General features: G+C 46.6%; 13 protein-coding genes, 2 long non-coding RNA genes and 1 pseudogene across 19 annotated transcripts; 5 read left to right on the top strand and 11 right to left on the bottom strand.

The window, feature by feature from the left end:
• Positions 1-13,847: 13,847 nt before the first annotated feature.
• zgc:172145 (Ferritin light chain, oocyte isoform-like) lies at positions 13,848-17,720 on the top strand. Its single transcript, XM_062460953.1, has 4 exons — positions 13,848-14,204; positions 14,537-14,683; positions 16,566-17,045; positions 17,218-17,720. Exons 1-3 carry the CDS (start codon positions 14,037-14,039, stop codon positions 16,860-16,862), a joined length of 612 nt encoding a protein of 203 aa, XP_062316937.1. The 5' UTR covers positions 13,848-14,036; the 3' UTR covers positions 16,863-17,045; positions 17,218-17,720.
• A 1,049-nt stretch (positions 17,721-18,769) lies between these two features.
• myod1 (myogenic differentiation 1) lies at positions 18,770-20,409 on the top strand. The gene is made up of 3 exons (XM_062460956.1): positions 18,770-19,505; positions 19,649-19,721; positions 19,871-20,409. The coding sequence occupies exons 1-3, from the start codon at positions 18,996-18,998 to the stop codon at positions 20,101-20,103; spliced, it is 816 nt and encodes a 271-aa protein (XP_062316940.1). The 5' UTR covers positions 18,770-18,995; the 3' UTR covers positions 20,104-20,409.
• Positions 20,410-23,069: 2,660 nt separating this feature from the next.
• On the bottom strand, positions 23,070-30,688 carry tnnt3a (troponin T type 3a (skeletal, fast); the record flags this gene model as incomplete). Its single annotated transcript, XM_062460957.1, has 11 exons — positions 23,070-23,425; positions 25,441-25,481; positions 25,823-25,913; positions 26,155-26,267; positions 26,377-26,490; positions 27,437-27,514; positions 28,196-28,312; positions 28,415-28,454; positions 28,608-28,626; positions 29,543-29,560; positions 30,448-30,688. Coding segments are annotated over 11 exons (909 nt in total), but the record flags the coding sequence as incomplete, so codon positions are not given.
• Positions 30,689-31,251: 563 nt separating this feature from the next.
• On the bottom strand, positions 31,252-34,064 carry LOC134020746 (uncharacterized). The gene is made up of 3 exons (XR_009930441.1): positions 33,893-34,064; positions 32,255-32,293; positions 31,252-32,095 (listed from the first exon to the last, which is right to left on the bottom strand). It is a non-coding gene; the product is annotated as an uncharacterized LOC134020746 (long non-coding RNA).
• A 1,091-nt stretch (positions 34,065-35,155) lies between these two features.
• On the top strand, positions 35,156-42,146 carry prr33 (proline rich 33). Its single transcript, XM_062460954.1, has 3 exons — positions 35,156-35,311; positions 35,700-35,746; positions 38,257-42,146. Exon 3 carries the CDS (start codon positions 38,270-38,272, stop codon positions 41,810-41,812), a length of 3,543 nt encoding a protein of 1,180 aa, XP_062316938.1. The 5' UTR covers positions 35,156-35,311; positions 35,700-35,746; positions 38,257-38,269; the 3' UTR covers positions 41,813-42,146.
• Positions 37,232-66,784, bottom strand: lsp1a (lymphocyte specific protein 1 a). Its single transcript, XM_062460955.1, has 13 exons — positions 66,499-66,784; positions 58,873-59,013; positions 53,757-54,156; positions 53,471-53,610; positions 53,082-53,352; positions 52,742-52,870; positions 50,883-50,926; positions 45,682-45,763; positions 44,873-45,010; positions 44,203-44,301; positions 43,847-43,930; positions 43,124-43,235; positions 37,232-38,075 (listed from the first exon to the last, which is right to left on the bottom strand). The coding sequence occupies exons 1-13, from the start codon at positions 66,555-66,557 to the stop codon at positions 38,053-38,055; spliced, it is 1,722 nt and encodes a 573-aa protein (XP_062316939.1). The 5' UTR covers positions 66,558-66,784; the 3' UTR covers positions 37,232-38,052.
• Positions 66,785-81,541: 14,757 nt separating this feature from the next.
• LOC134020737 (troponin I, fast skeletal muscle-like) lies at positions 81,542-84,017 on the bottom strand. The gene is made up of 7 exons (XM_062460951.1): positions 83,871-84,017; positions 82,663-82,696; positions 82,509-82,545; positions 82,289-82,417; positions 82,060-82,149; positions 81,782-81,955; positions 81,542-81,689 (listed from the first exon to the last, which is right to left on the bottom strand). Exons 2-7 carry the CDS (start codon positions 82,668-82,670, stop codon positions 81,612-81,614), a joined length of 516 nt encoding a protein of 171 aa, XP_062316935.1. The 5' UTR covers positions 82,671-82,696; positions 83,871-84,017; the 3' UTR covers positions 81,542-81,611.
• Positions 84,018-85,274: 1,257 nt separating this feature from the next.
• Positions 85,275-88,586, bottom strand: LOC134020738 (troponin I, fast skeletal muscle-like). The gene is made up of 8 exons (XM_062460952.1): positions 88,502-88,586; positions 87,272-87,344; positions 87,065-87,101; positions 86,444-86,575; positions 86,128-86,217; positions 85,862-86,035; positions 85,649-85,738; positions 85,275-85,530 (listed from the first exon to the last, which is right to left on the bottom strand). Exons 2-7 carry the CDS (start codon positions 87,277-87,279, stop codon positions 85,664-85,666), a joined length of 516 nt encoding a protein of 171 aa, XP_062316936.1. The 5' UTR covers positions 87,280-87,344; positions 88,502-88,586; the 3' UTR covers positions 85,275-85,530; positions 85,649-85,663.
• Positions 88,587-90,989: 2,403 nt separating this feature from the next.
• Positions 90,990-92,995, bottom strand: LOC134020599 (troponin I, fast skeletal muscle-like; annotated as a pseudogene).
• A 3,213-nt stretch (positions 92,996-96,208) lies between these two features.
• Positions 96,209-99,600, bottom strand: LOC134020735 (troponin I, fast skeletal muscle-like). The gene is made up of 7 exons (XM_062460949.1): positions 99,577-99,600; positions 98,002-98,053; positions 97,880-97,916; positions 97,633-97,761; positions 97,409-97,498; positions 97,133-97,309; positions 96,209-96,559 (listed from the first exon to the last, which is right to left on the bottom strand). Exons 2-7 carry the CDS (start codon positions 98,007-98,009, stop codon positions 96,464-96,466), a joined length of 537 nt encoding a protein of 178 aa, XP_062316933.1. The 5' UTR covers positions 98,010-98,053; positions 99,577-99,600; the 3' UTR covers positions 96,209-96,463.
• A 1,170-nt stretch (positions 99,601-100,770) lies between these two features.
• LOC134020736 (troponin I, fast skeletal muscle-like) lies at positions 100,771-102,928 on the bottom strand. Its single transcript, XM_062460950.1, has 7 exons — positions 102,906-102,928; positions 102,770-102,806; positions 102,560-102,688; positions 102,306-102,395; positions 101,972-102,148; positions 101,189-101,292; positions 100,771-101,021 (listed from the first exon to the last, which is right to left on the bottom strand). The coding sequence occupies exons 1-6, from the start codon at positions 102,911-102,913 to the stop codon at positions 101,215-101,217; spliced, it is 519 nt and encodes a 172-aa protein (XP_062316934.1). The 5' UTR covers positions 102,914-102,928; the 3' UTR covers positions 100,771-101,021; positions 101,189-101,214.
• Positions 102,929-106,440: 3,512 nt separating this feature from the next.
• LOC134020732 (uncharacterized) lies at positions 106,441-112,223 on the bottom strand. The gene is made up of 4 exons (XM_062460941.1): positions 111,226-112,223; positions 111,018-111,098; positions 110,561-110,763; positions 106,441-109,402 (listed from the first exon to the last, which is right to left on the bottom strand). The coding sequence occupies exons 1-4, from the start codon at positions 111,311-111,313 to the stop codon at positions 108,533-108,535; spliced, it is 1,242 nt and encodes a 413-aa protein (XP_062316925.1). The 5' UTR covers positions 111,314-112,223; the 3' UTR covers positions 106,441-108,532.
• Positions 112,224-114,348: 2,125 nt separating this feature from the next.
• On the bottom strand, positions 114,349-119,283 carry syt8 (synaptotagmin VIII). Of its 4 annotated transcripts, none has more exons than XM_062460943.1 (9): positions 118,239-119,282; positions 117,271-117,423; positions 116,679-116,845; positions 116,426-116,521; positions 116,094-116,261; positions 115,733-115,900; positions 115,421-115,538; positions 115,051-115,184; positions 114,349-114,940 (listed from the first exon to the last, which is right to left on the bottom strand). In XM_062460943.1, exons 2-9 carry the CDS (start codon positions 117,395-117,397, stop codon positions 114,704-114,706), a joined length of 1,215 nt encoding a protein of 404 aa, XP_062316927.1. In that variant the 5' UTR covers positions 117,398-117,423; positions 118,239-119,282; the 3' UTR covers positions 114,349-114,703. The 4 variants fall into 4 exon arrangements, with proteins under 4 accessions (XP_062316927.1, XP_062316928.1, XP_062316926.1 ...); XM_062460944.1 differs by having other exon boundaries at positions 118,276-119,282; XM_062460942.1 differs by having other exon boundaries at positions 118,764-119,281.
• A 270-nt stretch (positions 119,284-119,553) lies between these two features.
• LOC134020734 (cytosolic 5'-nucleotidase 1A) lies at positions 119,554-126,792 on the top strand. The gene is made up of 6 exons (XM_062460948.1): positions 119,554-119,796; positions 119,891-120,010; positions 120,601-120,730; positions 121,008-121,130; positions 121,241-121,590; positions 125,637-126,792. The coding sequence occupies exons 1-6, from the start codon at positions 119,761-119,763 to the stop codon at positions 125,886-125,888; spliced, it is 1,011 nt and encodes a 336-aa protein (XP_062316932.1). The 5' UTR covers positions 119,554-119,760; the 3' UTR covers positions 125,889-126,792.
• Positions 126,793-127,902: 1,110 nt separating this feature from the next.
• cdhr5b (cadherin-related family member 5b) lies at positions 127,903-131,963 on the bottom strand. Of its 2 annotated transcripts, XM_062460939.1 has the most exons (12): positions 131,864-131,963; positions 131,676-131,762; positions 131,486-131,587; positions 131,033-131,221; positions 130,509-130,599; positions 130,314-130,411; positions 129,995-130,201; positions 129,749-129,862; positions 129,562-129,628; positions 129,206-129,376; positions 128,697-128,875; positions 127,903-128,442 (listed from the first exon to the last, which is right to left on the bottom strand). In XM_062460939.1, exons 1-12 carry the CDS (start codon positions 131,939-131,941, stop codon positions 127,903-127,905), a joined length of 1,923 nt encoding a protein of 640 aa, XP_062316923.1. In that variant the 5' UTR covers positions 131,942-131,963. The 2 variants fall into 2 exon arrangements, with proteins under 2 accessions (XP_062316923.1, XP_062316924.1); XM_062460940.1 differs by lacking the exon at positions 129,206-129,376.
• Positions 128,364-131,051, top strand: LOC134020739 (uncharacterized). Its single transcript, XR_009930440.1, has 3 exons — positions 128,364-128,499; positions 128,689-128,890; positions 130,548-131,051. It is a non-coding gene; the product is annotated as an uncharacterized LOC134020739 (long non-coding RNA).
• Positions 131,964-139,408: the final 7,445 nt, after the last annotated feature.

The raw sequence follows: 139,408 nt of genomic DNA, 5'->3' as shown, positions 1-139,408 counted from the left end.
GTGATAGAGGAATACATTAGATATTTTCAAAGTTGTATATTTACAACTCTACCGTATGCATCTTCCTGCCATAGTAAATTCCTTTTTTGTGCAAACTAACTCAGCGAATCAAAGCTGATTCCACACCTCCTCTGGGGAGAGGTGGAGGTTCAGGGAGGCCAGGGCTGAATAGTGAGGGGGGTCTCCCCCTCTATCACTCTCTCTCTCTCCCCCTCTATCACTCTCTCTCTCTCTCTCTCTCTATCACTCTCTCTCTCTCTCCCCCTCTATCACTCTCTCTCTCTCCCCCTCTATCACTCTCTCTCTCTCCCCCTCTATCACTCTCTCTCTCTCTCCCCCTCTATCACTCTCTCTCTCTCCCCCTCTATCACTCTCTCTCTCTCCCCCTCTATCACTCTCTCTCTCTCCCTCTCTATCACTCTCTCTCCCCCTCTATCACTCTCTCTCTCTCCCCCTCTATCACTCTCTCTCTCTCCCCCTCTATCACTCTCTCTCTCTCCCCCTCTATCACTCTCTCTCTCCCCCTCTATCACTCTCTCTCTCTCTCTCTCTCTCTCTCTCTCTCTCTCTCTCTCTCTCTCTCTCTCTCTCTCTCTCCCCCCCTCTCTCTCTCTCTCTCTCTCTCTCTCTCTCTCTCTCTCTCTCTCTCTCTCTCTCTCTCTCTCTCTCTCTCTCTCTCTCTCTCTCTCTCTCTCTCTCTCTCTCTCTCTCTCACACACTCTCTTTCTCCCACTCTCTCTCCCACTCTGACTTTCTCTCTGTCTCATACACACACACACTCTCTCTCTCTCACACACTCTGACTCTCTCTCACACACACACACACACACACACACACACATACACACACACACTCTCTCTCTCTCACACACTCTGACTCTCTCTCACACACACACACACACACACATACACACACACACACACACACACACACACTCCCTCTCTGAGGCTCTGTTTGTGTGCTGTGGGTACCAGAGACCCCCCAGGCTGGGCCTGGCAGTGTGCCCGTACTAAGTGCAGGGCAGGCTGGCCGGCGCCTACGGTACTTAGCCCGACTTTGGAATATTTCCCTCCCCCGTCACTGAGGGAGCTGGGATCAGCGACTGGGGTTCCGGCAGGGGAGAAGATGTGCCCAGGCAAAGGGGAGGATGTGCCAGGGCAGAGGGGAGGATGTGCCCGGGCAGAGGGGAGGATGTGCCCGGGCAGAGGGGATGATGTGCCCGGGCAGAGGGGAGGATGTGCCAGGGCAGAGGGGAGGATGTGCCCGGGCAGAGGGGAAGATGTGCCAGGGCAGAGGGCAGGATGTGCCAGGGCAGAGGGGAGGATGTGCCCGAGCAGAGGGGAGGATGTGCCAGGGCAGAGGGGAGGATGTGCCAGGGCAGAGAAGAAGATGTGCCCGGGCAGAGGGGAGGATGTGCCAGGGCAGAGGGGAGGATGTGCCAGGGAAAAGGGGAGGATGTGCCCAGGCAGAGGGGAGGATGTGCCCGGGCAGAGGGGAGGATGTGCCTGGGCAGAGGGGAGGATGTGCCAGGGAAAAGGGGAGGATGTGCCAGGGAAAAGGGGAGGATGTGCCCGGGCAGAGGGGAGGATGTGCCCGGGCAGAGGGGAGGATGTGCCAGGGCAGAGGGGAGGATGTGCCCGGGCAGAGGGGAAGATGTGCCAGGGCAGAGGGCAGGATGTGCCAGGGCAGAGGGGAGGATGTGCCCGAGCAGAGGGGAGGATGTGCCAGGGCAGAGGGGAGGATGTGCCAGGGCAGAGAAGAAGATGTGCCCGGGCAGAGGGGAGGATGTGCCAGGACAGAGGGGAGGATGTGCCAGGGAAAAGGGGAGGATGTGCCCAGGCAGAGGGGAGGATGTGCCCGGGCAGAGGGGAGGATGTGCCTGGGCAGAGGGGAGGATGTGCCAGGGAAAAGGGGAGGATGTGCCAGGGAAAAGGGGAGGATGTGCCCGGGCAGAGGGGAGGATGTGCCCGGGCAGAGGGGAGGATGTGCCCGGGCAAAGGGGAGGATGTGCCCGGGCAGAGGGGAGGATGTGCCCGGGCAAAGGGGAGGATGTGAAGCACAACCTCACCTGACACGGTCACACAACTCCACAACCTCACCTGACACGGTCACGAATCAACCATCGCGAATGAGAGAGCCCGACCCCTCCAGGTGACATGGGACACCTGATCCAGGCCCTCGGAGGACGGATTGAAACGAGGGCTTTGGAGGCTGGGCAGTAGAAGAGGAGATGAAACACAGGGGGAAGCACTGTTGCATTGTGGGAAGTCCCTGGGACGAGGATTGCAGGGAGGGAGAGCGTGACACCGTCCAGATAGGCCTGTTATGTAGAGGTTCAGCCAAGGGCTCTCACTTCCTCTGTGCTCCGAACTGTGCCCACACACACACACACACACACACACACTCATATACACACACACACTCATATACACTCACACATACATACACACATACATACACACACACACACACACAGACTCACATACACAGTCACACAGACACACCATGGTCACACAGATACCCATGCACACACACACACACCGATGCAAACATCACTCAAGTACAAACAGTACCGTTTCCCCGTCCCAAACACTGAGACAGAACCACCTCACTTCCATCCCACTTTTCTTTTTTTTCTGCCATAATTTTGTTTTGAAAAAACAAAGGTTCATATTTCCCCTGTCAGAGTCCCACCAGTGGTGTTTAAGTTCAGCTTCTACTTTCATGTGCACGGAGTGTTCAGGCTACTGCTACTTAAAGACCTTTGTTTGCCTGCTGCTAGCAGAGGGAGCTCTGGCAGGGGGGCGAGGTGCTGATAGGGACATGGTCCATCACGTTGAACACGCCGGCCAAATCGCTCGCTAATGCAGCCTGTGCGGGACAGAGAGCTGCAGCTCTTCAGCTCTGGGGAGGGGAAAAACTCAAGGATATTTTTTTCTTCTTTTAACGGGGCAAATCATGATCTCAGCCCGACTCATATTTCTATTTCTTGCCCTCTAACGACTGGAGTACACGGAGGTACTGACAGAGGAGAGCAGAATCATGTTGGGAAGCTTATCATTGGTGTGTTGTTTCCGAGAGGCCTGTATGAGCAGATACATCACAGCTCACACGTTCAGACTCTAAACTGTGGATGGCACGTTCTGACAATCAGTGATATCAAAGAAAACTTACTCATAAAGTCATGCACGTAAAATAATTACAAATGATAATTGTGCAGTGTTACACTCATACAACATTTATCTGCGATAATCCCACACTGCCAACCAAGCCGGTGTTTATGATGGGATGCCTCCATCCTCACAGTCTTACAGGATGTAGAATGTGTCCTGGCTTGCAGGTAACAGTCTGACAGGATGTAGAATGTGTCCTGGCTTGCAGGTAACAGCCTGACAGGATGTAGAATGTGTCCTGGCTTGCAGGTAACAGTCTGACAGGATGTAGAATGTGTCCTGGCTTGCAGGTAACAGCCTGACAGGATGTAGAATGTGTCCTGGCTTGCAGGTAACAGTCTGACAGGATGTAGAATGTGTCCTGGCCTGCAGGTAACCCAATCCTCTGGACAGACCGGGCCCTGGTTCATGGTGTTTATAGTCAGCGTGCTCCAGTTACACTGCTTCTCTCGGTCCCTCTCTTTACTGTGGACAGCAAGAGCATTCCTCTGCTTTTGTCACAGCCACGGTCAAAACGGACATTTTTAAACTTTCAGTTGTAGAACAATGGGTCTCTAAGCGGCTGAATGGTGAACTGGGCAAGATGGAGGTTGACAGGGTTTTGGTTTTCATGACCTGCGCACACGTGATTTTAACTGTGTTGTGGCACAATTTCATGTGCATGGCAAATGTACTGTCTTCATAACGCCCTGTTATGGATGACGGTGAAACAGTAATGTTGAAACCCACAAGATCGATCCTTCAATCTGCAAGATCCCTCTGAGGGAAAATCACGAGCGATGGGGAACTCTGATCACACAACAATCAGCAGATCCCATCTCCTCCTCAGCCAATGATCACACAACAATCAGCAGATCCCATCTCCTCCTCAGCCAATCCCTCGCCTGGGCCACTCCGCTCCCACACTGATGCTACTGTGCTATATGTGGCAAATGACACAATATCACCCCTTGACAGTCAAATGCTAGATCAGTTCATTTTGAAGAGCAAATGGATGGCATTGTCTGACTGAACACTACGGACACCTACAGTAAAGGTTGGGGTGATGTCCATGAAAAGCAAATGCCTGGACATTCCTCAGAGTCCAACGGGGGCAAATTAGTTGTTGATCCTTGATTGTCAAGAGGATCCAGTTGGATGCCTCTAACCATTTGCATGTAACAAGAAAGTAGCAAAGTGGACCACCAGCAGAGACTAAGGAAGCAGCGCGGGCAGTCAGACACACAGACGACCGGCTCTGTCACCCCAGAGACGTCATTAGGAGCAAGGAGCTAAACGTGGCCCTGAGTTTGGGAGGTGGTGGGTGTTCTACTGTTGTCACCTGCCGGCCCTGTCAGGCTGGTGGGGCTCTGATGGTGAGGAAGAGGGGCCCAGGGAGGCGTCCCTCCAGGGGGGTGTCCCTCCGGGGAGGCAGATCAAAGACAGGCGCTAAGGTAAACACCACACTGCTGTGATCTTAGCTGAGGTCTGGGGGCTGGAGGCTGATGAGGGACACCACTGCTGGGGACCCTGGGGGGGTGGGGGGACAGGCCTGGGGGGTGGGGACCCTGGGGACCCTTGGGGGCTGGGGACCCCGGGGGGGTGGGGATCCTGGGGGGCTGGGGACCCTGGGGGGCTGGGGACCCTGGGGGGGTGGGGGGACAGGCCTGGGGGGTGGGGAGGTGCGCTGGGGGGGGTAGGATGGGTGGAGGGGGTTCCATGGTTTTTCTTCATGGATCCAAGAAGGCAAGAGAAGCTTGGTGTGAGCCTTAATCAAAATTATTAATACCAAATTCATATTTAATTGCCAGGGTTTGTCAGGATAACCAAACCATGAAGATGTGATGGGCAGGGAACATTTCCTTTGGTGAGTCAAGCTGTGAGACTCAGACTGAGAGGTGAGGACTGTGGGTGCTGGGGTTCCCCTGACTCCGGTCTGCAGGACCAGGGACCACACAGGGAGTCTCTTTCACGCCTGGACACCGCACATGCACACGCTGTGAAGCACGGAGACAGACTCCAAGAGAGAAGGTACGCCAAAGGGTTTTAATAGCACCTTTTGGTAAAAACAAAAAAACATTAACAAAACTGAGTTACGTCGGCGTGTTTCTTGTTCTTCCAGGGTCTCTTCCTTTAGCCCTCCTGGCTCATGTGGTTGGTCTCGTTTCTCCTACGGCGAGTCTGCGTAGCACAAAAACCATGTCAACCAACCTATTGCCCCCTTTTGTACTCACCAGGCGTGAGGTAGATGAGGAACAGGTGTGCCTCGTTGAGGCTTTGCTCCTGTAACGAGGCCAACAGGCTGCCAGGCCCATGGCTGACAAGGCCCCCTTGTCACATACCCCCCCCTCAGGAGCAAAGCCGGGCCCAGCAGGAGAGAGGAACGAGGCCCAGAGAGAGTGGAGGTGGGAGACGCCATCGGCATTGCCGTGTTCGGCCCCGGACATCATACGAGAAGTCCTGGAGGGAGAGAAACCACCTGGTCATGCGAGCGTTGGTGTCTTTGGCCCTTGCCATCCACTGCAATGGGGCATGATCCGTGATCAAAGTGAAGTGGCGACCCAGTAGATAGTACCGCCCACTTGATGGCGAGGGCCTCTCGTTCTACCACTGCGTACTTCCTCTCAGCAGGAGTCAGCTTTTTACTGATGAACAGAACAGGGTGTTCCTCTCCCTCAAACTCCTGTGATAGGACCGCACCAAGGCCAGTATCCGATGCGTCGGTCTGGACAACGAAAGGCTTCGAGAAGTCCGGGTTACGCAGTACTGGTTCAGTCGTCAAGGCCCTCTTTAACCTTTGGAACGCTTGCTCTGTGTCCATCGTCCACTCGACCTGCTCTGGCATGGTCTTCTTGGTAAGGTCAGAGAGGGGGGCGGCTTCTGCGGAGAACCCGGGTACGAATCGACGATAGTACCCGGCTAAGCCCAGGAATTCTCGTACCTGGGTCTTGGTTTTGGGCCTCGGCCACTCTAGGATGGCCTGTACCTTCTTCGTCTGGGGCTTCAGACCCCGTCCAATGGTGAAGCCCAGGTAGCGCCCCTCCGTCAGGCCCAAGCAGCACTTCTTAGGGTGGGCCGTCAGCTCCGCCTGTCGTAGGGCCCCTAAGACCTTCCGGAGGTGGACCAGATGATCCTCCCATGATACGGAGTAGACAACAACATCATCCAGATAGGCTGCAGCATAGCCCCCATGGGGTCGCAGGACTTCATCCATGAGTCGTTGGAACGTGGCTGGTGCCCCATGGAGGCCGAAAGGCAGGACCCTGTACTGCCAGTGGCCGCTTTGGGTACTGAATGCCGTCTTCTCTCTGGCCTCCGGGGCCAGGGGAACCTGCCAGTAGCCCTTTGTGAGATCCAGGGTACTGAGGAAACGGGCTGAGCCCAGCCTGTCTATCAGTTCATCAACCCGGGGCATGGGGTAGTGGTCAAAGGCGGAAACCTCATTCAGCCTGCGATAGTCGTTGCAGAACCGCCAGGATCCATCCGGCTTGGGCACCATTACAACTGGGCTGGACCAAGGGCTGCGGGACTCCTCAATGATGCCCAGGTTTCTCATACGGACCACCTCTTCTTCAACTGCTTTCCGCCGGGCCTCTGGTACGCGATACAGCCGTAGCTGAACGGTTACCCCGGGGGTCGTGTTCATGTGGTGTTGGATGAGTGTGGTGTGGCCCGGGCTTTCCGAGAACACGTCGTGGTGTTGGCTGATTAGCTCTCGAAGGTCTTGGTGCTGGCTTGGGGACAAGTCGTCACCGAGAGGCACAAGGAGCTGTGGGGAAGTGACGGCAGCAGACAGGACGGGGTCTCCCTTGCCTTCCCATTCCTTCAGCAGATTGACGAGGTAGACCTGGTTTTCCCGTCGTCTTCCCTCTTGTCTCACCCGGTAGTTCACAGAGCTAAGCCTCTCGGCGATGAGGTATGGGCCCCTCCAGGCGGCCAAGAACTTGCTCCGGGCGTCTGGAACCATCACCATCACCTTATCCCCTGGAGCAAAGACGCGTAGGCGGGCCTGTCTGTTGTACGCTCTCCTCTGGGCCATCTGGGCCTGCTCCATATGTTCCCTCGCAAGAGGGAGCACTCTCTGCACCCGGTCTTCCATGGCTCTCACATGGTCAATGGTGGTGAGAAAGGGGGAAGGTTGTTGTTCCCAGGTCTCCCTCGCCAAGTCCAGGAGGCCACGTGGTCGACGGCCGTACACCAGTTCGAACGGGGAGAACCCAGTCGCGCCCCAGGAGGAGGGGAACTGGAAGGCCTGGGACGACGCCTACTGTTAGGTCTCGGACCTGTGCCCCAGTCCCCTGGATCTTCAGCGTTGTGGCAGGGACGTGATGGATGTCTCCATGTACACACGCGACGGGAAGAGTGCCTTCGGTGTGGTATTGCGGGTTCAGCACAGAGGGGTGCACCAGGGATAGAGCTCCCTGTATCCAGCAGGGCCTCTACGATCCTTCCTCCCACCTTTACCGGCCGGGTTGGTGCTTTGGGCCCTGCCGAGCAGTGTACTGCACACCCAACCTGCCATGGTTTTTCCCTGGATCGGTTGGTGTTCAAGCCCGGGTCTGTAGGCATAGACTCGTCCCGGGTAGTGGGTGCCCGGGAGGTTGGGGCCGGCCCTGGACGGGGCCAATCTCCTCTCTGATTGACCGGAGGGGGCCCCTTGAGGTTGGGGAGGAAAGGCACAGCTTCCCAGTCCCTTTTCCGAGCGCCTGGAATGGTCCGGAAAACCTCCGCCTTTACGACAGCCACCGCCAGCTCCTGTAGATTGGATGGGGTGTGTATGCTGGCCATGCGGCGTTCGTCGGGCCCCAGGGTCCTCAGAAACCGCTCTACGGTGACCCGTTCTGTGATTTCGCCGGGGTTGAGGTGATTTGGCTGCAGCCAACGTTGTGTGATCCTGTGGAGGTCATCGATTCGCTGTCGGACAGGGAGGCCGGGGGTCTGACTCCAGGCATGGTACTGCTGCGCTGCCATCAATGGGGAAAGGCCCAGACGGTTCAGGATTTCTGCCTTCAGCCGCGGGTACCGGAGGGCGTCCTCTGGGGATAACGCCTGGTAGGTCCGTTGAGCCTCCCCCGTGAGAAAGGGTATTAATAGCACCTTTTGGTACAAAACAAAAAAACATTAACAAAACTGAGTTACGTCGGCGTGTTTCTTGTTCTCCCAGGGTCTCTTCCTTCAGCCCTCCTGGCTCATGTGGTTGGTCTCGTTTCTCCTACGGCGAGTCTGCGTAGCACAAAAACCATGTCAACCAACCTATTGCCCCCGTTTGTCCCCTTTTGTACTCACCAGGCGTGAGGTAGATGAGGAACAGGTGTGCCTCGTTGAGGCTTTGCTCCTGTAACGAGGCCAACGGGCTGCCAGGCCCATGGCTGACAAGGCCCCCTTGTCACAACGCACACATACACGCACACATACACGCACACATACACGCACACATACACGCACACATACACGCACACATACACGCACACATACACACACACGCACACATACACACACACACAGGCAGACAGTAGCAGGCAGGGAGCAGTGTGTGGGTGGGCCTCCCTGCAGAAGGTGTGCTCTCATAACCTCGTGTTTTTAGAAGGCTGCTCTTCAAAGAAGGTGTTTACGGGGGGGGGGGGGAGAGACACCCCAGGGCCTCTGGAAAACACACACACACACACTGGGGGTGCAAAACTACCCATAGTGCATGGAGACAGCGGCCCACTGCTAAGAGAGGCTCTTTAAGCAGTGTATGGTTTCATTCTGGTGTCTCATAGAGTTACACTGCCCTTTAAATGGCTGGATGCCCACACTCCAAGACCATCCACACCCCTCTCACCCTCCAAGACCATCCACACCCCTCTCACCCTCCAAGACCATCCACACCCCTCTCACCCTCCAACACCATCCACACCCCTCTCACCCTCCAACACCATCCACACCCCTCTCACCCTCCAAGACCATCCACACCCCTCTCACCCTCCAACACCATCCACACCCCTCTCACCCGCCAACACCATCCACACCCCTCTCACCCTTCAAGACCATCCACACCCCTCTTACCCTCCAACACCATCCACACCCCTCTCACCCTCCAAGACCATCCACACCCCTCTCACCCTCCAACACCATCCACACCCCTCTCACCCTCCAACACCATCCACACCCCTCACCCCCTCCAACACCATCCACACCCCTCACCCTCCAACACCATCCACACCCCTCACCCTCCAACACCATCCATAGACCCCTCTCACCCTCCAACACCATCCACACCCCTCTCACCCTCCAACACCATCCACACCCCTCTCACCCTCCAACACCATCCACACCCCTCAACCTCCAAGACCATCCACACCCCTCACCCTCCAAGACCATCCATAGACCCCTCTCACCCTCCATCACCATCCACACCCCTCTCACCCTCCAACACCATCCACACCCCTCTCACCCTCCAACACCATCCACACCCCTCACCCTCCAACACCATCCACACCCCTCTCACCCTCCAACACCATCCACACCCCTCTCACACTCCAAGACCATCCACACCCCTCTCACCCTCCAACACCATCCACACCCCTCTCACACTCCAAGACCATCCACACCCCTCTCACCCTCCAACACCATCCACACCCCTCACCCTCCAACACCATCCATAGACCCCTCTCACCCTCCAACACCATCCACACCCCTCTCACCCTCCAACACCATCCACACCCCTCTCACCCTCCAACACCATCCACACCCCTCACCCTCCAACACCATCCACACCCCTCTCACACTCCAAGACCATCCACACCCCTCTCACCCTCCAAGACCATCCACACCCCTCTCACCCTCCAACACCATCCACACCCCTCTCACCCTCCATGTTCATTTACATTTAGTCATTTAGCAGACGCTCTTATCCAGAGCGACTTACAGTAGGTACAGGGATATTCCCCCCGAGGAAAGTAGGGTGAAGTGCCTTGCCCAAGAACACAACGTCATTTTGCATGGCCGGGAATCGAACCAACAACCTTCAGATTACTAGCCTGATTCCCTAACCGCTCAGCCACCTGACCCCCATGTTCACCATCCAGCGCTCTGAGGAGACCCCACGCTGTCACGGAGACGAGCTCAGTACATCTTCACAACATAAACACGACACCCCCCACCGCAAACACACACACCTGGGAACAGATCAAGATGATGTTCTAAGTATGAAATTAAAGCCCTGCATCGCTGGAGTGAATGAGTCTGAGGGAACATCACCCTGATCTACCCAGGATGATGAGGGGTGGACGAGGGCAATGTGATTACACACACCTGGGTCATCTTCACTATTTACAGAATGCAGGAGAGAGATGAAACTGCACCCACGTGTCTGGTGAAGCGCACGCTGGCACCGTCACTACACCGTCAGGTTTATCACTTAAACATGTCACCTTACACCCTCGTACAGGCCTCGTCCTGGCCTCAACAACAAATCTAGTGTTGCTCGTTTCAACACCAGCTGTGATCGGTACGTGAAGTGCGCTCTCAGCTTGCTTGTTCATCTGCAACTAAACCTCCCAGACGTCATTGTGCTGTTTGTCTCGTTGACCACAACACATCCCGTCGTGGCGGGCTTCTCCGGAACGTCCGATTGAACGTTTCACGTTTGAGAGAATGCGATTTTAAGAGCCATCGCCTAAAAATAACCATGTCACTAATCTGTCCTCAATGTAACTCAGAGTCATCATTCGTCATTGTTTGATTTCCGTCGCATAACACCCCAGCTTGCGTTCCCCATGGTGGACAACGCTGGGGCTATATCTGTATCTAATGAGAGGAGAGCATTCCAGGGGCGCTCTGGGTAATCACAGTGTCTGGCACAAAGGCACCCAGCGCTGCCGGATCAGCAGGACCCCGTCCTACCTCCTTCCCCCCACAGGCGAGCAGAGCCACCAGGGTACTATCATATCTCCTCCTCCATACTTGGCATTTCAAAAGGCTGAGCCTGTGAGTTTAACAACAGCTCTGAAAAAAATCCAAAAGCCTCATGAAAATCTTAAGCAGCACCGTCCGCCTCCGTCTAAGTGCACAGAAACACAACCTTGTAAGAGGTGGACACTGGTATCAGGTAGCAGCAGTTAAACCAGGCTCCAGCGAAGGCTTCGCTCACCAGCATCATGATCATTCATTGTATTTACCTTGTCTGTGGCCTCCTGCATTAGAGAGGTGATTAGCAGAGTTGTTAGTTGAGGAGAGGGCGGTTGATGACCATCCAGAATATTCTTAATAGACAGCTGTTGGCCTCGGTAAAAGAGATGGCTCACTGATGCGTTTCCCAGCTGGGCCAGTCACACCTCCAGACTCTCTGTCTGCCTGGATACAGAGGGAAAGCTGCCAGGCCGACTACCACACACAGAACAGGACGTCAGCAAGCATTTGGATTGGGACTTGATCAACTGACAATCTGATGATTGGTTAGCTTTTACTCTTGCTTTCGTACACAAAATGTAGGGCCTCAGTGTTGTCAACAACCAACAGATTGGTGTGCTTTATGTTAGAGTCTACTCAAACCATTGTTGTGAATCATTTTAGGGTTGCATGGTGAATCCGTTTTAACATGAGCATGAGGAACGAGGTCAGTGCCTAGTCATCTTCATCTGATAGCTTGTGATGAGAGAGGGGAATTTTAACTGTAAGGTCAAGTTCCAGTGCTGTTGCCTTGAGAATTCGCTTGAGGTATTAAATTCAAATTCTCAACAAAACCCCGGATCAACAAGATCAAAACAGTCCATTTCTTAAGGACAACTTATCTGAACAATTTTAAAGACAAAAAACTTGAGTTCAAATATACTCCCCTCATTCCATTGTTAAAGTATGTCGCAAACCATCAACTTACTTTTCCCCCAAATGTTACTGCAACTAAATTGACAAGAATGTGTTGACTACATCTAAACCCCAACCTCCCCCAGTCCCCCCCCCCCCCCCCCCCCCGACACACACACACAGACTCACAGACACACAGACACAAACACACTCAGGATCTCATATCTACTGCTCAGGCCCTGCCCTGCCCTCACCAGCACCATGCCATGGTCCAGGCTGTGGTGGGGGTCTGGGCTAAACTGATGGGTGTGTAATGTAATCTAGGTCCAGGGCTGTCCCAAGCACAATGCTGCTGCTGTGGTGGAGGCAGGGAGGCAGGGAGGCAGCCTGTGGTCTTTACGGCAGGCAGCAGGTGTGATAACAGACACCTTGTCAACTCAGGCAGGCCCCAGTGTCAGCACTTCTGGGTGTGTACGCTGCCTGTGTGTGTGCATGGTTGTGTGTGTGTGTGCATGGTTGTGTGTGTGTGTTTGAGTGTGTGTACTGCCAAAAAAACGACCCAAACGTCCACGTTGTGTTTGAGTGTGTGCGGACAGCTGCTGTCCAGGCCAGCACACCAGGCCGGGGGGGCCTTGGTGAAGACTGGACCTCGGACTGAAGACCCACAACAGGGTTTGGAACAGCAGAACTAGCGACACCTTTACATGCATTTACATTTAAATCTTTTAGCAAAGCTAACCTGAGTTCTGTCAGGGACAATGTAAGAACAGGTATCTCTCTACTTCATCTAGTTGGCATTGTATGTTACCTAATTAGAATTTCTTTTAGTTTTGACACTTTCATCCAAAGCGATGAACAAGTAACACCCGTCAGATGAAGACGAGTCTGAGGCGTTCTCCTGAGAGCTCCAGGAGCATGGCTGTCATTCCTTCATCACCGGGGACGGATTTATCTACGTGTCTGTGGGTCACGGGGTCATGTCAGGGGTGCAGGTCCTGGCGACCTCTGGCCGGCCCTGAACCGGGGTTCCCCTTCTTCCCCTGGTGGAGCGGCCACAGACCAGCCCCTCGCGTCACTCATCTGCCAGCGAGGGCTGTGGTGGCATGGGCCGGGGGTGAAACACGAGAGGAACACACCCCTCCACCCCCAGGAGGAGAGGGGGAGAGGAGGGGAGAAGAGGGGAGGGGCTGGGGGAGAAGCTGGAAACATCATCTCTGTAACATGGAGGGATATAAATGTAGCCACCTTCACCACTTCTGGATCAACATACAGAATATATCATGTTAATACTGGAAGGTATGAGGAGACGAGTTGGCCGATGTTCAGCAGGGACATGAGTGTCTGCATGGGAATTTACAGTTCAGAGAAGAGCATGTGCCCCCAATTCCAGACAACTCCTTGGAGAGTAGAGCTTTTCTGAGCCTATTAAAATATGTCACCCTCATATAAAAACATGGCCAGACTTAACTTGAATGTCCTAAATTACTATATTGAACATTTCAAATAAATACATTTTGTAAAATGCATTTCTGCTCAGCCAGATCAGACCACCGTTTATTATTATTGTCAACTTTGATCATGTGCTAATAAATGTTTTGATTTCTGAAGGAAGATTGCATTGGGTTTTTTCTTTAATGTTTTACTTGTATAAATAAGTGTGAGCACAAATCTGTGTATCCCACCACTTGAATTTATAACCTGCTAATGTTACGACTCGCATATGTTTGATATTCCTGGATCAACATGAGTATAAAAGCATCCGCGTTCCAACTTCTACTTCAGCAGTCAATTGTATATAGCCTACGATATCAACTGACGGTTTATTTCCATAGCTCGCGAGTCCCATTAATTATCCAGGACGGGATGTCTTTCACATGCACCGGATGAACTTGATCTGTGGAACACAGGAAGCGATCGTAGTCTATTTTTATTTTTATCCTGTGGTCCCCAGCAGCGGCAGACTGTAAACAACGTGTATTGTGTAGCTACTTAGTTTTATCGGTCCACAGCTCAAAGAATAATGAAATAGCACCCCGATAAATACAGCGAAATTATTTGTTGCCACGGTTGAAATATTTGGCATAGCGACTCTTTAACATGGCTGAACCAAGTACCAAAAGATTAAAAACTAATCTTCCTGTCTGCAAGACCCACCGAGCTTGTGTCGGCAGCAAAGTGAAGCAGAATCTCCCCACGGCTGTGGAGGAGAGTTTGTGTGGCGTCTCGACATTGCTTCTCGAAGTCGCCTACAGGCTGGAGGCGCTGGTAAGGTAGCGCGTTGTTTTCAACCAAAGCCATCAAATCAAACATAAACTCAAAGCGGTCAGCACAGATCAGTTGCGTTGACCTAAATATGCATCCGTTACTGTTCATGATTCTCTCGTAGTGTAAGCAACGAGCAAAAATTATATTAATATGATACGGCAAAACAAAATCCAGGGATCTCATAACTTCAAAGCAGTGAATAGTGTTGTAATCATCTTTCCACATCTAGTGTAATCCTGTTTTAAGGGCTGGGGAAGCTAGCTTCTTAACCAGTGATCCCAAATGTACTGCACTTCATCCTATTATGATTCCCACTGCCTCGACTCTCCCAGTCCCAGATATTTGAGCAGGATGACATTGCCCTGCCAAGAGTGGCAGCGTTCTTCCATCAGGAGTCTGGGAAGGAACAGGAGCAGGCAGAGGCCATGATGGACTACCTGTGTGAACGCGGAGGACAGTACTGCAACAAAGACATCCAGGTAAAACCACCCCAGGAGATGTACCTGCTGGAGGAGCATGTTGTTAACACTCAGCCTGGGTCACCCACACACATTGCCTCTGGTCATGAGTAGAGCCCGACCGATAAAGGATTTTTAAGGCCGATACAAATATTTGGTGATTTAAAAATCCCAAATATAAAACAACCCATACCATTTTGAAAAATTTAGACTTATAATATTTTTAGGAATATAAAACCTCAAACAGACACCAGAGTATCTTAACAATGTCTGGTATACTTCCACAGCCTTTACTTTTTCAATTAAGCTTCAAATAAAATGATAGTAAATCACTAATCTTTGAAAATAGCTTATAGCAAATCTTAACTTTTTTCAAAATTGTGTCCAAAAATCTTAAATATACACCAGATTATTCTAATAAAGTCTGGCCTAATTCCACAACCTTTCAATTTTCAATTAAATTTTAAACAAAACTCAAATAAATTGCTCATCTTGGAAAATAGCATTAAATCCACGCTAATATTAATAATTTTTTCAAAATTGTGTGCCAGTTTGTGCACATTCTGAAGATTTTTTGCACTGTGAATTTGCACTCTCCGTTCTGTTTTTGAATAAAGGGTTGGAAATTAATGCTTTTTTGTTTTTGTTTTTTTATCCGATTCATCGATTAATCGAAAAAAGAATCGACAGATTAATCGATTATTAAAATAATCGTTAGTTGCAGCCCTAGTCATTTGACATGGCCGGGAATCTAACCAGCAACCTTCTGATTAATAGCCCGATTCCCTAACTGCTCCTGTTATTATTTCCTCACTAAAATAATATGTTAATGCAGTTTCAGATAAATAATTTTTTTTTAAATACAAACTTAAGATATGAAACTTAAAGCCCTTTGAAAAAAAACGAAAAAAAAACCATTACTATTCATTTATCGGCCATTATAAATGCCGATACCGATAGTTTGGAAAATGCCCAATATCGGCCCGCCGATATATCGGTCTGCCTCTGGTCAGCAGGTACTCCCTGCCTAGCTCCACCCACGATGACAATATCATTCACCTTCCATCAAAACTGCTACCCCCTCAAATTCAACTTTCTGAATGGAAAAGTGGTAATAGTCTGGAAAGTTATGAGAGTTGAGCATATGCACCTGTTCTGTGATATTAACATAAACTAAAGAAATAAATTATCTAAATTATCCCTGAAATAATCCCTTCCATTTTGAACGTAGTGCCTATGAGACCTATCCTATTATTTTTGTCAGGGCCCACTGAAGAGATCGTGAACAGAGAGGTAACTGGTGAGAGGGAGGGGTGAGCGGTGGGGGCGTGAAGGGGGGGAACCCTGGGGCTTTGCCCAGAGTTCAGTTCTTAATGCCTGTCAGGGTGTACATTTCACCTGAGTTCCGGAAAATTGGGGATATGAATGTGATGGCGGAAGGACAGTGAATTAATTGTGTTTCCAGATGTAGGTGCTGGTGTTTGGCCTCTGCACCAAGTGTCTCTTTCTGCCTCCTCCGCTTTTACGAGTCATGTTAAACCCATCCTGAGGGATACCGCGAACAGTTCCATCATCAGCGATCCGGAACCCCTCGTTATCCACTGATCTGTGTCACTCAAACAATACTTCCTTAGCATGACTAACCCTGCCATAAGTTAGGACTTGTTTTAATTGAACAAGGCTGTTAAAAACCCTTTGCCACTCTCAAACCATCATCACAGGACAGATCCAGGGAGCTCTCCAAGCTGTCTGCAGGTAGGCAAGGTCTCACTAAGAGCCAGGGTTCTACCCGTTAGATACCAGGACAAATGCCTACCCTGTACCCCAAGCCCAGGCAGGGCGTGTGTGTGTCTGTGTGTTCCAGAAGCCCGGCTCTGAGCAGGTGTGTGTCTGTGTGTTCCAGAAGCCCGGCTGTGAGCAGGTGTGTGCGGTGCTGCCAGCCCTGGAGTTTCTGCTGGTCCAGTGGAAGGATGAGATGTCTGTCCTGGTGGACCTGAGCCTGCTGGCCCGGCAGAACAGCGACCCGCACTCCGCCAGCGTGGTGAAGAGCCGCTTCCTGGGGCCCCTGGTGCCCCGGGTCAAGCTACTGGGAGACCTCCTCACCAACGCCCGCAGGCTGGGCTGCGGGCCACAGGGGACCCTTGGGGAGTACCTGATAGACCGGCTGCAGGCCGAACTGACCAGCGCTGGGGTCGCTTAAAACGCTCGCTGGTCCCACGTGTGTTTGTGAGAAACCCCTCTGGTGAGTGGAACCAGGGGCGGAGCCAGGGGCGGAGCCAGGGGCGGAGCCAGGGGCGGAGCGATGTCTTCAAGTGTGGGGGGGCGGGGACTGAGGATGTGGCCGTTAAACATGATTGTGTTCATGTAAAGTATGTGTGTGTGTGTGGGGGGGGCAGATTTCACTCAGTTTCTGGAGCATGTCCTCTCCCAACCTGCCTTGTGAGGGGTTCTAAGCACCTGTGTTGTGGATTTGATGGGAGCTACTTTTGTTCCATAGAAGACACACCTTTCAAACCTTTATTGCTTCTATAGACATGATCCTTGGAATGGACGAGGAATAGGATAAATGGGAATAACTGTTCCATACAGTATGCAAAAAGGGATATTACTATATCCTACTTCTTTACCGGTTGAAATACGGTATAACTCCAACGTGCCAGCACCATATCATCCAGATGTTTAACGTGAAAAACGTTTTTTAGATGTTACTCTCTCTGAAGTTTGTGTTTTTTTTGATGATATTATAGCTTCTTCCAAATGTATGACATAAGGAATGTGCCGTTATAAAGCACCCAGCCTCCTCTACACTCAATGCTCCCTCTCTCCAGAGGGCAAGCTGACATTAGAAACACTTACATTTTAAGTTACTTTTCCTGCATGGCATTTTGTGTGAATTCAATAAGAGGACAAGGAAAGTCTTATCAACATAAGGAGTGCAGTAACTGTGTGATCCTTTCATGCTTTCTTTTGGGGTATTGTCTGTACCTATATATCACTTCAATAGTAATCATATACCTACAATGAATATTTCTTCAAAAATAAAATGTTGTTGAACAAAGTTGTGGATTATCATTGTGCATTCTTTCATTGTCAGTGTGTTGTAGAATTCTGTTCATGTCTTTAGTTAGGCCAAATTGAAAACTCACTGTCGCCATCCAGCGTTCATGTTGAGCCATGCCCTCACTGACCACTTGCAGAGTTATTCGATTTTCAAATAGGAAAATAGTCTAGAAAAAGAATTATTTCATTAATATAAGTTAGTGGATCGGAACACATTCACGCATGCTAGGTGTCCACCGAATAAATTCACCGCGTATCACCCAGCCTGACCGTCCGTCCCTGCGGCACCTAGGACGTCAGGTGCGTCAGCAGCACGTCCAAAGTGCATGTCCTGGCTTCGATCTGATATGCATTCTTATTATATTGTGTTCTTTGTGAAACCTATGTAAGCACGGGGAAAAGATGCAAACTCCAAACCGACAGGTTCGGCCCAGTGGAGAACCCGCCTGAGTACCGACAGGGCCCAACTGAACCTCGACCCTCTAGCTGCGAGGCGGCAGCGCACGGTGAGGCGGCAGCGCACGGCGAGGCGGCAGCGCAAAGCAATGCGCCACTATGTCACGCTTTTAATTGATCTTAAAAATAGTAAAGCATTCTAAAAATATGAATGCATTCTTATATCCCAGTGATGTTTTTGCAATGAGCCTGTTGGCAAGACTATTTTATATGACCTATTTTTAAAAGGCTATGAATAAAAGAGCTGTACATATAGTTAGTAGGCTGTCTCGATTAGTATTTCAAATCAAGATTCTCTTTTTCATAGTGTCACTTCACATTTCACTTTTAGAAAATAACACCATGTATTTCCCAAATTAGAATTTGTTGTAGATGTTTCATTATTTTCATCATTTTATCCTTTTATTACCATCCGGCAGTAAAGAGTACTTGTATCTTACACTAATTAGCGTGAAGTTGTAAACCCCTCCCTGTGCACCCCGTCTGTGCGCCTATTGGCCAGTTCACACAGATGTCAGAAATGTTGAACACGCCCCTGCTTCTCACACCGAGCATAAAAGCTAGTTGTCTCTCCAACATCAGCAACAGGTACCCCGAGGGTAAACGAGGACTAAAGTTGACTTAGATAACCACATTCCTCCTTTAGCATCGTTGTTTTGTGTTCTCGTGGTTAAAGCGATAGGCCTACTCTAGCCTTCCTCTCAACCTTTTAGTTGAGAAGTTTTGTTTTGTTGACGTTTCGTTAACGTGTTATCCCAGCTGACAACTGGGGACAACTACATTGTTATAAAGTTGGAATTGAAATTTAAAGTGAGAGATGGAATTGTCGGATATTTCCTTCCCCATCAACTCTGCTGATGACTTTTACGACGACCCCTGCTTCAACACAAGTGACATGCATTTCTTTGAAGACCTGGACCCGAGGCTGGTCCACGTGGGTCTTTTAAAGCCAGACGACCATCTCCACAACGAGGACGAACATATTCGGGCACCGAGCGGGCACCACCAGGCTGGGAGATGCCTCCTGTGGGCATGTAAAGCATGCAAGAGAAAAACCACCAACGCGGACCGCCGGAAGGCTGCCACTATGCGGGAGCGGAGACGGTTGGGCAAGGTCAACGATGCCTTTGAGACCCTGAAGAGATGCACGTCTACCAACCCCAACCAGAGACTGCCCAAGGTAGAGATCCTCAGAAACGCAATAAGTTATATCGAGTCCCTGCAGTCTCTGCTGCGAGGTCAGGACGATAACTACTACCCGGTGATGGACCACTACAGCGGGGACTCGGACGCCTCGAGCCCACGGTCCAACTGTTCTGATGGAATGGTGAGTTGCAGCATTTTTTTTCAAAGTTGAATAATCTCCATATTAAAGAAAATTTCGTTTGTTCTATGTACGTAAAACGATGTCAGCGATTATAGGACAGTCTAGATGGATGTGGACGTGACTGTTTTTTCTGTTTCCCCCAGATGGATGGGCCCACATGCGCATCAGCAAGGCGAAGCAACTTTGACAGCTCTTATTTCAACGAAACGCCAAATGGTAAGTTACTCAGCACATGAATGAATGCAGTTGTGAAAAAACTATAATTCTGTTATTTCACAGGCCTACAAATCATGACAGAATTTAAACCTCGGTGGACTATGACATTTTAGTTTATCTAACCGCTTTGTTTTCCATCTTTGTTACAGCTGTTTCAAGAAGTGACAAGCACGCAGTCATATCTAGTTTGGATTGTCTATCCAGCATAGTTCAGAGAATTTCGACAGATACCTCCGCGTGCACTCTGTTGTCAGTTGAGGGTTCCGAGGGTTCCTGTTCTCCGCACGAGGGATCTGTCCTGAGCGAGCCCGCATCTGTGCCGTCACCGACCAACTGCCCCCGCCAGTCCCACGGCCCCAACCCCATTTATCAAGTATTGTGAAAAGACCATTTCAATTTGGCTTATTGTAGTGCCTTGATGGAGACAAATCAATTCCTTTACAGTAAAAGAAGTCAGCGAGTGTCGGACAGTGTGACACTATTGCAGAAGTGAGGCAGAATGGCCAAGGTGTCAGTCGTCCGTGCTATTACGCTAAAAAGAGTGGTTTTCAATTCCTTAATGTTCATTGCTAACGTGCATCTTGGGGTCACGTCATGCTTTTTGTGAGATATAGGCTAGACCTATTTAAACAATCCTAACCCAAATGAATTAATAATGTAATAATAATAACGATTGACCACTTCCTTAGACTTGTGTGTGTGTCAACGTTATTTTTCCTTGCCATGTATTAGAGGACCATTGTTGTATATTATGTGTAAATAAGAGCCGATTTGTTACGGAAACAAAGAAAAGGAAAACACATTTTAATGTATTTAATGCCTGTTTGTTTGTTGTGTGGAATGTTACTCTTTATATTTATACAGTTTAAAATGAGTGGACGTCAAAGTTAGAACGAATAAATGAGTATGACTATTTATACAAAATATGCTTCATCATTCATTATCAGTTGGACCTAGCTATTTATCAGACGCTAATATCCAAAGTGGTGGAGAGGGGGAAATTTGAAGCAGCAATCTCTGATCTGCTGTCAAGTGCTCTATAACAACCGGGTGAAACCCCTTTATTTGATTTAGACTAACCCACAAAGCATAATAATTACATCCCAGTGCAAGAGGAACCAACGATACAATCACAGCCATGTTGTCAACCGAATAGTCTTAATAGCAATAAGTAGGCCTATATCTTTTTTTATTATAAATAAAAGCCTTGGTAAATATGTAAAAAACTAAACATTTCAAGAAAAGGAACTTTTTCGTTGTACGATATAGAGAGCAAAGACTGTAGCCTACTCGAACGGGCTACTTTAGCAGTTGAACCGTTAATTAGCTTATGCAGGCCTGCAGCACTGGACACATTCATATTGGTCATTAGACTAGAGGTTTATCTGAATTAGAATGGTAGGCCTATACATTTCTAAAGAATTTAAAATCTAAATAATTGAAGTCAATTTGGCACTTGTATGCTTTAATAGTTCTGCAGGAAAATGAAACAAAATATAGGCCCTATTCGATTACAATCTACCGGCTGTAGGTGCTCATTACGAATTTACTGAGGCCTTAGATTGTCGTAAAATTATTTTACACCTCATCATTAATCTTTTAGATTTCCATTTCTATGAATAAGAAATATTCATTACGGGTCGATTAGATCTATTTTAACCTTGTCAAAAATGCAAAACACACGGAATATAAAATTACATTACATTACATTTAGTCATTTAGCAGCACTCCCTTACTTACTGAAAATAATCAGTAAGTAAATCACAGATATCCCTGAGCAAACTTGACAAGTCTGGGGTCTATGCTATTTATAGATGTGACACATAAATTGGTGTCGAACTGTTTGGTCATTATTAGGCTGCGTAAAAACTAATACAATAGGCCTACATTTCCAACCCTGTTTAAAAGAGAACGTAGGCAGGCTATGCCGCACATTACCGATTATTGCTGCAATATTCTTCAGAAATGTCCAAGTTTATCATCTGACAAACAAAAATACACAGCAACATATCTCCCTCCCTCCCCCCTTCCCTCCCTCTCCCTCTCTCCCTCCCCCTCTCCCTCTTTCTCCCTCCCTCTCTCCTCCCCTCCCTTTCCCTGTCCCTCTCTCCCTCCCCCTCTTTCTCCCTCCCTCCCTCCCTCTCTCCCTCCCTCTCCCCCCCTCCCTCCCTCTCCCTCTTTCCCTCTCTCCCTTCCCTCTCCCTCTCTCCCTCCCCCTCTCCCCCTCTCCCTCCCTCTCTCCCTCCCCCTCTCCCTCTTTCTCCCTCCCTCTCTCCCCCCCTCCCTCCCTCTCCCCCCCTCCCTCCCTCCCTCTCCCTCCCCCCCCTCCCCCTCTCCCTCCCTCTCTCCCTCCCTCTCTCCCTCCCTCTCTCCTTCCCCTCCCTCCCTCTCCCTCTCCCTCCCTCTCTCTCAGAAGGCCAAACAGCCTGGAGCCCCAGTCAGGAATGAAGGATATAAAGTGTAAAAGCGTCATCATGAGGACGTACCATGAACTACAGCGGAAACGTGTCCAAAGTATAACAAAGACCTCCTGACGATCTCTATGATACAAACACATTATTTAACCATTAAACCTATTAGCTATTAAACCAAATTTTATTTAATATCAAAAGAGTAGGATATAACATTGTCCTTAACTTAATGTAAATTGTAAACTGGATACGCAGTCCCATATAGCCTACACAGGCCTATATCCAACACCTACCAACATAAAACAAATGCACCATACTCTTACCGAAAGTTTCGAAGCAAACAATACAGAACTGCCTGCAGCGTGGATTTACGGTGTGCACCTGCCTTCTCTCCGTACCGGACAAACAAGCTCACCTGACCTACCATCTCCTTGTATGTTTTCCTGACTTGGATCCAACCCCCTTTTGGTCCACTAGGTGCCAGTTACCTATGCATTCTCAAACTTCATACACAAGGCGAGAGCACAAGGCGGCTATATGACCTATAGGCTACCTTGACCTGCACGCTTTGGATAATAACGTCTGCAAAATTAATAGGCCTATATTACATTTCATTACATGAGTCGGAGCCCTAGTTGGTGTTTTCATAGAACAATCTTGACATGTGTTCTAATTTGGCCAAGTGTTTTTTCCTATGAGCTGACTAGGCCTGTCAGTCATCATCAATAGAGACTTCACCTTCTTTAGGTTCCTGAAATCACAGCATTTTTGTGCACACACCCACCCAAATCCTTGGTAGGCCTACATACTGAACACATTCAATGCATTGTAGGCTATTGTTTTGAATAGCCATCAGCTGGGGACATATTATACAGTTGCATATATCTTACAATATCTTATATATCTAAGATATTGAGAGCTTTAATCATTGAACACATTTTTACATGGTTAAAAATACTGATCTTTATTGAGTTTTGAATAATAACAGCTACAGACATAGGCTGGAGAGTCACACTTTATTTACAAAAATACTGAGAACCAAACAGTCCAGGGCTTGAAAGCGTGACGACAGATGTTCCTACAACAACAGCTAACGACCTCTTGCTGGTTGTAGCACGACTTTTGTGAAACAAACAGTAAGACTCTGCGTCAGAGTTGTCTGAGCGATGCCCTTAGCGATAGTGTATGTGTCTGCAGTAGACGACTTGTGTCCGGTGCAGCGGCAGTTTGGGCTGCTAGTGGCAGGATAAAACGGTTTACTTTCTGCGGCGGGCGGCTGCTCCCTTCTTGCTGCTGTAATGTGTCAAAAACACGAGAGAAACCAAGTGAGGAATTACAAAGCACAACGCAGCATTTCCTTTCTCGCCCAGAAAATAATTACGCTATTTTACTATAGCCTACTGAACATATTGTCTGAACATATGTCTGAAATATTTTGCGTCATTCAGACTAAACGTCAACAATGATAAAATCACATCAAACCACTCCAAACAAGTTGACAATTGAAATGCACACTGGTGTGTCACCACGTGCAGGACTTACCCACATACAGTATCCTACAACTGTATTGACGAGGAGGGCATAGATAAATAATACCGTATTCCATAATAATCCATGAACCGTTTGACCTCTGGGTCGTAAAGACTCATGGAGTTTTATGTTATAACGTGTCTGGATGGTACACTTTATGGCATGGATACATTAGCAAGCAACAGAGAGCGAAGAACCATGAACTACCTGATTGAGGCATATTTCCCTCTGGGAAATATATAATTACATTTACTAGTTACTAAAAACACAAACAAATGGACAGTTTTCTCATATTCATGTTCTCTTTGCCCTTAAAGCGACTGACAATGTGACAAATCCCCACAACACAGAACACATAGACCAGGTACATCTATCTATGTTGCATCACAGGTCAGGAAGGGATGCTCACGATAGGGACCAGTTGAGAACCTCTTGGTTCACACCCAGTCAGCCAGTCATCAACGGCCTGGATGTTGACCTGAATCCTCTGGCAGTGAGGTTGTCAGTATGTGATCAAAGAAGCATAACTAGTGTTTGAGATTGTGACTAAGTACATGGGTACTCCAACTTCCAGTGTACAATTAGACAATCTAGAAAAATACGACAATGTCCAAATTGTTCTATTTTTGTAGATTGTTTAATTGTACGTGATACATCTTATCAGAAGGAAACTCAACCGTGTTTAATCTCTAGGATTTTCTATCTAGGATTTTTACACCATGAACTGACATGAACTGCCCTTAACAGTTATGACAGCCATGTCATGCTGACTGGAGTATAACGGGATAATTCTACGGACGGTCAAGTTAAACGTTAACTGTTCAGAACCCTTTAACTCTGCATGGTAATCAGATTAACTGATGCATTTCTCTGAAATGCTCCAGATTCCCATGCTTGCCGTCTTCGTGGGACTGGGGTGATCACGCCTGCGAGGCCTCAGTACTTACTGCTTCTGTAACTCGTCAATGCGATTCCTGAGAGAGAGGACCTGGAAACAACACATCAGTGTATTTAATAGTGACCATAGTGGCGTTACCTCCGGAGGAGACGCCCTCTCCAGGGATCGCCCTGCGGACTGAGGATGCCTGGGGGCTGATGGGAAACCAACCCGGAGAACACCTCACAGACACCAGGGAGGGGGGCTGCTAAACGTCTGTTATCAGAGCTGTCAGTTCAGTTTCTTGAAGTGAAAAGAGTCAAGTTCATAATCTTGGGCTTGAGATGGTTCATGTGGTCTTTGTGTCTCAGAGTTTATTTCACAGCTGGCCGAGGAAGGGAATGGAGACAGGTTAGAGACGCTGCTGGACCCGGTCACTTACCTTGTAAAACACCATCATTAAGACCTGGCTAGGCTGACTGGAATGTAGCACAGTTACAGCAGACGCTCAAAGGAGTAGGCCCAAACCAGTCTCCTAAAACTGGGTTCAGATACAACAGCTAACTTATTTTTTTGTTGTTGTCAATTTCAGTGCTTGTTATTTGGAATATTTCAAATATAATTGATGCTTAATTTGGCGGGGGAATATTTCAAATATTTCATCCTTCATTTGTTTGAGAGAAGTCCTCCAACACATTTCTCGTCTTGGCTGTTGTACCTGAGCATGGACACCACCCTTGTTTACGTCAGCTGCTAATCGTAGTGTGTTGTCAGGCCTCCAGGATGTCCTTGTCCTGCTCTGCCCCAGTGGTTCTCAGGAAGTTCCCATGCTGACGAAGCAGACCATGCACCGGGGGGGGGGGGGGACCCTGAGCTACAACACCTCCTCAGCGCTACTTACAATTTACTGAGCTCCTCCACTCTCTTACGCAGGCTTGTGACCTGAAGATTAAAGCAGACCTGTGTTCATATCTGAGAGGGCTTGAGGCCTCCAAAGTGACTGTCGAACTAGCATTGTCAACCCAGCACGGCCATGATTCCAGTTGATAAACCACGTTCTTGCCAAATACCAGTTATAGCCTTTGGACAATTTCTAAAATCTCTCGAGCATTTAATATTCTGAGGTTGGAGCCAGTCTTGTCCTATCAGTTCAACTCTTGAGTGATGGGGTGAAATTCAGATTAGATTAAGATTACATTATACACTTCAGTATAAACATACAGTTGGTACTTGAAAGAAATGGTTAGAAAGGTCTTCCTCACAGGGAGGCTCTTGTAACTCACCTCATATTTCTGCTTCTTCAGCCTCTCCAGGTGGTCAAACTTCTCAGACTCCAGGGAGTGCATCCAATCATGCAGCTCCTTGGCCTTCTCCCTGGGGCAGTGTGACAGCACAGGTGAGAAGAACAGCTTTGATCGACGAACACAGTTACACTACCTGTCTGCCCACAGAGAACAACCATTAACACCGTACTGTACATCCAACACGGTACATCCAACACCGTACTGTACATCCAACACCGTACTGTACATCCAACACCGTACTGTACATCCAACACCGTACTGTACATCCAACACGGTACGTAGACTCCAAGTGTGTAAAATAAAATTCTTACTTCAGTTTCTCCTCGTTCAGATGGTCGATGTTCGCAGCCTTGCGTCTGCCAGCCAAGATCTTCTTCTTCTTCTCTCTCTCAGTCTCTTTCTTTCCTCCTCTCTTGGAGTCGGCCTGGCGTGAGACAGAGAATAAGTCACAACATGCACATCTCCATCCTCCCTGTGACTGCTGCGTTTCCAAACAGGAGGAATCCCTGTCTGTTTGTGGGAGGTGAGCAGACCTTCTGCAGGTGGCTGCTGTAGTTGGAGCCCATGTTGGACAGGGCGGACTTCTTCTTAGCGTCCTCATCAGCCTTCTTCTTGGCATCTGCCTCCTCCCTCATCAGCCTCTCCTCCTGTGGGCGTGGTCAGAGCACCAGGTAGATGTGAGCTATGGTAGGAACCTGCTTGCTGAGCAGTGTGGGGCTGTAGTGTGGGGCAGTAGTTTAGTGTGGGGCAGTAGTTTAGTGTGGGACTGTATTGTGGGGCAGCAAGGTGTGGCAGTCGTTTAGTGTGGGGCTGTTAGTATTGTGGGGCAGTAGTTTAGTGTGGGGCAGTAGTGTGGGGCAGTAGTTTAGTGTGGGGCAGCAGTGTGGGGCAGTAGTTTAATGTGGGGCAGTAGTGTGGGGCAGCAGTGTGGGGCAGTAGTGAGGGGCAGCAGTGTGGAGCAGCAGTGTAGTGTGGGGCAGTAGTGTAGTGATGGGTAGCAGTGTGGGGCAGCAGTGTGGGGCAGTAATGTGGGGCAGTAGTGTAGTGTGGGGCAGTAGTGTAGTGATGGGCAGCAGTGTGAGGCAGCAGTGTGGGGCAGTAATGTGGGGCAGTAGTGTAGTGTGGGGCAGTAGTGTAGTGATTGGCAGCAGTGTGAGGCAGCAGTGAGGGGCAGCAGTGTGGGGCAGCAGTGTGGGGCAGCAGTGTGGGGCAGTAGTGTGGGGCAGCAGTGTGGGGCAGCAGTGTGGGGCAGTAGTGTGGGGCAGCAGTGTGGGGCAGCAGTGTGGGGCAGTAGTGTAGTGTGGGGCAGCAGTGTGGGGCAGTAGTGTGGGGCAGCAGTGTGGGGCAGTAGTGTAGTGTGGGGCAGCAGTGTGGGGCAGTAGTGTGGGGCAGCAGTGTGGGGCAGCAGTGTGGGGCAGTAGTGTGGGGCAGCAGTGTGGGGCAGCAGTGTGGGGCAGTAATCTGGGGCAGTAGTGTAGTGTGGGGCAGTAGTGTAGTGTGGGGCAGCAGTGTGGGGCAGTAGTGTGGGGCAGCAGTGTGGGGCAGTAGTGTTGGGCAGTAGTGTGGGGCAGGTAATGTCGTGGAGACACAGACCTCACGTCTCGCCTGGCGCTCCTTGTCCTTCTCAGCTCTGATCCTCTGTTGCTCTGCTCTCTCTGCTCTGCGCTTCTCCTGCAGGGAACACACAGGAGGACTGGTTACCTTTACACACTCATCTCACACACAGGAGGACTGGTTACCTTTACACACTCATCTCACACACAGGAGGACTGGTTACCTTTACACACTCATCTCACACACAGGAGGACTGGTTACCTTTACACACTCATCTCACACACAGGAGGACTGGTTACCTTTACACACTCATCTCACACACAGGAGGACTGGTTACCTTTACACACTCATCTCACACACAGGAGGACTGGTTACCTTTACACAATCATCTCACACACAGGAGGACTGGTTACCTTTACACAATCATCTCACACACAGGAGGACTGGTTACCTTTACACAATCATCTCACACACAGGAGGACTGGTTACCTTTACACAGTCATCTCAGAGATACATGTGATTTAGAAACCTGCATGTTCAACTACAGCAAGGGGGAACTATGTTTAGACAATATGAATTTCCCTGACACAAACCAGAAGAAGATGAAATATACATGCTTACACAAATACATTAACAAACACAAGATATAATTGGTCAAAACATCTGTCCTGTATACCTTAATGTTAGACCTTATAAAAGTGGTTTCCAAAATATGGGGCGTGTACCCCATGATTGGGTCCTCCACTACCCCACCTTATTAGTGTCACCACGCAAGAGACGGATGTTTCTGGAACTTACGATTCTGTCCTTGAGGGCAATAAGCTCCTCCTCCTCCTTCTTCCTGTGCTCGAAGTGAGCATCGATCAGACCCTGCAGCTCCACCAGGTCCTTGTTCTGACGCTTCTTCTGGATGTCCTGTTGGATAACAGACACCGGTCAGCAAAGAGAAGATGGATATGATGCAGGTAGGTCCATATAGGTTAGTATCATGGATGTATATAATACAGGTTTACTCACATCAAAGTCCACTTTATCGCCATCAGGGATTTTTGGTGCCCTATGGAAAGATACATGGATTCAATGTGTTTATTTACCAGAGCAGTAATATCAAAATAAAGAGTGGTTGTTTTATGAGTAAATGTGTTAGATGGCTGATTGTTTTTCAAAGAAATCAGTTGAAATTGGGTTACATGAAAAGATGATGACTTACTTGAACTTGGGCTTCTCGTCTGTGCGTTAGGAGATGAAGAGGAGGACAGGTATGTTATTGGGTTAGAAATGCACACAGGAGCATTTTAAGCACTCATTCATTTCAGGCAAACATAGTCAGGCATTAATTGAATGATATCAATGTTTCGATGATTCAATGTTTGTATTTTATGTGTAATTAATGTAATGAATCAGCAATACAAAACTCCAAATAGTTGTCTTGCTTTTAATTAAAAGGAAGTTAGTTCTTTGAATGACAAGAAACATAAAACAGAAATTCAAACTTCACAAAAACACTTAGGCACGTAGAATGTTATGGTCGATAAATGTTTGGACGTGTGTAGTCAGGGCAGGCCCTGTGTGTAGGGAGTTTACAGTGAGCTTAAGTTAAATGCTGTAAAACGAAACCCAGGTCTTCAAAGGGTGTCAGATTTGCACTCATAAAGAGATTAGAATCTGTTATGTTTTTGGCTTGACCCCCACACCATTTTCAGAAGCATGACCGCTAAAATGTGGTCTACTAATTAATAAATTAAAAAAAACATGAAAGTGTATTGTTGTTCTCATAATGAGTTTGTTTCCATGCCATGCAGATCATGAGTGGCGTAGCAGAGTTGAACAGTGGGCTCACTGCGCAGAAAAAGGGAATGTTAGCATTGCATATTCTCTCACCCTTTCTCCACTTTTTAAGGTTATCTTTATAGAAATTCGCTTATGAAATGTATGATTCTGAAATACCTCAACCTCAGCGATAAATTTGTATATATATATATATTTTTGGAGTCAGCCAATTTCTCGGTGCTCTTTGATTTGACAGACGGGTATAATATGGAGAGACATTGTGTAACCAGCACAGCAGACATTCCGCAAATACAGTGAGACCTCAGACCTCGGGACATCAACATAAAATGAATCAACTTGATTTCATCCACATACCTTCCTCTTCAATGGCCTCTGCATGCAGCAAGCATTGAAAACAAAAGCAAAATACACAGCATTAGCAATGGCACTGAGAGCTGCACATTCACTAGCTGCTTTACAAGGGTTGCCAAGTTGAGCGTTTGCCTTTTTTTGACTTTAATCTTTTCAAATGAAATGATACTTTGGTGAACTGATCAACTGAATGAATCAGATTAGAGACTAATAAAGGAAAAGCATAGAAGTTAAGAAGTCATGAGGACTGTGTTCACCACTAGCACTTCAAAGTATCTTATAGGGACACATGTCCTTGAGAGCAGAAGATCACGCAGGCCCTTAAAGGACATGGTGTGTTCTGTGCTGCACCAGCATGTGCAGAGCAGGCCGACATGTGAGCACAGACAGACTGTAATTCCTTTACTGAGATTCAAGCAATACCAAACAATATATGCAGTCTCACATCAGCCATCAAAGGTAACAGTGAAATGTTTGGCTAATTCAACCATCTGTCATTCATTTCATGTTTGACAATGGTGGGAATGCCTCTACTCATAACAGCAATGCACAAAGTTTGTTTTGTACATGTAGGCTTGTCTTTGGTTTTTAACATGACCAGTGCCTTTGTTACTCTAAAGATCAGAACTTAGGAGTTAGCGGTCGTGTGGCATCTATAGTTATTGAAGCTCAAGTCATCACTAGCAGTTTGGAAGCAGATTTGCGCTATAAGCAGGGATAAGGGACCGTGAAGAGGGCGTGTTTACACTGTATCCCATCTCCTTTCACCTTGGCCAGATATGAAGAGAAGGTACTAAAATTGGAAATGTGGAACCTGAAAGTGTTCTGTATTTGTTAGGTCTGTCTGTCTGTAACAGGTGGAGCACACCACTGTGGCGAAGGATGAAAGAATACCCCATGCAACATACCTTCCTGCTCAGGTTCTGGTTCTGGTTCTGGTTCTACCACTGGCTCTGGCTCTGGTTCTGGCTCTGGCTCTGGTTCTGGCTCTGGTTCTACCACTGGCTCTGGCTCTGGCTCTGGCTCTGGTTCTGGTTCTGCCTCTGGCTCTGGCTCTGGCTCAGGTGCTGCCTCTGGGGCCACCTCAACTTCCTCTACAACTTCCTCTTCTACAGCTACACATGCAGTGGGTGCCGAGGGGGAGGAAGGGTGATGAGAGGGTTAATGGAAGAAGGGTGATGAGAGGGTTAATGGAAGAAGGGTGATGAGAGGGTTAATGGAAGCATGAAGGAGGATGTGTGAGGAGACAGGGAGAGGGATGGCTGGTGAAAAGATCGAAGGACTTGGAGGAAAAGACCACCAGGTGAAGCAGAGGAAACAAACAAGCCGTTAATGAAGGAAAGATTATGCAGTCAGTGGTGAAATATTTACAAAAGTGAAAATGCATATTGGTTTGTTATTCACATATAGCAGATTATTTCCATTGCATTGTATGGTATGACAAAAAGTGTAATTATCTTGTAAAAAAAAAAATAAGGTTAAGGAAAACAGAGGAATTCAGTGGAAGGTAATAAATAACATTAGTGTTATTTAGCATGCTGTACACTACAGGAAGACTCAACGAGTCGAACACAGATCATTGATCACAACGATGAGGGTAAGGACTGACAGATGAGTACAGATCATTTTCAATTATTCAAGTTATTTACATAAGGAATTTTGTCCAATTTTTTTTACCTTCCCCATCGACTCCTTGTTTTTTTTGTTTTCCGCAAAGAAAGGAGCAAAACAAAAATGTCAACAAAATATCCAAGCTGTACCCAATTCAAGAAACTGTAAATATGGGTTCAGCATGGATACATGCTAAGCATACACAACACTGCCCTCCATAGCTCCTGCACAGTCAGGATCAGCATGTATAGTGGAACAGCCCCAGCTGTGTCTACTGTGGGGCTGTTTACACTCAAGACACGATCAGCCGGGGCTGTTCAGCTACATCTGCATCATGACGGTGAAGTACCTTTGTATCCTTCCCTTACTTTCAGACATGCAGAGTCAAAGGGGACCAAGCAACTACAGTTTCTCATACAGAGTTGCAGAACCTGTTGCTAGAAGATCGATACTATTCAACGTGAGTTGATTTAGATTTTGTAATTGAGCATGAAAGGTCTAGTAGGTCTAATATGTCCTGTGGTAAATGATGGTGCCTGCAACCATGCATTAGTAAGTATAGGTTGTGATAGGAAACCCTTCTCTACAAACTGGAAGAAGGGTTTGGAATCAGAGCTAGACTTTTCCACATTCAATAGAACAGAGTATAAAGGTTAAATACATAAAATTAAAAAAAAGAGTATCACATCATGGTAAGTCAATGTCTGTGTTTGTACAGTAGTGTACATCTCGGACCCTAGGAGTCAAGCCAAACCTGAAAATGTAGTGTTTTCATTGTTGTAACGAGGAATACATTTCTGTTTAATAAAACATTGGCAATGGTCCAGAAAACACACATTGCATTTTACTATCATTACTTTGTACAGTTGAGACTGATAGGGAATTGTAGAACAGAACACTCATGATAAAAGCATGTAAAGAAACAAACATTACTTACCCTCAACACTGAAACCAAAAAAGAAAGAATGTGTTTAGATAGATCCATAACAACTCTTTAATGTAAACTGTTGGTGCTGTTATAGGGGCTGTTATAGGGGGCTGTTATAGGGCACTGGAAGAGGATGACAGGATGAGTAGATGGTGTGGATTAAAGCCAATACTTACAGGTCCTCGGTATCAGACATGGCGACAGTGGACTTGCACCTGGAGCGAGAGAGGAGAGACACTCTTAAAGGAACACAGGGATGGTCTCACACAGGCTGGCAGTATATATAGCGAAGGATAGTGTTACAGACTTAAAAGGTCTTCTCACAACCAAGACCACCCAGCCCAGCCAGTCACTGCCCCTCCTCGACACCCAATCAAGGCCCCCCAAATATTTTCAATAGGATGGTGAGATTAGTTATGTGTGTGAGATTGTGTCCTGTTTTGTAAGTTATATGAGATATTCAACTGAAATTTCACTCGCAACGCGAGAGGCATCTCAGATGGCAAATGAGAAGACTGCCAAACATAGTGACAGTCATCTTATTCCTTGAGTCACAGCACGTGGGTGACACGTTCAGACGTTGACACAGACCAAACTCCAGGTTGCAGTAAAGTCCAAAACCGATTCTACTTTCTGTTTTTAACTGTGAGATATTTGAAGGTATATTTTAAGAAAGTGTTCCTCGTGTGTGTGTCTGCAGTGTGAGCATGGCGAGAAGGCCCTTGCACATCATAACTCCTCCAGAGGCAGCTGCAGGCCCCTGCACATCATAACTCTGCAGGCGTCTCTCAGAGCAGGGGCAGGGTCCCATGACTCCTCAGATCAGGTTCTCTTGGAGTGGGATCCATAACCACGCCTTATCGGGTCATCTCTAGCACTTAGGCATTTCTCAGATTCCATGCTGCTGAAATACATTTGCCTCTTTGAAAACACCTGCTATAGGCACCCAGAGGAACACCCAAAGGAAATCATGAATATTAACAAATGAAAGTACCTTAAAATAATTTACAATGTTTGATGTCAGGGAGCACTCTCATGTGATCACTCACATCAAGATCACTCACATCAGCTTTGAAAGACACACCTCAATATTGCTACTGCTCCTTTTTACATTCTCTCTAACCAACTAAATCCATTCATGAGCATATAGATGATAACTATTCATCTATTGATAACCCTTCTTCCTGATTTGGACACGTTCAATATTTTAAATGTATTCAAATTCCTTCAGCTTTTACTTCAAGAAATGTTAATCCATTAGGTGAACTCTGCAACATAACTACAAGCATCAGAGGGTGATTGGTAGATCCCAGAGTTTTGTTCCCCTGTGTGGGTCCTTGGGGACAGACTGAAACAAAGCAAGGGCTAGTCTGAAACTCACATCCTTTTAACAACTGAATCCAACAAGCTACAGGAAATAAACAAGCAACAGACTCTATTAACTAACCTACACGTGCATGCAACTACACCCATTCTACAAAATCAAAGCTAGTCATGCAACATAATCAATTAAAAATAAAAACCAACCAAACAGTGGGGCCCTCTATCGGTTCTGGAAGATCCTCCGTGTTTCCTGTTTACTCCCCACAGTCTAATCCCTCCCAGGATCCTTCTCCCCCTTGACCCCAAACCCCATGGAGCTGCCTCTGCTTGAACGCTGAAGTGGCCCACCACAGTGGCAGTGATTTGGCAAGTGTGGGTTCAGCTGTTCTGGAAAGGGACAGGCCATACCAAGCCCTTGATCCTCTCCTTCATTCACTACTTCCACATTCTCTCTTCCAACCACTCTCTCTTCCTCTCACTCTCTGTCTTACCTCAGAAAAGATGAAAGAAGTGAGCTCCCTGCTGGCGAGACTGGCTGTGAGATCCTGCCAACTCACGGCCACGATTATGTCCTTCTGTTTTAGTGAAACTCGACCTCCCAAGACGCCTTATTGGCCAAGAGTGGATTGGAGGCAAGGCCACAGGAGAAATGTCCTCGCTCCTGGCACTCAATAAGGAGCTGAATGGATTGTGTGGGGGAGAGTGAGGCTCAGGTTTGGAGAAGGGCTGTGAGGATGACATGTTGCTATATTTGCCCTCAGATTAGCTAAGCAAAATCAACCTAGGGTCTGAGAAGGACAAGATTGGAATTTCAGGCAGTGAATCATCTGGCTTCCTTGTCCCTTTCCAAGATGTGTAGGGAGCTATAGGAAGACCTAAACGTCATGTTTAGTTTGCTCACAAGAGGACTGGAGGCTGTTTATCTCAACAGAGAAAGTTTACTCAGTAGAAGAATCAGTTCTACACTCCTGGAATAGTTATGTGTAAACTAGTGCACCAGGTTCATGGTAGCGGATTATTGCAACTGGAATTGTAACTTATTAAGACACAATAATATAACACTACTACAGATTTTCTTCTCATTGTGCTAAGAAGGCATCTGCATTTCAACTATTTGTGCATGTAACCCATCCGATTAAAATGTTAACTGGATTGTGATGCCATTCATTCTACACACCTTAATTTCCTGTGTGGCCTTGATTGGTCTGATTCACTATGAAGGCTGTCCTTAATCAGAAGCACTGTGATTGGTTTCTATCAAAGTCAGGATTGGTGTGGACTGGAGCAGTTTGGGCGGTGAGTGCTTGTAGCTCCCTGCAGGGGGCGCCACGCTGACAGTGTTGGGGTGCTCCGGGCACCACCTGGAGGTGATATCCAAGGGCCAAAATCTGATAACTTTGGGGGCACAATTACGTAGACATTTTCTCAAGAGCAGTTCCTGGGGGGGAGTGGGGCTGTAACACATAGCCTACACTAAACTTAAAAAAACATTATTATGTGTCTATAATCAGCTTGTGTTAATAACTAATAATAAGTATTACTAATGAAATGACTTACCGGTAGTTATGTTTACAGTGATATATTGGGGGGGACAAATAATATTTTTCCCAGGAAAAATTGGGGGGAGTTGTTGGTGCCCCCCCCCCCCCCATCCACCCTGGGATTTCGGCCCCTGGTGATATCTATGGAGCTAAGGACGCCCCCTGCATCGCTGCCTGTGGCTGTACGCTGTCACCACGGAGCTCATTCTGAGCACAGGGCTCAGGGTTTATTTTTGGACTGCCATGGAGACTGTTTCTTCCATTTGGAGGAAGGGGGTAGAGCTGAGCTCAACATGAACTTCCCGCTCTGACACTCCGGGCTGGGACGAGCAGGCAGCAGCCAAGCGCCCCTGAGCTGCACCCTCACAGGTAAACACAACACTAGTCGCTTTTTTCACTGTAGAGGCGTGTTTGCTTATTGTCAGGGGGCAACCCTGAAACAAGCGTTTCAGCCTGGCCTCTAAGCAGACTGTGGCTCCTTTGTAAAGATACCAGTCTCTGGAGAGCTAAGAGAGTTTCAATGCAATACTGACGACCGTCAGATTGGGAAACAGGCTGGATATTGTTTGTTGCCGGTGACTTGAAGGCATGCACTGGTGGGTGTTGCAATCCAGGATAATGAGAGATTATACAAGGTTTAGGACAATGTCTTGATTGCAAATATGCATGAACGCATATGACAAGCTGTCTCCTTTCCAATGCAATGTTCGAAATGTTCTTTAATGTTTGTATAATGTATTTTCTTCTGCTCTTGAAGGGGACACAGTCTGGAGTGTTTGCCATCTGTAATAAGCTCTGTACCTGGTAAGTTCTCAAATAGGTGTTAATAAGCATTATTCTCTGTAAACTCATAATGGTATTGCGCGTCAGTGTTTTTTCTGGAGGGGGGCGAGAATTATTTTACTTAAGGTAGACACCAGGAGGCCTTTGTGAGATGCTTGGTTTTACAGCTTGGCTATTATTACTCTTTCCTCTTTTGAACTTGCATCTTGGAGGTGTTCCAAATACCAAACCTACCCCAGCCTTAAAAGGATGACCTCCCTCTCATGTGTCAGGCAACAAGTTCAGTCTGTTAATGTAGAAGTGTGGTGTCGCTCAGCCATGCAATGGCTTGCCCGCAACTCAGCCTGGGTGACAGCTGAAAATCATTTCTGCTGCCACTTTTGTAACCCATGTAGAATATATGCAAGTAAATGTCGTTTGGGGTGTCACATTATTTAAGTAATATGCATGCTGTAGATGTGATTCTGTCATTTTAATGTCATTGGTGGTCAAATCACCATGGATGGTGACGTAGCAATTACATTTTACTCAAGTTCACACATACTAACGGGTTCTGTAAATCTAAACTGTCTTCTTTGCGATTTGTCTTAGCTGCACTAAACATGGTCAGGACGTAGCATGCACAGAACCTAGCCTTTTCTGGACCTAGCGTGTGCTGGACCTAGCATGCACAGGACCTAGTGTTCACAGGACCTAGCATGTTCTGGACCTAGCATGCTCTAGACTTAGCATGTTCTGGAACTAGCATGTTCTGAACTTAGCATGTTCTGAACCTAGCATGTTTTGGACCTAGCATGTTCTGAACTTAGCATGTTCTGAACCTAGCATGTTTTGGACCTAGCATGTTCTGAACTTAGCATGTTCTGAACCTAGCATGTTTTGGACCTAGCATTTTCTGAACCTAGCATGTTCTGGACCTAGTGTGTTCTGGACCTAGCATGTTCTGAACCTAGCATGTTTTGGACCTAGCATGTTTTGGACCTAGCATGTTTTGGACCTAGCATGTTCTGGACCTAGCGTGTTCTGGACCTAGTGTGTTCTGGACCTAGTGTGTTCTGGACCTAGCATGTTCTGAACCTAGCATGTTTTGGAACTAGCATGTTCTGAACCTAGCAAGTTTTGGACCTAGTGTGTTCTGGACCTAGTGTGTTCTGGACCTAGTGTGTTCTGGACCTAGCATGTTCTGGACCTAGTGTGTTCTGGACCTAGTGTGTTCTGGACCTAGCATGTTCTGGACCTAGTGTGTTCTGGACCTAGTGTGTTCTGAACCTAGTGTGTTCTGGACCTAACCTTAGAAGAGAAGTGAGCAGGTGACAAGCGGGCCTCTTCTCTGCTTTCAGCCTAAAATTAGGCAGAGGAACCTTCCAGTATCAGCTGTGGGCCTTAATTGCTGGGTGTGTTGAAATTGACCGGCCTCCTTCTCTACATCTACAGCATTCACTCTGCATTGCTAATGAAACACATACCACAAACATTACACCGCTCCAAGGGCATTGCTGAGCCAAGTAAAGTATAAAATGTTTTTATTTCATGTAAGAATAAAGAATAGTACACAAATTACGGACAATAATGGAATTGGCAAATGGCAAAGAAGGCATAAATAATGTGATGTCCTCCAGTGTGAAGCCATAGTTGTGGTTTAAGGTCAACTTGTAAGGTCAACTTGTAAGGTGTAAGTGTAGGTATGTGTGAGAAAGCATATGCGTGAACAGAATTTTTTTAAATGTAACTATTCAAACTAAACTATCATTTTATACAACCAATAGATTGTTACAAACTAATATCTTGCTAAACTGTCTCTTTCAAATCTGTAAGTAAAGAAGACAGGTCAACGTCAAGAAACAAAACTGTCAGAGGCTCAGAGGGTTGGCCAGTATCCTGCTAATTTGACAGTTTGCATTTGTATCCTGGAAAAGAATGAGTTGAATGAATTGATTTTATGGTTTCTTTTTTCTACTGCAAACATATTTCCTAATTACTGTACAATTACACACAGTAAACGGAGCGGGATCCAAAAGTAAAAAAACGAATTAAGAAAAAAGTAAAATAAATCACATTCATTTACACATCATCATCATATCCCAATACTAAATATTTGCAGGATGACATTACATATTCAGGTGGGAAGTTTGCTTTAACATATTCAAGTTACGTCATACAAAACAAATGGGAAGTTCTCTAAAGTAAACAAAAAAAATCAACTGTAATTTACTGAAGCTGGTAAGAAGTGTTCTTGTCACAGCAAGTGCTACTGCTAGACATCCTCATACAGCGGCTGTCAAGGTGTTGTTGAGGAGTTGTTGGTCTTTGGCACTGTGACGTTCATTTCAATAGTCAACTTGACACAGGTCTGGGAAGAAAGAGGTAAACATTAGCTTAATGTGTATTCATAACCAGAGGCGTTTGCTAAGTAAAGGATACTTTTTAGTGGGGTGTGTGGAAATGAAGATTTAGACATGCCAGAACTTTGATGCTAGAAGAAGGGCCCTTCCCAGAGATCCTGGCCTCACTGTGTTTCCTGTTCTTCACAGGGGTTGTTTTGTCATGGCTGTCAGTTACAGCAACGTTACCCAGCCAGCCCTGCTTGCCCAGCAGTACCCTCCAGCCCTGCTGCCCAAGCCTGGCAAGGATAACGCCCGGCTTCAGAAACTACTCAAGAAATCCGCCAAGAAAAAGGCAGCACCTCAGACCATACAGACACCAGCTCCTTTCCGCTCAAGTCTGTCTCCTGTGAACGAAGCGAGTGCCGACCTAGAGCACAGCGACCACTCCACTCCTCCCAAAACGCCAGAGACCCCTTCATATGCCTCGCAGCCTCCCAGGTTCAGTGTCAGACCGCTCTATCAGCATGTTTCATCTCCCTATCCTCAGCAACGGGGAATTTCGTACGGCAGAAGAGCATTGTTCTCCCCACAGCCCTTCTCTCCTCCAGCCAACGTGCACCCTCCGTACTTCTACACCCCTCCGCCCCAGCGCCCTCCGTACTTCTACACCGCTCCGCCCCCACACGCTGGGGTCCCGGTGGTGCCAGGGTCAGTCACTCAGGCAGTGACAACGCTGACACCTGGGCCAACTTCCTCTGTGTCTAAAATAACAATGCCAACTGTTGAAATGAGAATACCAGCTCCCATTACAGTTGTTGAGACAGTCTCACACGCGATCATAAAACCTACTACTGTGATAAGCCCGCTGATGAAGCCTAGGAGTCCACGTCCGACATTTAAAGCGTCGCTTTCTAGATCACCCAAACCCATGTTTGAGGTTCCTCAAATTCAGATGTATACTGCAAATACATATGAGGTAATAAAAACTCCTCTGCATGATTCTACTGGATTATCTGCAATTGGAGGCACAACAACACAAAGAAGAACTCCTACATCAGAAATAAGAAGAGGTCTGACACCTACATCAGAAGTTAAAAGAGTTTTAACTCCTACATCAGAAGTCAAAATAGTTTTAACTCCTACATCAGAAGTCAAAAGAGTTTTAACTACCACATCAGAAATCAAAAGAACTGTTACACCAACATCAGATGTGAAGAGAGGTCTAACTCCTACATCAGAAATTAAAAGAAATGTGACACCAACATTGGAGGTGAAGAGAGGTTTAACTCTTACGTCAGAAGTCAAAAGAGCTTTAACTCCTACATCAGAAGTCAAAAGAGCTTTAACTCCTACATCAGAAGTCAAAAGAGCTTTAACTCCTGCATCAGAAGTCAAAAGAGTTTTAACTCCTACATCAGAAATAAAAAGAAGTGTGACACCAACATTGGATGTGAAGAGAGGTCTAACTCCTACATCAGAAATTTTAAGGCCTAAGACTCCAACTTATGATTCTTCATCATCAAGAACGTCTTCTGGCCGTCCAAAGACTCCATCCTATCATGTCACTCGTTCCAAAACACCTGTTTTTGAAATATCACGACCCAATCCACTTCTATTTGCTGTCTCACCAATTACTACAGAGACACAGAGATCAAAACCACCTTCCCCGGTCTCTCCAACAGCTCCAACAACAGAGACCGAACCGTCAAATGAGTTAGTGAATGCTAAAAGTGCAGCTACACCAAATGGAGTGATTAGTTTACATGAAAATGTTTCTAAACCAGATGCTCCCAGACCAGAGGCTATAGACGTAGTCAAGTCCACAAGACCAAAGACCCCTACAGCTCCACTGGGCCATCAGAGGCCCAAGACTCCGACAAATGTTTCACCAAAACCAACAACAACCTCATATGGGTATCAAAGACCCAGGACTCCTTCATACGAGTCTCCTGTGGCACCAACCTATGGATATCAGAGGCCTAAAACTCCCTTGTTTGAAGGGCCAAAACCTCCCACTCCTGCAACTCAGACGCCCAAAACCCTCACCTATGAGCCTGCCAGGCCTCCAGTTCAGTCACTTAGAAATCAGAGACCAAAGACTCCTATTTATGGAACGTCACCACAAGTCTCACCTCTAGCATTTCAAAGGCCCAAAACACCAACCCACGTAGCCCACCAACCAAAGTCAACATATTATGGATTGACTCCTGCTGAATATGTTGCGCATGGAGGAATCCAAAGTTACACACCCTCATTTGGGTTGTCTAGGTCTAAGACACCAACACAGGAAGAATCTAAAAACACAGCACATGCATCGGAAGAATCTAACACAGCTCAGCAGGAGACAGTCGGGAAAACACAACCTCTGGTTGAAGAAACCCACAAAGAGGACAAAACCGTTTTGAAACAGGAAGTGACATCCACTCCAGCTATGATGGTTCCAACTATAGTTGTTTCACAAGCTTCAGATGTCACAACCGTTTCTTCACATGAACCTCAGATTGCAGAGACACCAAAAGTCCAAACTGTTTTACAGGAGACACCAAGAGTCCAAACTGTTTTACAGGAGACGCCAAGAGTCCAAACTGTTTTACAGGAGACGCCAAGAGTCCAAACTGTTGTACAGGAGACGCCAAGAGTCCAAATTGTTGTACAGGAGACACCAAGAGTCCAAACTGTTTTACAGGAGACACCAAAGGTTAGTGCTCCAGAAACTAAAATAGGGTTTAAAACCCCAGCAAAGAAGACAGAGCAAAGCCCAGTGCATGATGCCCCAAAGCCAAAGACACCTATCACTGGCGTCAAACCACCCGTACTTCCTCCTGCAAACATCTCTGACAGCAACAAAGCACCTCTTGCCAAAGATGCAAAGCAAACCGCAGAAAAAGTACATGGAACTGTCACGAAAATCCCTCAAACACTCAATCAAACAGTAGACACTAAAGAGCCACCCAAGAACAAAGCACCCATCAAACAAGTTAACGGCACAAAAATGGTAGAAACCGTGTCAACCACTTCAACTCCCGTTGAGAAGGACTCAGCTACTTCAAAGGCTGTTACTGAGAGTCTGATGCCGATCAAACAGATGGACACAGACCAGGGCAAGGTCAAACCTGTTCCTGCCCTTGTTCCCTCCACACCTCCTTCATCGGCCTCAGAGACGAAAGACACCGGCAATGACTTGCCAGCAGCAGAGCCTCTTCTTAAAGTTATTAAAAAACCAAAGGGCATGAAATCGAAACTCAGTGGTTGGTCACGCCTCAAGAAGCATATGGTGGTGGAGGTGGAGGAGCCAAAGTTTCCAGAGACGGAGAATAAAAGTGAAGCCAAGAAGGAAGATGGACCCAAGATAAGTGAAACTAGAGATGATGATAAAACGGCCGTGAAGGCGAGTGAGAAGTCGGGGAGCAAGGATGGAGACGAGAGCGAACCACCGAAGCCCAAAACCCTTCAGATGTGGGATGCTGTCCTCTTCCAAATGTTTTCCACCAAAGAGAACATCATGCAGCAGATCGAAGCTAGCAAAAGTGAGGATGAGAAAGAGGATTTAAAGGATGTAGCTAAAGAAGTCCCAGCATTTGCTCATCGTCTTCCCGTGCTTCTGTTCAGCCCGAGGTTTGACGCCAAGCGGCTGAGGGAGGCAGCATCGAGGCCACTAACTAAAATTTCAACCGTGTTTGAGATGGGTTTGATAGGTCGCAAAAACAAAGAGGAGGAACCAAAAGACTTTAACAGAACAGCACGAGGGTTCGCTGCTCCTTAAGCTACATCTGCTTCGACTAGTAAATTGAGATGAACATGTTTCAGTGTGTTATTGTGTACAGGTGTAGAAATTTTAGTGATTATGTACAGGTTCCGTGTCTCTGCTTGAATCTGAATGACCTTGGTGGCAGTTTCTAGAAGAATTGGTCTGACGTTTATACTTGACAAATATGCCAGCTGTGTGACTGATTGTTTCACCGTTAGTTTCGTGTCTTCATGTCCCTTTTTCTGGTATATGAAACAATTCCCTTCATAAAAAGGAGAAGAGATATCTTTGTCTTAAAGGATTTTAGACTTCTTCTGCGAGAGAATTAAAGTGTACATGATTTAATTAATTTTTAGAGCTTCTCTTTTGTTCTGTGTTGAGAATCACCATTTCTGTCTCGGATAAATACAGTACATCTCTATGGAAACTATGGAATATGATGCAATGTAGTCCACTATGTTTATCCTCGGTATTGTTCCACTGCGGGATCCAAGGCTCACATGCCATCTACAGTGACTGTGACACAGAAGGGGCTTAGTACTAAACCAATTAATCTTAAAATTGTAAAAAGTAATTTAAATGTGGTTTTTCTGATGACTGCAAAGCCCTCCTAAGGCTCCTGTCTCCTGACAACATGGCTATCGTTGCTGTTACAGATCATTTTAATCTATGTCACCAATCCCATGGTTTGGGTAGAGGCAGCTTCAGGAAGTGAGATGTGTTTAAAGGCTTCAGTGAGGACCGTGGGGTGACAGGGGCAAGGAGGCCATCAACAGTAATGTGTACAAGCAGAACATTTATCTTTTAACTGTAAAGAGACAGAAGGCCCAGAACTTAATTTAGAAGACTTCTAATTGAATGCTTAATTTTCTATGTTTGGTAAGGCAGCTATAGTCTGGTGAGGGATATGTGTGTAGAGACAGGTTCACAGCAGTGTTTTTCTATGCATTTTTAATTCAAAAAATGTCTTAAAAAGTTGTGAAGAATGGTAGTTGGAGTGAAGATGATGGAAGGCTTGAGAAACTTGGTGCTTTTGGTGTTTGCTGAATAATTTTTAATTGTTTGGCTGCCATTTTGTTCATATATAAAGATTTAATTGGTTGGATATCATTTAATCTACAGGACCAGCCAAATAAATGCTTGGCATTATCCTCAAGACAAAACGTGTGAGAATTTATTGGACTACAAATGCCAAGTAGGTACAGAAAAAACAAGTTGTCATGGAAAATGTTGCTGACTAGAATACTTTGTGAAATTGTGTTGTTTTTTGAAACACTGCTTGATCTCACGACCAAGAATGGCTCCCTTTAAAGCAAGACTTCTCACCTGATTTTCCATCAGCATTGGTATATTCATCACCGTTCTCATCGACAGGAATCTTCTCATATTTTCCATGACCCGTCACGACAAATTTGTACCTCTTAACAGAGGGTGTACCCTGAGACAACAGAGACTGGTTTAACGCTACAGTATATTACAATAGATTTATCTGGAAACAATGGTGCATTGACCAGTCACAGAATAGTTAAGAATCATTTTACCCTACACATTCATATTCCTAGCCTAATGTTCTGCGCCATGTTACAACTGTGGAACATTATCTAACTTATCTATCAAAATATTTGGCTTTGAAAGGCTAATTTCAAGCTAATTTTTACACAGCGACTTGTGCTGATATGCTTCACTAAATGTTGTTCAAATTCTTCTATTTAAGACTCTTGGTATAATTTGGCTGAAAGAATGACAAGCATTGCACACAAGTTCTAAAAAATTCTCAAGACATACATGATGTCCTAGGTGTAAGTGTAATAGACGTGGTCTTGCTCCGTCAGAGGCATACGGGCAACTGTCTGCTCCGACCAGGAGTCAAACCTACCACCTCTGACTTCCCAAGCGCCACCACTACCAACTGCCGCAACGAAAAGCTAGCAATTCGTTGACACGGGGGGCCTGTTACATACTTGAGGAGTGAGTTTCACCACACACCGGCTACATAAGCCTTTTAAAATGTAACCTTCAGTCAGTGCACAGCTCAGTGAGGGAGTTCACCTTGGCCCCAGGCCTTCCAGGGGATGAATCTCCAATGATCTCCCACATGTTCTTCTTCTGCATCACATCACCAGGTCTGACGTCCTGAAACACCCACAGCAAACAACACTTTCAGTTGGTTTGACTCTCACCTACATACACTTGTTCCCACAAGGGGGCAGACTTAGACCTCACATGAGTTAGGGTTAGTAAATCACCATGAAGTCATTTCATCTTCAAAATAATAAATGCAACTTTACTTGAGAACAAATATGCCTCGGAAGAAACATGAGCAGGATACAGGCGTATAAACATCTGTCACACAGGTAAGACCTGTCCATCTGTCACACAGGTAAAGACCAGTTCAGGTGACTCACCGACGGTCTGGAGGGAGACTGCTTGCCGCTGTCATCAGGGTTCCTCTTCACCCATTGGGTAATGAGGTCAGCCACGCCCACCTTCAGACCCTCAGCATCCTGACACACACATCACAACGTGTTGAGTCTAGAGCCAGTGAATCCACTGCAGACCCTGACACCACTGCTACACTGTATCACGACGGTCGTTGACTTGACACTTCTCATAAACCTGCCAAACAGTTGTTGTGAGGGAGGAGGGAGGTTAGACCAGGCCTCAGCCCTGAGCTGGGGTAGCCGAGGTGACCTGGGAAACTCACTACTCAGTAGAAACACGTTTATAAAAAGAAGTGTGAGGTCCCAGACCGGGGTGAAGATTGAATTAGATTGAGGACGTGTGGACTGTGCCATGTAGGGCCTGGCATTCATTTGACAAAGATGAGTTTGAGCGCAGTGTGTCTCACGGCAGCAAGCTGGAAGTCAGTGGAACAAATTTGGCACAGCTCATTTCCTAGTGGTCATCAGTTCTGTATGATCTCTCTAATATCCTCATTTTAAACCTGTCTTCACAGCGAACCACAGAGAGATACAGCCACAAGGGATGTCATCTGATTCTTTGTTTCTATACATCCTCTGACAGACAGTCTGATCGTGTGGTCCTGGTGAGGAGTGTGTGTCGGTTGCTCCTTGCCTTGCAGGGAGTTCCCTTGGCTGGGCTCTGGCTCCAGGCTTCTCCAGCCTCAAACAGGTTCTTCTTGGAAGCGACAGCCTCAGGGGTGCTGGGAATATCCACCAAGGCCTGCTTCGCTGCTTTAGCCTCCTGGGAACTCTGGAAAACATCCAGAAAAAAAACTTCTGTTTAACACACCTATGTATATGTAACTTAGGGTTAACAGATTCCGTCCTCACTATTACAGTATTTCTATTAAGAGTTTCAGTTAAGGAGGAGGAAGATAAGAAATGCAAACCTAACGGAATTATACAGTTCCGGCACTAAAAACAATCCAGTGAAAAAGTGGGACTATTACGTTGCCTGGGGAAACGTCCCTGTCTGGAAAGCAGGGCCTCCTGAACCGATAGTGACTTGCACACAGAGAATGACAGGTATGAGTAAGGTAGCACAAGACTGAGAGAGACAACCACGTCGTGTTGGAGGAACCCATCCATCCTCTCCCAAATGAGAAGCCAGCTGGTTTGACAGTGTGCCTGACTTTGATGTGCCAACCTTGGCAGCAGCTCACATGTTTACTGTAACCATGTATGACACAGCAGACAGACACAGTTTCTCACCCACAGAGGCAGAGAACGGGACCGGTCTGATGAAAGAGTAACGTGATGAAGGCATTCATCACCTCCTTCAAGGCAACGTCTGAGAGGGGGAAGGAGCGGGGGGAGGGGAAGGGGAGAAGGAGGGGGAAGAGGAGGGGAAAGGAGAGGGGGAGAGGTGGAAGGAGTGGGAGAAGGCGAAGGAGAGGGGGAGAGAAACAGCTGGGAGCTCACCTCAATGGCCTGGGTGTACTGCTCCAGTCTGTCATCCATCTTGGAGAGGAGAATAGGAGGCAGTGTCTTCTTGAAGCTGTTACTGTATCCAAAAACAAAGACATTCACTGAGGCCTCATGAAACATAAGACCGGAGAATGAGATAGAAAAAACACTTTAAAAAGTATTTTGGCATCAGTTCCTGTGAGTGAACAGGTCTCGTCATTTCTCCCTTGAGAAACATCCCTTTCCCACACTGAGCTTCTCAACATTTCCCTTTCGTCTTCAAACCGAGCCTTTGTGCGCTGCCATACTGAGTTTGGGCAGGATATTTTGCACAGCTACAGGGCCCTCTGTCAGCACTGACCCAGAGAGACCCAGAGAGACCCAGAAAGGTGAGCTCTCACTGAGCCAAGACAGTCTCTCCAGCAGCTGTCCAGAAACACCACCTAGGCAACGTCTCAATGTCTCCACTGAACGCAAATAAACCCAAAGTATCAGGAAATAGTGACCCCTTGCTTCCTGTATTTCGCCATCACCTCAGTGTGTTTGCATTGGTATTAGACGGGAATGTTCGTTAAAAGCATGTGGAGGTCCTTAAGGATAGGACTGGAAGTTTACACAGCTTGCTTAGGCATGACAGTGTGGTTTTAATGTGATAAATGTTGTCCACATGACTTTATTTGGGACTCTCGTTCTACTCCAGTTGAGACGATGGATTGGTTGAATGATGTCATGCTTCTTGCAGCAGAACTGGCAGGAGACACAATGGGTGAGAACTGCCATCCGTCTTCAGAGTTGGAGGACGTTTTGATTCGCTCCGACACTCTTCTACACACATGACTTCCAAAGCACAGGGATCATCACACCTGCTGATGTCGTGACTGGAACGAGGGGGAGGAAAACGTGCCCGGAAATGACATCATGCTAGAAGGGAGCAGATGTCACAGCGGAGGGTCGTGGTCTGAGTGGACCCCAGAGCCGGGAGCTCCTCAGCTCTGATAACTCACCACCAGACTGCGCGGAGCCGGACAGCAGGCCACAGCCATACTTCACTAGTGTAGCGGGGTTTGCTCGTTTAAAGATAGAAATACTTAATTTATCATAAAGTCTGGGGCACCACCCTAATATTGGTTTAGGACATTAGGGAATCCTATGTTTAATATGTAATAATCAGTCTCATCTTTAGGAATGAATTCGTTCTAAGAGTAGAGCCAATCGTAACATCAGTGAACACGCACGTCAAAATATCTTTACAATGAATTTATTCAAGTAAGGTAAACAGATCTTATGAAAAGTTGGATTATGGGTTTGATATGAGAGATTGGTTTCAATGAACAGAATGAAATGGTCTAACTTAAAGAAAGGCAGAAATTGTACAGTCAGTGATTACATCCTTACAAATCATAAACAGAGCTCACGCCAATGCCATGTCGAGGGGGAAAGAGCGTTAGCCATAGTTACGTTTGATCAGGGGTTGATCAATGATGTTGAGGGCGGTTTGCGCCAAAGGTCCATTTGAAGAATCTGAAGTCACAGCGCGGCTGCGCTGGGTCATGTGACTGAGTCTGCGGGATCTCAGTGAAGTCGCATTTGGAATTGCGTTTTTTGGTTCTTCTGTTGAAACGTCCAGATAGTGACGCGTTCACTATAAAGTTGAATCTCAGGAGAAGCTTGACGACGTCCTTGGAACGCCAATCCTGATGGCGTTCATGCCATGGTCGGTTTCGCTGGAGTCCGAGATTGATGGTCATCTTAGGGCTTTATACAGTTCGAGGGAGGACCCGTCTGGGGTCAGATGTGGATTGGGGGAAGCTGGGTTCTCAACTCCCCCCTCCTTCCTTCACACCTACCAAAGGTGTGATCTGATCTCTGGCTGATCATTCGATGGTTCAAATATTGTTCTGGACATCTTGGTACAGTTACAAAATATAGTTGAATGATTGTTTTATTATGATAGCTTCGTGTAGATACCAAGAATGACGTGGTTATCTTTCAGGAAGAAGGAGTTGTTACTAGAATCAAGATTTCAGTGAACACAACATTAAAACAAAGTAACAAACATAACACAAATATCCCTCTCATAATTCTCCACCTTGTACTCTTGTGGTAAAGTCTCAAGAACTTTCCTCAAAAGTTCTGATCAAGGTATGTTCTTTGTTCAAATCGCCGCCGAAACGGATAGCAAATGGTCGCTGGAGACGTGTTGTCTAAATCAGGCCCTTTGAAGCTTGCAAGCTAGCAGGAGGGCTGATTTGGTAGATTGGGGAGGTCCCCCCCCCCCCATTCTATGGTTCCTTTGCATCGGCGTTTGGTGGGTAATCAGCATACTGAGGGTGTCACAAGGGCTGATTCTGATGTGATTGAATCACTCTTCAGGTGTGGCAAGATGTTGGCTCCGTGTGGTCTTGTGGACCTCACTACATCCCCCCGGATGTCAACTTTCATAGACCGTCGTCGATGAAACTGTTGACATGAAGACAAGAGAAGAAAGACCACAGCAGCGTAACAGCATGTCACCCCCCCTCCCCAGACATTGGCATGGCTATGAGTGATTAAGCTATGACATGACATAGGAAAAAGGTTGAGAGGAAATTATTGAAACAAAAAGAGGCACTTGAAGTGGCTTACAATGGCCGTAGCAATTGAAGCTTTGTGACTAGGGGTCTAGATGAGGGAAAAGTTGTCGGCTTTCCAATCTTTTTAAATCAAACTAGTTTCAATAAACTCATTTAGGTTATGGTTACAATTGACTGCCAAAGACGTATACAAATAACAAATAAAGGTACAAGGTAATTATAGTACATACTTTACACAATTATAGTTACTAAGTAGCTTCTTGAAGTCAACGTAACTAAACCACATTGATGAACTGCATCTAATAATGTAACTTTAGTTTGGCAACCACTGTTATTTTAAAACACAGCTGCGGGAATAGTCAATGCTTTTTTCGACAAGCTATATCGTGGCGGCATAATAGGTTACGTGTAGAAACTGCATTGTTTAGTTGCTTCTAAACAAAAGTCCTTCAGGACTAATCACTACTGTCTGTTTCCTTGAACTAGACATGTGCACCAACGTATTAGTTGGTTGGTTAATTCACTTAACCAAATAGCTACACTATTAAAATAGAGGCTATAATAAAGGCTCTTATGCTACTTTCCGTGAAGAGCTGGCCGAGGCAGATTACAACGTAAATGTCGGGGCAGCGGTGTTTCTGAGCACGCGCGTACCTCCGGTCAAACCTAGCCGCTTCCTTTGAGCTAGCTGGTCCCACACACACACTAGCAGCTATTTCACGAAAAACAATTGAATACGCACACAGCCACTGTAGCCTAGGCACAGTAGTATTAAATACATGGTGCTACATACAGTTAGAGCTCGCTCTATTTTAACAGTTCGTTTCACAAAAGTTACGATTGCTCATTTCAATCTATCTTAGCCTCACACGGGGCACCATTATGTAGCGGGGTTTGCTCGTTTAAAGATAGAAATACTGAATTTATCATAAAGTCTGGGGCACCACCCTAATATTGGTTTAGGACATTAGGGAATCCTATGTTTAATATGTAATAATCAGTCTCATCTTTAGGAATGAATTCGTTCTAAGAGTAGAGCCAATCGTAACATCAGTGAACACGCACGTCAAAATATCTTTACAATGAATTTATTCAAGTAAGGTAAACAGATCTTATGAAAAGTTGGATTATGGGTTTGATATGAGAGATTGGTTTCAATGAACAGAATGAAATGGTCTAACTTAAAGAAAGGCAGAAATTGTACAGTCAGTGATTACATCCTTACAAATCATAAACAGAGCTCACGCCAATGCCATGTCGAGGGGGAAAGAGCGTTAGCCATAGTTACGTTTGATCAGGGGTTGATCAATGATGTTGAGGGCGGTTTGCGCCAAAGGTCCATTTGAAGAATCTGAAGTCACAGCGCGGCTGCGCTGGGTCATGTGACTGAGTCTGCGGGATCTCAGTGAAGTCGCATTTGGAATTGCGTTTTTTGGTTCTTCTGTTGAAACGTCCAGATAGTGACGCGTTCACTATAAAGTTGAATCTCAGGAGAAGCTTGACGACGTCCTTGGAACGCCAATCCTGATGGCGTTCATGCCATGGTCGGTTTCGCTGGAGTCCGAGATTGATGGTCATCTTAGGGCTTTATACAGTTCGAGGGAGGACCCGTCTGGGGTCAGATGTGGATTGGGGGAAGCTGGGTTCTCAACTCCCCCCTCCTTCCTTCACACCTACCAAAGGGGTGATCTGATCTCTGGCTGATCATTCGATGGTTCAAATATTGTTCTGGACATCTTGGTACAGTTACAAAATATAGTTGAATGATTGTTTTATTATGATAGCTTCGTGTAGATACCAAGAATGACGTGGTTATCTTTCAGGAAGAAGGAGTTGTTACTAGAATCAAGATTTCAGTGAACACAACATTAAAACAAAGTAACAAACATAACACAAATATCCCTCTCATAATTCTCCACCTTGTACTCTTGTGGTAAAGTCTCAAGAACTTTCCTCAAAAGTTCTGATCAAGGTATGTTCTTTGTTCAAATCGCCGCCGAAACGGATAGCAAATGGTCGCTGGAGACGTGTTGTCTAAATCAGGCCCTTTGAAGCTTGCAAGCTAGCAGGAGGGCTGATTTGGTAGATTGGGGAGGTCCCCCCCCCCCATTCTATGGTTCCTTTGCATCGGCGTTTGGTGGGTAATCAGCATACTGAGGGTGTCACAAGGGCTGATTCTGATGTGATTGAATCACTCTTCAGGTGTGGCAAGATGTTGGCTCCGTGTGGTCTTGTGGACCTCACTACACTAGCCACGAGAGAACGCAGCCCCCACATCTGGATCCAGTTAACCCAGTCTTAAATCCCGCCTGGCGAAGGTGATGCACTGAGAGAGGTGGCCCCTGGCCCCCGCCTCTGTGTTTACGTTCAGACACCAGCCGTGTCGACTGCGGATCACCGCCCTTCTGACTCAGACGTGCATCTACTGAGGGCCCCGCGGACAATGGCAAGCCTTGGAAATGTACACAACATCGACTAGGGGCAGTTCTATGGGTGGATGTGAGGTCCCTCTGTGATGCTGCTTGTGAAAAGGGCTATCCAAGCACACTTGATTTGAGTTATCCCCCTTTCTCTGAATGTACAATTTGAGAAACGGTTTGAGGAATTAGCTTGAGTCGTACGATGTGCTGTTTGACCGCTTACCTTTTCTTGAGGGATCGGTTCAAGGATTCCGTTCTCTCTGTGATCTGGAACAGAAGAGGAGGACAGGGTGGAGGTTTCCCCCCACAGATCTGCTCAGACTGGGAAAGCTGCTGATAGTGGTAATCTGCACTCAGCCCAAATCAAACAGAACCATGTCTACTGGTCTTTATCAAGCATATGTGACATGTCACTTCCTATTAATATGACATCTTCAAGCTGCATTGCTCAATCCAAGGTTTGTTTTTTGTAGTTTTATGAATCATTATTTTAAAAGTTTTGGCCATTTCAGCTGCATGCTATAACCTAAAGCTGTATATTTACAGCATTCTGACTGGCGTTTTAGATGACGACATTGATATTATATTATTTACTTGGACTGCTTTACAGTTTGCTCTCTTCCAAAGGAAATGCCTGGTTAAAGTCATCACTAGGCTCCAATTTTCTGGTGGTTATCAAAATAACTCGAAATCATTATCTGTGTAGAAGCGTGTGGTTGGGAAAGGGATCAGACTGCAGTCTGCCCCCGGTTGCCAGAGGGGTCATACTTCAAAGTAGCCACGGCCAGGCATGCTTGCATGCTCTAGTTCCACCCACACACAAGGATCCCTTATGTTGCAGCTGAAACCCTGGACCGAAATCAAAGAGCACAGCCTTCAGACCCCCACTCACCAAGCCAGCATTTTCTGCTGTCAAACCCTCGTCATTCTCTCTCTGAACTCACACACAAGCAGAGGGAAGCTGATGACAGCAACCCGGAGGCAAACCTCCTGAACACATCACCTCACACACGCCAGCCCCACAACGACAACATGGAGATCCTTCAGTGTAGTTTCAGTTTAGTGAAGTTGTATGTCTACTTATTATTTATCCTGTTCAGCAGCAGGTTGCCTTGCCGGAAGGAACTGGTCTTGTCAGAGTAATGTGTTAGAAATAGCATGCGGCTGAAACGGCATCTGGGGATTCTGTCCCAGATTTAGAAGTTGATTTAGCTGGATGCAAATATGATTATTGGACCAAATAAGATTTAAACGGAATATGAATTTAATTATTGAAGTTTTACTGACAAATGACTAATTGAAAGATGAGAAATGCAACATTTGACTGACAACACCATGTTACAGAACACAGAGGTCATGCATTTCAAGGCACAAGCCAGGCAGTGGTAGAATAACACTGGATCACTATCAAACACGGTGCAGCTTAGTGGACATCGTTGTTCATTAGCTTGGCAGACAGTAAACCACACATGGACATGTGCAAGACGTGTCTTTGCCCATGACCTGAAGGACAGCATGTTCTGCCTTGTCTACAAACCAGAGGAACAGAAGCTAGCTATTGCTTTAACACAGACATGCTATAAAAGCTATCATTCTGTCTTATCGTAGATGGTTTGATGGTGTAAAAACTAAAAGTGAGGGAGGGTTATTCAATTTCCAAACTCAAAGCAGCTTTTGTCTCTGTTGACACATTGAACTCACACACACACACACACACCAGTCCAAATCCATGTGTGAAACACTACATGCACCAGAGAACGGTAAAGTGGAAACAGTGTGAATGCTGACATTTGGATCACACATGTCACAAACTGTACATGAACACACACACATGATGAACACACACACATGCAACTTACTGGCTCAAAACTCAACTCACGGTGGCTGTAAAAATTTAAGTTACAGTTCATAACTTTGCTTGCTGTTCATATATATTCAGGATACATACATATACAGTTCATGTATATGATAGTTATCATATTTAAATATATTTAAAGCATGATTATTATGAGAAATACACGATAGCCATGTTAGGTTTAACTCCAGTCAGTGACAGACCTCTGGGTGCAGAGGAAGTGTTACCTTGTGCGTGTGGCTGACAGGGCTGAACACCCCTTCTCCTTCCTCCCCAGAGGCACTAAGCGTCTTCATCTTCTCTGCCGCCTCCATCCTCCTCCGCTCAATGTCCTCCTTCATCCTCCTCCTCTCCGCCTGAGACACAGCACCCCCCACAGGTCAGACAGACTGAACGCTCGCTACACCTTCCTGTTCTCCAGGGCTGCTTGTGCAGATGTGGTTCTCTTCCTCAGGATTTGGAATCATATTATATTCATAATTATACAAATAAGTAATAGATTTCGTGATGATATATTATATGAAACCCAACTATATTTGTGTGTGTCTTCAGACTGTGTTCCTTCACCTCTTCCTTGGCCTGGCGTAGCTGCTCCTCCGCCCCTCTCCTGCGCTCCTCTCCCTCCCTGGCCTCCCGCCTCTCCTCCCTCCTCCTCTTCAGCTCCTCCAGCTCCTGCTCTGCCTCCGCCTGCCTCAGACGGAGCAGCTCCAGCTCCTGGTTCTCCTTCTCCTGGTGGCAGCGTCTGAACTTCTCCAGCCTCTGCTCAGTCTCCAGAATCATCGCCCTTTCCTCAGCCTCCCCCAGCTCTGCTGCTGGGGCCACGTGGCCGGTGGAGGTACTGGAGAGAAAATAGAGGTTGATTGAGGGAGAAATAACAGATTTTTGTTGCAGAATGTGCTGTAGATCCTCTCTACACACACATCGATACGAGGGATTTGTTTTCTTTGCTAACTCACCTGGAAGTCCTTTTGGTTTTTACCAGGTGTGATGTCACTTCCTCTGTGGCTACATTTCCATTGGTGTTGTGCTTGGCTTCCTGATTCACAAACACTTTCGATGTGTGGGACACCTTCACTTCTTGTCTTCTCTCCTTCACCTGGAGGTTCACAGACGGAGGAGTCACATGATGGGTTTGAGATGGTAGTTTCCCAGAACAGACTTCTTCCGATCCCATGATTTTGATTAACTGGAGATGTAGGAATTTCAACCGATCTTTGAATGCTGTTCAGGGAATATCCTTACCTCAACCTCCGGTCTCTGGTTCTCCTTCTTCTTTAGGACTCTCATCTGCTCCACTCGCACCTCCTCCTGCTCTCTCTGCTTCACTCCCCCTCGGCCCCTCTCCTCTTTATCCTCCTCATTTCCCTTCCTCCTTTTCTCACCCTCCTTCCATGTCAATGTCTTCACCTCATCCTCCTCCCCTTCCTTGGCTTTTCTTTGCAGACGCGTAGCGGCCGTGTCCGTGACGGAGAGGGTGTTTTCGGGCATTTCAGCTTCTCTGCTTGCCGCCTCCTTTCCCCGCTCCTGCCCCTGCCCCAGCTCCTCCATGCGCTGCTGCCGCCGTCTCTCCAGGCGCTGGGTCCAGTCGCTGAAGCCCTCATCCTCCTCCAGAGAGCTGCTTGTCTTCAGCTCGCCGTCGTACCTGAGGCAGGCACACGAGATAGCACACAGTTAGCGTTCAGGCACAGGAGATAGCACACAGTTAGCGTTCAGGCACAGGAGATAGCACACAGTTAGCGTTCACGTACACCTAGCGTAGCTTGATGTGGAGATGCTTCCGATGAGCTGATGGTACCTAAATCTTTGGTTTCCTTTTTTGAGCAGTTGGACTGTACTGAACTTGTGGTGGCCGTTTGGTTTGTCAACAAAATAACTTTGCGAGGCAAACCACTGCTAACAACCAAGCTCAACAAACAGATAAAACAATATAAAACCTGATGTATTTAAGTTTGGGATGGATGCAAAACAGCAGTGCTGCAGACATTAGCAGTGACCACACACAGCTCGTGCCCAGCAGGAGTGAATAACAGGAAGAGCCGTACACGGCTGGATCTTAACACAGCTCACCTCAAGCTGCCTCCACATCAAACACAACACGAGGAAACAGCTGCAGTGAGCAAGCTGTCTGTGGACACTCATCATGTTGTTGTTGCGCGTTCTGTGCTGTCAGAGGCTAGGCTGGATGATACCCAACTGGAACCACAGAGGTTTGAGGTGGGTGGAGATTAACACCTGATTTCACCACATAGTGGCTTGTGGCCAGGGGCGGACTGGCCATCAGGGATACCGGGGGTGGGCCGACGGGGTTGGGATGGTCCAAAACTTCCATCACCAACCGGCCCTCCCTCTGACATCGCCGGCACCTCCAACTATTTTCCATATTACACAGCTTGAACACGTATAATTTGCTCTAAGACCTTTAGTAGTCTAAAATCACTGACTGATTTTTATACTCCTCCTCGCGATCTGTATTTACACTCATGGTGACTATTTTTCAAAGATGTTCTGAAGTGTCTTCTGAAATGTGTTCTTACGGACTTTGGAAGTTCAACATAAGAAAATATATATATGATGTAATTTCTTTGTAATAATCCAAAATAATTAAGTGTTAAGTGTATGGGTATTTTTCCAAGTAGGCCACTGACTGGTCGATACGTGCGATGCATTGAGTGGGCAACGCGTCGTGTATTGAGTGGCCGGTCTGACAGTAACTCCCGGGGCACTTTTTCCCCCCAGTCTGCCCCTGCTTGTGGCCGTGAGGAGGTGTGTCTGTGTTTTAGTTTAGGTTGTGCTAACGTGGTAAATACCATACAACGGTTTTAGGCCTTAGTTTGTTCAGCACTAGAGGTTTTTGGCATGGTATAGACAGGCAGATGAACCACAGACATGACAAAGTATTTAAGGCAAATATTTCGTCTGTGTGTGTATGTCTGTGGCACGATTATCAAGATCCTGTAGGAAGTTGACATTTGCCAGGTGTATTGCACATGCCAGCATAGGCGTAAATCCCGGGGGGGAGAGGGGGGACATGACCCCCCCATCCTGGGAAAAAGATGATTTGTCCCCCCCAATAAATCAGTGTAAACATAAGGAAATTTAAATAATATTAATAATATACATTTAACATATTACAATGTAGGTTATGTGTTACAGAAGTCATTTTGGTGTCACCCTCAGGAATTGCTCTTGAAAAAATGTCTATTTAATTGTCCCCCCCCCAAAAAAAAATTGATAGCAGATTTTCGCCACTGCATGCCAGGTGTATTGCACCTGCCAGGTGTATTGCACATGCCAGGTGTATTGCACCTGCCAGGTGTATTGCACATGCCAGGTGTATTGCACCTGCCAGGTGTATTGCACCTGCCAGGTGTATTGCACATGCCAGGTGTATTGCACATGCCAGGTGTATTGCACCTGCCCCGAGGACTATTCACAACAAATAACTAGTCTAAACGCAACAAACGCATTTGCCGCCATATGGACTAGCGTGTGTTGAAACAAAGCAACAAGCCTCACAAAACTAGCGATTACATCACGAATGAATTTTGCAATAAACTAATTGGGCAACACAGAATTCAAGTCATCATCACAGAACATTATATCTCTCACATCGCCATGAAATGAGGGGAACATGGGGGCAAAGAGTCATGGAGAGGTTAGGGTTGTAGGAGGAGGCCGTCAAGACAGGTAAATAAAAATGTGGGTTATCTTATCCGTCACCACACCACAGCGTTAGCTAGCTACATATGGCTTTAACGACCCCCGTGACACCGACGACGCTATTCACCTAGCTAGGATAATAGTTATTTGATTAGAAAAATGGAAACAAACAAGAGAACGCATAGCTATATATCCTCTCTGCTAAGAGAACTAGAAAAACCCGTCACAGTCTAAAATATAAACCACACGGGCACTGGACTACTTCCTGTAACAAGTCGATGCTTGCATTAGGCTACGAGGTAGTCTCGCTGACGCCGGCTGTGGGGTAAGTTACAGGCGTGGTAAGACTGGAAAAGACGGGGAAGTTTACCGTCATCTCTTCTCCCAGGTCGACAGCTCAGGAAGTGGGGAAAGGGCCTGGTGAGATCTAAACACTCCGGGGGCCTGTTTCATAAAGAGACTTTACCGAATAACTCGATTTATGGAACAGGCCCCACGGTCACTAGGCTACACGTAAAAAAATATAGAAGCCCTACTACACAGAATAGACAACTGGATAATAGCCCTCCCTCCCTTTCCAACCTAAAACTGGGGTGGTGGCCAAAATGCATTTTTATGTGGCACTAAAATAATGTGTTTTATAGAGTGCCATGTTTTCCTATTTATCCCTGGCTCTTAATCAGAAATTATGTTCCAAAACCATACACCTTAGAGTTTAGGCCAGTGCAAGAACAAGACATTTTACACACCGCTAACTCTGAATATTATTACATTCTCTTAGAATTTAGTATGCAGCCTACTCATTAGCTATGTATTCATTAAGTATAAATCCACAAGCCTTGTACTGTCAGTCACTGTTCAATTGAGTGCTTTTTTCCACTTCACGGTAGGGCTACCCAGGCCCCTCTTATTGGCTAATATTGAACCAACTGCTTCTGGTCAACACACAAAATATGCAGAACAACTTACATCAACCTACACACCCTATTTGGTTTCATCAAAACACCTGCTTTTCAAAACTGTGGAAACTCTTCTTGTAGCGCTACAAGAAAGCCCCATTTCCCACAGAGATTTTCCCAGTGTGACCTTTAGCAGGGTCACCACGGGTAACTCCAAACATGCGCGCCTGCTTTCTTCCACTGCCTGACAGTCTACAGAGAGCTCTATTAGTGAAGCATGCTATTTATAACTACTAGCACTGCCACAACGATGGACCCATTCTTTATTTTTAAAAGTCCTGGGATGAAAGTGTTTCATCCTGCCAGGAGCTGGATGTTAAGAATGCGACTGGCATTCCCAACATGATTAAGCTGTTTAGCTAGCTACTAAAGTAAACTAATGTGCATATGTCAACTTGTTTGTTTTACAACTTCTATGGCTAATTAGGAATAACGAGCAAGTAGGCTTTTCAACGTTTGAATGCTTTAGGTCTGAAGTCATGTAAATGTTGTTTATGCCGACCTGTGGCGTGTGGCGGCTGGCAGTTAAACAACACCTGCAGGAGCGGTACGTTTGAACTGTTACAACAGGACTGTGGTTAGGTTCAAAACAAAGAACAAGATCCAAATCTGGTTGGTCGTGAAGTGTTGACGGAGCTTGGTTGTCACGGACACAACCTTACAGTCGGCCAGTGATGACATGACAATCATTTGATCTTCTGAACCAGTATGCAAAGTACCATTTATCCCCCAGGGGTGCAGAGAGGAAACAGCTAGCTTTCCAAACCGTTGTTGAATTTTCCCAAGCCTCTCTATGATCAAGCCACAATTACAGACTACAGTGGGACTACCCCATGTCAAGTTACCACAGTTTAAAAAGGCACAGCCTCTGATTCAATATATGGCTTCTTTGGCTCCTTCTTTCTCACCACTTGGAGAAGGTGTCGGATAAATTGTCCATAATTACGTTTTGGAGATTAAAAAGTGGCAACTACTCTAAGATCTTTATGACATGGCAGTAGTTCTCCAAGACACTCTAGTAAACATGCTTTAAAGATTGTGTAATGAAAAGGCAGCTGTGTGCTACACTTGGGGGAAAAGGAGAGAGAGAGAGAGTGTGAGAGAGAGAGGGAGAGAGAGAGAGAGGGAATGTAAATGAAGGGATAAGGAGACGATGGAAGATTAGTGGCATTTCCTAATGGATAAAAAAAACAACTAAGAACAGTATCATAAACTTCCTTGGATATATGGCCAGAAAGAGAGAACTAGCTTATTAGCACCCTTGTGACAGGCTAGGTTGATGTTACCACAGCTGGGAACAATCAACTTGACGAACACTCCTGATGCTACGTTCGATGATCATTTCTCAATCTCAGAACTACAGTTAGAACAGGAGGCGTGGGAAGTGTTGTTGCAATCCCATATTGAGTGATTTATGTGTGATGATGTACACAAAGCAACTTTCCGCTACTTTGGCAATCTCCGTTTTTGTTGTTAGGCAGCAACAAAATAACCTGTACCAATTTATGAATGACGTCACGTAAACCTTTCTTAGTGTTCAAGCGTTCCCAGTGTTTATAGAAGTGGGATATGTTATATCTGTAATTGTTCTTCCATGTTAAGTACATCTACAGATCTAAAGTTTGACTCTATACATGACATCATCACGTAATATAGCGACTTTTCAGAGAGCCAATAGCGACTTCTGGTGAGTTTTTATTGAATGTAATTTTTCAGCAGCGCTGTAGGGATCTACTGACAGGCCGTCCTCAGCTGGGGTGCCGTTGTCCTGGGAGACGCCTCCGGGGGGGCTGCTGCCTCTGCGGAAGGATTCCCGCGCCCTCCGCCTGCGCTCCCTCTCAACCTCCTCGGCGTCCTCCACACTCCGCTGGGCCGTCACTCTGGAGAGAACACAGAACAACAACACTGTTTCAACCCTCATGAGAACATGTTTGGTTTTTCCTTCTTCATCAAAGCCCTTCCTTTATTCCTGGGATTCCCTGAGTCATCATCCTCCAGCCTCCTCGGCAGACAGCCCAAGAACGTTTCTAAACAATGAGGCTGTTAAGTTAAGGGACGGTGGGATAGCTTGGAGAGAGCCTGTCAGCAGGACATCTGTTTCAGGAACATATGTGCTGCTTGCTGAGGATGAGCGATGGCGTCCCGGCAGAGCATCGCTAACACACCAGATCCCCCTGTTGAGATCCCCCTGTGTTTATCTCAACAGACACACATGTGCCTCACCCGGAGTCAGCAGTGAGCAATAACACCCATTCATCACAACAAATATGTAAACCGCGTCTTGGGACGAAGCTTTGGGTGTGTCTGTGTGTCTGCGTGTCCGTGTGTCTGTGGTGAGAGACAGCCTGTCTGCCTGAAGCAGAAAAACAGCAGGACTGACTGGTCGGTTGGCGTCGTATTACAACTCTCACATCCATTTGGCTTGGGCCAATTAACAGCAGTTCAGGTCACTAATAGGAAGCTAATGGGTCCCAGGCGCTGTGTCACCACCTGATCACCCCATCTGTTTCTGGAGGCTCTCTGATTTACCACAGCCTCTAAAAGTCTATCTCAGAGCCTCGGGGCATGACCTCTGACCCTCCAGCAAGCCACACATGCTGCTTTTATCTCTGGGTCATTTTTACGTCCATTAGGTCTTTTTTTTTACAGCTTTTAACTTTCAAGTTGCTAAATCAGCCCTGCTCCCCCTCTTCCAAGGCCCTGCTCTCCCTCTCCTTCCTGTGTTGTCATCCCAGCATTAGCTCACCAGCCAGGGCAGCGAGAGCAGCCTGGTGCGGGGGAGAGGAAGCGAGGAAGAGGGCTCGAAGGGGAGGTCAGAATGCAGCTGGATCTGGGTCACTCTGTCATTATGCTGACTTTGTCTCTGTGGCACAAATCGTGTACAGTCCGAGTCAGCTGGAAACATTCACATTTTTGGATCAATGTGCCATTTCACTTTCTATATCCTGTATAAATAGGCAGACCCAGCAAGAAAACAGGGCTTCCGTCTCAGGACGTTGGGGTGAGGAGTCAGGCAGGACTGAATGCTGTCCAACCACACTTCACGGCCCTCACCAAATCTTTTCCCTTTCATCGATATTCTAGGATGATGTCATCCTAGGCACAGGTCAGACATCTAACTCAGACGAGGTGATTAATCTTTCACTGACTGGTTTGAAATCACCAGGATTACTAATGCCTTATTCAATCATCCAAATCTGTTTCCATTCTAAGTGACCTATTTTCTAATTCGTTGTCCTTCTACTGTATGCTAAAGTTGGGGGAGGAGGAGGGGGAGGAAGGCAAGCCTGGGCTCGCTGCCTGTCAGAGGTCTGCTGCTGCAGCGGGGGCAGGGCAGCTGATACAGGTGTGATCAGCAGGGGCAGGGCAGCTGGTACAGGTGTGATCAGCAGGGGCAGGGCAGCTGGTACAGGTGTGATCAGCAGGGGCAGGGCAGCTGGTACAGGTGTGATCAGCAGGGGCAGGGCAGCTGATACAGGTGTGATCAGCAGGGGCAGGGCAGCTGGTACAGGTGTGATCAGCAGGGGCAGGGCAGCTGGTACAGGTGTGATCAGCAGGGGCAGGGCAGCTGATACAGGTGTGATCAGCAGGGGCAGGGCAGCTGGTACAGGTGTGATCAGCAGGGGCAGGGCAGCTGATACAGGTGTGATCAGCAGGGGCAGGGCAGCTGATACAGGTGTGATCAGCAGGGGCAGGGCAGCTGGTACAGGTGTGATCAGCAGGAGAGGAAGTGCCCTGGGTCTAACCCCTCACACCTGAGGTTAGTGTGTACAGGAGTATTTTTGGTGTAAAACAGTACTTGTTTTATTACAGTACTTGTTTAATCTTTCTCTACATTTTTACTTACTGTCTTTATTGTTATGCACCAATCTACCATAACAAATTCCTGAAATGTGTAATTACTTGGCAATAAATCAGATTCTGATTCTGTAAAAGGAAAGTGTTTCAGTGTAAGGTTATATATCAAGTGTTTCAGTGTAAGGTTATATATCAAGCTGTATATGACTGGAAACACCCGCTTGTGTCTGGTACGGTTTGGCCCCACATTTCCATAAATCATCAAGTCCTGAATAAAAGTCACTACTGCTCTGTTCTACTTCAGGCAAAAGTCTGTAACCACAGTTCTGCTGGCGCTGTTGAATGTTAATCCAACAAATGGGAACCTAGGAACCCCTTCGGTAGTTCATTTCCCCACTGAAACCCCCATGTTAATTATGACACCTGGCTGCTAAAGACTTGAAAGCATGACATCATTGGAAGACGAGAAGACTCATGACCTTTGACCCCTGTGATGGATCAGAGGTGCAAAACCTTGCAGCTTTCCCGCCACTGGGGAAATGTGTCACACCTTCTGAGTCACATACCTTCTGCCGGCCTGGTGGCCTCTTTCACAAGCGCACACAGCCACACGCACTGAACACTCATTCAGTTAGAGCTCGGTGAGTCGGTTGTACAGTTATGTTATGTTTGTACTTGTCTTTAGTTTTCTTAACTGCGGTCACAGAGGCCATTCACAGGAAGCTAGACTCATTTCATCTTAAGGCAAAACAAAGTGTGCACTCAGAACTTTTCTTAAGAGTTGTCACTGTCTTGTTGAACAATGACATAATCCCAAATGATTTCATTTACAAGTCTGCCAGGATCTGTTACACAGACACTGACGACAGGGAGGCGGGATGGGAAACTTTTCTGGAATTGTGTCATTGTTGTCTTTGAAACAAGTTTCAACCGTTGTGGAGGTCATTTAATCACGTAAAAATGTGTATACAAAGACTGCAGGACTTAAGACAGTCCCCAAACAAGCTTAGAGCAATTCACAATAGTTACTACCTGACGAAGGCCTTACAAAAATGTGTCAGTTTAGAAACATACCTTATGTGGAGCATAACAAGATAAGAAAAGGCATCTTAATTATATGTCGACCAAGTGATCCCTGCAAGCTAAGATGAGCCTCTGAGAATGTGGTATGACCTAACTTGTTCAAAAACAAACCCGTAAAAATTCTTCTTAAAAAGCCTCCTGGTTCGTCTCCCGTGCGGTGCTGTGGTGCTCAGTTCACCTCAGCGAAACACCACCACACACTGCACACCTCAAAGAAAAACCACCACACACTGCACACCTCAGAGAAACACCACCACACACTGCACCCCTCAGAGAAACACCACCACACACTGCACACCTCAGAGAAACACCACCACACACTGCACCCCTCAGAGAAACACCACCACACACTGCACACCTCAGAGAAACACCACCACACACTGCACCCCTCAGAGAAACACCACCACACACTGCACACCTCAGAGAAACACCACCACACACTGCACCCCTCAGAGAAACACCACCACACACTGCACCCCTCAGAGAAACACCACCACACACTGCACACCTCAGAGAAACACCACCACACACTGCACCCCTCAGAGAAACACCACCACACACTGCACCCCTCAGAGAAACACCACCACACACTGCACCCCTCAGAGAAACACCACCACACACTGCACACCTCAGAGAAACACCACCACACACTGCACACCTCAGAGAAACACCACCACACACTGCACACCTCAGAGAAACACCACCACACACTGCACACCTCAGAGAAACACCACCACACACTGCACCCCTCAGAGAAACACCACCACACACTGCACACCTCAGAGAAACACCACCACACACTGCACACCTCAGAGAAACACCACCACACACTGCACACCTCAGAGAAACACCACCACACACTGCACACCTCAGAGAAACACCACCACACACTGCATACCTCAGAGAAACACCACCACACACTGCACCCCTCAGAGAAACACCACCACACACTGCACCCCTCAGAGAAACACCACCACACACTGCACACCTCAGAGAAACACCACCACACACTGCACCCCTCAGAGAAACACCACCACACACTGCACACCTCAGAGAAACACCACCACACACTGCACCCCTCAGAGAAACACCACCACACACTGCACACCTCAGAGAAACACCACCACACACTGCACACCTCAGAGAAACACCACCACACACTGCACCCCTCAGAGAAACACCACCACACACTGCACCCCTCAGAGAAACACCACCACACACTGCACCCCTCAGAGAAACACCACCACACACTGCACCCCTCAGAGAAACACCACCACACACTGCACCCATCAGAGAAACACCACCACACACTGCACCCCTCAGAGAAACACCACCACACACTGCACCCCTCAGAGAAACACCACCACACACTGCACCCCTCAGAGAAACACCACCACACACTGCACCCCTCAGAGAAACACCACCACACACTGCACCCCTCAGAGAAACACCACCACACACTGCACAGCTCAGAGAAACACCACCACACACTGCACCCGGCCACTTCCACACAGCCCCACATGCTGACCGGACAGACAGCAGTCTGACTGTGTTGCCAGGAACCCGGGGTGTGTTGCCAGGAACCCGGGGTGTCCAACAGACGAGTCAGGGTCTCCTGTTAGCAGGCAGCCAGTAATCACATTGTTATGGCTGGGTGTCGCGCCCCCTGTGCAGAGCACAAACGGATCACTGCTCATTTCCTCGGCACAGGCAGGCTGGAAGCCCAGAGGCCTCCGAGCTTTATTTGCCTGTGGGGTCGAGTCAAAGGTTGTTTTTTTTAACTCTAAAAGTCTATCGTTCATCACCTGTGTCAACGGAACATTCTGACGAAATTCAACTGTCCTTGCTGGGAGTTAGTCAGGTGTGACTGTGTGATTATTGTTTAGAGTTTCGCCCTCTTGTCTTGTTTGAAGGGATTTTATGGTTTCGGGATTCTTTAGTGTTTGTTTTTGTGTCTTATCTTATCGAGCAGGAATCTCAACAAGGTGACATCACTGGCGATCTTCTAAAGTATCGCATATTTAGAGAATAATGTGGGGTGAGGGAGAAACTCCAGTGTTGACTTTTCCCTGTGGACAACCTTTACACAGGCACACAGGAGGGAGCATGCTGCAGAGGGCTCACTGGCCCCTGCACTCACCAGGAGGAGCCCCCTGTATTGTAAACAGAGCACAGCCAGTCACCCGGGCGGGGTCAGGGGTCACAGCAGGGCCTGCAGTGAGGGTCTGTCCATACAGTTTAGCAAAGACGAGAGCAAAACAGAATGTTTCTCATACCTGGACAGATCCTGAATGACATACCACTACTGCAGTAGTGTTTTGTAGGATAGGATGGGATATGGGGGGACTGGATCGCTTTCTCTTGCTGTCTTGGCTGATTCGAAACAGATCAGCCCCACATGACCTATTTGACCCACTGACTTACAGAAAGTAGGAAAACACCACTTTAAGAGGTTCTGGACTTAAGATACCTCGGATTATGTCAGAGATTTTTGAAATAGAAACTATCTTGGCTTGGTATAAACCTTACTGTGTTTTCCAAACTGTGAGGAGAAGATGTATAGAAACAGGGACTGGTACATTGAATACTTAAAGATTTCAAACAACTCAACCTATCACAGCTTCATCACAAAATACCTGAGAAATGTCTCCGCCCAATGTGAGTCATCTGAGGCGATTAGTATTGCCTATAAAGTTTTCTGAGCAATCGGACTCTTTTGCGGTGGTAGAGGGTGATGTCATCCTTCTCTCTCTGAGAGGGGCCGTATGCTTACAGCGTTAGCAGACATGCATCTCAACATCAGACCTGAAGAATCTCTCATTCTTTCTTCTCTAAATACACTTCCATTAAATGAAATTGATTTAGTGCCAACATCCCCCCCTCTCCAAAACTGTAAAGAGTTAGGCCTTAGAAGCACTACATAGCAGAGGGGGAGAATTTGCAGCATTTTATCCAGGGCTGTAGGTCATTAAATAACTGGTGCTGAAGTATAACAGCTGTACACTATTTGTACATACATACAACTGGCATGAGTCTCAGAGAGATGAATGCATGCCAGTGAAATGAGAAGTCCCCTGGTGGAGAGAGGCAGGGGAGCTGGCAGCGCCGACAGGGTCTGAGGCACCCCGTAAGGAGGCAGGGAAGCAGCAGCTCTCAGCTGTCTGACACGGCACACCTTGTCTGACAGGGCACACCTGTGTTCCAAGACCCGCCAACACAGAACGCAGGAACACCAGGAATTCACGCACACAGCCTAAATTTGAGTTTTCATCACAGAGTGAAGAAATCACCTTTTTCTTTGTTAGTGAGAACTGGTTATTGTGTCTGTGTTTCCACACACCTTCCCAGCACGTTCTGGGAAATCTATCGTTTCGTAGGGCTGGTGAACACATGCCTGGGCCTCCCAGCATTGGGCTTGTGTTACCTATCCTGGCTGTTTCTTGAGTGTTTTCCTCCAGCATTGTGTTGACTGATCCTTGAATCTGCTTTCAATGGAAGGTGTCGGTTTACAAAGCACCTCTGCTCATCTACTGGTTCTCTCCCACAGAGAATGTGCTGGAAGGGAGGGTTAAGGCCAGGCATGTCGCCACCAGGGAGGAACCCCCTAACAAAGGGCCCAGCCATGTCACCCCTGACCTCTGACCCCGGACCCTGGCCCAGTTTCCCTCAGCCTCAATTATCAGGAGAGCTGGAGGCACTGTTTCTTTCCATTTCTCTCTCTCTGTCTCTCTCTCCTCTCTCTCTTTGTCTCTCTCTCTCTCTTGCTCTCTCTCCTTTCTTTCTCTCTCTCTCTCTCTCTCTCTCTTGTTTTTATGTTTTTTCTCCTTCCCCCGTCTCTGAAATACACACACACACACACACACACAGGGAGTGCAATAAAACAACACCATAACCAGGTTCAGTCCCAGGAGATTAACACAGAATGCTGGTCACTGAATTCCTATCTGTAATCAGAGCTGAGGTGCACACACACATTCTCACAATGTGACCCAAAACACATTGAGTAATCCGACTGGTCTGTTATCAGGCAAACATGTTTACCTAAAAGCTCAACCAAAGCTGGGACACCCAGAGATATTCATTAGTAGAGAGAGTGCCTACCATGCCCAACACACATGCTCATTCTCTGAAGTAGTTTGGAAATATTAGTTTTAGGGGAATGCCAAGAGTGGTTTTCAGTTTCAGCATTACCAACTGAGTCAACATGATTTATCCAGAAATACTGTAAGTTGAGGGATATACATGTTCCCACTAATATGAAGATCACAAAACCGTGATTAAATGTCTGATTTGCGAGTTCATCTCTGCCCCTCTATAGTCAGTAAAAGTAGAATGCTGAATGTTGTCTATAGAACAAGGACAATAATCACATTGTTTAACCTCAAATTCCCAACAACAGCTTATCTAAAACACAGACTTCATTGACTTGACTAACTTGAATTACTTAAATTCGGTTCTAAAAACAGTTTTGACACGGTGCTTACCTCAGCAGGTTCTGTAAACCTTGCTTGCTGGAATTTCTTCTCAGGATTGCACCTGACATGGTTCTTCGTTCTCCTTCACTAATGTGAAAATAAAATCACAATGTTGCTCCACAAAGTCAGTGTCTCTCCAGCACTGTTCCCAGCCCACGGGCTCTGTGCACTGTCCGGGTACGTTTCTGTACTCCCTTCCCTTTCTCTCTCTAACAAGAACTCTGCCTCTCACACACTGTAGCGCGTACACACAGCTCCTGTCCCCCACACAGTCTGGAGAGAATACCAGCCGAGATTAAAGCGCCACTCTCTCTTCTATCCTCGAGACCAGACTTTAGTCACTGCCCCCTTTCCCCACTGCCCTCCCTCCCCCTGATCCCCCTCCTCCCCTACTCCTCTCCTCCTACAGTACATGTGGTTCTCATTGAGTTCTCAGACCATGGTTCAACATCTTTCCCTCTCTTTCTGTTGGTGTTTTAGGGTCATGTGGTCTTCCCTGGGGGGTGAGAGGTGGGCGGGGGGGCAGGGGTGTAAGACGATACACCACCCCAAATCCACTAATCCAGCCGCCTCAATCCCCCACCATCTCCCCCATCTTCACATCTCAATCTCACCCCGATTTGCTAAAAGCGCAGGATTAGCAGGAAACAATTAGGAGCTGTCTGTTTGGTCACAAACACAAACAACATTTGGTCTCAGAATAGACGATGGTTATGGAATGAACCATGATGGAGGAACAGGGACAACTACTCAACTCTAACCAAGATATGTCGGTTATCACATGCCATATTCATCAAGTGTGTGAAGATCAATGTGGAGTCATATGTGGGTGATAACCTTACACTGTGTTCCCTCCTGTGCCGGGTCAACAGGACTAACCCTAACCCAACACTGTGAAAGCAGCTCCTGGTTTACAGGACTAACCCAACACTGTGAAGCAGCTCCTGGTTTACAGGACTAACCCAACACTGTGAAGCAGCTCCTGGTTTACAGGACTAACCCAACACTGTGAAGCAGCTCCTGGTTTACAGGACTAACCCAACACTGTGAAACAGCTCCTGGTTTACAGGACTAACCCAACACTGTGAAGCAGCTCCTGGTTTACAGGACTAACCCAACACTGTGAAGCAGCTCCTGGTTTACAGGACTAACCCAACACTGTGAAGCAGCTCCTGGTTTACAGGACTAACCCAACACTGTGAAGCAGCTCCTGGTTTACAGGACTAACCCAACACTGTGAAACAGCTCCTGGTTTGTGGTCCTTCAGGTCTGCTGAGACGTGCACTGTGAGTGGCCTCATGTAGAATCCAACGTCTCTAAACACACTCTCCTCTTTTGTCCTTCCCTCATGTTCTTCCCTCCCTTTACACACACACACACACACTCACCCACAGACACACACACTCACCCACAGACACACATACACACACACTCACCCAGACACACATACACACACACTCACCCACAGACACACACACTCACCCACAGACACACATACACACACACTCACCCACAGACACACATACACACACACTCACCCACAGACACACAGACACACACACTCACCCACAGACACACATACACACACACACACCCACAGACACACATACACACACACTCACCCAGACACACATACACACACACTCACCCACAGACACACATACACACACACTCACCCACAGACACACATACACACACACTCACCCAGACACACACACACTCACCCACAGACACACATACACACACACTCACCCAGACACACATACACACACACTCACCCACAGACACACATACACACACACTCACCCACAGACACACATACACACACGCACAAAGGGCCGACAACATGGTTACAGCCGTTTCTATGGTGACGCGCCGTGCCGTCCACTCGTAGAGTGCTGCTAAGTCTTTGCTCATGACACTCTGGACAAAGGGAGCGCTCGGCTCTCAAAGCCGGGCGAGGGGCGGCCAGGCCAGGGGCGGGCTGGCGAGGGGCGGGCGGGCGATCGAGGGGCGGGCGGGCCAGGGGCGGTCGGCCTGCTCTGGTGTTCAGGAGGAGCAGCTCTTCCAGGGGAGGGGGGGCACACGGTCCCAGCAGGAGGACAGCCAGAGAGAGAGGAGCTCAGTGTGGGGAGAGAGATAGAGAGGAGAGAGAGAGAGAGAGAGAGAGAGAGAGAGAGAGAGAGAGAGAGAGAGAGAGAGAGAGAGAGAGAGAGGAGATAGAGAGAGAGAGAGAGAGACCTTCTCTGAAGGTTTGTCCACAGCTGCAGGCTGTGACACACTACCCTGTCACTGAGCATTCCTCAAACATGAATCCAGGCCCTGGCTGCCGTCCCAGCCCATTATCACCGGGACAGGAGGATCATCCGACAATCTTTGTTTATGTGTGTGTGTGTGTACTGCTCACAGATCCTTGGGCCAATCCCTGTCAGGAAAAGAATGCCCAGCCTCTTCAAAGACAGAAATACAGTATATTAAATTAGAGAAGTTCAGAATGGTTTCACAGTTCAGGAACTTCTGCCATGAAGGATCTCAGTGAGTGATTAATGATGAGTTCTAATCGATCTAGAAACGTACAGACGTGATGTACACAGTATGATAGAATTAGAGCCTGTATGAGTCACAGCACTGTTTCTCTTAGTCCATCAGTCTGTGTGCAGTCTCCCCAGCAGTCTGGTAGAAGCATCACATTATACCGTGTCATTTACCCCCGTCTGAAGGACTGCAACTACTGAACTACCACAATACTCACTGCAGATACAGATGATTCATGAAATGTAACCTTTTTTTCTCATTGAGACAAAATAATGATGGGTACATACATTTTTTGTAATGTCCAAAAAGGTTGATTCATTTAGCAGACTATTTTATCCAAAGCAACGCACAAATAGTGCATATACTGTAGAAAGAACAGTAGAAGATCAAAGATCAAGAGCGCCTGGTCCCAACACAAGCTCTTCTCCTGTCTGGCCCCCCAGTGGTGGAACCAACTCCCCACCTCCAGCAGAGACACTGACTGTCTCCCCACCTTCAAGACAAGGCTCAAGACACACTTGTTCCGGGAGTACAACGGTACAACGGTACAACGGTCTTGCTGCTGTTGTTGGTTAGTGGTTACTGATTTAAATTGTTGTACTCGCTGTGAAATATTTTTTACTGTTGTTTGCTTTTCTACAGGTACACTTGCACTTTGTGTTGTTTAATTGTAACTTGTTTAACTACATGTGTCACAAGGCAGGATGGTGGACCCAAATGCGAACAGGAAGCGGGGTGGTTTGCGGTAGAAGAGTTTTATTCAACGCAATCTCGTAGTCCAGGGCAAGCAAGGGTCGGAGGTCGTATCGGGGCCGAATGGCAGAGGTACACTGGGGCAGGCAGGCTCGTTGGTCGGTCGGAGGTCGTATCGGGGCCGAATGGCAGCGGTACACTGGGGCAGGCAGGCTCGTTGGTCGGAGGGCGGTCGTATCGGGGCCGAATGGCAGAGGTACACTGGGGCAGGCAGGCTCGTTGGGCGGTGGGTGGTCGGAGGTCGTATCGGGGCCGAATGGCAGAGGTACACTGGGGCAGGCAGGCTCGTTGGGCGGTGGGCGGTCGGAGGTCGTATCGGGGCCGAATGGCAGAGGTACACTGGGGCAGGCAGGCTCGTTGGGCGGTGGGCGGTCGGAGGTCGTATCGGGGCCGAATGGCAGAGGTACACTGGGGCAGGCAGGCTCGTTGGGCGGTGGGCGGTCGGAGGTCGTATCGGGGCCGAATGGCAGAGGTACACTGGGGCAGGCAGGCTCGTTGGTCGGAGGGCGGTCGGAGGTCGTATCGGGGCCGAATGGCAGAGGTACACTGGGGCAGGCAGGCTCGTTGGGCGGTGGGCGGTCGGAGGTCGTATCGGGGCCGAATGGCAGAGGTACACTGGGGCAGGCAGGCTCGTTGGGCGGTGGGCGGTCGGAGGTCGTATCGGGGCCGAATGGCAGAGGTACACTGGGGCAGGCAGGCTCGTTGGTCGGTGGGCGGTCGGAGGTCGTATCGGGGCCGAATGGCAGCGGTACACTGGGGCAGGCAGGCTCGTTGGTCGGAGGTCGTATCGGGGCCGAATGGCAGAGGTACACTGGGGCAGGCAGGCTCGTTGGGCGGTGGGTGGTCGGAGGTCGTATCGGGGCCAAATGGCAGAGGTACACTGGGGCAGGCAGGCTCGTTGGGCGGTGGGTGGTCGGAGGTCGTATCGGGGACGAATGGCAGAGGTACACTGGAGCAGGCAGGCTCGTTGGGCGGTGGGCGGTCGGAGGTCGTATCGGGGCCGAATGGCAGAGGTACACTGGGGCAGGCAGGCTCGTTGGGCGGTGGGCGGTCGGAGGTCGTATCGGGGCCGAATGGCAGAGGTACACTGGGGCAGGCAGGCTCGTTGGGCGGAGGGCGGTCGGAGGTCGTATCGGGGCCGAATGGCAGAGGTACACTGGGGCAGGCAGGCTCGTTGGTCGGTGGGCGGTCGGAGGTCGTATCGGGGCCGAATGGCAGAGGTACACTGGGGGCAGGCAGGTCCGTGGTCGGGAGACAAAACAGGTAGCAATCAAAACCGAGAAAACACTTTGACGAGAAACAAACTGGAATGCTGGAAACAACTGTGAAGCACAAGACGATCTGGCAACAGACAGAGAGAGAACAGAGGTTAAATACAGAGGACAACAGGGAACACCTGGTGAGGGGTGGAGACAAACCAACAGGTGAAACGGATCAGGGTGTGACAACAGGCTCTTATGGTTCTTCCCTTTGACACTTATTTTGGTTGTTCACAATATGTGCTTCATGTTTTGGCTACCCGCAATGTTTTTGGGGCTGTTGGGCTTGTTGTTATTATCAGTGACCTATGCACTTTGTAAAGCTCTCTCTTGGAAGTCGCTTTAGATAAAAGCGTCTGCTAAATGAATAAATATAAATGTAAAGATCATAGTTGTAACAGTTTTTTTAGTCAAGTGAGGTCTGTATTTACCAGCAGGTACACATGGTACATAAAACAGTATGGTTCTTTATTTTCCTTAACTTTCAGTCAAAATAATGATAGGTACAGTGAGACAATAACAAGCATATTGTTGTAAAATACTTCTGTCTTGGTGCGTGCGGCCGACAGGCAACAAGACAGGCAGCTGAACCTCCAGATCCTGGTGTCCCCTCACATGTCCCCTCCTTCGCTTCAGAGCAGTGTGGTGCTGAGTGTGCTGTAGGCTTCAGAGCAGTGTGGTGCTGAGTGTGCTGTAGGCTTCAGAGCAGTGTGGTGCTGAGTGTGCTGTAGGCTTCAGAGCAGTGTGGTGCTGAGTGTGCTGTAGGCTTCAGAGCAGCGTGGTGCTGAATGTGCTGTAGGCTTCAGAGCAGTGTGGTGCTGAGTGTGCTGTAGGCTTCAGAGCAGCGTGGTGCTGAGTGTGCTGTAGGCTTCAGAGCAGTGTGGTGCTGAGTGTGCTGTAGGCTTCAGAGCAGCGTGGTGCTGAGTGTGCTGTAGGCTTCAGAGCAGCGTGGTGCTGAGTGTGCTGTAGGCTTCAGAGCAGTGTGGTGCTGAGTGTGCTGTAGGCTTCAGAGCAGTGTGGTGCTGAGTGTGCTGTAGGGACCTACAGGAAACCCTCCACAGTGGAGCTGAGGCCTGAACTCAGACCAGGAATGTGCGTCTCTCTCCCTCAGTGATACCCATGCTGTGTCCTGCACCTCCCACTCATCACCTCTGTCTGTTAGAGACAGAGAGAGAGGGACAGAGATAAAGAGAGAGAGAGTTAAATAGAGAGAGACAGAGAGAGAGAGACAGAGAGAGAGATAAGAGAGAGAGAGACAGACCACAGGACTTTATCTCTAAGATTAGAGGATCAACATACAGTAACAAGCTTCTGAAGAGAAGTCCTCATGGGGAGTTGAGTCACGAGGATCTGGGATTACAGTAGGAGGCTTTATAAGAAACCGGATGTTGTCATGGTTCTGGTGTTGGAGTTCACAGTTGTTTCAGCAGGCTCTCTAGCACACATAACCCTCTTCAGCAGGGTCACTAGATACATCTGGGAGATGCAGGATTCTGTGTCATGTCGTATTTGTTCTTTCCAAGGATTATAAGGAGGTCAATTGATGTTAGGATGATAGTGTTTGATAGGAAACTAAAGATAACAATAGGATTATAGGTGGTTGGGAGGTGTCATGGGTTTGTGTCTCCAGTGCATTGTGAACAGGGTTTGTGTCTCCAGTGCATTGTGAACAGGGTTTGTGTCTCCAGTGCATTGTGAACAGGGTTTGTGTCTCCAGTGCATTGTGAACAGGGTTTGTAGAGTTACTTGTACAGATTGTGCACTGTGAAGTTCCTCACAATGGCCTGTATTGTGTTTCACCTTCCCATCCCAATGAGGATGTTTAACAACTCTATTTGTGGCCCAAACAAGGCCAACAACTCAGCAAATAATTGTGTTCACACAGAGACCTCTGTTTCTGTACAACAGCCACCTGAAGACCAGTCTGTACCATGGCTCACTTGGGTAATATGTGTGCTTATGGTTGTACGTACAGTATGGCTTGTTTATTAGGAGATAAACTGGTTTTGGCTTAAATGATCTAAAAAAAAGCATTGCGAGTACCTACTTTACAAATCACAAAAATCCTAACATATAAATGCCTGTTGTTAGCCAAGGCCATGTTTAAAGCAATATATATGTGGTGCCTTCGCTCCATATACACCCAGCAACCTTTAAAGTACCATAATCATTTCGGTACCTTAAAAATGCCTGAAGAAACATTTGGTAGTAGTTATTACATTCTTCCTCCTCCAGCACATTATAATGAGTGCAGTGGCTAACCTGGAGTACTTTATGACTCAGATATAAGTCTGGAAAATGGTACAGAAAGGTTCCATGAGTGTAAAATGGCATCCCGTTACAGACAGTCGTCTCTAGTTTTGACATCTGTGGAATACTTGTATCACAGTTTGTTTTATTTTTGATACAAAGAATATTGTGATGTGTAGGCTATGTGGTGGAACAACACTAGTTCTGCAGTTGCCTTTCACACACACACACACACAAACACACACATACATAACTTAACACACACTCACACACAAATATTTACTACTTACCCTTTTACAGTTGATGTTGTCTAGGCCCTCCCCACAGACTCACAAACCTTGAAAGATAAACACTGGAAAAAAGAGTGTTTAGTCACCCACTACATTTGCTAAGTGAAAGATCTAATTTAAAGAACAATTCTACCTCATAAAAACACAGTATGATGCCAGATGACAGTCTAATCCTCACAAACGACACCCGTATTCCCAAAGCTGTAATCTGTTACAGTAAGGTTGAGCACCACATCTGTACAGTAAGGTCTCCATTCAAACCTCAGAAGCACTCGTACTCAGAGGTTAAACGAAGTGCTTGTTTGCATGCAGAGATGGAGTCGTGCTTGGGGAACAGACATGGAGTCCTGCTTGGGGCACAGAGATGGAGTCCTGCTTGGGGCACAGAGATGGAGTCCTGCTTGGGGAACAGAGATGGAGTCCTGCTTGGGGCACAGAGATGGAGTACTGCTTGGGGCACAGAGATGGAGTCCTGCTTGGGGCACAGAGATGGAGTCCTGCTTGGGGCACAGAGATGGAGTCCTGGTTGGGGCACAGAGATGGAGTCCTGCTTGGGGAACAGAGATGGAGTCCTGCTTGGGGCACAGAGATGGAGTCCTGCTTGGGGAACAGAGATGGAGTCCTGCTTGGGGCACAGAGATGGAGTCCTGCTTGGGGCACAGAGATGGAGTCCTGGTTGGGGCACAGAGATGGAGTCGTGCTTGGGGAACAGAGATGGAGTCCTGCTTGGGGCACAGAGATGGAGTCCTGCTTGGGGCACAGAGATGGAGTCCTGCTTGGGGCACAGAGATGGAGTCCTGCTTGGGGCACAGAGATGGAGTCCTGCTTGGGGCACAGAGATGGAGTCCTGCTTGGGGCACAGAGATGGAGTCCTGCTTGGGGCACAGAGATGGAGTCCTGCTTGGGGCACAAAGATGGAGTCCTGCTTGGGGCACAGAGAGGGCGTTTGGAGGCTGGGGTGGAGTCAGTAGGGGTGACTCAGCTTGGGAGAGTTGCCATTGTGATCGTTGCTGTCGTGTGATCTTTAGCTTCCAAATGTTCAGTGTTGAAGGGCGGGAATGCACTGTGGAGCACTGATTTATGATGTCACAGGAAGTTCACTATAAGCTTTTTGTTTACTGGATTTCACTTCCTGTCCCCCTCAAAGTGTGCTGTACACAGTTCTGTACATACTTAAATCGAATGTGTTATTTCTGTAAAAGTTGTGTTTAGAGAAAGAGAGACACTCTGAAACAGCATAAAGCTTTCCATGGTTAGGCTACCCTTCTCAGGCCAGCTCCTACAGGCCAGCTCCTACAGGCCAGCTCCTACAGGCCAGCTCCTACAGACCAGCTCCTACAGGCCAGCTCCTACAGACCAGCTCCTACAGACCAGCTCCTACAGACCAGCTCCTACAGACCAGCTCCTACAGGCCAGCTCCTACAGACCAGCTCCTACAGGCCAGCTCCTACAGACCAGCTCCTACAGACCAGCTCCTACAGACCAGCTCCTACAGGCCAGCTCCTACAGACCAGCTCCTACAGACCAGCTCCTACAGGCCAGCTCCTACAGACCAGCTCCTACAGACCAGCTCCTACAGACCAGCTCCTACAGACCAGCTCCTACAGACCAGCTCCTACAGGCCAGCTCCTACAGACCAGCTCCTACAGACCAGCTCCTACAGGCCAGCTCCTACAGACCAGCTCCTACAGACCAGCTCCTACAGGCCAGCTCCTACAGACCAGCTCCTACAGGCCAGCTCCTACAGACCAGCTCCTACAGGCCAGCTCCTACAGACCAGCTCCTACAGGCCAGCTCCTACAGACCAGCTCCTACAGGCCAGCTCCTACAGACCAGCTCCTACAGGCCAGCTCCTACAGGCCAGCTCCTACAGGCCAGCTCCTACAGACCAGCTCCTACAGGCCAGCTCCTACAGGCCAGCTCCTACAGACCAGCTCCTACAGGCCAGCTCCTACAGGCCAGCTCCTACAGGCCAGCTCCTACAGGCCAGCTCCTACAGACCAGCTCCTACAGACCAGCTCCTACAGACCAGCTCCTACAGGCCAGCTCCTACAGGCCAGCTCCTACAGACCAGCTCCTACAGACCAGCTCCTACAGACCAGCTCCTACAGGCCAGCTCCTACAGGCCAGCTCCTACAGACCAGCTCCTACAGGCCAGCTCCTACAGACCAGCTCCTACAGGCCAGCTCCTACAGACCAGCTCCTACAGACCAGCTCCTACAGACCAGCTCCTACAGACCAGCTCCTACAGGCCAGCTCCTACAGACCAGCTCCTACAGGCCAGCTCCTACAGACCAGCTCCTACAGACCAGCTCCTACAGGCCAGCTCCTACAGACCAGCTCCTACAGACCAGCTCCTACAGGCCAGCTCCTACAGACCAGCTCCTACAGGCCAGCTCCTACAGACCAGCTCCTACAGACCAGCTCCTACAGGCCAGACAGATGGAAGCACAGCTTTTTTGAGTTAGACAGCTAACAACCTATCCCTGGGGTTTTTGACATGGGCCCATTTCCAGGTGATGCTCATCCTCAAAACTGTGTCTTGGGAACAAAAGACGGAAAGAAACATGAATCCAAAACACTTCATGGAACCAAAGCGTCATGTAATTAAAGTGAAGGAACCATCGATTCAGATCTAGCGGCTGTAAACCTCATCCGAGGGACAGAGAGAGCAGGGAAGACCGAGTGCTACACAAATAAATGAGTTTTTTTTCTTCACCATGGAGACCAGCGATGAGGGCAGGCGAGGCCTTGGCTGCACATACATGTGGAAAGTGTTAGGAGAATGAGAACAGCGATCCTTCACTCAGGGCTGTCACTGCTCTGCTGCGCCCAGACCCTGGCCAGATGGAGACACATCAGACCTGCAGGGATCAGGACAGGACAGCACACACTATGGACATGCTGTGCGATAGTCCTCCAAAACTGTCTTTCTACTCCACCAGGTGGCGCTCAGACGAAACGTGCCTGTCAGTTTTCTACACAGCATTGTTCTAAGAGTACTGTAACATCGCAAGATGGCTTTTAAAACGTTGAGGTTGATCATTTGAGTTGTTTACAATCTGTGTAACCATGTGCATTGATAGTAGAATAGATGTTACACATTTCTTTGACATGTTATGGCGTTTTAAACATACACACTACCACACATAGACAACCTCCACACACAGACAACCTCCACACACAGACAACCTCCACACACAGACAACCTCCCACACACAGACATGTCTGAGTGTCCACAGCTTCTTCCCTCTCCTTCCCAGGAGATGACCACAGAAGCACAAAGCTCCACGACACTAGATTTGATTTTTTTTGCCTTTTTTGACCCTCCTGAAAAATCTAGGCCATGTACTTAAAGACTTGAGTAATCTCGATTTATTTACCATTTTGGGGGGAAACATTTTGACGATGTTGAGAGCCCTGCAGTTACATTAACATTGCTGAAAGGGGACGAGAGTGTTTTGAAGTAGGCATAACTCAAATGTTTCTCTGAATGACAGAAGACAGGCAGCTTCCAGATGTGTTTCTGACTGAGACGCAACAGGTTCAGTATCAATTTTCCAAGTGGCAACATCAGCTCTCAGACTGGAGAGGCATGGATGACCATATGTCCAAAAGTCGAAAAACATATATTTTTAAAAACTACGACATTTTCTGTATGATCCTTACACTGTACAGATTCGCCAGATATTTGCAAATCATCCTGACAGGGAGGAAACTAATTTTTATTCATTTTGCCTTTCAATTTGTAGGTTACAGTCTTCAACAAGTGAAACCATGTGGGATTTAGCTCAAACAGAAAGGAGAAGTTAATGAGATTTTGAGCAGGCACTAAATCTGCAAGCACAGCTTGAACGCCGGCAGGAGTGGACACATAATAACCCTAAATGACTTTACAACATGCCTCCTTATTACACCCTGCCTGTGTCACGTTTATGAGGCCAGAGATGGGAAGTAACCAAGTTACAAATACTTGTAACTGTATTTAAGTAGATTTTTTTCTGATAACACTACATCACTTTACAATTTATTTTTCTGACAACTTTTGACTTTCACTCATTAAAAGTTTTACACAAATATCTGTACTTTCTAATTCTTACATTTTAAAACCTTGTTACTTTAGTTTTAATCTGTATTTGGTGGCATGATCAATATTATTTCTTGTCATTGCGCGCCTTATTTAATTTCCTGACTATCACGCACAACAAAAATTAGCTAGTCTACGAAGCTACCATGGAGCAAGGCTGAAGGCAACAAGAAGATTGGCCACGTTATGATGAGACACAGGGAGTTAGCGATGTCGACTTGACTGAGAATAGAGACATTCCAGTCCATACTTCTTTACTTTAACTTGAGTGAAAAAGTGTAGTCAGTACTCCAGCTTTTCGTCTTTTTAAACATTAGTATCTGTACTTCTACTTGAGTGAAGGATGTGTGTACTTTTGCCATCTCTGCACGGCTGTTACACTGTGATTACACAGTTGTTACACTGTGATTACACTGTGATTACACTGTGATTACACTGTTGTTACACTGTTGTTACACTGTTATTATGTTGTTATTACACTGTTGTTATACTGTTATTACACTGTTATACTGTTGATAGACAATATCACATATTATAACATTATACTAATCAGTAGTCAGGTGGAACAAGGACCACATATAAAAACACCAACAAAACACTCTGTGACTCTATAGACTTTAGATTCATAATCAAAACATTCAGTAATAACATAATCATAGCTTAGTCATCCCAGTGTTCAGTGAATCTGAACAGAAGCAGATCACAGCTTTGTTAAACAGAGCAAACACGCTCTCTACTGGCCATCTGGAGAGAAGGTGAAAATGATTCTCCCATCAAGAGGGTGTGATTTACTGACACAACTGACACAACTGTTTACATTCAGTAGTTTAGGTCCTGTCACAGATGTGCCATGTTCAAATTGATATAAAAAAGTATTTACCTCCACAGACATGATTACACTCAAAACTAGCCTAGGTCTAACAGGATGCGCCACCACAGATAACAGCTAAGTCTTCAAAGGGGGAAACCTTCTTCATCTTGTTAGCAGGCTTGTCCATGGGAACGGAGACTGTCTGGTCCGTCCGGAAGACGTGTGTCCTAAAACCAGGAAGAAGCGCAGTCTTCTCAGGACCTGGACTGTCCTACTGACCGCAGAGGTCACAACCGGGATTCAACCGTTCAACACGATGAGCTCACTCCACCAGTGTGAGCCCGGGGGAATTTGGACCTGGGCCAAGACAAGGCTGGCGGAATTCTGACATGCTTTGTTTTCACAGCTTTCTGAAAACTCAGTCCTGACAGATACGCAGGAGCTGGGTACTGGATGGTGGGTACAGGAGGGTGGGTACTGGATGGTGGGTACTGGATGGTGGGTACTGGAGGGTGGGTACTGGAGGGTGGGTACTGGATGGTGGGTACAGGATGGTGGGTACAGGAGGGTGGGTACTGGAGCTGGGTACTGGATGGTGGGTACTGGAGGGTGGGTACTGGATGGTGGGTACAGGATGGTGGGTACTGGAGGGTGGGTACTGGAGGGTGGGTACTGGATGGTGGGTACTGGAGGGTGGGTACTGGATGGTGGGTACTGGAGCTGGGTACTGGATGGTGGGTACTGGATGGTGGGTACTGGATGGTGGGTACAGGATGGTGGGTACTGGAGGGTGGGTACTGGAGCTGGGTACTGGATAGTGGGTAGTCAGGTGGCTGAGCGGTGAGGGAGTCGGGCTAGTAATCCGAAGGTTGCCAGTTCGATTCCCGGTCATGCCAACTGACGTTGTGTCCTTGGGCAAGGCACTTCACCCTACTTGCTTTGGGGGGAATGTCCCTGTACTTACTGTAAGTCGCTCTGGATAAGAGCGTCTGCTAAATGACTAAATGTAAATGTAAAATGTACTGGAGGGTGGGTACTGGAGGGTGGGTACTGGAGGGTGGGTACTGGAGGGTGGGTACTGGAGGGTGGGTACTGGAGGGTGGGTACTGGAGGGTGGGTACTGGAGGGTGGGTACTGGATGGTGCACTCGTAGAGACACCTACTGGAGCAGGAGATCTCCCAGACGTTTATCTCATGTCCTCTACTAGGGCCAGTCAAGCAGGCCTTCACACGAGAAGCTAACCCCATAACCCCATAACCGCAACACTCCTCATGAACCTTTCTGGGATCCGACACAGTGGAATGTAGCTGCTTACAAACTGATTCAACAGGAAATTGAACTACATGGATATTAAAATCAGAATTCGGCCCTCTGACACCAGCATGTTTGTCCTGACCTCATTCAAAGTCACCTTCAGGTCGTTTCTTACATGTTGACAACCAAAACAACGTGAAAATGATTGAGAGAAACGATGCAGTCAACACTGTTTTCTTGAAGGAAGTGTCGGTCTATTCATAGTGCTCGTGTTTGTTAACGTGTCCAAACAGCATTTATTTCTAATGGCTCCTGTTGTATGTATTACATGTAATCTTTGTGAAGGCTGGATCTGTTTCATGGACCAGTGGGAACGAGATCTGCTCTCTCACAAGCCTGTGCAGTTGACATACAGAACATGTACGTTTTATTCATACAGCAGACTCTTGTATCCAAAGCAACGTAGAAATGCAGCATATAGAGAGTAAAGCAGAAGATCAAGGATCAGAAGTGCATGGTAAAAAAACAAAACAGAAACCAACTTTCTGATATCATGACATCCCAACCTAGGACAAATCAAGCTCAAAGTTACACGTCCACAACAAGCACACTTCAACCCCTTCAATTCCCAGCTGATCGGAGGCTGTGATTCTGCCTTCTGAAAGTCCTCTTTATATCCTGTCTTTTATACATGCAGCTTCTTGGAGAAGTTTAATGCTCCAAATATAACACGGTGGCATCCTCTTACATTCCCCAGCTGGGTCAGTTGGTATACTTAGCGGGCGTTTCGTCTGTGGCCCGCATGCAAGCTCCTTGGAGGTAACCTAAGAGGATGAGGTTCTGCTGTTAGAGGAGGAGCGGACGAGATGTTAAATATAGGCCGTCCGGACCATAGAAGGGATGCCTGGTTGAGCCTGGCTAGAGGAAGGCAGGATGGGGATGCATGAACAGCAAGTCCCAGAATTCACTTGCTGTCAGGATAGGGTGTTGGTTAAGGTTTCAAGAAATATTTGTGTGTGTGTGTGGTATTTGTATGCGTGAGTGTGTGGATGACATGGTTGGAAATTCTATGACAACTTGTAACATTAATATATGAGTGATGTTGCGTCAGCATAGTTTGAAACGTGTGCCAGTATGACATAATCCTTCATTAAATGTCTTATCTCTGAATATTTTGTGGACCAATTTGTTTAAAGCCTGTAAATTGAAAATGTGTGCATTGTGTTATATAGTACACATGTTTTTATTGCATGTGAATTAAGTCTGACATTAAGACAAAATACTGCAGAAATATTAAGCTTGCTACATTTAGTTTAAACTTAATCATTATGATCAGCATGACACTGCACTTTTAATAGAATAGGTCAAATGTGCTAACTCTTTTATTTAGAACGAAACTCAAACTTAGTAAAGAAACAATTACCAAAAATGTGGTAAATAATTTTTATTTAAGAAAAGGTAAACAATGATACTAATTTCAACCAAAGTGCAAGTAATAATGTAATCAAGATCTACAGCTGTGTCTGAATCTGTTTTGTTGGTGGGTGACTTGTTTTGTCCTTCACTTACTCTGTCTAAAAGCACAGGCATGAATCTCGAGACAATGGTATTCTTCTTCCACATTTTATTAAATGTTTATGTGAATATGTTCCCTGAAAACTAAACCAAAGCTGTAGAACAATATGCAGTCACGGAGAGAAGGTTAGAGAAGCAGTGCAGATTGAACACCTAACAACGAACCCTCTGTAAGATCATGCCAACACGATCTCCCTGCTGCCAGACCCTGTTTGACTCGACAAAAGACGACAACTCTGGCGGGAAAACTGTCATGATTTATTTACACAGAAAGGTGGTGGGGGTGTAGAGAGCTGTGCTGTAGTGTTTAGGATGTCTCAAACATCTTCTTCCTGTCAGCCTTATCGTCAATGTTCTTACGCCAGTCACCAACTTGTTCTGTGGTCTGTTAGAAAAGAACCGTGTCACATTATGCAAGGGAATGATACAGTACTCGCTGGAACCTTCTGTGGTTTTCTGCTTCAGTTGTACACTTACCTCTGGCTTGACCTCCTTCTTCACTTGTTTGAGGTTGGACCTCAGATCCATGGTCACCTTGTGCTTGGAGCCCAGCAGAGCCTGGAGCATGGCGTCAGCGGACAAACGGACCTTCTTCAGAGCTGGTTTCTTCACTGGCTGCAGTTCCATCACTTTGAACTTCAGATCCTCAATCTGTGAACAGAGAAATGGGTCAATTTCAAAGCGTGAACTACAGTGAACAGTCGGCGGTATTTCTATATTGCTCCTGTTGATGTTCAGGATCTTATGGACTATACCTCTTTTTGTGCCTTCAGTACTTTGGCCTCTGCATCATACCTCTCCTCATCACTCTTCTCACTCAACTGACCCAGTTTTTTGCAGTACTCCTATTGGTACATAAATGTGTGAGATAATTAGTATAACAATGACAATATAGAGCCCCCCTCCCCCACACACACACACATCCAGTGCCCTCTCCGACACAGTATGTGTGTATTATCATTCTGCTGTTCAGGAAGTATCCACCATGATCTCTGCTTGGCCTGAGGGGATTGCCAGAGCGGGAACCGCCTCAGCCATGTGGTTAGCTCTATCCACAACGAGCTGCTTGGCCTCTGCCTCCAGGAGCCCTGCAGCCACCGACAGCACCAAGCTCTGCAACACAAGCAGCTCTGTAAGGCATCCCACCGACAATCCACACCCTACTGTACCTGAAGTTGTCAAGTTGGGTTCAAATTCCGGTTACCTTCAGATGGTGCTTACGGCTGGATGACATCTTTTTGCTGTAACGAAACAAACAATTATTTTAGACTTGTATACTTTACCAGAGGTGGAGCACCTCTGTATTCGTTGGAAACATCAATTTAGGATTTGTTTTGTTGAGAGGGATGTGTACTTACTCCGACATCTTTGCTGTTTGTTTTGGTTCACAACCTACGTGAGTAAAAGGGGAATCATTTAGTAATTAATATCAGACTATTTAGAATAGTATTTATAGGTTGTTTGTGCAGTTCAAGTGACCCAATCTTCTGAGTCAATAAACTTGCTAAAAACTGATTGGTGAACACTTGGCAAAGTCTAGATCCTTCAGGGAAATATGATCCCATTCCCTGGCTGCAGCCAGACGTTCTCATTGAGCTAAATTTGGGAGAACAAGTGTCCCGTGTCCTCTGGGTGTTTATAAGACGTTCCCTTTTAAAGCTTGCCAACATGTGGAAAATTGATCAGACTAAATAATGCCACATTATCAAATATTTCTTCAGAGGACACTCTGAACATGAAAAATATTACTAGGGGGGTGTTTGTTTTCATGATTATATTGCAGATCATTTGATGTTGAAAACATCAGGTTTACCTTTTACATCATTTAAAAATAGTTTTTTTACAGTTTCATGGTTTAAAGACGACTGTCTGAATGAGCAGAACAATTATGACATTAATTACAAATCTTATTATATTGATTATGAAAACCTTAAACTTAAACAGCAAATGAGTACACAATTAAAACCAACTAACAAAACATGATAATTGTGGCTGCATGACATCTCTGAGCTGAGTCACTTGTAAACCCACCACTATCAACTAATCATGCATTATCAACATTTCATCAGACATCACATTTTCTTAAGACACACAATCACATGTATAAATGTCTATGAAAGAATTCGGAATATAATCAATTCACATCATTCTATGAATCTTGTTCCTTAAATACCTATGCCAAATATGCTATGAATCTTTTTTTGAGTTAGGCTCAATATCTCTTGTAGCTAGCTAACAGTAAATGCTTAGCATGCTTAACATGGACTTGCAGGGTCACAATCGCATTTCCTCTGAATGAAAACAAGACAGCGAGGGTCCCGTCACTCTCAAGCTGTCACAGCAAGGTCAAAAGTCAACATTCACAAAATCAATTTGCTCAGTGTGTTGTCAGGTAATGCAAAAATCTGTGAAGATTTGAAGTGACGTCGTAAACCAAAGTGTCTTTAAATCTGAGAGGACAAACTCCCGCTCTGCCTGGGTCTCAGCAGGAGGAGGTAATCCCAATGATAACACACTTCAACACAGTGACAGAGCGGCTGGAAAGCAGGAAAAGATCGATTCTCACCTATGAGAAGAAGAGGGAAAGGGCAGGACCAGCTGGTGGAAGAAGGAGAGATACTTCTTCAAGCATCAGTGAAAAATGAATTAGGGTATATATGGTGTGGAGAGCTGCCTCAGCACGTCAAGCAGGTCCTGTTTATGGAAGTGGATTCCAGGTCAGACCAATAGGCCAGCGAGATCCTGAAATACACCCAGCCCAGCCCTGCTGAACTCATAAATATTCCTTCCTGCAAGACGTCTTGCAATTATTACAACTGCTCAGAGACCTCCTACTAATTAACTATTTATTTCAGTAGAGTTCAGTAAGTTAAATAAAGGTATGCATGGACACCTGGACATCATAGGCATGGGACAACATTTACTTAACTTTATTTCTGAAGTTTATACTTGAAATACTCTAATAAACTAATAAGATACTTTTTTTTCTTCTGTCAGAACACAACAACAGCTGTAAATGTAACCAAGTCAAATTCACAATTAAAATAATACAAATTAAATATGTTAAAGTAAAAAAATAAAATTGCTTCTAAAGAGCAGATGTCCCTTGTTAAAAATGTTACACGTTTCCACTGTTTCACTCTTTAAACTAAGTAAAGCAAGACTAAGATGTGCCAGGGGCAGAATGAGAGGACACATGGTCAGGAAAACCTACATGAACATGATAAATTGAGGGATAACATCTGATTCAGCGTGTTAGAGTCAGCATGTTAGAGATTCAGCGTGTTACAGATTTAGCGTGTTACAGATTCAGCGTGTTACAGATTCAGCGTGTTACAGATTCAGCGTGTTTCATTTGTGTTAAAAGAAGAAAAGTGAAAAGATGGTGCTCTGCTGACATCTTGTGGTTTAGAAGTTAGTGTTATATATGCTCAATAGCATTCTTGGAAAACATTATTATACGTTTGTATAATCAAGTTGTACAATAAAGGAGGATCTTTAAAGTCATGAAAAAAAAGAAATATGATTTGGTACTCACCATTTGGCATGCAGTAGCTACAGTAGGTCTAATAATGATAGGTCACTGGGGGAAAAGCATATATTGTCAGTTAATATTAATAATTGAAGGGCTGAGTTGTGAATGGATTACTCCTGTTTCTGAAGGAGTCTTGAGAGAAGGAGAGATGTGAGTTGGACAGAAAAGGAGTTTAAAAGGCATTTAGACGTTAAACAATTACAGTTACCAACCTTGCAAAGGGTTTACAAAAGCTCAAACATCAAAGTTTGTTAAAAGTGGAATCAGCATTTTCTAACAGCTGAGCTAAAGCATAGTTAAAAAATGGCTATCATAATATTTTTTATTTGGAGTATTATTAATAACCTTTTAAGAGTACTCAAAAGTCCAATTGACGTGCAAAGAAATGTCCCTTGATGGATGTAGAGATTCCAAGAAGAAAACTTAACACTGTGGGCCTATTAATTCAAAGCATTTATTAAATTACTGCAGTTTGGACAATTTTTTACAAGATGCCTGTACTTGACAATTTGTATAACCGATCCACGAACAAGCTCCTCTTTGCAACAGTACAACATGAGATAAACATTTGATGGAACTTGAATATAAAAACCTATTAGTCTTTTAAATCAAGTTGTACACTGAAACATTCTCTTTCTGATATCCATGCCAGCCACGCTCTCCTTGTTCTCAAGCCAGCCACCAAGTGCCTCTGTTGGTAGTATAATACAAAATAAAGTTGCATTAAAATGGGAAGGTTTTAAATTAAACAGGTCATTTAAATTCAGTAAAGAAAGTTTTATATACATTCCCAAAGAACTGCTACCAACCTAAAGAGGAAGTGTTTAGGATGTCTCAAACATCTTCTTCCTGTCAGCCTTATCCTCAATGTTCTTACGCCAGTCGCCAGCTTCTGTGGTCTGTACATCAAGACAGTGTTTCATTTTAGGACATGACACTACGAAGGATAATGAACTATTCAAAGAGAGCTGCATTCATTACAGATTGAAAACCTTTTCCTTTTTATGTCGTCAGACACTTACGTCCTCCTTGACCTCCTTCTTCACTTGTTTGAGGTTGGACCTCAGATCCATGGTCACCTTGTGCTTGGAGCCCAGCAGAGCCTGGAGCATGGAGTCAGCGGACATACGGACCTTCTTCAGAGCTGGCTTCTTCACTGGCTGCAGTTCTGTTACTTTGAACTTCAGATCCTCAATCTGTGAACAGAGAAATGGGTCAACTTCAAAGCGTGACCTCAGGAGTACAGTTGGTTATATATATATACATGTGTGTTTGCTATGGACTGTACCTCTTTCTGTGCCTTTGTTACTTTGGCCTCTGCATCATACCTCTCCTCATCACTCTTCTCACTCAACTGACCCAGTTTTTTGCAGTACTCCTATTGGGACAAAGACACATCATTCTAGTACTCATTACTGAATGTCTTGCCAAAATGACATCAGCCTATAAATCTTCTACCCCCAAAAAAAGTCTTTATACATTGAGAGTAACAGCATATCACTGGTGTGCCAGGGTTCATCATGGGTTCACGTGGTACCACACATGGATTGTGATGTACGCTAAGTTTGGACGTGATCAAGGTTGGGTGAAGGGGCTCCTCGTACCATCAGCTCCTGCTGGCCTCCTGATGGCAGGTCCATGGGGGGGCAGGCCTCTGCCATGAACCTCTCCTTCTCCTCCGCGATCTCCTTCACCTCCTGCTCCAGCAGGCCAGCAGCCACCGAAAGCACCAGGCTCTGCACAGGACAGGAACGGGGACATTTTAAAACCACACACTCTAATGATTAGAGTCTAATCCAATTGAAATCATATTCAGTTAAGTACTGAGTATGGGTTTAGTGGAGGTAGGACTCTGCAAGTCTGGGTGAAGAGCAGAGGGATGGTTTTTGTTTTGTTCAAGAGACAATAATCGAACCTCATAAGTTTAAAATGAACAAGTCATGGTTCTGTAGTGAAAATATAGATCGATTCTATAATAACTTATAATGTGTAAATGCAAAAACACAGAAGTTTCCTATTATTCTGGAGCTTCTAGTAAATGTGTTCTCTCTGTAGCCTTGCATTTGAGTAGATTATATTTAACCTTCCCATCTCAATACTGGAATAGAAAATGTTGCAAACAACCCTGAATGATGACTGCCGATTTTTGTTTTGTTTCTATTCAATACATAATGATCACTAACAATGACCTACGAACACGTTTGATGCTGTGACAAGATGTTTACCTTCAGATGGTGCTTGCGGCTCGATGTCATCTTTTTCCTGTGATGATAGTTAAAGTTAAAATACACTAACATCACATAATTAGGCAGATTATCCATGTCAATACGTGTAATTTAATGTTTACTTCATACATATATATATATATGTTTCCCCACATATTTCACTGTGTATTTTGTGATTTCTTTACAAACAAAAGAAGGCATACTTACTCAGACATGTTGGCAGTTTTTGTTTTTCAACCCCTGTTAAAAGATACAGGACAATGTGACTCCTGTCAGTGAGCTAGAAAGAAGCAGGATCCAAGGGTTTAAATGGTACAAGGATGCACAGCGCATCTCATCTCTATTACAGCACATCAACAATAAACATTTGGTGAACATTCTATATCTTCAGAATTAAGAATTACATTTTAATTCAGATCTTGATTCTGTTTAATTGTAAACAGGAGTTGCCCCTTTACAAAACATGGAATTGTTTTATTGATCTTTGTTTTCACATTGATCTGCTCAGGACCAGACGCTGTTAGGACCAGACGCTGTTCATCGGAGGTTTGTCAGAAAGTACTTTTCTAAATTTAGAAATGTCTTGTTCCAGTTTTTGTCTGTACTGGAAACAGGAGCCCCTTGGTTAGCTGAGACCAGGCGGATCAGTTGTTATTGAGCTAATTTGGGTTAGTTAAGGTCAAATGTCAACACTGACATTTTTTACAGTTGCTTTGTACAATTTCAAAAGCTACAGACACTGAACTTTCATAACTCATAAGCAGATTCATAAATTAATCATTCAATTGATGAATATGGCTAAATTACTAGTACTCGTTTAAAGTGTCACTATTTTCAGACCCATCACAAGAAGAAAACAATATATAAGCATACGTGTCTAATCACACCTGTTAATAATGATTGTGACTCATAAACAAAAGCATCTTTCATCAGGAAACAGGACATGCAAACTACTGTGGCAGAGATGAAGGCAGAACCCTCCAAACAGGAACACATCTACTGGAGACTCCGTCACAATGACGACTAGCTCAGACAATCTGTGTCCTTTTCTAGGTCATCACGTTCTGTAGGCTAGTTTAATCTGAATGAGTTCAAAGGTAATTCATCCCTTTTACCAGCATATTATTGTGTTAGCCAGAAGAGCTGCTGTACTGTACCAGAGGAGTGACAATTCCTAACACAAGCCAGCAAAGCCAGGCTTGGATCAGATAACTCTACAGCTGTCTTAGAAGCTGTCAGCATCTACTGGCTTTGAGGATCAAAGGCCTGACAAAATTACCACCAACATGTTCACAAACTGTAACTGAATGATACACGATAATCTGTATTCTAAGGGTGTACAGGTGAAATGGCATCGGTTTTATGTGTGCAATCACCCAATAAAGAGTTCCCTTTTAGCCAGTGCAGACAAAACAAGCGGAACACACAGATTCTCACCTACGAGAGAAGAAGGCGGCGAGGAGGTGAGGAGGCACTTGCTGGAGGAAAGGGAAGCACTGGCAAGTCACAGACTGTGGAAAAATGTACAGGGTTTTTATGTGGGTAAGTGTTGACTCAGCAGAAAAACAAGGTACTGTTTATGGGTGTGAACACATCTTAGACCAATAGGCCCACGAGCTCCTTAAATACCATAGGCCGTTTCTCCTTGGCCTCATAAAATGTCTCCTCCAATGAGTTATCTGCGGGTCAGTAGGAGCCTTGAGGTCCGTACACGATACAGTAGGACACAGGACATTCCGGACCATTCCATCTGAAAGACGGGATCGAGTTTCAAGTGAGCAACAGAGGAGAGGATTAAAGTTAGACACTGCAGAACATGGCAGTCTTGCGAAAGCCTTTTTGAACAAAACACAGTTCACAGATCATAAAAAGGAAGACCCATGTTCCTTCCAATAAGTTGATACCGATATTGACTTAATTGATGTCAATGTGGCGTATAGTTCTGTTTTGCTGCTATTCTGGGGGGGTGAAGTTTTCTCCTTGAGTGTGTGTCAAGTGCACTAAGTCCTCCTCAGTTTTACATAGTGACAGGCTGACTCTGGAGAGAAAAGCAGTTGGCAAGAAAGAAATGTTTGTTGGCAGCTGAGAATGAAGGTCAAAGGCAAGAGTGAGAGTGAGTCAGGAAGTGAAACAAGCAGAAAAGTCATGTACTGACATCTTGTGGTTCTTCTTGGTGGTAGAAAGCACGCAGAGATGTACCTCAGCGTTCTGTGTGTCCTGTCTGACCTATAATTACATGAACTTCATGCACTCCAAACGTGTTCAGTTTAAACAACGAGAGGTGAAAGTAAACAGGCATAGTTTAGGAGAACAGGCTGATTGATGCTAGGTTGATTCGCACACAGGCCAGTCGGGGGGATTGGGGGGGGGGGGGGGGGTTGGGGGGCCTCATTCTATGTTCTATGTATTCTATGTGTTCTATGTATTCTATGTGTTCTATGTATTCTATGTGTTCTATGTATTCTATGTGTATTCAATGTTTGACTTGTAACTTGGGAGGATACTGCCACCCAGGTCTCTGTACGACAGAATGTTTCTAGATGTCTCTGTCTTTGTCCTTTTGTTCATGAAAAAAGAGAACTGTTTTGGGCATTTCTATCTAAGAACAGTGGACTAAGTTCTAAAATGCTTAAAGAGGAACTAAACAACAAAACCCGACATGTTATTTAGGATTGTTTGGTGGTAAATCCCAGCTCTTTTGCCCTCAGTGGTTAAACACATTTGAAGACAATCATGAAGTCCTCTGCTGTGTCCTAGAGAGGGCTTGTGGTTGATAACTGACCGCGTTCACTTCTGACAACTGACTGTGTTCACATCTGATAACTGACCATGTTCACTTCTGATAACTGACTGTGTTCACTTATGATAACTGACCGTGTTCACTTCTGATAACTGAGCGTGCTCACTTCTGATAACTGAGCGTGCTCACTTCTGATAACTGACCGTGTTCACTTCATGCGTTTGAGGAAGCACCAAAACAAATGAAACTGGAGTGTTTGTCTTTAAAAGTTTGTTTTTCACTTGATTATGATGTGTCTTTCAGGAGCACACGGAACAAATCTATTATTTCTCTAATTTGCATCGACCCTGATCCATGTAGAGCATCGAGCCTGATCTATGTAGAACATCGAGCCTGATCTATGTAGAGCATCGAGCCTGACCCATGTAGAACATTGAGCTCTGCAGACCTGGATGAAGCGTGATATGAACAGTGAGTCAACTTTCTCCTGAGCATCAAGATCAGAGACTACACTAGGGTGGAGTAGCTGAAGTAAATCCAGATTTGGGGATTGAGATGTCAAGATACCATAAAAGGATCCTAAAATATCTTGTTAAGAGTAAAGAGTTAAGAACTGGACACTACAAGGCCACCTGTACATTACATCCTGACCCTAAATCAAATCAAATGTATTTGTATAGCCCTTTTTACAAGCAATGTTACAGAGGGCTTCACATATGCCCACAGAACTGTCCCTCAACCAACCTAAACCCTCAAGGAAAACAAGGAGATACTCCCAGAAAAACTCATTTGAGAGAAAATGTCAGAAACCAGGGATCCCCTCCTCCATAGACGGTTGGTGACAGAGAGGTGCAGAACACAGGCTAAACATAGTCATACATCAAGCAAAGTGATCAGACAGTAACCGATATGTCCACAGAGTAAACATTAGTCAGGGAGGATACACCTCTGAATGTGTGAGTGGGACACTGCCAGAGGGTTTTATCACTCACCTGTAGAGGGCGACACATCCTTACTGCTCCTCCACTGCACTATTTATCATTGACACAGACATAGACTGTGGTACTTGTCTGTAAGTCTGTAAAGAATCAAACAATAGTGATATGAAAACATCACCCAGTCTGAAGTTTAGCAGCATGCTCACATGAATCCACATCTGACTTCTACCATCACACTCAGGGGGTGGACTCAGTGGTAGAGCCTGATTACAGATCAAGAGGTTCAAATCCCCCCGTATGTCGCTTTGGATACAAGTTTTTGCTAAATGAACATAACACAATTATAAGTCCAAGACAAAGTCAAACCAGGGCTGGTGAGTTCTTAAGACACAGTGAGCTGTGCAGTGGGTTTTAGGACGTCTCAAACATCTTCTTCCTGTCAGCCTTGTCCTCAATGTGTTTATGCCAGTAACCAAATGCTTCTTTGTCCTGTTAAGAGGACAGGTGAGAGTGCAAGTTCAGGAGAGACCTGTGTTCATGCCACTGTTATGCTGGAAAGGTCAGTTCAACAGGGATGGAAACTGAAATTAAGGTTTTCAAATTGGCCCTCACCTCCTCCTTGACCTCCTTCTTCACTTGTTTGAGGTTGGCTCTCAGGTCCATGGAGACCTTGTGTTTGGAGCCCAGCAGAGCCTGGAGCATGGAGTCAGCGGACATCCTCACTTTCCTCAGAGCTGGCTTCTAGAACTTGCCCTTCAAGTCCTGCACCTTTATCTTCAAGTCATCCATCTGATGGGGTGTGAAATACCGCAGGCCAGCCAGACGGAGCCCCCCATGCAGGCACCCAGAACAGGATCCTGGTCATGTAGGCACCTCTTTCTCACACTTTCCAACTTTACTTGCCAAGTCGTATCTCTCCTCGTCAATCTTATCCACTCTCTGATGGATCTTTGCACAGTTCCTGCAGTTGGTCGGCAGGAGAAGAAAAAACAACTTTTGAGGACGTTTCATTGTGATAATCAAAGATCTCAACCAGTTTTTCCTGATTTGTCACCTGTAGCTCCTGCGATAAACTGGGCAAGTCCGGGGGGGGGGCAGTTTGCCTCCATGTACCTGACTCTATCTCCCTCTGCCTCCTCCATGTACCTGACTCTATCTCCCTCTGCCTCCACCATGTACCTGACTCTATCTTCCTCTGCCTCCTCCATGTACCTGACTCTATCTCCCTCTGCCTCCACCATGTACCTGACTCTATCTCCCTCTGCCTCCACCATGTACCTGACTCTATCTCCCTCTGCCTCCTCCATGTACCTGACTCTATCTTCCTCTGCCTCCTCCATGTACCTGACTCTATCTTCCTCTGCCTCCTCCATGTACCTGACTCTATCTTCCTCTGCCTCCACCATGTACCTGACTCTATCTCCCTCTGCCTCCTCCATGTACCTGACTCTATCTTCCTCTGCCTCCACCATGTACCTGACTCTATCTCCCTCTGCCTCCTCCATGTACCTGACTCTATCTCCCTCTGCCTCCTCCATGTACCTGACTCTATCTCCCTCTGCCTCCACAGCCTCTGCCTCTACAGGCTTTTAGCGATCAGGGGCACCATGCTCGAGACAACACACAGAAACAGGTAAGGATTGGGATTACACCGCCAATTCAAAACTAACACCAGCACAGACTCGGCGGGGGGCACATGGGGGGCACATGGGGGGCACATGGGGGGCACATGGGGGACACATGGGGGGCACATGGGGGGCACATGGGGGACACGCATTTACAAAGCATGTATGAGAGTTAAAATAAGAGGAGACCTGCATATTCTGCAGGAAAGTGTAGCCATCTTGATATTTAATTTTTAGCCAATGCCAGTATTTCTTATTTATACTTTAACAAAATTATTTTTTGAGGGGGCACATCATTACATTTGGGGGGGGATTGCCCCCCAATGCCCCCATTGGAGCCGACCTTGCACCAAACACCTTTAAAATGAATGTACAACTCCTCACCTTCAGATGATCCTTGCGGCTTGACGACATTTTCTTCCTAAAACGGAACATAAAGATGTGAATGAAAGTAAAGAAGGACCCTAGTGGCACATTGTAGATGTGGAACAGTAGAGAGCAAAATGATGAAAAGTATTTGACCAAGACTTTCTGCTTTCTGCTCAAGTCATGTTTTGTATAGATACTGAATGTTGTTAGTTGCAGTGATGCATTATGGAACTCACTCAGACATCTTGGCTATATGGTCATCCTCAACACCAACAGAACAGATCTGCATAAGATAAATATGACAGTTTAGTAATTTTGCATAATTTTATGAAATAATAACCAAACAAAAAAAACACATGGATGAATCAGAATCCCAATCCTGTTGTGTGATGCATATTTAATTTCCCATCTGAAACTCCTGAGGAGTTCAAGGAAGGGCGTACCCTTCTAAAGGTGAGCAGTGTGAGAGAATGGAACCAGCTGTCTCCTAAGGACTGCTCTTCTGGCACACTTGTCATCAAGGGGTCATTAATAACCCAACACTTTGGCATGTGCTACTAATCCTTAAGGTACTAGACGGCATCACGGAGACAGCCGGGCTAGAAGGCACTGTGAGGGACTGTGTCGTGCTGTCCCTAAGTCATGCTGTCTGCTCTGTCAAGTTACTCTGCTACAAACATCATACAAACAAAAGCTATGTCTGAAGACACAAAGGGTGTATTGATACCTGGTAAAGACCAAGGCCGTAATCATAATACATATTTGGGGGGACACATCCCCCTCAATATTCAAATCTGGTCAAAATGTCCCCCCCAATATATTAATATAAAAATATATAAATGTGCTAGGCTACGACAGGCAACCACGCACGCTGTCCCAAATTATCATAAAAAATGTAATTCGTCCCCCCCAATGTTGACTCCATGGCTACGGCCTTGGTAAAGACAGTATATTTACTTTAAATATGTATTTATACATATACTAAATTAGATATAGATATTATGTAGATATAAATTATGATTTAAACTGGCCTAAAATTAAGTTTTGGAAATTGCTTTATCTTCCCATCTAAAACACCACAAAATTAGTTGGAGATTTATATATCAATGGTGTAGCACATGCGGTATTGCATTAACGTCACGATCTGCAATCAGACACCAATATGCGTTATCATGCAACTCATGCAAAGGATCAGAAAACATAATTCATATTAATACCAAACACACTGGTGGTTTCACATCACAAATGGAAGCAATCATTTTTTATTATTGAAATTGTCTCAAATCAAGCACCAACTTTGTTTCAGTGTGCCTGTTGGTACAGATCTCTGCTCTAATAGGTTGGTGCTGTGAAGTTCAGATTGTGACCATCTCACTGTCTTTCTGATGAACACACAGAGATCTGAGTACTCTGGTCTGATCTCAAGTTTCCAGAAGGGAAGAGGACTAATCCAGAACAGGAGGGACAGAGGAACGGGTTAAATGCCGGTGATGCTGAACACACACAAGAGCAGGTGGAGTGAGGAGCGATGCTGAACGCACACCAGAGCAGGTGGAGAGTGAGGAACCATGCTAAACACACACAAGAGCAGGTGGAGAGTGAGGAATGATGCTGAACGCACACCAGAGCAGGTGGAGTGAGGAGCGATGCTGAACACACACAAGAGCAGGTGGAGAGTGAGGAATGATGCTGAACGCACACCAGAGCAGGTGGAGAGTGAGGAATGATGCTGAACGCACACCAGAGCAGGTGGAGAGTGAGGAATGATGCTGAACGCACACCAGAGCAGGTGGAGAGTGAGGAATGATGCTGAACGCACACCAGAGCAGGTGGAGTGAGGAGCGATGCTGAACGCACACCAGAGCAGGTGGAGAGTGAGGAATGATGCTGAACGCACACCAGAGCAAGTGGAGAGTGAGGAATGATGCTGAACGCACACCAGAGCAGGTGGAGAGTGAGGAATGATGCTGAACGCACACCAGAGCAGGTGGAGTGAGGAGCGATGCTGAACACACACAAGAGCAGGTGGAGAGTGAGGAATGATGCTGAACGCACACCAGAGCAGGTGGAGTGAGGAGCGATGCTGAACGCACACCAGAGCAGGTGGAGAGTGAGGAGCGATGCTGAACGCACACCAGAGCAGGTGGAGTGAGGAGCGATGTTGAACGCACACCAGAGCAGGTGGAGAGTGAGGAGCGATGCTGAACGCACACCAGACCAGGTGGAGAGTGAGGAGCGATGCTGAACGCACACCAGAGCAGGTGGAGAGTGAGGAGCGATGCTGAACGCACACCAGAGCAGGTGGAGAGGTGGAGAGTGAGGAGACAGCAGGATGTGAGCTTACCTGCTATGTTGGACAGAGAGCTGAGCAGGACTTCAATCAGGTTTGCCCCAGGGGCTTTACTGCTATGTGGGTTTTAATCACATTCTGTGTTGGCTCAGCAGAAATCAGTATGAAAGAGGAGTCTCTGTAGACCAATGGTTCAGCTAGCCTCTGTAACTCAAGACATAAGCCCCTCCCTGCAGCTCTCATGCAGTATAAATATCCAACCTTTACAGATTGTTAATCTGGTTTTATTGCTTATTTATTTAACTAGGATGGCTTACAAATTTACGGTGTATACCATACATGCCAGTTACTTTCAGATTTTGAGTGATGAAAGCGATCGGTGTTAGTATTGTGTCAAGCATATTGTCTACTGCGCACAAACACAAACGTTTTCAAATCGAGAAATGTACCGTATGTCAAAAGATCTCCTTCAGAATACCCTGTGCCTGTTGAATGGGGAAATGAAAAGTCAAAAGCAGATTATGTGCAAGATTTCATTGGTTAACAAAATTCAGAAAAGTGTATTCTCACCTTTCTGCTGAGAGGAGTTCTGTTACACACAGAAGACTTAACGATATTGTGCCAATAAGTGGACATGTAATGAAACTCACCTTTGACCTATTGCTTCAAAAGCAGGTTCTACACAGATACTGTGTCATTGCCAGTAGTAAAGCACCAGCACTACAGCAGGCCTAGCGCACTGAGAACAAGCAAAACCATCAATATTCAAGATATAGTCATCTTGGTCTCAAGAGTGGAAGTACGAACAGTCACTGAAGTGATTTCAGAGACATGTTCTTAAACAACATCATAAGAGAATAGTAAACTGTTCTTACAGTAAACTTTAATAGTATATTTCAAGTCTTCTACAGAGTAGGTCATATTACAGAGGCAGCTGGACAACATTACAAAACAGACACATTCCAATCACTCCTGTCAAGACTGGACATCTGACAGGAGTGCCTATGTCTGTCCCACTGGAGGGCTGTACACGTGAGCTGTTGTATAAAGAACAAGATACGGGTGACTGACACGCACGCCTCCTGTAGGGAGGAACATTGCAGTGGCTGGGTTATATTCAGACTCGGGACTCGAAGAACAACATGTGATTAGGACGAGAACAAAAAAAACGTTGAAATCAACTGATTTTCACAGGACAGTTTATTAGAAAGCATTGCGTTATTGTGAACATATAAACGACTTACAGAGTGTGTTCATGAAGGACTTGAGTGTGAAACTGAAGACTAATGCTCGGAAGGTCAGACACCGCTGTCAAGACGTGTCTTCACACAGAGTAGCAGGTGGCAGCATGCGGTTTGAATGAAAGACAAATGACAAGTTTACTCAAAACAAAGATATCAGTAACTTAAATCCATTTCGGTCTTACAATCTTTCAATCTACGCATCAGACTCAAACATCTTCTTCCTGCCTCCCATGTCAGACTTGTCCTCAATGTTCTTACGCCAGTCGCCAACATCACGCAACTGCTTGTCCTGCAGGGAGAGAGGGGAGGGATAGGGGGAGGGAGAGGGAGAGGGAGAGGGGGAGAGGGAGAGGGAGAGGGAGAGGGAGAGGGAGAGGGAGAGGGAGAGGGAGAGAGAGAGAGAGAGAGAGAGAGAGGGAGAGGGAGAGGGAGAGGGAGAGGGGGCGGGAGAGGGGGCGGGAGAGGGGGAGGGGGAGGGAGGGGGAGGGAGGGGGAAGGAAGGGGAGGGAGGGGGAAGGGGAGTGAGAGGGGGAGGGAGGGGGATTGAGGGGGAGGGAGGGAGAGGGAGAGGGAGAGGGAGAGGGAGAGGGAGAGGGAGAGGGAGAGGGGGAGAGGGAGAGGGAGAGGGAGAGGGAGAGGGAGAGGGAGGGGGAGGGGGAGGGAGAGGGAGAGGGAGAGGGAGAGGGAGAGGGAGAGGGAGAGGGGGAGTGAGAGGGGGAGGGAGAGGGGGAGGGAGAGGGAGAGGGAGAGGGAGAGGGGGCGGGGGAGGGGGAGGTGCAAGAAAACAAGTGTGTTGGTCAAAAAACGTTGACTCTAAAAATTAATTAAAGGCTCTATCAGGTTTATAGCGTTAAATGCTCACCTCCTCCTTGACCTCCTTCTTCACTTGTTTCAGGCTGGACCTCAGATCCATGTTCACGGTGTGTTTGGAGCCCAGCAGAGCCTTGAGCATGGCGTCAGCTGACATCCTCACTTTCTTCAGAGCTGGCTTCTTGAACTTCCCCTTCAGGTCAATTATTTTGATATTCAGGTCCTTAACCTGGTCATTTGAGTTTGAAGCAGAAGGGTTCATGATTTAGGTGACCATCATAGACACATAAACTAAATTACTGAAAGTAATAGGCTAGACAGTTCTTACCTCTTCCACTACCATGTTTGCTTTGCACTCTAAGATGTACCTCTCTTCATCAATGACATCAATACTTTGGTGCAAAGTTCTGCAATATTCCTAGAGTAGAATAAAGCAGGTTTGTTTGTTTTTTTACAGTAAGGAACTATTATTCGGTACTTCAATTCTACGCTAAGCTAAACACTACGCGTCGTCAGTGTTGCTAAACGTGATGTGTGAGGTGAGCATCGCACCAGGAGTTCCTCCTTGGACTGAGGCATGTCCAGAGGAGGGCAGTTCTCTTCCATGTACTTCTTCCTCTCTTCCACCTTTTCTTTCGCTTCAGCCTCAAGTAAGTCCTTAGCAACCCCCAACATACAGCTCTGGGAATCAAATTGACGACTCTTTCAGATTCACTTTCCGACTCAAACAGTCACTACAACACTTAGCAAAACACTGCAAACAAAACACTTAGCTAAACCACTTCAAGAGATCTCTCACCTTAATGTTGTGCTTACGGCTCATGGACATTCGTTTGCTGTAAACGGATGACAAGCGTGTTAGTGAACATGGGTTGATTCATTAATTTGGTTTAGAAACATGAAGTAACAGTGTGTACTTACTCTGTCATCTTGGCGGCTGGGCGTGCTCACTCCCTGCAGATGGAAAACAGGACTAGGAGAGTCAATGACCTGCATTAGACATACGTTTGTTTAATCACAATGGCATCATTCTGATGTGTTTTTACACATAGGTGTTGTTTTAAATTTATGTTTCTAACAGCTGGACTTCCTCGTTCAAATAAATGTAGCAACATACATCACGTTGCATCCCATAAACTGGCTAAATTCTATTTCATAGCAATAATTCAAAAAGGGTCAAACTGGCCAAACATGTGTAGGTTCATACTGGCTCAACTGAACATGGCTGCTATTTTTCTCATGAACTAAAACACTGTCATTCCCTCGGTCAAGAATACCCCCTCAGTCTTTTTAATCCAACGGGACATTTCCTTGGAGACAGTTGTCATATCATCGGTGCTGGGTTGAGATCTAAATCGGTGGGCAGATCCCATCCTAAGTAGTTGTGTTACGGGTGGCTTGTCTCCTGGAGGTCATAGTAACCCAACACCACAGCTGGTGGAGGGAGATTGGCCTTCTGGAACATCCCTGAGATGATCAAGACCTTAGAGCACGTCTCAAAAATAACTGCTGAGGGCTGTCCTCGCTGGCTCGGACTTCCAGCTCTTTGTCAGGGGGGTTCAACAGAGTTGCACAGAGCTGTCAAGTCACTGTGTGATTACAGGGCTCTGCAATAATTACGGATTCTCAGTGCTTAACTTGGTTCAACCGAACAGTCAAAGAGGTTCCAGCACCTGCCATCATTAACCTTTCACTGAAGGGGGCATCTCTTCCCCATAGCTAGAGTAGTCTTAGCAAGCCAATAATAACAATATGTCCTAAAATATAAACAAGAAAATTCCAAATGTGCAGTATTGTTTGAGGCTTATAGGTTAAGCAGAATGAGGTCAAATCTGTCTAATTAGATTGAATTTATGTCCCAGATTTGGTGTTGACAGGAAGGAAAACATTTGAGAATCGCTTGTGATTTTATGACTTGTAGTGGTGTACCCTTACAGCGTGCCTCCCCATCACCAGTTCGTATATCAAGACTCACTGGCTGAGAATCACCAGACGCCTCCACGTTATCACAAATGATTTCCCTAAAACTCTGCTGTAGCGCTGTTACTTTAACATCCTGATCTAATATTACAGCAATCCACAAGTCATCTGTATGTTCAAGATGTCTTCAGATAATACAATCCAGTTCACAGATTTTAACGACCGTTTAAAAGAAAGCAAGATTCAAAATTCATGGATATTGGCCAACAGAGGATCACTAAAACATCAATAAATGAATCGTAGAGATGAGTAAACATGCTTTCAACAACTCATAGTATGTAAAGAAGCTTGACAGAAATAACCCTTCCTTCTCACACACAGACTAAAAGGCCATCTCAAAATCATTCCTCCAAAAGACATAACCATACACAATGGCCCTGCTGTATCATTAAATGACATGCACAACCATTTAGACAAAATATATCAATTATTACTTAATGTAAATGATTCACTTTCCTCAGAAACTGTCCTAAAGGCAGGAGCAGCATAGGGACAGAGAGAATGATTGGTCCTCACCTTGGCGCTGAGCAGAGCAGAGCAGGCTTGTTAGGGGATGGGGAGAGAGACCACAGGCAGTTCAAGCGTTAAGAAGGTATATATTGCATTCTGTGATATCCCTCTAAATCCCTGTCTTTCTCTTTATGGAAGGGGATTATAACCCAAACCAATGAGCTGGCAAGGTCATGAAATACAGTCCAGTCAACCCCCTCACCACCCCCACCCGCAACCCCCCTTTCATGGGCGCCTCCATTATAAATAACCTGTCCTTCAAGATTGTTGTTCTTATTTTACTATCTTTTATATAGCAGAAGGCATCCTCTGTAATTCAAATAGAGAAGAGTCCTCCGACAGACCACACTCAGAAACATGGCAGAAGGCTCATTATCAGGGACTGGGAGGGAAGTCATTCACACACAATCGGTTTTACAACTGTCAAGCAACTTTATAAAAGGATTTACAAGCGCCTGACTTGTCCGAACCTTCCAGGCATCAGACGTTAGTGTTGACGTGTCCGTTTCTCCATTTTATCCAACTGATCTTTTTTCTCTGCGCGACAGAAAAAGAAGAGAACAGTTGCTACGATGCCAGTTTACACCGTGGAACTTTGGACTCAACAAAACAATAGATTAAAATATGTTCTCAATTTAGACCAGCCAAGATAAGCCATGCAAATATTACCATACCTTACTAAACCCTAACCAAGCAAATATTAACCCTTACTCTGAGATATTGTTCTTCTATCTGATGACCCACACTGAACATTGAAGGTGTGTTTTCATTCAAAACAGGATACGCAAACACCTCATTCAAAGACTAGAAAACACATTTAACAGAGAAACGCAGGAACAGAAACTCCCAAGAAGAACTTACCCTCATCCTTGATCTCTCAGGGCTTGATGGATATTAGCCTTCATGTTTCTTCTTCTAAGGCACCACTTTTGCAGCCGCTGTGAATTCATGCTTCATACCTCCTCATGCAATGGTTTTTAAATCATTCCAGCTCTATAGCATGTCATGTAGTAATATTATAAACACAACCATGAATCTAATCTTTGTTACCTGAAGTCAAGTTGATGTGAACCCAGATTTTCTGGGCGGGGGGAAACATATGACTGCTGGTTTCTGTTTAGGAAGCCTTGTTGATCCAGTCAAGTGCTAGTAATAAAACTGCACAGAGACAAAGCCAATCTACAAAGTACTGGTCATCTTAAAGCAATTTATTAAAGCAAGTTTTTGTTGCTAATGAGTTCACACCCAATAAAATCTATCTTTGTTGTTTTACAGAAATACACAGTTGTTGATAACAGTTGTTCAGTGGTCATTCATTTAAGGACTGGTTAATAAAGGTAGAGATGCATTCAATGGGGACATAAAGATGGTTGCAATAAGCATCTTCTTTCTGCAATCCATGATTGACTTGTCCTTGTTCTGCAGTAGCCAACGTCACTCACTTATGTGTCCTGTAACAGGGCAAATGAATTATTAGCAAAGATATCTAGCAAGTCGTCATAACTTTGGGGGCCCCTACTGAACATACATGTGAACGATGAGTAGATGAATATATCACAGTCATTACAGTAGAACCTGATGATACATGATGGCGTGTGCTTGTCTTGTTTCCTCTCACCTGCTCCTTGACCTCCAGCTCAGCGTCTAGGATGTCTCAAACATCTTCTTCCTGTCAGCCTTGTCCTCAATGTTCTTACGCCAGTCGCCAACAGCTTCTTTGTCCTTTAAAAGTAGAGAGTGAAAGAGGAAGTACATCAGTTTGGCCCAGACTCAAGAATATTAATCAATTAGCTTTTTAAGAGGTGTTTTAAAGTTTGATAAACTGTAAAAATGGTTAAACCAGAAACACCTTAACCACTACGACCAGAAACACCTTAACCAAAAACACCTTGACCAGTACGACCAGGAACACCTTAACCAGGAACACTTTGACCAGTACAACCAGAAACACCTTGACCAGTACGACCAGGAACATCTTAACCAGAAACACCTTGCCCAGTACAACCAGGAACATCTTAACCAAAAACACCTGGACCAGAAACACCTTAACCAGAAACACCTTGACCAGTACGGCCAGAAACATCTTAACCAGAAACACCTTGCCCAGTATGACCAGAAACATCTTAACCAGAAACACTTTGCCCAGTACGACCAGGAACATCTTAACCAGAAACACCTTGACCAGTACGACCAGAAACATCTTAACCAGAAACACCTTGACAAGTACGACCAGAAACTTTTAAAAACGTTTCATGAAACAGAATCCAAATCCCCAAATCCGTTCATTTCTTTCATTCTGAAGGTTAAGATAGCATTTATAAAGCTGTCTGAAAAGGGCATCTTACATCAATTAAAGGCTCTGTAAGGTCAATAACCACATGAAATAGCGTTAAATGCTCACCTCCTCCTTGACCTCCTTCTTCACTTGTTTCAGGTTAGCCCTCAGATCCATGTTCACGGTGTGTTTGGAGCCCAGCAGAGCCTTGAGCATGGCATCAGCTGACATCCTCACTTTCCTCAGAGCTGGCTTCTTGAATTTCCCCTTCAGGTCCTGCACCTTGATGTGCATGTCTTCAATCTGTAGCAACCAGTGAGAAAATACTTTGAACTTTTTAAATCTTTTTGTTGGTTAGAGTTAGGTTTTGTTTAAATGTTAGTAGGCTATAGCAGTTGCACTTGCTTGAACACAAACAATCATTGTGCACACAAGCTTTTGTTGAGGAAAGTGACCATACCTCCTTGGCACTTTTGTTGACTTTGCTCTCCAGGTCATATCTCTCCTCATCTATCCTATCAATCTTATGGTGAATCTCTTTGCAGAGCTCCTGCAACACAAGTTCACACATATAGCATTATATATTCAAGTTTCATAATACATTAAACAAATTAAGAAAACATACAGTTATAAATCAGTTAAATGACACAATTCCGTTTTTGTGGGCTGATCAGAGCCAAATGGGAGTAGAGCGTAGAGATGTGTTTGTGGTACCTGCAGCTCCTGCATGGTTCTGGGCAGAGACAGAGAAGGGCAGGTCTCCTCCATGTACCTCTTCCTCCATTCCTCCTGCTCCTTCGCCTCTTCTTCCAGTAAACCCTTGGCGATGGCGAGCATCAAACTCTGTATGAGAGCAAAATTAGTAACATGACCCTTATTCTGTTGTCTTTGTTTTTTTTTGCAGTGTAATATACTGCATCTTACCTTCAGACTATGCTTGCGACTTGAGGACATCTTTTTTCTGAAAGGTTAGTTTATAGAGAATGAGATTAATGTAATTAAAATCAAGTAAAGGAAAAAGCAGGATTATTTGAGTAGTTATTTTGTGATTCCTACTCACTCTGACATGATGGCGTTTGTTTGGTTTCACACCCTGAGGACAAACAAGAGGTAAACTACTTGAACAGATTTTCTAAATATCACAATATCTTACTACCATTCTCATGTTGTTAATTAACAGTTTTTTTGTTTTGTTTAATTTCACATGAGTATCTTTGTCAAAAACTAATTAGATCTGAATCTCAGCCAAACACAGATTGAGAAGTGCATCTTAAGAAGGAACCCAAGAGGCTCAAGCAGCAACCCTGCTGCACATTAGCATGGAATGTCCCTATCCAATGCATTCATGCATGATTGTTCCTCTGAGGAGAAACTCGATACCCACACAAGCTTTTTGGCCGTGGAAAAGCATCACCTAAATAAAGATAGAGCTATGTGGGGCCGGCTGTTCTTCTTGGGTGGCTGTGTCATGGAAGGTTTGTGCTCTGGAAGATGATCAAAAACCTGATACCACCTCTATTAAGGCCCCTTGTGCCCTGGTGGCACATCTCTGACATGGCCGAGGCATTACCCCTCCCCTGAAATACAGGCTGGACAGATCGCCGGGGTCTCGCCAGGGTCTCGCCAGGGACTGGGGTTGCAGTAGTTAACACCCCTCCTCCTGTATGAATACAGGCTCTTCAGTGTGCCGGTAAGAACATACTGTCATGATCAGTTAACCCTCGTGCTGCCTTCGGGTCACATGACCCAAAGGTTCATAACGAACCATCATTGTGTTTACCCAATTTTACCCAATACAAAAACAAATAAAAATACTTTTCTTTTAACCTTCGCAATGTGGGGGGTCTGAGACAGCCCGACGGTTAAAAGAAAATGCTTCACTTTGTTTTTGTATGAGGTAAAGTTGTCGCAATACGACGGTGGGTCACAATGACTGATGGGTCAGAACGACCCGAGGAGAACACAAGGGTTAAACGTATTGTGAGGATCCTTTTGCTTCCCTGTGGGCTCAGACGCGGCTAGACTGAGAGCCTTGCAAAGCCCTGACTGAGAAAGCAATTTTTGTGGTAAAACAATGTTATGAGAACTTTTAAAATGTAGAAAAATATAAAAATTGTCACCAAAAAAACACAAAAGCAGAGGGATGGAATTAGGTTCAACAATATGACACATTATACATACAGGACTGATAGAAGTTAATTCCTGATCAAATAGTTTTCTCTTAATTAAAAAAGTCACAGAAAGATCCATCTTCAGGGCAATCAGACATTCGCATAATGTCATACAACATTATTCTTGCAGGTTAAAAGCGATAACACCTCGCCTCCGCGATACCAAGGTAATCTCCTGTCTTATCTAAGCAGATTCCCCAACATCCAGGTTGTGTGTTTGGCCGTGGCGCATGCCTTCCTGTCAGCACCCTGCAGACACAGGTCACACACCAGCTGCAGCAGGCTAGCCCTCAACTGGGACGTATTATTTACATCAAAATAGTTTGCGATGACATCAAGTTTCAACACATCCCTTCATCAGACAACAGAGATATCCCATCCTAAATTCAGATTTTACCAAACTTATAATTTTAACAAGATATCTCTCAAATTCAATTGTCTAAACTTCATGCAAAGAGGCTGAGGAATCTTTACAATCTCAAGTGAAGACTCAGATGTTTACAAAGACCCATATTACACACATTAAAAACAAGTGATGCATCAATATAACCAACACAGACTATCTTACAACTACACACCAGCAGCACTTTAGAAAGGAACAAAGTCACCGGGTAACAACTTAATCCACAAACCAAAGTAACACAGTGCAAATGAAAAACAAGCAGTTAACAATCAATTCTGTAAATCCAAGTAAGTCTTGAAATGAACCAGCAACATAGTAGGATGAAATAGGAGCAGTTCTCACCTAGACCAGGGAGCAGGCGATTTTGGCAGGAGGATGGGAGCAACTGGGCAGTGGCTTGCTGATGGCGTTAGAAGTAGGTATATATTGCATTCCCTGATGGCCACGGAAGACCCATCTTTCTCTTTATGGAAGTAGATTCACCCACAGACCAATAAGCTAGCAAGCACCTGAAATACTATATCTGACCCCCAACTCCCCCCATCTCCCTCTATTATAAATAACCCTCCCTTTCACATTGTGAATCTTATTTTTATGATTAGTCAAGGTCTTTAGTTGAGCTCCTTCTGGGCAGGAAGTGCTGCTGTGCTGCTTCCTTTCCAGGCTCACGCCTAAAAGCAGTCGGCATCCGATGCATTACAGCAAAGGAGGCGAGAATCAACTATATTAGTTAGACTTGCGTTTGAACAGGAGTAACTGCTGCTTAGTAGTAAAGGGCGATATGTGAACACGTTGAGTTTGAGTCTGTTTAAGTAGGTGTGACCCAGACCTGTAGGGACAGCTGCAGGAACACATGGTGCAGATGTAGTTGATGGAGGTTGAGGAGTTGCACAGTAAATAATGAGGTCCAGGGGTATGTTAGTGTACTGCTGTGGTAAAACAGCAGGAAATAAGTATCTGTTTATAGAATTGGTGCTTTTTTAGCAAACAATTGATGTTGGGAGGAGTTTCCTCCCTGAATATGGCAGGCTTTCCTAACTCCATCACTGATTAATCGGGGGAGACAGACAAATTAATTGTTAGTAATTGAGTTGAAGGATTAGGAAACATACACCTACTTAGCAAGTCAGGACACGGCTGTTTTAACCTCTCTATTACGAGGCATTCAGCTGCAGGGCTGGAATGGGCACAGGTGGGATTAAGCTATTAAATGACCGATGGCATGTAAATCTGCACTAAGCAGATAATCACTAATGCATCTGCCAGCTGAACATTCATGTCCTCAGACACATCCTTCAACGGAAAACGGGACAATCCTTCGAGGATTTATTATAGTAAAAAAAAATCACTCTGAATATTTTTATGAACTCTTTGTCAGCGGTCTTTTCTGTACACTATGAGATCATTGTATGACATTAGAATTTTTCAAATATATATAAAAATTATATTAAACCATAAAGTACTTCAACTCAAATTGGGGCAACCTTGATAAGTGGGACTCACCTTCAGAACGTTTATATTTGGACATTTTTAGGAAATCTGAGGTGACACTTAAAACTTCCTTGAAGCATACTTAATATGAATGTTCTTTTATTGAATCTTAATAAATGTCCCCAAAACTGAGCAGCAGGAGCAAGACCTCCCCGCAGGCTGTCAGGTCTACCTGCCTTAATGGAACACGATTCAGAACTCAAACGTTTGCATCCAATTAGGTTGACAGGAATTTATAAAGACAACTGTGAACTGCTTCAGGAATCCCCCCGGATGTTGCTATTGATAGTGTGAAACTTGGCAGAGGCCAACTAGGAAGTGGCTCGTGTTTCCAAACAGACGTACAGTACACTGGACATATAAACCACAGACATACAGTACACTGGACATATAAACCAAACAGACGTACAGTACACTGGACATATAAACCACACAGACGTACAGTACACTGGACATATAAACCAACACTACGTTGCTATGACTTTTTCTTTTTTTGAAGCATGGATGTTTTTTTGTGTATAGAGGATCTTTTATTTTTGTATTTGCAACTTTGCTTAATTTTCATGTAAACTGTTACCCCTTCCTTCCAAATGTGACAGGGTTGCAACATGGGGGAAACAGACCCCAGAATATCTAATATGATGGCAGCACTTCATAATAATAACCCTCACAGACCACTGATCTAATCAACAAACCAGACCACACACATCTTAGAGTTATGGAGATAATGTTTAGAATAATATGCATTTCCCTATCATATTTACACATAAAAATGCATCAGACTCTAAAAAACATGACACAGGAAATACATTGCTTCACATATTATAATTTCGTAATTATCCAGAAGATTATGGACCATTTAGAATTCACCTGAGAACAAGTTGTAACATGTTGAAACATCCAGAACACTTTTGGCCAAAATCATCTTTACTAGAACATAAATTCAGTTTTAAAGAGTAAAACGCTATAGTGGTTGCCTTAAGAAAAAAAAAAAAGTATTTTTCTGTCAAGGGAAACGATGGCCAAAGTAGTTAATAACAGAAGAAAACAAAATACCTCATAATCAACATGGATGATTGGTCACCACATTTTGCATTTGTAAAAATACAAGCACTATACAGCGACTTATCACCAACAGAAGTTACAGCATTAAACCAATTCACAGAAGAAGATTCTTTCGTAATATCATGACATCATGTGTCCTGATAAAACATTAATAGCATCAATAGGAAAGTGAACAAAAACGTTATCAATGCCCAACAACTGCATACAATGTGTGCAAGTGTCACTGTATCGTCACAAGACACCAACCCAAACCACAGCACCAAACCTCCAGCTTCCTTTCATATAGAATCACCACAGATTAACACAAATGTACTACAACCTGACAAGAAATATCTACATGGATGTTATTGAGAAGCTAAATTATTCCTCCTCTGTGACACTGCAACCACTCCGGAGGCTAAGAACTGAAACAACTAGACTAGATCACTATGTAATTAACTAGACTAGATCACTATGTAATTAACTAGACTAGATCACTATGTAATTAACTAGACTAGATCACTATGTAATTACCTAATTTAATGTAACACAATGTTATTACATTAATTGAAATCCAGAGGTCTTTGAGAAGTCATGTAAACTCAAAAAGTGATCCAACTGGCTAAAGCACTGTCCGCTCACTACAACCTACCAAACGGTGCATTTCTGGAGTCTTGTGAGTAGTGCAATTAGATCTGTTGCAGTATAACACATTGAATCGTTATTCAGCCTGATTCTAATACTGACTTTGTATTAAAAAAAAGGTACTGACCACCAGTTTCACTGCATACACCAAAGCTAAAATCACAAAGCCACAGTTTCCAAGCACCACTACGTCAAAAAAAGGTTAAAAGAATGTCACTTTGTTTAAGACAGTTTTCCTCACAGAGGGCAGCTATGATCTTCCAACTGGTTTCGTGACCATGGAAAATGTCTTGAGGATCCCATATTGTCCGTGTCTAAGATGGTAAGAGTAGAGGCTCCCATGTACAGCAACAGGTATCCATGTGCAAAGTCTCCCAGCATGTGGCCCCTCCAGTGCCCTCCACCCACCAGGAGACGGGCAGATTATCCAGTAACAAGTCCAGTCTTCTGTTGCCAGGCACCAGAAGCAGTTTGTAGCTTATTGGAATGACATCAATAGGTCTCCTGAGTCTTCCAAGCATTTCTGTTCATATTCGTAGTCCCCTGAAACCAAACCTGACCCATGGCTGCAAGATGAGCGGCCAAAGGCATCCTTTTTAGCTCACTTCTTGGAATCTAGAACATAATCATTTGACTTAGTTAAGCAGCTGTACACAGAACATCTTTTCTGTCTCCTCGTATGGAAATGGAGAGAAAAACTAAAGGAGATCCCAGATCACATTCACAGGCTGTTCAATGGCAACACCAGCAGCAATTCCATTTCACAACTTTTGTGATGCGGGTGTGACAACTACACCTGACTGGCTAGTCTAACGACAACATGTAAAGCTGCCCGTAGTTCACTCTAGAAAACCCCCCAAAACCAAAACCAATCAAATACCCGTACAATGAACCAAAAAAACAAAACCCAGATGATCAGAGTGTGTGAGCCCGTCAGGACCAGGCTACCCTCCGGGAGATGGCCTGCTTGAAGCCCTCAGGGTCCACGCTGCCCCCCGGCCTCAGAGCCCTCTCCAGGCTTACCAGCACGTCCTGGTGGCACTCTCGGATGTTCAGGGGGTACTTGGCTCTGAGCAGCTCGTAGGCGGTCAGAAGCCTCATGTTCTGCTTCACCATCAGGTACTGGATGATGCAGGCGGGCGCCAGAGAGTAGCCGTCACGGCAGTGCACCAGCACACGCTTCCTCTTCTCCGTGGACGCGTCGATGCAGCCGTTGATGTCGTCGAAGCAGCGCTGCTTGAGGGCGGGGCTCTCGCCCGGTGCGTCGGGGACCTGTGCTATGTCCACCTTGAGGCGGGACCAGCTGTGACGGGCCCCGCGGGAGCAGGTGCAGGGGATGAGGCTGAGGCAGGGGCTGGGGCACGGCTCTCCAGGCAGGCCGCTCATGTCGATGATGATGTCGATGTTGTTGCGGCACAGCGTGCGCCCGCTGTAGGCTGCGTTCAGGTTGCCCACGTAGATGTAGTCCGTCACCTTGGAGATGACGGGCTCGGTGTACTGGAAGTGCTCGGGGCCGCTGGGCTTGGGCTCCGGGGCGTCGGGGGTCCTGCCGCCCACGCCAGCCGGCCCGGTAGCCGCCCGGCGACTGTAGTTCCGCAGCTTCTTGGAGCCCGAGCGGGAGGGGGGGTTGGAGTCGGACTCAGAGCTGCTGTTCCAGGGAGGGGAGAACAGGGAGAAGCGACTGGAGGACTTGCTCTTGGTGAGGGTCTCCACCGGGCTGGGCAGGCCAGAGGCGCAGAACAGGGAGGCTCTCTCCAGGGAGCCGGTGCTGCTGGCGGCCCCGGCGCTGTGGGCCTGCTCCATCTGCAACACAGGACATCCACACTGTAGCTGCAGCAGCCCAGCACCCACACAGCACTGGCAGGAGGGGGCACGTGTCGTCATGTTTTGTCCACCAGCCAAATGGATAGTGGATGTTCAAATTTGACCAGCCACTCACTAGATTACCATTTTTTGGGGGTGGCGAGTGTAGAAAATCTACTAGACTCTCGTATATTTTAGCAGCATTTGGCTGGTGGATGCTTATCTTGTGCCCGGAGAGGAGACATTACATCTGTTTACGTTCCAAGCCATACGTTCCATTTTATTCATTTAGAAAACTGTTTTTTTTTTCAAAATGACATACAAATAGTGCATGTGGAACAGCGAATAAGGGGGCAGAGGCCCTAACAGCATTCAGGTGGTCAGAGTCACGGACGCTCTGTGTTAACCAGGCACAGTACCAGGTAACCTCATGTCAGCTACCAGGCATTATGCAACAATAACAGTCTCAGTTACAATATTATATACTGTAAAATAGCAAAAGACATATGAAGTCTCTTACGAGAGTGATCCAACAGGATCTCAGACAGAACACGTAAAGAAAACCCTCATTTGCAGGGTTTTACAGAAGTAATGTACTGCTAATGTATAGGGGAGGTACAGCTCAGTGGTAGAGCACTTAACTGCAGATCAAGAAGTCTCAGGTTCAAATCCCCGCTGCGATTTGCATTGGATATAAAGGGAGTGCCTGCAGTGCTAAATGAACACATTACCTGGTTACTTGGTTTACGGGGGTCAGATGGCTGAGTGGTTAGGGAATCGGGCTATTAATCGAAATGTGCCGGTTCGATTCCTGGTCGTGCAAAATGACGTGTCCTTGGGCAAGGCACTTCACCCTACTTGCCTCGGGGGGAATGTCCCTGTACTTACTGTAAGTCGCTCTGGATAAGAGCGTCTGCTAAATTACTAAATGTAAATGTACTTGTTCCTGGCTCTGGAACAGCTACTTGTGTTTTACTGCTGTTCTTGTCCTTATTTGTGACACTCTTAAATATTAGTTTATGCCTACTAAGTAGCTGTCGCTTGCCATGTCCCAAGAATGTCACTGTTCACAATGACCTTGCATTTAGACTGCCCGCTTGATACCTGAAACATGACTGTGTTTTAGGAGTTTTAATCAGTTTGACTGTCTGTTAGTACCTGAGCTTTGAGGTTGTTTTTCCACTCCTGAGTCTCCAGGGTCTTGAAGCGGCCATTGCTGTCGGAGGACACGGAGAGGCAGAGGGGCCGGTGGACGCGGGGGGGCAGCTGGGGGGTGAGGGCCGAGGGGGCCGAGGGGGCCAGGGGGGCCGAGCGGACGTCCTGCTGTTCGTTCCTACTCATCATCAGATTGGGACATGAGCCTGGCGCACGGAACCAGATCAACGGAAACACAACTGGATCAGCACGGTTACAGAGTAACAGACATCGCAGGAAAAACCAACTGCAGTACAGTAAATATGTATGCGGTTTGTTAAATTACATTATACTATCCCCATAACAGTAAATACTAAGGGCTAAAATGTAATCAAGTATTGCTTGTGGTTCTCAAGAGTTTAACTATGCTCTTAGGTATCTGTATTGTCTGTAACGGTGTATCCAGGAAGACGAGACTTACCAGTGGCACATTCTGAGCGATTTATGGACTGAATCTGCAAAGTGTGTATTTTGAATGTGTTGTAAAGATGCTTGGCAATACCTGCAATTCAAAGGACAAGGGCTTGTAATCTGAGACGTTATAGGTATTTTCATGCAACTTCAGTTAACTTTTAACACAGGTGACTGAGTTAGCAACATCAATCGCACAACGCAAATTTTAACGTTACCTGTTCTGCCATTCTGTTTGGAAAGCACCTTATTATCCAACAGTTTATGTGAAACTAGGTCTTTGTTCAATTTCTCCACGGTTTCCATGTTCTGCCTCCTGTTGACAGAGGCATGTCAAGCGTTCGGTGAGGTTGCCCGTCGTTTGTAATACAGGTCTCAGTGCTCCCGATGGCCATCATAGCTAGGTAGCTAATTAGCTAGCTACAGGCTTGTGTGCTTTCGAGTGTGCAGCCCGGTGCGGTAATCTAACGTCAGCTATCATTACAGCGCCCACTACCTGTGTCAGCGATTTATTTCGGAAGGTATCCCACACATCAAAAACAGAGGAATGACAACTCGTTCGTGGCCAGGACCTGCCAATACGTATGACTCATAATGTGCAGTTAGCTTGAAAGCTCGTCGCTGGCTTGTTGTCTATGTAGTTCATGCTACAATGCTAGGCTGGCTATCTTGCGAGATGGACAGCAAGCTACACACTACCAGTTAATGGATTGAGTCTTTAGACGCGTACTAATTGTGAATGAAGTCGGACTACATTTATAATAACGCTTGACAACGTTGCCAGATAATTCAGCATTTTCTTGAAATGTTGCTGAAATCTCCAAATGATACCTAGCTACCTAGCTGGTTAGCTACTACGTACTGCTCTTCCAGACAGAGCTGTCTTTGCTGCATTATAACTAACTAGCTAGCTGTCTGGCTTGCTAGTTTAATGGCGATCTGTTATCAAGTAACAGACCCAAACTTTTAAACCAGACCTGTGGAAACCCTCTCGGTAACACAGTAGAGTCCATAGCTGCTACTACTAGCTCCGCGACCGAAGGAGGAGCGTACTGTAGCACTAGCCCGGGCCATCCACTGGTCTCGCTCTGCAGCACTGTGAAGCGCACGTGAACGCATCTCCCCTCAACATCACGATGACCGGAATTGTGGTGAATGTGGTCTCTGGTTGTGTTCACCTCGCGTATTGTCGGCCAAAAAATGTTGTTTGCCTTTTAGAAAGCTTACAGTTCCTAAAATAATTGTTCTACACAAAATTTGTGAAGGAAAAAGAACAAAATCATGAATCAAGGAAAACTACTATTACATTCTGTTCATGTCACCAGTAAATTGGGTTTTCATCACACCGAGATAACACCGAGATAAGTTATCTTAGTTGCCCGTCTCATCCAAAATGGTTCAGTTGAATGCAACAAAGCATAAAATAATCACCATGAAGAGATACAAGACCACGTCACTTGTTTAGAAAGATCATAAAACTCACCTATGTTGATGGTGATAGATTATTGCAGGTACCAGGTAGGTATTTAGTATCTTCTCATTTCCTGGGATCACTGACTAAGCTCGTTGTAGGTTGCAGTATAAGCTACCCTACACAAGATGAGACAGGCTTTAATTGGACAGCTCAGTGCTGCCCCTGGAAACAAGTGTCAGATGATGCCACTGTGCTACTCAAACACAGAAGCTATTGACACATCTGGTGCCAGTGAAGTGACCCTCATATTATAATGTGTGTTAACAAAGGCCTACTTTTGCAATTCTTTTGAATATCTAATAATAGCATTTGAGGTATTTTAATACTCAAGGATGTCAGGTGCCATCCTGATTTTACATTTAGTCATTTAGCAGACGCTCTTATCCAGAGCGACTTACAGTAAGTACAGGGACATTCTCCCTGAGGCAAGTAGGGTGAAGTGCCTTGCCCAAGGACACACGTCATTATGCACGGCCGGGAATCGAACCAACAACCTTCTGATTAAAAGCCCAACTCCCTAACCGCTCAGCCATCTGACTCCCATAACGCTTCTTCACCGTCTGGGTAGAACATGCAGCTTTCTTCATAATTATTTCTTACTACCCTGCTACACTCACCAGCAAACCTAGCATGAGAAAACAATCCAAGAGATTAAAACAGATATTGGGATATAATGTTGTCTAGTGGACATTAATGCTAGGATATAAACACACTGGGTAAGTGGTGTCATTTACATCTCAAAGAGCCCAAGCTGCTTAGCTATTCATTTTCAGGTACAAGAAGTGCATCAGTAAGTCTGCCCAACAGCTGAAGATGTCCTGACCAGCCTGTTGCCAAGACAGTGGCCTTGTGGGGCTGTCCTCTCTGCCTCCTCTCCCCTGTCTCTGTCACTAACACCGGGCTGCTGAATGGGCTACCTGCTTAAAACGACATTTACCGTGAGCTGGAGACAGAGCCTGAGATTATGGATAACATTATGACAGTAGGACACAGCACAGACATCAGAATCTTTATTTGTATTCTAATGACTCTCTTACTGACTTTTTTGGTCTGGTTTCATGTATATAAATAATATTTTCTAAATAGCTCTTTCTGTATAGGGATGGTTTTGACTGGATGAAGCTGGTAAGGTTGCAGGGCCCCTGCCGGCTGTTTGAGCATCCTCCTGTGTTTCACCATAGGTCACCCAGTCGTTGCTGTGTCATGAGCCTGTTCAGAACAGGCTCCATAGCGTGAGGATCAGAGCAGGGTGAGTTCAAAGCACACTGAGTCATGACCTACGGTCCCTGGAGCCCTCACTGGGTCCTAAACCCCTCTGTTCATGGAACACACCTGAGCCTAGCCACTTCCCCCATCATGGAAGCAGTGCTCATGGACCCCAAATCTACTCTGTTCCTTTAGGACACTATAAATTAAAGTGCATTTGATAAAAGCTGCTTTACTTGCATGGCATCTTGTAATCTTACTGCTTTGTAAGCTACACAACATGAGCCTTTTGTAGAATGTCATTTAAAATGTATATTTAATAAGGCTGACGTAAGCAGCACCCCCTGAGAGTAATCTTTCCAGATAGGGCTCTTTCAGGATCCCAGCATCCTAATGAGGAGGTCTTGACGAGGCTGAATAGGTGCTGAAGTAGGGAAACCTGTTGTTGTTGTCAGTACCAGGAGGACTCATGCTAATTAGGTGAACAAGGTGCAGGCTTGTGTGTGTCGAGCTGACACTGCTGTGGTGGTTCTGATTCCCCGATGTTCCTGCTGTCGCAGGAGAGAGCAGAGCTGCTGTGGTGGTTCTGATTCCCCGATGTTCCTGCTGTGCTGAGCACACATCCCTTGAGATAGGTCAGGGAATGTGCAAATAGAATAAATTAAGAGCAGATTAATTTATTTCAAATCTTTAGGGGCAGTGTTATAAAAGTGCAGAAAGGGCATCTTCCTGACACCAATTTGAAAGGGAAGGTAAATGCAGGAAAATTGGGTATACAGTATGACTTCATTCAGGAGCCTTCTAATTCAGTGTCTGTACAATTAAAGCAGTATTCAGTAATAAAGGACTATAAAAAAGTGTTGTAATGGAAAAAGTATACTAAATTCAATCATTTCCAATATACAAAAACAGCTTGTTAATAACTCATTTGAAATGAAAACCTGGAAGCGTATATTATTTACATGTGCAGTATGGTATGTTAGCGTAAATAGTTGGCTACCGGTAACCGTTGTCTATTAACTCTTATCCATGAACGGGATCTTTATGGCGCGTTTGAGAGACAGGGTGCTGTCCACCTGCTGGGCTGACAGCAGCGTGTGCCACTGAGCCACGGGCCTGCGAGGGCTGGACAGCATGTCTGCCCAGTGTCTCAGCTGGTTCCCAGACGCGTCGCATCCCAGAAAGATCTTGCCGATAGCGTCATTTCGCGTCATCTTGTCGTAGTCCCATACGGCGATCACCAGATGAACCCTCTGGACAAACATCCGAGAACAGGACAGTTACTCTCATGCTGAACTTGTCAGACTTTGCACCAGTATGTCCGTGAACCTATTTTGGGTTCACTCAAACCTACTGTACTCACTTTGATTTGATTAAACGACACCTCAAAGTCAAAAGACTCGTTGAAGTAGGGATTCAGAGTGTTCTTCTTAACCGATGTCTTCTTTCTCTTCCACTTCTTCTTATCTAAAGTGAGCTGCACTTTCACGTAAGGATCTAAACACGGACAGGAAGGTTGTTTTGACAGGTTACTTTAACAAGTAGCTCCCCTAGGCCTATCAAAGGAGTTCTTCAGGTGATTTGCCCATACGCAGAATAAGAAAAATAAACGGTTATTTGAAAGGAACGCTAATTGATATTTTCTTAAATTATTTTTAACAAGCGATGAGCCTATCCTCTGTGGCATCAGTGTCACCAAGCAACCGCCTCGAAGAGGCAGGCTAAGAACTGACCTGATGACCCGCCTGGATCCATAGACTTCAGGTTTTTGGCCTCTAGGATGACAACAGTTAGCTTGCTGGCAGTGGGGACGTAGCGCAAGGAGAAACATATCTCTCCCAGGTTCTCGTTCTGTAATCATAAAAGCAGAAGAGCCATCCATATAGCCTATGACTTACAGTTATTGATGACAGCAGAAAATGTGTAGCCACAGTCTTACTTATATTAGTTTATAATACTATTTCAATTGGCAGCGTCAGAAAATCTTGGAAGAGTAGTGTTAAATTTCCGGTATATTCTTTTGAGAAAAAGATCAAGTTTCGAACATCAAACTTGGACGCTTCCGTCAGATCTCGCCATTCCTCGATGACGTGATTCCAGTCGACGGTGCTGAGCTGCAACCGGATCTCGCCTATGATGCAGTGTTTGGTGAACTTGTTGAAGTCAAAGACCTGCATGACTGCTGTGCACTCGTTCAGCTCTGCCATGGGGATCTGAGCATTAAATACGAGTCAGAAATTAGCAGTAATTACAGATGAACTGTACATTAAACTGAGTAAACCAAGCCAAACAGAAAATCAACAATTAGTCTGGTTCATTAAACAATTTGAGTAGTATTTATGTTATGTACGATGTATTGTAAAAGATGTGATAAATCAAAACACAACTAAATGAACTGAACAGTACCTTAAATGTGAAGAGTTCATTGAAAATTGGGTTTAGGGTTTTCCTAAAGACCTTGGTCTCGCATGTTTTGGACTTGGAGGGGCTGATGTAGACCTTGACATAAGGGTCAGAAGTCCCCCCCGTGTCCATGGCTTTCAACCCTCTAGCTTCTTTTATCCCCACAGTGAGCTGAAAGAGAACACGGTTGCTTCAGATACAGCTCCAGGCCAGCACACACGCACGAGGAACCAGACATTTACAAATGCAACGTTTGATAGAACAGCTGTGACGTTTTTGCCACTCCTGTGTTGTGTGTGATGAAGCCCCTCCACTACAGTGTCACCAGCCCTGACCTCGGACTGGGGTGAGTTGTATTCCAGGGAGTAGAGAAGCTGTCCTCTTGGTTCCTTGGTCGATCCGTAGACCGCCTCATCTGCCCCAGGCTGGACCTGCCCGTCAACAGGAGTTACTACTGTAACCAGCCAATCACACTCACTCCCCTAAGATCCCCAACCAAACACTTCATACAGTTTCTATCTAGACTACTCTTACAACACGATAAAACCCGTAGAATGTTCCTGCACATAGAGAACGTTACTCACTCACCAGTGCAGAGGTTGAGGTTTCCTTCAGGCCTTTCAGATCCATCTGCTTGTCTTTCTTCTTCTGTTTCTTTTTACTCTTGCAGCAGCATTTGGCACAGATACACAAAATACAGACCAGAAACAAGAAGAGGATCACGGCAGCTATTGTATAGATGGCCCATCTTGGCACTGCGACGGAGACAGAGAGAGTAAAGAACAAGTAGAGTTTCAAAAAAATACTTGTGCCTCACTATCGACCTGAGATCCAACACAGAAGTGCCTCGCTATGACACGCACGACAAGCATGAGGCAGCAGCAAAGCCGGGAGGATTAAGCAGAGATAAACTTGTAACAAGTGAAAATTGAGAGGGAAGAAATGTGCGCTTGACGTGGAATTAGATCTGATGGGATGGAACAGGTGCCCAGACGGTGCTCCATCACAGACAAAGTACCAGGGCGGAAAGAGGCAGGGGGAGGCAGAAGGGAGGCAGATGGAGGTAGAGAGAGCCAGACAGAGGCAGATGAAAGCAGTAAGAGGCAGACGGAGGCAGCCAGAGGCAGAACCCAGGCCAGAGGGTTTAGCGAGCTCAGTAAGAGGATGCTGGTGTACTCACAAGGGATTTTGTCCAGGAGTTGAGAAATAAAGTCAGGGATGATAGAGGTGGGAGCAGAGGTGCTGTTAGAGTGGGAGGCTGTGGTTGTGGGGATTCTGGCTTTAGTTGGGTGGGACTGGGGAGGCATGGTGAATGAGATGAGGTAGCAGATACCTAAAGCAGTGAGAGCAGAACATCAGAAACACAGTGCCGAGGAGAAGCCTCTAGCTCAGTCCTAAGGGCTCTTGGTTCCTGTCTTGACGGATGAAACTCGCACCATCGTCACTGCTGAGGTGGCCTGAACTGCAGCGCCCTCTGTTGGCCAAGGAGCGCACAGCGCACCCAAACATTCCTTCTCATTAAAAGAATCACAGATGTTTCATGTTTCAGAGTTGGATTAGAGAAGCCACAAGACAAGCTATCTCTTTATAAATCTCAGGTCCACTTCATCCCTTCCTCACTCCACACACACACTGCAAAACCGTTCATGCCTTAGCAGAGACAGGCCTACGCCAATGGCAAACAACTTGAGGGTGTGCTTACAGATACAGCACCTTACAACTGAGAGCATGATTCATCAACAGATCAAATTGTTTTCTACGGTTAAGAAACAGAAAAAAAACAGTTTTAAGATTATAGGCTGTAAAATACAAGCTGTAGGAAGCAGACCATGTCGAGTTAGAGTTTACTAACGTTTGGATGTGTCAACATTGTAAGCTTGAGACAAACTGAGTTCTACTATACACTGGCCCTGAAGCCCTGGAAGGGTTTTTAGTAGCTAAAGTAAGTAAGTATATGAGAGTAAAAGATCATCTGAAAAGTGTTATTTGAGAGATAAAAGCTTGCCTAAAAATGAAATGTGCCCTAATCTCTTATCAACAATGGACTAAAAAAGGTAAATCATGGATTGTAGGAACTATAAAACGTTCAAAAGTGTGAATAAAGTGTTCTAAAACGATGTTATCTAGCACAGAGAGAGAAAAACTCACTGTTAGGTTACAAGTGTATTCCAGATGGTATCCTTACTTGACGACTGTGTTGAATTAGTTCTTTACCCTTGAAATGATCTGGATAGCGGGAGTTCTACAGGATAACAACAAGTCACGGAAGGAAGTTCCTTCCCAGTCTAAGTAGCTGGGTCGGCCTTTAAACATACTGCTTTGTTTGATCATTAAGAGGAAACTGTCTGGTGGCAATATCCAGACAGCTACTAAACATCTATCTGACAGGCCATCTTACTTGATGCACCCTGTTCGTAGTCTACAACTGGGCCGCACGTTTTTTTGTGGGGTTTCAAGAAAATTGAGGATTGTGTGTCATTGTGCTCTTGTAAATGTTTGTCATAACGCCTGCTGGATTGGACACAACACAGGAACACACTGTAAAGAATCTGAATGACTACTAATACAACAAAGTGTACTTCTACATGTGCAGTTTAAGCTCAGAGTGAACTGGTTCTGTAACAGTGAGAAGTAAGTGATGGCAGAGAAAACAGTAGAGAAATGGATTCATACCTGACTACAAGATCCTGTATCAGAAAACCTTCTTTCTTGATTTGCTTGAAGTATTTTCCAATCATTTGTTATTTCTTGAGCCCATTCATGTGTTCAATCCATGTAGAGGACCGTACATCGTCTGGTGGGTTTCTGTGACGTGGTCTGTCATGAAAGCCCCACAGTCTTGCATGTCCTCTGAATGCTAACTTAGAGCACCACACCTCAAGTACACACAATGACACATTCTGTAAGAGTCCTTGTGTGCGTGTGTGTGACCAGGAGGTTTTAAGATGTGTGTGTGTTCACCTGTGCACACTGGAATGCACAAATACACCACCTGTGGATCTTAAACAAACATCTGTTTGTGTGTCAGCTACTGTATTTTGCAGCAAATAATACATCATCCTGGTGTGGCTAACTCTCCTGTTTCAGAAACATACGACTATTTAATTTACACAGAAATTACACAATAGAACCGGTTTAGTTACATCCCTATGTAAAATGATGTTCCCCATCAGCCAATTGCATGTGCTGCTTATCTTATGGAGACCAATATGGCAAAAAAAAGGCTAATTAATTTTCATTAATGACATCAGCGTGAATTTAGACTAATGATTATCGTAATCATTGGTATGTTGGATAAAATATATATGACAAGTCAATATTTTGCACACGATACTACTCCTGTTCAGTGGGTGGCAGTATTTCTGTGGCTTGGATAGTCAAGAGTACAGTACGGAAAAGATAATAATCGAACAGCACATCAGCTGACGGATTTGATATCTACACTTAGCTAGTTTTAAGTGCAACTTTAGTGATCAAGTTGTTTTTTTTTGTCAACATTACGTTTGCGAAAGACACACAAAAGCCCAGACTTTACGCATATTGTTAATAGGCTATACAAACTCAAATTATAGTCAGAGGCGATCCTCTCACATCTGCAAAAGTCCACTTCAAGGGAAGTGTAAATAAAGAAAAATAAATCCTTCTGCAACTTACATGTTTATCAAAAACAATGTGTTCAATCGTGCGCAATACCGATGTTGAACAGGTAAGAATAAAATGTAGTATGTGAATGTATTGATAGGCTTACTTGAACTTGAAAGTTTTGTTAGTTGCTACATGTTTTGTGTTTTCTCCTGCAGAGGTCATCTCAAGCCGTTGTTGTCGCAGTGTCATCCCAAGCTGTCTTTGACTCAGAGATGGAACAAGACCCAGGTTTACCAGACCTTCTGAAAAAGGGGCCAGCGTTCTCGTTCATCGAGGTAACGGGCATCGATACCAAAACAAAACACAATTCAACTACAGGATTCAAGACGCACCCGCCTATTGGGTTACACTGGTGCAGGAGGTGTTGCACCGAAAGATGTGACCCATCAGAAACTGCGACCGCATGATTATTCGCGGTAGTAACATGTTTATCTGAAAGTAAATCAAATATATTTAGGTACCTTTTCTCTGAAATGTTTCTAAACATATATTTATTTGTGACTGCATGCACGAGTTACATTTGTAATAACCTACCTAAAACCTTACACTAGACTTACATTTAAAACTTTAAATAATCATATTCTACTGTAAAGAAAAGAAATAACTAAATATGTAATGGACCAGCACATTGGGTAAGTTGTCAGAATATGTGACCCCACTGTTACTGCTTAAGAAAGAAGTTAAACTTCAAAATATTGTACACGCATGTGCAGCTGCGGTCACGGTTTCTGATGGGTCACAGCTTTCGGTGCAACAGAGGTTCTTGCAGAAAATGGCCTGTTGTGGTCAATGTATTAACTATTAACCATGTCAGACATCTAGTCGAGTAAGCAACTGAATTTGAATATTTGTATTTCCCTGTTAGGCAGTGCAGCAAGTGAACAAAAAACTGATGGACAAAAATCCAGCAGAAACTTTGCTGTTTGATGTGATCCTGTTATCTAATTACAGCAAGGACATCAACTCAAAGATCATTGCCAGTGTCAAGCATTATGGTACTTCCAATTTGAAAGTCAGACTTTTTTTCTTTACAGTGATTACAGTACACATATCAAATTTAATATATGGGCTTTTGAAATATACAATAAAATGCTTTTGGTTCGCCCAACTTAAGTGGTTACATGATGTAGTCTGGGACTTTAGTGTCTTATGGTTGATGATGTCTGTATTACCTTGGACTTTAGTATCTTATGGTTGATGGTGTCTTTATTACCTTGTAGTCTGGGACTTTAGTGTCTTATGGTTGATGGTGTCTGTATTACCTGGGTGCAGGTCTTGCTATCGGCAGGTTTTGCTTTTGTAACAAAGATGACAACGTAGAGAGCTTACAATCAAGCGACGCAAAGCTGTTCTTGTCAACGGACAGAAATGATGTGTTCCAGGCTTCACAACAAGGTATTGTTTTGGATGGACTTGACACACATGTATAGCTTTGTAGCTCGGTATGAAGAATCGTCCTAAATTTGTGTCACCATATCATTTTGTTTGTATTTCTGCCATTGTAGGAGTCCCCTCTGCACTTCTGTTCCATCAGCAGGCCTCGGGGCAGCAGGCCTCAGGGCAGCAGGCCTCGGGGCAGCAGGCCTCGGGGCAGCAGGCCTGGGGGCAGCAGGCCTCGGGGCAGCAGGCCTGGGGGCAGCAGGCCTCGGGGCAGCAGGCCTGGGGGCAGCAGGCCTCGGGGAAGCAGGCCTCGGGGCAGCAGGCCTCAGGGCAGCAGGCCTCAGGGCAGCAGGCCTGGAAGGAGCTCAAAGTCGTGTTCTCAGGCGACGCCCTCGGCTTCTCCCAGGACGACCTCTCCAGTCTGAGAGGACAGGGCTTCACTGAGCCACAGCTGCAGTCTCTCAAAGCTGCCAAGGTAGCAACCTGACACACAGCTGACGCTCCATCCACAACATCAATCACTGGTGTTTTCTGTTTCTGACTGGTGTTCACACTGCCCTGTCATCCCCCAGCCCCCTCACACTACCCTGTCATCCCCCAGCCCCCTCACACTACCCTGTCACCCCCCAGCCCCCTCACACTGCCCTGTCATCCCCCAGCCCCCTCACACTACCCTGTCATCCCCCAGCCCCCTCACACTGCCCTGTCATCCCCCAGCCCCCTCACACTGCCCTGTCATCCCCCAGCCCCCTCACACTGCCCTGTCATCCCCCAGCCCCCTCACACTACCCTGTCATCCCCCAGCCCCCTCACACTACCCTGTCATCCCCCAGCCCCCTCACACTGCCCTGTCATCCCCCAGCCCCCTCACACTGCCCTGTCATCCCCCAGCCCCCTCACACTGCCCTGTCACCCCCCAACCCCCTCACACTGCCCTGTCATCCCCCAGCCCCCTCACACTGCCCTGTCATCCCCCAGCCCCCTCACACTACCCTGTCATCCCCCAGCCCCCTCACACTACCCTGTCATCCCCCAGCCCCCTCACACTGCCCTGTCATCCCCCAGCCCCCTCACACTGCCCTGTCATCCCCCAGCCCCCTCACACTACCCTGTCATCCCCCAGCCCCCTCACACTGCCCTGTCATCCCCCAGCCCCCTCACACTACCCTGTCATCCCCCAACCCCCTCACACTGCCCTGTCACCCCCCAGCCCCCTCACACTACCCTGTCATCCCCCAGCCCCCTCACACTACCCTGTCATCCCCCAGCCCCCTCACACTACCCTGTCATCCCCCAGCCCCCTCACACTACCCTGTCATCCCCCAGCCCCCTCACACTACCCTGTCATCCCCCAGCCCCCTCACACTGCCCTGTCATCCCCCAGCCCCCTCACACTGCCCTGTCATCCCCCAGCCCCCTCACACTACCCTGTCATCCCCCAGCCCCCTCACACTGCCCTGTCATCCCCCAGCCCCCTCACACTGCCCTGTCATCCCCCAGCCCCCTCACACTGCCCTGTCATCCCCCAGCCCCCTCACACTGCCCTGTCATCCCCCAGCCCCCTCACACTACCCTGTCATCCCCCAGCCCCCTCACACTACCCTGTCATCCCCCAGCCCCCTCACACTACCCTGTCACCCCCCAGCCCCCTCACACTACCCTGTCATCCCCCAGCCCCCTCACACTGCCCTGTCATCCCCCAGCCCCCTCACACTACCCTGTCACCCCCCAGCCCCCTCACACTACCCTGTCATCCCCCAGCCCCCTCACACTGCCCTGTCATCCCCCAGCCCCCTCACACTACCCTGTCATCCCCCAGCCCCCTCACACTACCCTGTCACCCCCCAGCCCCCTCACACTACCCTGTCATCCCCCAGCCCCCTCACACTGCCCTGTCACCCCCCAGCCCCCTCACACTACCCTGTCATCCCCCAGCCCCCTCACACTACCCTGTCATCCCCCAGCCCCCTCACACTACCCTGTCACCCCCCAGCCCCCTCACACTGCCCTGTCATCCCCCAACCCCCTCACACTGCCCTGTCATCCCCCAGCCCCCTCACACTGCCCTGTCATCCCCCAGCCCCCTCACACTGCCCTGTCATCCCCCAGCCCCCTCACACTGCCCTGTCACCCCCCAGCCCCCTCACACTACCCTGTCACCCCCCAGCCCCCTCACACTGCCCTGTCATCCCCCAGCCCCCTCACACTGCCCTGTCATCCCCCAACCCCCTCACACTGCCCTGTCATCCCCCAGCCCCCTCACACTGCCCTGTCATCCCCCAGCCCCCTCACACTGCCCTGTCATCCCCCAGCCCCCTCACACTGCCCTGTCACCCCCCAGCCCCCTCACACTACCCTGTCACCCCCCAGCCCCCTCACACTGCCCTGTCATCCCCCAGCCCCCTCACACACTACCCTGTCACCCCCCAGCCCCCTCACACTACCCTGTCATCCCCCAGCCCCCTCACACTGCCCTGTCATCCCCCAGCCCCCTCACACTACCCTGTCATCCCCCAGCCCCCTCACACTGCCCTGTCATCCCCCAGCCCCCTCACACTACCCTGTCACCCCCCAGCCCCCTCACACTACCCTGTCATCCCCCAGCCCCCTCACACTGCCCTGTCATCCCCCAGCCCCCTCACACTGCCCTGTCATCCCCCAACCCCCTCACACTACCCTGTCATCCCCCAGCCCCCTCACACTGCCCTGTCATCCCCCAGCCCCCTCACACTACCCTGTCATCCCCCAGCCCCCTCACACTACCCTGTCATCCCCCAGCCCCCTCACACTGCCCTGTCATCCCCCAGCCCCCTCACACTGCCCTGTCACCCCCCAGCCCCCTCACACTGCCCTGTCACCCCCCAGCCCCCTCACACTACCCTGTCATCCCCCAGCCCCCTCACACTGCCCTGTCATCCCCCAGCCCCCTCACACTACCCTGTCACCCCCCAGCCCCCTCACACTGCCCTGTCATCCCCCAACCCCCTCACACTACCCTGTCATCCCCCAGCCCCCTCACACTACCCTGTCATCCCCCAGCCCCCTCACACTGCCCTGTCATCCCCCAGCCCCCTCACACTACCCTGTCACCCCCCAGCCCCCTCACACTGCCCTGTCATCCCCCAGCCCCCTCACACTACCCTGTCATCCCCCAGCCCCCTCACACTACCCTGTCATCCCCCAGCCCCCTCACACTACCCTGTCATCCCCCAGCCCCCTCACACTACCCTGTCATCCCCCAGCCCCCTCACACTGCCCTGTCACCCCCCAACCCCCTCACACTACCCTGTCATCCCCCAGCCCCCTCACACTACCCTGTCATCCCCCAGCCCCCTCACACTGCCCTGTCACCCCCCAGCCCCCTCACACTACCCTGTCATCCCCCAGCCCCCTCACACTACCCTGTCATCCCCCAGCCCCCTCACACTGCCCTGTCATCCCCCAGCCCCCTCACACTGCCCTGTCATCCCCCAGCCCCCTCACACTACCCTGTCATCCCCCAGCCCCCTCACACTGCCCTGTCATCCCCCAGCCCCCTCACACTACCCTGTCATCCCCCAGCCCCCTCACACTACCCTGTCATCCCCCAACCCCCTCACACTGCCCTGTCATCCCCCAGCCCCCTCACACTACCCTGTCATCCCCCAGCCCCCTCACACTGCCCTGTCATCCCCCAGCCCCCTCACACTGCCCTGTCATCCCCCAGCCCCCTCACACTACCCTGTCATCCCCCAGCCCCCTCACACTACCCTGTCATCCCCCAGCCCCCTCACACTACCCTGTCATCCCCCAGCCCCCTCACACTACCCTGTCACCCCCCAGCCCCCTCACACTACCCTGTCATCCCCCAGCCCCCTCACACTACCCTGTCACCCCCCGGCCCCCTCACACTACCCTGTCATCCCCCGGCCCCCTCACACTACCCTGTCATCCCCCAGCCCCCTCACACTGCCCTGTCATCCCCCAGCCCCCTCACACTACCCTGTCATCCCCCAGCCCCCTCACACTACCCTGTCATCCCCCAGCCCCCTCACACTGCCCTGTCATCCCCCAGCCCCCTCACACTACCCTGTCATCCCCCAGCCCCCTCACACTGCCCTGTCATCCCCCAGCCCCCTCACACTACCCTGTCATCCCCCAGCCCCCTCACACTACCCTGTCATCCCCCAGCCCCCTCACACTGCCCTGTCATCCCCCAGCCCCCTCACACTGCCCTGTCATCCCCCAGCCCCCTCACACTACCCTGTCATCCCCCAGCCCCCTCACACTGCCCTGTCATCCCCCAGCCCCCTCACACTACCCTGTCATCCCCCAGCCCCCTCACACTGCCCTGTCATCCCCCAGCCCCCTCACACTACCCTGTCATCCCCCAGCCCCCTCACACTGCCCTGTCATCCCCCAGCCCCCTCACACTACCCTGTCATCCCCCAGCCCCCTCACACTGCCCTGTCATCCCCCAGCCCCCTCACACTGCCCTGTCATCCCCCAGCCCCCTCACACTGCCCTGTCATCTCTCCTCAGGACTCGGTGAAGGAGTTTGCCGTGCAGATGGGTGAGATGAGGAGCAGGTTTGGGCTGGTGGGCAGCCCCCTGCGGGCTGGCCTGGTGACGGTGTGGGGCTCCAGGGACGTGTGTGCCCGGGCCCTGCTGACCCTGCGGGGCTGGGGCCTGTTGGTGGACGAGGCTTTCTGCCTGGCTGGAGCTCCACTCAGCCCCATCCTGCGCCTGCTGCAGCCACACGTCCTCTGTGTGGACGGCCTGCTCCTCGCGTGATGGAGTGATAGATTGATGGAGTGAGAGCGTAATGGCGTGAGTTTATACGGGACTTTCTTGAAGGATTTAAGGAAATAAGATTCAGTATTGAATTATGTATAAAGTTCCCATACTGTAGTGAATAAAAGGCAGTTCCACTGTAGATGGTGCTGGCACAGTATGTCCACACTGACCAGTGGAGGGAAGCATTGGATCACTGTGCAGAACTGTGGTATTCTAATGTTTATCAACTACTCACTGACCTAACATTACATGTCATGATGAAAGTACCGTTTGAGGGATTGCCAAACATAAGTTTTTGTTTTTTATTTAGTCAACTTATTGTTTCTAAAGTATAGTCACGTATCCCAATAATTACTAACAATGTTTTACAAATCCCAACAATCAGACATCGGCCATGCTCTGAAATTGTTTATCGACACAGTAATTCAATTGTCTTTTTAAATAGAACACCTCAGAATCTCTTTTAAATTGTGAAAGTCATCAAAAGTGAGACTTCCTGTTTGTCTGGCCTCGGCGTGTCCTGCATGTTGTCTCCACGGTCGGATCTGATGGGTGGAACAGAACTTGTGGTTATCAGCATATGTTATGGTTACGCTGTTGCTATGGGGAAATGGTAGTTTCCTTTGCAGATCCTGTCTGCACTCTGCTCTGTGGCCTCAGTCACAAAGTACTGGGAGGGAATTATACACATTCTGCAAAATGAAAATTCGGTGTTGTTTAGGTGTTGTAAATCTAGCATTAGGGAGGCTGGACTACCTTCTCACAAAGATTTTACGATTATTGTGTATGGATTATTTGATTAAAGTACAACGGGCGGTTGTGGTCATCGGTGTATTAAGTTTTACAGCCACCACTGTTGGTATCGAGAACCGTATCATAAACAAGCAGTAACAATGGGTGACTTGTTGCTTTGTGTTGTTAGTTATTTAAGTAGCTACTAGTCTCCTTTGAGACTGGTAAAATGAATACTATGTTGGAAACCTTTTACTCTTTTGGAACCTTTTAGAATGTTTATTGGGTGTGCTCAAGCCTTCGGCGAGAGCACAACCTTTGTTCTCTCACATATATATTTATTATTGTGAGAATGCTGTTCAGCATTCAGCAGATGTTTGAATCGCGATTCCATCTTCTACTGCCGGGTAACGTCGTAGAATAATCTTCAAAGGGGGTTCTTTATTCATGAATGAATGCAATGAGTAGGCTACATGCCTGAAAATATCACGAGAAGGGAAAAACTTAAAATGACGTTTAAGTCATAGAGATTAGGTCAATTTTTACACCGGTCTGCCAAATTTATTCGTTTTGATTCAACGATGAGGCTGCCTCTTGCAGGGGAAATGAGAAGACATCTATTTCATTCTACACTTCACTCGTATTTTCAGTTGTAAATGAGCAGCAAAAAAAAAATGCTAAAAAAAGGTATGCATTTTCATATAAAATATAGGCCTACAGAAATCAGTTGTAAAAATGTCATTCAAAAACGGATCCCTGTGCAACCGACGCAAGCAAGCACACCCTACAATTTCCCCAGAAATTGTACCCTCTCTAGTTATAGATTTGACTTACATTATTGTTACATATTTACAAAGATAGAACTATAGTAGGCATCCAATAAATTATGTAATAGAAACGTATTAAACCACACCTCCATTTTCATATTGCAACATATTAAGTGGCATACACAAAAATACATTTAGAAAATTAAGCAACTAAGCTTGGTTCGTTAGATAAACAATAGTAACTAACACTTTTGATAACTGCTCTGCCAAGTTTAAGAGACGTGATAAATACTAAGATTGTCCTTGGTCAAAAGCTAGCCAGCTTTAACGTGATGCAAGACCAAAATGCAACTAATCAAATCAATGCAAGTAATTTATACTGGCAGAGGTCAACATCTAATCACGTGTCGTTAATGAAAATAAGACCCTTGATTTCTGTGATGTTTCAAGTGGGGATGAACTTGAGCAACATTACCCGTCAGTTCTCTCGGAGAGACAGAATCTTTTCCTCCTTAGAGGTCAGATATTTGAATCTCATCATCATCGGACTCCTGGTTACTTTGACCCTCAAGTCCACTGTCCACATCAGCGTTAGTAAAGAACACCTTCGGAGTCGAGCGTGGCAAATCATCTTCCTCCTCCCCACCTCCCAGAGACTCCTCATCATCCCCGTCCCGGTCCGCGTTGTTAGGGATGATGACCACCTCCTCCTTGGCGTTGGGGTCGATGTCCTCTTTGAACCAGACAGACTTGTACCCCTCCTCCACTCTCCTCTCCTTGGTGAGGATGGGCTTCACCTCCCTCTCGCTGTCCGCCGGGTCTGATCCGTCCAGGCTGCTGCTGTCAGGGAGCAGGGCGTGCAGCGGGGCCGAGGCCCTCGGGACCACCTCCTCCTGGGGCAGTTCCACCGCCTTTGCCCCCGGGCCGCTTCCCCGCCGGACGTCCACCTCGTCTGGGACGTGTGAGCCGGTGCTGCTGGCGTCATCGTCCTTCTGGAAGCCCTCGTTGGTGTACTGCACCCCCTCCTTGGCCCCGCCGGAGCCCGCTCCCAGCTGCATGAGGGGACAAACATGATGATGAGGATCATCGAGAAGGAGGCCAGACTGAAGGTAACCTAGACCTAAAAAGTTAGTGTTGTGATAATTAATAATTTGATGCAGACCTCAGGGTTTACAAAACATATTTCTTATCTAGACCTATCAGCCTGTCAACTCCACAGTTACAAATACTGTCAATTCAAATCGCAATCAATGGAAAAAAATTTTTTTACTAAGTAAGTATTTTCTCTATTCATAAAGATATTCACAGAGCTGCGGAAGATGCTGGCTTCAGACAGTTTCCTCCAGGCTGCTTTTCCCTTCTGGAGGTGAAGAACGAGGAGTCCAATGACCACCATGCAGATGACCAGGAGGACGGCGAGACTGACCCCCAGCGCCACCATGTCCACCACACTGTACCCATCTCCCCCCGGCCCCAGGACACCCTCTGTGGGGGTCAAAGGTCATGAGAGAAATTGGAGCAGACTGAATTTGAAACAGAAACCGATTGAATTTGGGCTAGGTGTGGTTGATTGTGCAGTCTGATTGAGGGAAGTCTAAAGCAATCTGATTGTGTGAGATCGATTTTTGACCATGAAACATTGAGTCCTATTTCAGTGTTACTGAGCAGAAAGCCACCAGATAGATTTCTGAGTGTGTGTGTGTCTCCATGTGTGTGTGTGTGTGTGTGTTTTTTGTCCCCCTGTATAAAAAGGGATCATTGTTATCCAAGATTGTTGTCATGGGGACAGATTCAGTGAGGAGGAAGTGGTTCTACCTGTAGGACTCTCTGTACGGGCTGATAAGGTGGAAGTGAGACTGTCTTGAGAGGTCATGCTGGGGTTAGAGGTGGAGGAGTTAGGTGCATGCGTGGTGTCACTGGTCACGTCTACGGACGTGGGCGTCATGTCTGTGGAGGATGTGGTTGCCGTGGTTGTGGTTGGAATTCCTGCAGAGAAAGCAGGGACACCTGCATTCAGCAGGCAAGCGAGCAAGCTCTCCCACACCCCTACACAACCCAGGAGCAAGGCAAGGCAGCGCTACGGGCGTAGCATGCGGGCATGCAGACGAAAGCAATCTGGTTTGCAATCAACATGGCTCTGTAAATATGTCAGGACATTAGTTCTCTCTCACCTGGAGTAACCTCTACGACTAATGGCGCTGTGCTTGATTCTTCATTTGATGAGTCAACAGCTCTTAACTTGAGAAGGAAAAAAGGAAAGGTTCATACTAAGGGTTGATTGGCATGACTCAGACAAAGGGCATGACTGACGCACACACTTCAGTCTGATGAAACTGTTCAACTCCTTAACGCTTTTACTTGTATGGTCACAGTTCCTGGACTGAGGTCTTTGGCCAACAGGATGAAGCCTTGCGGAGTGGCAGAGAAGTCTGTTGTCCTGAGAACTTCATACCTCACATCTGGGTTCACTCCCTGTGTGACGAGAGACTGGGTTATTCAAACGGCTGCCAACCAGCCTGCACAAGTCTGTAAACTGTTTGAGCAAGCCTAAACCCCGGGGAGAAAGGAACACAGCCCGGGGAGACCGCAAGGAACACAGCCCACGTCTGCAAAGTCCTTGTCGGCGGCCAGGACTCTCAGCGGCGTGGTGGAGCCTCTCCCGGCCAGGACCATGCTGCCCTGGCCGGCGTCCTCTGAGATGAAACCCTTGTACTCTGGCAGGGTGAACGTAGGCAGGTTCAAACTCTTCTTCACAACTTCCAGGGTAACTGTGGCGGTCGCAAACTTATCGCTGTCCACTTGCTGCATGGCCTGATCAAAAATAAAATAAAGATCATTGAAAGTATCTGGTGTAATTGGATATTAGACACTGTTGACTAGAGGCTGGGTGGTGTTTGAACTGAGCAAATGAAACATCTGTTACCAGGACTGTTAGAACCAGAGGGCCAGGTAAGTCCACTGGCTTTGTCATCGTGATGTTCCCACTGTTTGCATTGATTTCAAATATGCCCGCCTCGTTCCCTTTAAGGACAAAACAAGACAAATATGCAGTATGACATTCGAACTAAATGCTGTTGTTACTGTAAATTGCATGGTATTTTAAGCTGTACATACTTACCACTTAGAAAGCTATATGTCATCTTCTCGTTTATACCAGAGTCTCCATCAATGGCATACACTGGTCCAGGTTGTAAGGACAACGCACCAACCTGCAACATACCCCAGACAAACATTCAATCAACATACAGAGATTCCAGACTCAGTAAATACTTCCCTGTGGGCTGCAGCAGTTTCAAGCACTTTAGTTTTGGCGAAACATTTCTCCAGATGTCTGGAGGTCTTGCAGAGACAAGCTGCTGCTGGATGTGTGAGTGTACGCAAGCGGTTCAGTGTTCCCTTGAAAGAGGGCTCAGGTCGACCCTGTCGCTCACTGGGTAGGGCGTGTAGGCGCCTACCATACGGGCTGAGGGCTGCACGCAGCGGTTCGATTCCGGCTTGGGTCATTACTGCATATCTTCCCCTCTCTCCCCCTCTTGTCTACATCTAACTGTCTCGCTCCAAAAAAGCCATAAAAGGCCAAAAATATATCTAAAAAGAGAGAGAGATAAACACAGAGGGCCTCCCCGGGCCTTGCTTGCCCACCTCCTGGACGGTGAGGTTGACCTGGCCTGAGTATCCGTGGCTGACGCAGATCTTGGCTGTGCCCACGACGGTGGAGGTGCAGGGCTGGAACCACGGAGGACGGTTGTCAATGTCTTGTATGGTGACCAGGATGGTGGCCGAGGCTGAGTATGATGGTCCGCCCCCCGGGGCGCCCCCTGGTGGAGTGTCCTGGAACCACAAACAGCCTGTGTTCATAAAGTACGTCACTCACTGCTTTGCTGTAGAATCTGTTATCACAGCCCCATAAAACACACTTGATCCTTTCCAGAACCCAGGCAGAAGTTCAACCTAACTTTGACGCTGTTCAGAAATGTGAAACTACAATGCACACAGATCTAACCAATATCCTCAGCAGACAAATGCACAAACAATTCTAAAGCACAAACATTGACTTCAGTATAAATCTGGAATCTGAAAAGAGACTAACCTTACCTGAACATATAGTGTAAGCGACACACTTTTGACGGTATCATAGTCTAAAACACTCTGCACCATAATATTAGGAGTGTTGATTCCTTGCAGTTTAAAGCCAGCCTGTGAGAACAAACAATTTGGGAAAAGAAAGATGAGAATTGAAAAAGACTCATCTCCAATCAAGACACACCAAGAGTGAGATTCTTACTGTGTCTGGATCCAGGGTGTAGAAGAGGCGATCATCATCTCTGTCGGTGGCAGAAATTTTACCAACAGACGTATCAACAGGTGTCAGCTGTTTGGGGGTTTTTACAAAAGATATGGTTTTATATTTCCCTGTTGCTGTGTTAGGATTCAGCTACTCCACAGAATCAGACAAAGGATCTCTTCACTCACCTCTTTGACACTCAGAGAGTACTGGCTTTGTGCAAAGACCGGTGGATTATCATTTATATTTTCAATAAATATGATCATGGGTTTGGAAAACTGAAAGGTGGAGACATCATACAAGTTTATTATTATTATTATTACAGTGTTGGTTCTCAGCCTGTGTGTGATTGAATGTTTCAACTAGGAAATGCGACTTATATATTTATAAATACTTACTATCACATTGCATGTAATTCCAACTCTTTGGATGTTAGTTTCCTGTGAAATACAATAAACACATTGAAGTGTCTGTTGTACACTTTACCACACAATTGCCTGCATTTCAAAAAGCCACAGTTAAGACGATAAATACAACTAAATTAAACAACAAGATAGAGCAACATGACAGTGTGCTGGCTAGCGGTCCTTCACCCGTGACCCACCTCATAGTCCAAAACTATGTTAGCAATCACATCATTCCCGTTCAGAGAGAAGTTGCTGTTGATGGGTTCAGAGAGCTGGAGGATGACCCCCGGAGAGGTGGTGATCGTCGTGACAACAGCGTTCACGGCGTTGTTCTCTTTAATGGAAGGATTTTTCCATGAGCAAACTAGAACAGGGACAGCAAAACGGATGTGAGTTTTGATAGTCATTCGGGTGAGGTAGAATTGAAGCAATTTATGAAACTGATGTATTCACAGTATACATGAATCATACAGAATCACCACCACCTATTTATGAACATCAAACACAAAGCTGTAAGTTCCCTGCCAGTTCAAGAAGATAGAAGAACTCACGGTCTTGGGCGTGGGATTTGTTGAGCCAAAACAGAAGCAGAAAACTCAACATGCTCCGCAAAGAAAACTTCTTCTCCATTGCTCTCAGATCAACGCTCTCAGATCGAAGCTCACGAAACACAGGCTTAGCACCCTTTTGTACAAACTGTTCCTTGGCCACATGAAACAATGTCTGTCTTGTCTGAAATGGAAAGAGGACTCTCTTCCCTTCCGACCTTTGTGACAAACACTTATCTAGCAATTTATGACCAGAAGAGCCGTGTATAGGGTGGACTTTCACCCCCACAATAAAGCATCACGCATCTGTTGTGGAGAGGTCCCCCGGATCAGGAACAGTTTGCTCTGTTCAGACACCCAGCAGGCCCAGCAGGCCCAGCAGGCCCAGCAGGCCCAGCAGGCCCAGCAGACCCAGCAGGCCCAGCAGGCCCAGCAGACCCAGCAGACCCAGCAGACCCAGCAGGCCCAGCAGGCCCAGCAGGCCCAGCAGACCCAGCAGACCCAGCAGGCCCAGCAGGCCCAGCAGGCCCAGCAGACCCAGCAGACCCAGCAGGCCCAGCAGACCCAGCAGACCCAGCAGACCCAGCAGGCCCAGCAGGCCCAGCAGGCCCAGCAGACCCAGCAGGCCCAGCAGACCCAGCAGACCCAGCAGACCCAGCAGGCCCAGCAGGCCTAGCAGGCCCAGCAGGCCCAGCAGACCCAGCAGGCCCAGCAGGCCCAGCAGGCCCAGCAGGCCCAGCAGACCCAGCAGACCCAGCAGGCCCAGCAGGCCCAGCAGACCCAGCAGACCCAGCAGACCCAGCAGGCCCAGCAGGCCCAGCAGGCCCAGCAGACCCAGCAGACCCAGCAGGCCCAGCAGGCCCAGCAGGCCCAGCAGACCTAAGTCACTCTCTGAACCCTTTGTTGCTTGGTGTTTTCTAACTTTCACTTCTCTTTTTTTACATAAAACTAGCTAAGCTGAACTTCGAAGGCTGTTCAATTAGAAAGAAGAATCTATACTGAAATTGTAATGTATAAATGATTTGTTTTTTTAAATAAATTATCTAAACCATGACTACAACAAAGTATGAATCTGAGAGAGGAGGAGAAGGGAGAGGAGAACAGAGAAGCCTAAAACAGAGTAAAGCAGAGCAGAGTACAATAAAGTACAGTAGAGTATAGTAGAGTCCTCATAAAGTACTCATCAATGATGCAAACTTTTGTTTAGAAACCTTAATTTCAACCTTTCTTTGAACCTTTTTTTTCTTTACTACAAAAAAAACTGCCTTACTACATGGTAGCTTCATAGTCCAGCTTACGTTTGTTGTGAGTGAACCATGAAAAGAAAAAAGCAATGACAAGAAATAAAATTGATCATGCCACCAAATACAGATTAAAACTAAAGTAACAAGCCTGGCTTGAAAATTTAAGAAGTAAAAAGTACAGATATTTCTGTAAAAAATTTAATGAGTGAAAATAAAAAGTTGTCTGAAAAATAAAGAGTGAAGTACTGATACCAGAAAAATCTACTTAAGTACAGTAATGAAGTATTTGTACTGTGACATATGGTCCCCGGTCACCCTGGAGGGACGCCATGTGACCAGCAGGTGGAGGCAAAGCCCAGACCTACTGAGCTCCAGGCTTACAACAGAACAGGACACATGAGAAGAGGACTAATTATACACACCTGAATCTATGCTAAATGACTAAATGACTAAATGTAAATGAATCAAGTTTTTTAATTAGCTGAGACCCATATAATGGCAGAGGATTCTGGTGGGGGGGAGAGAGAGCGATGACTGGAAGAGGTGTGATATTGACTGGTAAAAAGTAACATATTTTCATGAACTGTGTAATTTTTGTTCCCTTTTGCCACAGGTCCTGGGAAAAGGACTGTTCTGTCGCACTTCAGAAAATAAACATAGCCCAACTGGCTATGATTCTGCCTGGACAGGAGATTTGTTCCCAACCGACAACACAAACCCCATGATCTGTTACAGAACTTTGTTACTTCCCATCTCAGTGGGTTGGCATGGCAGCCCTGAGCACATTCAATCCACAACACCACTTCCATCTTACAGAACTTTGTTACTTCCCATCTCAGTGGGTTGGCATGGCAGCCCTGAGCACATTCAATCCACAACACCACTTCCATCTGCTCTCTGTTTCATACTCTCCAAATGTCAGTTTTGATGAGAATGTCTCAACAGAGCATCCATGACACACATGGATGCTCAATCTAGTAACATATGAATTAAATAGTTTAACAGCCCCGTGAGAGATGATGATGGACCTTTGACTGGGTGGAACACCAGGAAGTAGATTTGGTATCAGTAGAGAGCTGAATTGCTGTGCTTGACTCACTGTGTTAAACTTACTGGAAGGAATTAGCCCCAACGCACAGCTGGACAATCCCATTTACCAAGAACCACATGGTATAATACTGTTCAATCCTTCAAGCATTACAGTAAATAACAGTAAAGTATTTTGACACTGTAGACAGTGATTTATACTTCACTTGATTGCTGCTTCCAGTTGAGGAAGTCACTTTAGTAGTTGGACTGTTTAGACAGGACAGGTGTGGTGTCAGTGAGTTGTTGTCTACATGGTGACTAACACAACACATTCTCTTTGAAAAACAAAAAGTATTTATTCACAACAGGTGTAACTTGCCGTTCTTAACGAGTGCACGCTTGAACCAGCATGAAAAAGCCAGAAATAGAAAATATCTGTTTGATATCAGAAATCAATATTGCAGGCAGATACACAGATGAAAACGTGTGGCAGTGAGTAAGTTGAATTAATATAGTTATCACCAAATGTACATAGCATCGGTACTGTGACTGGGATTGTAATAAAAGCTTTGTGTTACACCTGAGGCCTTCAGGACCCACTTCCTGTTATTTTGATATTAGATGTTATACTGTATATATCATAGGTTGCATGCTTTGATTGCGTTCAACATAAGACAGTGAACCTGTTACAGCAATCCACCTGATACTCAAGTCGTACCCATCAGTCATTGTCCGACTACAGATCAGCTGCCCACTCGTAGACATGTGGACACATGTACTGCTTTAGAAGCTGGTTCACATTTTCAGTTTCTCCAGTCAGACCGCTGAGGACAAAGAGAAGGATGAAATATTATTATCCATATTACATTTCACAGGCAATACATGTATTTCTTAATGATTAATGGTCCATAAACATTTTTTGACCTTCAGTTTATTCAGTTAATCATATCAGTTAATCAGCTCCTACTGTGTCTCTTGAAAGTAAAGCAGAGTGGTTACATTACCTCTTCTTCACGCTGTGCATGCGGTGTAAGAAGGCACAGACTGACGAGTGCTTGGCTTTGGCCCTCAGGTACTCTGAGTACCTGTTGGAGAACTCAATGTCCCCCAGCTGTCGGGTGTGTGGGCCAGACCTCCTGGAGAACAAAACGTTGCAGTGTACCAACCTGGAGCCTGTGCTTGTGGTTCACAATGTGAGGGAGGTGGACAGACAAAGAGGGAGGGAGAGGGAGAGAGAAAGACAGAGGGGGGGAGGGAGGACACAGAGAGAGAGGGAGGACACAGAGAGAGAGGGAGGACACAGAGAGAGAGGGAGGACACAGAGAGAGAGGGAGGACACAGAGAGAGGGAGGACACTGAGAGAGAGGGAGGACACTGAGAGAGAGGGAGGACACTGAGAGAGAGGGAGGACACAGAGAGAGAGGGAGGACACTGAGAGAGAGAGAGGACACAGAGAGAGAGGGAGGACACTGAGAGAGAGGGAGGACACAGAGAGAGAGGGAGGACACTGAGAGAGAGGAGGGCACTGCAGGTACCTGTAATGCTGATTTAGAACTGGCCCTAGTCTGGCCTCCACAAGGGCATCCACGTAGTTCCTTGCAACCAGAGACTGAGCGTTTAAGTGACCGATCTCACCTCTAATGACCCTCTCCAAATCATCCCGCAGACTCCTGCAGGCAGGAGAGAAGTAGTCCTGTGAGTGGTCCAGAATCAACTAACCACAACAACCACTACACACTGCACACTTCACATCAGAACAAGCACAAAGAGCCAGGATGTGAAGAAAATTAGTAGAAAGTGTTCTCTGTGATTCCTTGGCAGGAACAGTACAGCTGTACAGATCAGCAGGCAGAACAGAGAGACAGGAGAGAGAGGATGTTTCGAGGTGTCGTCAAACGGTAAAAAAAGAAAGGGGGGGTTGAAATCCAGACGAGCTGGGTTGTGGCCAGGGTCACCTCACCTCTCCCAGACCGGAGAAGCAGAGGTGTGTTACCTCACCTCTCCCAGACCGGAGAAGCAGAGGTGTGTTACCTCACCTCTCCCAGACCGGAGAAGCAGAGGTGTGTTACCTCACCTCTCCCAGACCGGAGAAGCAGAGGTGTGTTACCTCACCTCTCCCAGACCGGAGAAGCAGAGGTGTGTTACCTCACCTCTCCCAGACCGGAGAAGCAGAGGTGTGTTACCTCACCTCTCCCAGACCGGAGAAGCAGAGGTGTGTTACCTCACCTTTCCCAGACCGGAGAAGCAGAGGTGTGTTGGAGCAGAAGAGAGGTGAGCAGCAGTAGCTGTCCCACACGTCTGAGAACAGTCATGTTGTTCCTCTACCTGGGGGAAACACAACAGTTAGCGACACTTACAAACAGCCAACAAATCAAATCAAACTTTTTTTGGACAGCCCTTTTTACAAGCAACGTCACAAAGGGCTTCACATACGCCCATGGAACTGCCCCCCAAACAACCTAAACCCTCAAGGATGAGAAGGAAAAACTCCCAGTAAAACTCATTGAGAAAAAATTGAAGAAACCTCGGGAGTAGCAATTCAGTGAGGGATCCCCTCCTCCAGAGACGGTTGCTGAACAACTACAGTACCCACTCTCAGCAACTGGCAGGTACAGACAACACCTACAGCACACCTTCCCAGACACACAAGGCACAAGCAGAAAGCATCAGCTAATCCTACAATCCTGGAAGATTCATACCATCCTACAGAGCGTTAGTCGCTAGTAGACCACACTACTCACCTTGGTCTTGACGAGAGTGTCGTTGTGAGGATGAACTCCCTGCAGGTGTGTGTGTTCCTCTCTCCCCGGTCTCCTTATGTACGCCCCGCCGTCATTTACCCCATCACGCTCTGACCCTCCTCAACACATGACACATGCTTTTATTGGCCTGCCTATTTGCACAGGTCATTATTTGTGTTTGTCATCTGATTTCTAATTACGCTATGATGGTCACATTTGTGTACCTGGCTTGTTAAAGCTCAGAGATATTACCGCTGTGCGTTAGGTTAATTATCTTTGACTGCCTCGATTGCACCTTTTTGGCATTATGTCTTGGTGTTTGTAGGGATGAAATCATCCAAAAATCAATGCCAGAGATGAGATAGGCTGGTATACTAGACATGGTGGAGTTATTTACCTTTCTTACCCCCATGTCAGGGGGCAGGGACACAACGCTGTGGCAGGTATCCAGTTATGAACAGGCAAGTCAATCACCACAGGTATAATAAGGTTGTAACCCAAAGTAGAAAGACGTGTTTGTGTCTGAAGTGGTGTGTGCTGTGAAGGTTGGCTGAAGGGAGCCAACACACAGTATCACAGCAAGCTGACTGTTTAACTGTGCTGTGAAGGTTGGCTGAAGGGAGCCAACACACAGTATCACAGCAAGCTGACTGTTTTGGTCTGCCAGTGGCTGTAGATATAAAACACTGTCACAATTTGCTATCTGAAATATTCAACCCTTCATATTATTGAACCGTAAACTATATTTTGTACATTTGAAAGAGAATGATGACAAAATGCAGTTTTGTTCCTGTAATGTTTGCCAAGAAGACAGAGGTCTGAGATTGACCTTTCGCTTTGTTCTAATCTAAACCCTCCGCTTTCCAAACAGGGTCCAAAACTGCAAAAATCCACGAAGTACATCAGTCGATTAAAGCCAGGGTAGGCAATGCTTTTTGTCATATTTGCCTAAATAAACTTCACATCTTGATAGCAACCAATTCATATAAAGGTTTGACGGTAATATGAAATTAATCCGACATCTGTGGGCATCGCAAGACTGTAATAAACACAACCAATCATTAAGCCGTACCCTGACTAATGATTGGACGGGCAACCTGTCTGTCCACCTACCTACAAGCAGGCACTCTGCCCCTGCACTCAATGCACGTTAATATAGTTTTGTGGGAGTGGCTTTGAAGGGAGGGGGTGGGATATTATGATTTGAATTGTTTGGAATTGAAGCTAAAAATAGCTAGCTTCACACAACTTGCCTACACAACCTTTAAGTCCAGTCAGAGGTCATCCCGCTCATCAGCTACACCTGTGTTACTTCAAGATACATCCACTCCGCCACAGTAAATCCTATTTCCATGTCTATGGTTATCAATGAATGGTAAACTGACTGAACTTGCATGAAGAGCATCCTTGTGGATGATGACTCTCTCCTACGAGGTCTCTCTGATCATGATGATGACTCTCCTACGAGGTCTCTCTGATCATGATGATGACTCTCTCCTACGAGGTCTCTCTGATAATGATGATGACTCTCTCCTACGAGGTCTCTCTGATTGTGATGAGGCCTGAGGCTCAAACCTTTTCATGACTACTTCACTCAGAAGAGGAAGCACACACACAACACCCTCTAGAGGTAAGGGCCTGAAGTTCAAACCCCCTGAGAAATTATCCAAAACTAAATAATTACAAAGTCCCTACAGATACAGAATTTACATAAAGTTAATAAAAGTGACTAATTCTGTATCATGAGAAGTGAATGAAGCCAAG

This window comes from Osmerus eperlanus, chromosome 5 (assembly GCF_963692335.1).
Source record: "Osmerus eperlanus chromosome 5, fOsmEpe2.1, whole genome shotgun sequence".
Taxonomy (NCBI): Eukaryota; Metazoa; Chordata; class Actinopteri; order Osmeriformes; family Osmeridae; genus Osmerus; species Osmerus eperlanus.
Note: the sequence above shows the minus strand (reverse complement) of the source record. Positions and strands in the feature narration are given on the sequence as shown.

Bases quoted from the DNA above. Each gene is read 5' to 3' on its own strand.
- zgc:172145 (XM_062460953.1), top strand. From the start codon at position 14,037: ATGGCTGAACCAAGTACCAAAAGATTAAAAACTAATCTTCCTGTCTGC. The intron at 14,205-14,536 runs GTAAGGTAGCGC...CGACTCTCCCAG, and splicing joins CCTACAGGCTGGAGGCGCTG to TCCCAGATATTTGAGCAGGA. The intron at 14,684-16,565 runs GTAAAACCACCC...TGTGTGTTCCAG, and splicing joins ACTGCAACAAAGACATCCAG to AAGCCCGGCTGTGAGCAGGT.
- myod1 (XM_062460956.1), top strand. From the start codon at position 18,996: ATGGAATTGTCGGATATTTCCTTCCCCATCAACTCTGCTGATGACTTT. The intron at 19,506-19,648 runs GTGAGTTGCAGC...TGTTTCCCCCAG, and splicing joins CCAACTGTTCTGATGGAATG to ATGGATGGGCCCACATGCGC. The intron at 19,722-19,870 runs GTAAGTTACTCA...TCTTTGTTACAG, and splicing joins TTTCAACGAAACGCCAAATG to CTGTTTCAAGAAGTGACAAG.
- prr33 (XM_062460954.1), top strand. From the start codon at position 38,270: ATGGCTGTCAGTTACAGCAACGTTACCCAGCCAGCCCTGCTTGCCCAG.
- lsp1a (XM_062460955.1), bottom strand. From the start codon at position 66,557: ATGTCAGGTGCAATCCTGAGAAGAAATTCCAGCAAGCAAGGTTTACAG. The intron at 52,871-53,081 runs GTGAAGGAACAC...GCTGTGTCTCAG, and splicing joins TACGCCAGGCCAAGGAAGAG to GCGGAGAGGAGGAGGATGAA. The intron at 44,302-44,872 runs GCAAGGAGCAAC...TGTGTGTGTCAG, and splicing joins CCAAGGGAACTCCCTGCAAG to GATGCTGAGGGTCTGAAGGT.
- LOC134020737 (XM_062460951.1), bottom strand. The intron at 82,150-82,288 runs GTGGATACTTCC...ATGTACCAATAG, and splicing joins CAGGCCAAGCAGAGATCATG to GAGTACTGCAAAAAACTGGG. The intron at 81,956-82,059 runs GTATAGTCCATA...CTCTGTTCACAG, and splicing joins TACTGAAGGCACAAAAAGAG to ATTGAGGATCTGAAGTTCAA.
- LOC134020738 (XM_062460952.1), bottom strand. The intron at 86,576-87,064 runs GTAAACATCTTG...TGTCCTGTGCAG, and splicing joins GCCGCAAGCACCATCTGAAG to AGCCTGGTGCTTTCGGTGGC. The intron at 86,218-86,443 runs GTACGAGGAGCC...TTGTCCCAATAG, and splicing joins GAGGCCAGCAGGAGCTGATG to GAGTACTGCAAAAAACTGGG.
- LOC134020735 (XM_062460949.1), bottom strand. The intron at 97,762-97,879 runs GTGAGAGATCTC...TTTGATTCCCAG, and splicing joins GCCGTAAGCACAACATTAAG to AGCTGTATGTTGGGGGTTGC. The intron at 97,499-97,632 runs GTGCGATGCTCA...ATTCTACTCTAG, and splicing joins AGTCCAAGGAGGAACTCCTG to GAATATTGCAGAACTTTGCA.
- LOC134020736 (XM_062460950.1), bottom strand. The intron at 102,689-102,769 runs GTAAGATGCAGT...GCTCTCATACAG, and splicing joins GTCGCAAGCATAGTCTGAAG to AGTTTGATGCTCGCCATCGC. The intron at 102,396-102,559 runs GTACCACAAACA...CTTGTGTTGCAG, and splicing joins GAACCATGCAGGAGCTGCAG to GAGCTCTGCAAAGAGATTCA.
- LOC134020732 (XM_062460941.1), bottom strand. From the start codon at position 111,313: ATGGAAACCGTGGAGAAATTGAACAAAGACCTAGTTTCACATAAACTG. The intron at 111,099-111,225 runs GTAACGTTAAAA...TTTGAATTGCAG, and splicing joins CAAACAGAATGGCAGAACAG to GTATTGCCAAGCATCTTTAC. The intron at 110,764-111,017 runs GTAAGTCTCGTC...TCCGTGCGCCAG, and splicing joins TCGCTCAGAATGTGCCACTG to GCTCATGTCCCAATCTGATG.
- syt8 (XM_062460943.1), bottom strand. From the start codon at position 117,397: ATGCCTCCCCAGTCCCACCCAACTAAAGCCAGAATCCCCACAACCACA. The intron at 116,262-116,425 runs GTCAGGGCTGGT...GTTCTCTTTCAG, and splicing joins ACAACTCACCCCAGTCCGAG to CTCACTGTGGGGATAAAAGA. The intron at 114,941-115,050 runs GTGAGTACAGTA...ATGTTTGTCCAG, and splicing joins TGTCGTTTAATCAAATCAAA to AGGGTTCATCTGGTGATCGC.
- LOC134020734 (XM_062460948.1), top strand. From the start codon at position 119,761: ATGTGTTCAATCGTGCGCAATACCGATGTTGAACAG. The intron at 119,797-119,890 runs GTAAGAATAAAA...TTTCTCCTGCAG, and splicing joins GCAATACCGATGTTGAACAG to AGGTCATCTCAAGCCGTTGT. The intron at 120,731-121,007 runs GTACTTCCAATT...ACCTGGGTGCAG, and splicing joins TGCCAGTGTCAAGCATTATG to GTCTTGCTATCGGCAGGTTT.
- cdhr5b (XM_062460939.1), bottom strand. From the start codon at position 131,941: ATGATCATATTTATTGAAAATATAAATGATAATCCACCGGTCTTTGCA. The intron at 131,763-131,863 runs GTGAGTGAAGAG...ACCCCCAAACAG, and splicing joins ACTCTCTGAGTGTCAAAGAG to CTGACACCTGTTGATACGTC. The intron at 131,588-131,675 runs GTAAGAATCTCA...TTGTTCTCACAG, and splicing joins ACACCCTGGATCCAGACACA to GCTGGCTTTAAACTGCAAGG.